This window comes from Chaetodon auriga, chromosome 11, assembly GCF_051107435.1.
Source record: "Chaetodon auriga isolate fChaAug3 chromosome 11, fChaAug3.hap1, whole genome shotgun sequence".
Classification (NCBI taxonomy): Eukaryota; Metazoa; Chordata; class Actinopteri; order Chaetodontiformes; family Chaetodontidae; genus Chaetodon; species Chaetodon auriga.
In genome coordinates this window covers 1298431-1442609 of record NC_135084.1, presented here as the reverse complement: position 1 = coordinate 1442609, position 144179 = coordinate 1298431, and the positions used below count along the sequence as shown (strand labels likewise).

The 144179-nt window shown below is 42.0% G+C and overlaps 2 protein-coding genes across 4 annotated transcripts; both read left to right on the top strand.

The window, feature by feature from the left end:
* Positions 1–37702: 37702 nt before the first annotated feature.
* On the top strand, positions 37703–86825 carry ndst2a (N-deacetylase/N-sulfotransferase (heparan glucosaminyl) 2a). Of its 2 annotated transcripts, none has more exons than XM_076742584.1 (15): positions 37703–37838; positions 68387–68431; positions 68634–70268; positions 74013–74100; positions 74470–74624; positions 74866–75051; positions 77117–77245; positions 78116–78298; positions 78538–78634; positions 78758–78881; positions 79722–79896; positions 80049–80219; positions 82697–82806; positions 83050–83152; positions 84763–86825. In XM_076742584.1, exons 3-15 carry the CDS (start codon positions 69195–69197, stop codon positions 84886–84888), a joined length of 2721 nt encoding a protein of 906 aa, XP_076598699.1. In that variant the 5' UTR covers positions 37703–37838; positions 68387–68431; positions 68634–69194; the 3' UTR covers positions 84889–86825. The 2 variants fall into 2 exon arrangements, with proteins under 2 accessions (XP_076598699.1, XP_076598700.1); XM_076742585.1 differs by having other exon boundaries at positions 37709–38084.
* A 13324-nt stretch (positions 86826–100149) lies between these two features.
* Positions 100150–134028, top strand: LOC143328689 (uncharacterized). 2 transcript variants are annotated; one of them, XR_013077837.1, is made up of 3 exons: positions 100150–100654; positions 125297–132517; positions 132816–134027. XR_013077837.1 is itself a non-coding variant. In XM_076743970.1 (2 exons), the coding sequence occupies exon 2, from the start codon at positions 125302–125304 to the stop codon at positions 126817–126819; it is 1518 nt and encodes a 505-aa protein (XP_076600085.1). In that variant the 5' UTR covers positions 100150–100654; positions 125297–125301; the 3' UTR covers positions 126820–134028. The 2 variants fall into 2 exon arrangements, 1 of the variants encoding a protein (XP_076600085.1); XM_076743970.1 differs by having other exon boundaries at positions 125297–134028.
* Positions 134029–144179: the final 10151 nt, after the last annotated feature.

Here is a 144179-nt window from a genome sequence, read left to right as displayed (position 1 = left end):
ATGAAGAGAATTTCTTATTTATTCATCTGCGTCACATGTCCCTACGAACTCATATAATTGGCCATCACCTCCTCAAGATATCTTTTATAAAACAAAAGTTCCTCCTGTACAATTGAGGGCATACTTATTCCATACATGGTAACAGTTCTAAAATTTATTTCTATTCTTATTTTGGTTTACTATACCTCTTATTATTGATTTATTTTACTTTCTCCATTTATCTGTACTTGTTGCTTATCCTTGTGCTGCTGTAATAACAGAATTTCTCTCTTGGGGGTCAATAAAGAATTATTGTCAAGGAAAAATCTATCTGTTTGTGAGAATCTGAAGTCAGAGACCCAAAACTCTTTTGCAAAAAAAAGGGTCAAACAGTCATGCAGAGAGCAGTGCAGTCTGCAGAGTGAGAGACAAAGGGAAACTTGAAGAAAGATTATTCATAAGGCACACTGTGTGAATATTCAAGGCCAAGAGGGCTACTTGTGTGATATACATGAGTCAGGACTAGTTTCATCAACCACTAGGATGCAAACCAAAAGGTTGCAAAACAGAGAAAAACACGTGCGTACAAGGTTGTAAAACAATGAAAGGTTGCACCACAAAGTAAGTTTCCTATTACACCCCTCCCTTTTAATAATTAATTATCACAGTATATACATACAATACACAATGTATTAGGCATAGAAATTAATTACTGATTGCATCTAAGCCATCATTAAGCATAATGTGAAAGGCAAATTGCTGTTTTTGTGGAACATAGACATTCCTGGATGTGAGCAAGCAGGGAGGGTAAAAAAATTACATTTTCAGAGTCTGAGCTACTGCAATCAGGGTATGGAGAAATCCAATCAGGTATGGGGAACAAATCAGGAGTGTCAGGTTCTGGTTCAGAAACCAAAGGTGAATAGGCAGCCCGTACAACTACCATTTGAGTCAAAATAGATTTTGTGGTGTCAGGAAGAGGTCTTGAGAAGTGCAAAGGTAGTGTGAAGGTGTAGAGAGAGGAAAGATCAGCTGGAGGGAGCTGTGGAAAATGGAAGCAAGTACGATCAGCTTTCTCATGAGAGCAATATATGACCCTTCCTTCATCAAAGAATCTCCATCAATGGTATGGCAAAGATTCAACTTGTGTCCTCGGCCCAACTCCAGCAACTCTCAAACATATCATGTAGGCTGCAAGACCAGTCTTACACAAGGGAGACACACCTGGCAGCACAACCAAATTCTAAGGAGCTTGGCATTAGCTCTGAATAGCATGTGGTGTGCAACCAACCCTTTGCCACCAGAGCCAACCAATCCACTGAAGGAAATAACATTTGTCCAAGAAGGTCAGAAAACACCTAAACATTCCTTCCAGCATGGCTGTAACACCAGAGTCTGTCCAGTTGACATGGGATGCAGAGGTTTTGAGGCATCATCTACCAGTTTCTACATAAGAACCCCCATCAACTTCTCGGCAACAGGTTGAGCTTTGGGGCGATTGAGTGTGGGACACACAGGCCTGATCTGCCTGCAGTGGGCCACCTTGGGGAGGGTGTATAATGATGAAAGACCGAAACACCCAATGAAATAGGCTTCACTACTGAAGATGTGCCCTGTGCCCAGTCACCCTGAAGATCTGCCTCCCCTCTAACTTAAATATTTAGGGTGAAATGCATTGTGCCTGAGGAGTTTATGGCATAGTATAAAACCCTAAAAAAGGATTAGTGTGGTACTCACATTGTTTTGGGGGGATGATTTACCAACACCAGGTGCATGTGACAACCAGTTGTCCTTTTGTTTCCAGACAGTATAAAGGTCAAGACATTGTGGACATCAACAATCAACAGGGAGAATTTCCCTTACATAATTTAAGCTCTTCTCCTACACTCCCTTAATGCCAGAATGTTCTCTGTTTCCATGCAAGACTTTCCAGCATTCATTATTGGACTGACCTCTTGTTACAGAACCTACCTGGCCGTTGTGGGGAAAACTAAGGTGAGGTCTGTTCTATAACCTTGACAGGTTAGGCAAGAGGAGGTAAGAACTGAGTGTGTAGTAGGCTTGTTTGGTATACCGGTACTAAATTGGTACCGGGGTACTGAGGCATTTAAAACGGTACTATACTGCGCTTGGATGGGACCGGTACCTTTTTTTTTTTTTTTTTTTTTTTTTTACGTCGCCGCGTGACGTCACCGCATTGTAATTTCAGCCGAGGCGAGCGATCCGGCGAGTGAGCGAGCGACCGAGTAAGCAGCGTGAAGCTGCAAACGGAACAGGAGTCTGAAGACAGAGAGAGATTGAGACCCCGTTTATACGAAGACGATTGCGAATGAAAACGACAAAATATTTTATCGGAAGTGCCTTTCGTTTACACGGCGACGGCGCCGTCGAGGTCTGAAACCGCAAAAATCTGAAGACGCCTTCCAGAGTGCAGAGTTTTGAAGACGACTCGGGTTGCGTCTCCGTCTAAACGGCAAGAAGCGCAAAACCACGGCGCGTCACGTCACGTCACGTCGCATAGCAACTACACCTTACGTCACACTCAACGCGCCAAGCCGGTAAAACAACAACAAACAATATGTTTGACTACGTGGATCCCACCGATGTTCAAGCTGTGCTAGCTGCTGTAGTCAACATACAAGAGTCATTTCAACAATTGTATAGAATGTATACGGATACTATAGGCGAACAGAGACGTGTATACAATTACATGTGTCAAATTTTGGATGCCCCAACACATCGTAGGCGCTCTATCACAGTACCATCTAGCGGCCTGGCATGCATATCCAATCGAATTCGCCCACTTTTGTGTCTTCGTATAAACAAACAATTCCTGCTGAGAACGCTCGTCTAAACGCGGATAAAAAATTGCATTGCATTAGAAAAGCATGTCTTTGTGGTATTTTATTTTATTTACTGATGCATAGTTAGATTTTCCAATAAAATAAAGTCAATAATGATGTTTATTGTGTTTTTATTTGGAAAAGTATCGAAAGTATGGAAAAGTATCGAAATACATTTTGGTACCGGTATCGATACCAAAATGTTGGTATCGTGACAACACTAGTGTGTAGTGAGGTTGAAGTTGAAACCACACATTCTTTAGCACCCATTCTGGAGCCCTGTTGTAAGAGTAGGTCTCAGTGAATCGTGAGATGCTTCTTCTGTGGCGGCTATCACTGGTGCTGTTGGATGCAGGTTCTGTGTTCAGTGAGAAAGCATGTTCTTCCTTGTAGCCCACACATGCCTGCATGTCTGACCGGAATCCAGAGACATCATGTCTCCATGTTGCCCACAGGTGAATTGACTTATCAGACCTTACTGTCTGACCTAGACTTGTTCAACTGCTGCAAGTGCGAGCTAGGCCTCACAGTTGGAGCACCAGGACAGGGGTGAGATGCACCTATTCTACCTGGTGATAGTTGGAGCAGAGCACTTTATTTCACTTTCTGCTCTTGTTGGTTCTCAGGTGGAGCTGGGACCCTCCTACAATGGCTGGTGTGTATCCATGTGGCTCTTTCCACTACTTTTACCATTGTGTGTGTCATGAGAAGCACCTGGAACGGACCATTCCACCTCTTCTTCCTCCAGTGCTTTCGTCGCAGGTCCTTATGTGGTCACTTGGCTTGAAGTTGTGGAGGGGCTGTTCAGCTGGAATAGGAAGGGCGTCTTTCACCTGTTTATGAGTCTGAGATAAAACAGAGAACAGAGTCTGGGTTTTAGTGTGAGTCCCCTTCCTCATTCTCATGTACATTAAAACAATTGGCAACACCTTCGTCCATGGGAGTCCAGTTTCTTCGCAACATTTTGCCAGTCTGGTTTTCAATGTACCATTTTCTCTCTCCACAGCTCCCCCACTTGCCGGATGGAGGAGCAGTGTGTTAAGCAGTGCAGTTTTATGACTTTGTTTGTGTTATGTTTTCTGCATATGGCTGGGACTAATGTGTGTGTGTGTGTGTGTGTGTGTGTGTGTGTGTGTGTGTGTGTGTGTGCGTGTGTGTTTGTGGGTGAGTTTTCCCCTCCAGTGTGGCCATGGAGGTGTGGCCAGGCTGTTCGGTGGGGTAGACGGCGCACCTGAAACTCGTCCACTTGTTTTTCTCTCCATTTAGGCGGCATGGCAGAGATGTCTCGTTGCCAGATTGTTCAAGCTTTATGCTAGACTTTTCGGCCATTTATTTTGTGTGTTCCAAGTATTCCTAGTCTTGTTCCTAGAAGCCCCTGTGCGTTTACTCCATTAGTAGTTGGTTAGTTTTGTCCCTCGCTTGTTTTTGTAGTTATTTGCTTGTTCCTAGTTTTGTGTGTTTTCCTACCCGCTTGCCACGATGTAGCTAAGTGTTTTGTTTAAGGGCTGTTTTTGTGTTTGAGATTGTGTTTTAGTTTGTCGTTATTTAAACTGTTGTATAGAGATTCTTTTTGTTGTTGTTGTTAATAAACCGTTTTTGTTTAAACGGCTCCCTTTGTTCCATGCCTTGTTTTCTGCCCTTTGGGTCCTATTCAAAAAGTACACTAATCGAAACACAGTGCTGTCTTAAATATGTAGTAGTTGGACTCAAGATGCAGACTGGAGACAAGAGTAGTAAAGAAAATAATTTTATTAACAATAATGATAAACAAAAGGCACACTCATAAGGAGTGGAGAAAAACAACAGAAACACACTTTAAACGAGTGGAACTAAGTAAACTCAAAAGGCACTCACAATGAGTGGAGCTAACAAACACAAAAAACACCACACAGTGCGTCAAGGCAGGACAAATGCTGGACGTGGCTGGTAGGCACTGAAATGAAAGAAGCACACGTGACTGGCAATAGAAAAGGCCTCTTCTAAGGAGTACAAAAAATACTGAGACAGCAACTGGTAACCGACTGGAGATACTTACGAGACAAGCGTTCTGGGAACTCATGGGAGAGATAATTCGGCGACAAGCGAAGCTGAGAGCCTTCCTTAAGTACTGTGCCTTAATCAGGCTCACATGCTCCAGGTGTGCTGCTGGAAGGGTGGAGCCAGCTGGGTGCAGGGAAACACCCAGCTGAGACAGACAGGGGAACAAACAGACAGACACATAACACTAAAGGGAAAAAGGGAAAAAGAGAACACTAGGAACAGACAAGTTAGCAGATCCTAACACAGATACACGACATGAAACAGTTATAATTAGTAGTGCTTAATTCACCAAATATAATCTGCCTTTCCTTGTTTCTTCGTTCTATTAGTTAGTTATACTATTAGTGATTGTTAAGGTTTTTACTGGAGTGCGCAGTCCTCTACTGCACATGGAGAATAAGTAGAACATACTTGGATCTTCTTAAGGCTCTTGGCATATTTATTTAACGATAAAGTGCAAACTGGTATGGATGGACATGGTGTCATCTCATCACCGAGGTTAACACAGAACAACCGGCGCTCACTGGGAGCGTGGTGACGTCATGTGCCGTACTTACCGTAAATCTTATACAATACAGCAGTGCTGTATATCAGTCTACCATAATACAGGGAGTAAGGGCGCCATCAAATTACATCACTTAACAGTTATCATATAAGTTAGCATTAGTATTGGAGAATGTTGGCATTAATCAATGAAATGTGTCTGATGTATGTATATTTTTTGCCAACATACATGCTATAAGCAATGTTGAAGTTTGATTGACAATTAAGCATTGAAACTCTGTGATTGACCATAGTGAGAAACAGATAAGTCCATCGCAAGCAACTGTTAGTTAATGTTTTTTTTTAGGCTGAAATAACAGCGTTCACCGGTAAATCATTCTAAAGCAAGCAAAGGCCTGTTTGTCACAGACACGCCCCGGAGCACCGCAGGATGTATTCCCCCCACAGCCTGCAGCAAACGCTTTTACTTTCCCCTTGACTTTTACTTCACTTCACTTCTTCGGCATTTTAGTTTTTCTTTAGTTCTTGTAACTTTAATTTTTGCTCGTCGCTTGTCTTTTCCCCACCTGTTGGCGCGTTATTGTAATCTTTTGTCTACTTTTGCTCGCTACGTTAAACTGCATAACTTCTTCAAAATTAAAGCCAAACTCTTCTTTAACCATTAAGGCAACCTCTTCAGATCGAAGTCCTGCAACCAGCCTCAACCCATCTGTCTGGGTCAAGAGCCACCGAAAGAGCCAGTCTTCTTCTGTTACTGACAACTTTGGACCAGCCCCTGACGCATCTCTGTCCAATATTGGCTCTCAACAACACGGTTCAACTGGTTCTTCCCATTGAAACACAATGCAGATTGGAGCGATGAGCGACAGCCGGGGTCCCTTTGTGTCAGTTTGGGACAGGTCATGCGCCGCTGGCACAGAAGTAGGCATTTTCCATGCTGCATTTGATAAGAGTTGGTATCGTAGGCTATAACAATCTCAATTCTCATTGGACTCGCTTAGTCATTTATTCAAGAAATTAATACTACATTTGTGTCTTCATTCTCTTCAAAACTACTTCTCACTATTGCCAGACTCATTCCTTTTATTTTTTTGCTATAGCTTCTTCATCCAGTTGTATTACATCATATAATTCATATTATTCATTGTATCATTCATTATTCATATCCATTCTTATTATTGTGCCAAATAAATAATACTTTTCATTGAAGTTGTTGTCAGACAGTGTCCTTTTGAGCTGGAAATAGACGATCAATGTATCGTGAGCTTACGCTTCAGATGATGAGACTGATCTACTCATTAATTATTATTAAATAAGCCTTAAAAGAAAGAATAAATAAAATCCTTCTGATATGATGAAGGTTGGTGCCCCTTTCTATATTAATGAGTGCAAACATTAAACCCAAAGGTTTAATGACCTAATTCCCCTACAACAGTAATGTTTGGCATTTCCAATAACACAGTATTGTATAACAGCCATCTGGCAGTAGATAAATGTGATGTTTTTCTGCTTGAACAGGATGAGTGAAACTACATGAGGAACCAATATTCAAGTCAGAGTAACCCACAATTTCTCTGGATGCCATAACAGCCTTCTCTGCTGCTGCCACGGCATGGAGACAGCATTGCAGTCCTGCAGCCATGGGGTCAAGTTGCATGAAAAGTAGGCAACAGGCCTGAATCTGCTGTTGTGGTCTTGTAACAATACTTACACTCTAAAAAGTAACTCAGAGAACCTGTTAACACTACTTGATTTAATACATGGATGCAAGTTAAAAATTGCAATTAGTTGATTTAGATAAACCTTCTAAGTTGCAAACTTCAAATAATAATGTTGTTAATTACATTGACTTAATTTTGCTAGCAATTTAAACGCAAAATTCATTGTTGATGGGTTTAAAACGAAATTCAAGTTGTCAAAACTTAACAAACTTGGCTTGATAACTTCATTTTTCTCAACATTGACGTCACAATTTTAAGTTCCCTCTCCTCCCCACACGTGCCTGGACAAGTTCTGAGTAAGACGGTGTGTTAGCAGGCTGAAAAACCTTGATAACAGCAACATTTCACGGTGAGTAAAATTTATTTCTAATAGTTCTACTGAAGAAAAGGATTTACACTTGTTTCAGTGACTTTCATTGAGATAATATGTGCTCAGCAAGAGAGACGTGTTGGGAAAAGGATTATTCAAATTTTGCTTGTTTGACCGTGTGACCACCAGCTACATATGCCACTATTACCCCACTGTCACAGCTACAATTTTTTTTTTTTTTTTTTTTTAAATGTACTGTTCATTCACATGCATAGCTATGTAGGGCAAATTGTGGTTTGATATTTCTTTAATTTTGTCTGACTAAAATCTGCAGAAAGAGATTTTAGTCATGTAATTGTAATGACATAATCTTTGACTTTGGACAATCTAATCAGATTTGCGTTTGTTAAATTTGTCATTGTTTTAAAAGATGGGTTGTGAGTGCAAACTGTGTAAATTTGAAACCTCCAGATCCAAACTTCATGGGACTGGATGTCCAGAAATTGTGGTGAACTCTCTCAAGAGGAAAGCGCCACATAAGCATACTCCTGCGAAAAATGTTGAAAAACCAAAAAAGGCCGAAGTAAATTACCTGCCTTCTCACCCACAAGGTGAAACCAGTGAAAGTTTAGAGAAAGAGAGAGTGGAGGTCTTGTGCGAAGTAGCTAATTATGTGCTTCATGTTGTGCTCCACTGATAAATGATGAGTTCTAAAGAATAACCACGGTAAACCTGGAAGTGACTTTCATGGCCAAACTTGACTAGTGCACCCAGAAACTGATGGATGTGGTTGCATCAAGAGGAGGAGCTTCAGGAGCAAGAATCAGGCAGCTTAGGGACATGCTTCTTGAGGTATAATAATTATTTAGATGTTGCCTATTTTTGAAATGCACTCTATATGGACAGTCACCCTTATAGATTATGCTCATTTGAATACTTAATTCTGACATCCCCATCACCCTTTTTTCATTTAGCATAATACAATTGAAGTGCGGAGAGAAGTAGCCATCTGGTGCCTTGTATATCTTGGAGAGAAAGAAGAGGACCTGTTCAAGGAGTTTGGGGTAAGTAATGTAGTATTATGAAAGAGAATTAAATCCTTACTAGATGCTTTTCTTTTTTTTTTCTTTTCTTTTCTTTTTTTTTTTTTTTTTTGCTTTACAAGGACAAGAAAGAGTTTGAAACCAGCTTTGAAAGTCACATGATGAGAATTGCCATCGTTGGTGACCAGTCTACCCCTGGATCAGATCACTGGATGGCAACCATTGTCGTGGAGGGAACAAAAGTCCTGGTTGACAAGGATATCCCAAGGTGCTGTCTTTTGTTGATAGGCATAATATATGCATTCAACCTCAGCTACTGCAAGAAAGTTAAATACACTTTTGAAGTTTTTCATCTGTTTCAGAACACTGTCACAATTTCTCCAGATTATATTGCTTTGTATTTGGAAGTCAACTGAAGGGGGAGCAAAAAAAATGGAGAATGTTTCTCTGTCAAGTTAGTCATGTAATGCTTTATGTTCAATTGTAGGGGAATTACCTCTAAATTAATGTTACATTCGTTAATATTACCAGGGGCACCAACCTTCGTCAGCTACGAAGGATTTTGTATATTATGTCTGTTAAAGCTGATGTAGTGAACGAATGAATCAACAGTAGATCAGTCTGATAATCTAAGGCGTGAACTCTCAGTACGGGGATTGCTTATATCCAGCTCAAAAGGACACCGTCTGACAATGACTTGTATGCAAAAGATTATTTATTAAACACAATAATGAGATGAATATGAATCATGAATAATACGATAGATTATATGGATGATATAGATTAACACAAACACTGCACAGAGGAACTTATGGCAAGAGAATGGTAAAATGAGTTTGGCGATAGTGAGAAGTAGGTTTTAAAGGGAAATGGGGACGCAAATATGAAGTTAATTTGTTGAATGAACGATCTAGAGAATTTAGACAAATTAACAATATCTCAACCTCACGGACCAACTCTTATTCAAAACCGCTTAGGTATGCCTACTTTGTCAGCGATGTTCCTGTAGAGGTCTGCTCCGAACTAACACGAAGAGGCTCCGCGCCGTTGTCTGTCACTCTGGCCCGTACAGCAGTCTGCAGGACGAATCAAGCGAACCGCTGATGAGAGCTGGTGCTGGACAGGGATGTCTCGGGAGCTGGGGGTCTTCGGTGTCGGTTACAGACGAGGAACGGCTTCTGATGGTTCTTTAACCCGGACCAGCGGGTCAGCAGCAGGCTACAGGTCTTCTGTGCGGTCCGTTAGTTGTTGGCCGTTTGGCAAGGCTTTTGATTACTAATAATAAGATTGAGAAACTCTTCGATGGCCGGTCGAAAATGTCTTCAAAATTATTATTACGTGACTAGACTTTAACAACAAAAAAGAAATTATGCGGCTTGGCGTGGCGAGCAAAAATGAAAGTTTCACGAAGATTAGAAAAGTGCGTTTTCTGCAGAATTAAATCAGGCCACTCTGTGTAGTTGTGAGCAGCAGCAAAAAGACTGAGAAAACGACGGAGCAGAAAAATACTTGGAAACTAAAGACAAAGAACTTAACACAAAAATTAGACTAAAGAAAGAAAGAAAAGGAAAGAACTGAACGAAAGGAAAACTTAACTAAAACTGAACAGAACGAAAAAAGAAACACAAGTGAACTGAAGTCCGCTACGTGCGACTACTTTATCATCGCCCCAGGGCGTGTCTAATCAATAGGGCGTCACGCATGTAGGATGGTTCGCAGACGCGCAACGTGATTTCATCCTACAGAGCGAGAATTAATTAATGATTCATACGAGGGACTCATCTGCTTCTCACTATGGTCAATTGAATATATTTTAAATGATCAATTTTCAATGGCACTTCAACAACAACATGCGCGTTCGCTACATGCATTAGGCAATTCTTATGAATAACGACAACATTAAACAATGAACATGGTAACATTTTCTAACACTAATCCTAATAAACATGATGACTAAGGGTATAACAACTTTTAATATGATGAAGGAATAAAGAAGGGCAGACTATATTTGCCGAAATGATTATCGCTATTACGGTTACTTATTAATAAATGTATCCGCTAAGCACATTCAACCTAACCGCTATGAACCTCTAGATGGTGGTATGGTTACATGGTAGAAACTCAGAGAAAACCTTTGAAATAGTTTAATTCACAGTTTCGTCATTCTGTAAGTTAGAAAAACCAGGAAAGCATTGTTATTGTACTGATCACGAGCTTAGCAATGTAATAACATCTACGGTTAAATCAAACATTGAGATTTGGTTAATTTGGTAGGTTAAGCAAAAGACACACAGACATACAGAACAGTTTGCTTCAGGAATGTTCAATTTACAACCCATCAGCATTATCTGGTTTGGAGATTCCTTTGAGACATGGCATTCGTCCATCCAGGCAGTTTTATTGTCCTTAACTCCCATGGGCTATCAAGAAAGAGTTAGCACCTCCATGAGAACGTCTTGACCAAATGTAAATTAGAAGTAAAAGTGTTGTCAGTGACTCTTGTTGCCCTGAAAGAGTGTGATAAGAGGTCTCTCAACCAGACATCCTGTCTCTGCCTGGGTTCACAGCTTTCGGTGAACCTTCCAGATGGTCAATAACTCTTAAAAGTCTGATTGTTTTATCACTACACTTCTCCTGAGCAATGCAAAAAGGTTAGAAGAGGGTCAGCTACAGACCAGTTCTGCTACACAATCTTGTCATGGCAGTGGACAAAACAAAGATGTTGTTTAAAGAAATATGTACATATTTTAGCCCAAAGAGACTGTATTTTTTGTGTTTTCAAGGTGAATGATGTGGGTTTATATGCAGCTTTTAGTCTCTTGCAAAGTTCCATGACATGCTACATGGCTTTTGCTGTCTATGGAGGCAGCGATTTTGAGGTGGTCACACTTCTTTCATTTAGATGTGTTCAAAATCTGTTTGTATTGCTGTTTTCAATACATATTTACATATTTTATCTTTTTGTCACTGATTTTTAAGTGCCTGCCTAACTTTTCTTATTTGCTTTTCCTTTTTGCTAGACTTGATATGTTCAAATGCTCAAGTGGACTTCAAAATAATAAAAAAAGAAGATAATTGCACAAAAGCAGTGGTTGAACTGTCTTTCTTGAAAGCTAATACATGAACCAAAGAAAGAAAGACTACAAAAAAGGGGAAAAAAAGAAAAAAAAATCTAATTAGAGCAACATTTTTTTTTAAATGGTTGCTACTTAAAAAAATTGTGTGCATTATTATTGTAATTAACTAGACAACATAAAAAAGTACTTTTAAATATGTTTTTTTTTTGAGTTAACTTAAAAAACTTGCCTTTAGGCTAACAGTTAGTTATTAAGAAAGCATTACTTAATATAATCTTTGACTGAACAGGAAAAGCTAATTCACCCAAAGTAAAGTAGTTTGTTGGTTCAATATAATTTCAAATGAAGTTGTCATAACATAAAAAGACTAATGCAAATTTTCTTTGTCGAGTCTAAACATTTCTTTTTAGAGTGTACGTCATAGAGCCATTTCTCTCATCAACAGGTAAACCTAGGGTTGGTGTGGTCTGTAATGCTATTTTTAAATCATTAAAAGCTTGATCTGCCTCACGTGTCCATGTTACTTTATCATGCGATTGTAACCCTTTACCAAGCGCTGAGTGGAGCCTCTAGAATAGCATTATCACAAATAACGATTCTGCAATGGGAACACATTCCTAGGAAAGATAGAACTTGGTTTTTAGTAAGCAGTTTAGGAATATTCTGAATAGCTTCAATGCATTTGGGTGAGACAGATTTGCCCTCAGCTGTGATCACATGACCAAAAGATGTTACTTTCTGTTGGACAAACTGAAATTTAGAGAGACTTGCTTTTTGACCTTCCTCAGTTAAATGTTTTATCACAGAACTGTGTCTTTTTCGCATTGTTCTGGTGTTGGACTGCAGATCATCAAATCCTCCACATACTGTAACAGAGCAGTGCCTTCAGAAAGTTGCAAAGGCTCAAAACATCATTGTAGATTGTTGGAGACTCACAATAGCGTTGATTGAGGTGAGTAAATGTCCATCCTTGCCATTAAACCGGAAACTGAACTACAATTGGCAATCAGGATGTACAGGTACACTGAAAAATGCATTAGCCAAATCAACTACTGAAAACCAACGCACATATGATGGGACCTAAGATAAGATTGTGTATGGATTTGGGACTAGTGGAACTCTAGGTTGGACTGCAGTATTTACTGCTTGCAAATTTGGGGGTGATCACTGTCACATTCTGATTCTGATTTCACACTCCCATCAAGTCGTATGGTGCAGTAAGATGGACTGAGCATGCTCCCTACTTTGTACTCAGGCACTATAAAAGACAGACTGATACTATACTCAGGTCCTTTGTCCCTGCCCAGAACCAGGAAGCACTGTGGTAAGAAAAGAACATAGTTAGATTTAAACAAACTCATAATCTACAGTCTTTAAATAATAAAAAGTTAACTCAATCAATAATAATGGTTTTATGTGTTTTTGTCAACTATGGGAACAAAAAGATATAGCACAGGAAGCTTACTAAGTTGTTGAAAGTAGCTCAGTGTGTGCACCCACCAAACTATTCATAGCATGCTACCTGGCTAACATGTGGCATCTGAACTGATGCCACCATCAGTGGCACTTGTTGACAACAGGTATGTAAAAATACATTAGTATCCAAATGTACATGTGTTTGTAAATCTATCAATCTCAGATTTTATGCACCAATATGTAACAGTAGCATGAGGAAATATAAAATAACTGTATATTTGCAGTATATTAAGTATACTTAGAATAGTGCCATTTTAGGTTTACAATTCAAGTTTTGTACTTGCTGCTCAGTGTAATAATACACTTTAGTATGCTCAGTATACTGATATTTAGTCTATCTTAGTGCATTTTTTTTGTGCACCCCCCCAAAACTTTTTACATAAGTAAAAATTCTAATACCACAATGTAAAAATACCATAGTGCAAGTAAACGTCCTGCATTCCAAATCAAAGTATCAAACGCAAAACCACCACAAAGTTGGTGGCACGGTGAAACAGTGGCAACACTGTTGCCTCACAGCTAGAAGGTCTCGGGTTCGATTCATGCTGTGGGTGCTGGGGGTGTGTCCTCCACCATGCCTTCGGTGCCTTTCTGTGTGGAGTTTGCATGTTCTCCCCGTGTTCGCCTGGGGTATCCTCCATAAAAAGCCCCCACTAAAAAAAACATGCAAGAAGATCACCACCTGACCAATGGTGACGAAAGGAACTGGGTCCCCAGGCGCCGCTGTCGGCTGGCAGCCCACCGCTCCTGGTCTGCTGTGGAGGAAGGACTTTCCAGGATGGGCGAAAGGTAGCATGTGTGTGCTGTGATAAATAAAGTATATCTTAAATCTTAAATCTTAAAGACACGGAAAAAACCCACAAAGATGTGTAACACAACTACACGTTGATGCAAAACCACCACAGAGAGAAGTATAACAACCACACAGACGCAAAACAGCCACAAAGACGTGAAACCACCACAAAGAGATGCAAAATGACCACAGAGACACAAATCAACCACAAAGAAGATACACAAACTCACCGAAAGAGCACAAGAATGCACAGCCACCACAAAAACATGCAAAACCACCACAAAGAGAAGCAAAACCAAAAAGAGATGCAAAGCAACTACAAAGACATGCAAAACTGCCACAGGAAGATGTAAAAAGCCCACAAACAGATGACAAACAGAAAGAGGTGCAAAATAATCACAGAGACGCAAAAGCATCACAAACCTGTTGTTACAACCATTGTGACAGCAGGCTACAAGAGACTCAAAGAGTCTGCAAGTCTTGGTCCTATGAAGAAGAGTAGGGGGTCATTTGCATGTCTGTGCCCATTGTCTCACAATCTAATTTAATCTATGTGCCCACACAAACACAGCAAATCCCTGCAGTGTTGCTTTCAGACAAGCTAGGAATTAGATATGAACAGACTGATAAAGCATGCAGTAATGTAACCTACTTATTTATTTAAACTAGCTTGTCAATGAGCGGACACTCTCAAGTCTCAAAAAACATGCAGCAAAATCAGGCGGTGCATCTTTAACTGCAAGTTTACAGTCTCCATGCATTATTTATCAGTCTTTGTAGCAGAGTGAGAATTCACATAAATTAAGATAAAACCATCCCTGACAACTTCATCGCTATTTATAGTCGCCCATTACTGTAATGTTATTACTGTCACTTCAACAGGCTCAGCAATAGCAGCAGTATGAGGGATACTTCACATGTCCAACCATCTCATCTGCTTCTCACTATGGTCAATCACAGTCTAAATGATTAATTTTTTAATCACATTTCAACATTCAAAACACATATGTTGACACTGATATACATGTATCAGACCCCTTTTGATGATTAATGACAACATTCTTCAATACTCATACTACCGTATATGATAACTAATAGTATATCTAACTAATAGAGCAAAGAAACAAGGAAAGGCAGATTATATTTGCCAAATTAAGCACCACTAATTATAATTGTCTCATGTTAAGTATCTAAAACCTAACCGCTTCTAGTCTCTAGATGGCAGTATGGTTCCATGATAAAAACATAGTTTTGTCCTTTTACAAGCTAGCAACACGGGAAAAACTGATACCATACAAATTATGAGTTTAGTACTGTGGGAACATCCAAAGTTGAATCAAACATATCATTTGCATTACCCTGATGTGGTAGAAAAGAAAGCACACAGACACACAAAACAGTTTGCTACAGGAATGTCTGATTTACAACTTGTCAGTACTATCTGATTCTTGAGGTTTCTTGAGGCCTGCATATTGTCCATTCAGACGGTTTTAACGTCTTCATCTGGTGTGGAGCTATAAAGAAAGTGTTAGCATCTCCATGAAAACAGTTTAACTGACAGGCAACCCTTTGGAGTCAAGTGTTTTTTCTTCTTCAGCCCTCCTGAAGGATTGGGGGAGAGAGGTGTTCCAGGGCCAGACATCTCGTCTCTCTAAATGAGCACCCTCCTGCAAACAGTTCAAATGATAAGTAACTCTTTGATGTTGGGATGTTTTGCTCTGCGTTGCCTCCATGGGACCTTGACAGAGAAGAAGAGACATACTTTATTGATCACTCCACACAACCACACGCCATGCTTCTGTGAAATTAATTCCTCTGCGTTTGACCCATCCTGGTAAGTCCTTCCTCCGTGGCAGACAAGGAGTTGTGGGCTGCCAGCCGACAGCGGTGCCCGGGGACCCAGTTCCTTCCTGTCACCATTGGTCAGGTGGTGATCTTTTTGCATGTTTTTAGTGGGGGTTTTTTATGGAGGATGCCACAGGTGAACACGAGGAGAACAAACTCCACACAAAAAGGCCCCTTTCCTTGAGCAGCAGGCACCAAAGGCATGAAGGCAGGACATGCCCCCAGCACCCACAGCGCCCCAGGTGGGAATCGAACCCATGACCTTCTAGCTACAACAATAAACTGTAATGCAATACCTGATCAAAGCATTTGTATTTTCTTTCTTTCTTGTCTGTAAAAACATGTTTTTCCTTCTCGTGGAATGGCTCCTGATGTCCCTCCAGGCAGGTCAGGATGGTGATGGTGGAAGTCTTCAATCAAGACCAGATCCAGAATGTCACTAGCTGAGACCCAGGAGTGCTCCTACAGACAGTTTAGGCCTAAACACGATGTTAGTGTTTTAATTTATGGTATGCTACAGTATTTTTTGCCAACTGGTTGTTGCTTGGAGAATGCTGGATCTTGATGAGAGGTATTGATAGTCTACGTTTGGTAGTTTTAGATCTTGTAATTATTACTGTTTTGTCAAAAATTGTAAGTTAATTAACCATTAGGAAACAAAAGTTAGAAATAATTTCCCAATAGGATCTTGTGAGGGGACACTATTAAAAACAACTGTATTTTCTTCATCAGGATCTTATTAATGAAGGTAATCAAAAATAATACCTAAAAACTGATGCCCAGCAAGCTCGCTGCCTAGCAAGTGGGTGTTTGATTTGAAAATGTTACTTCAGTGAGGCTGTAATTTGAATAGCTCACACTGTGACTTTGTGATTAGTAGCTGTTGTTTGTAGCTAGTCATTTCTGTTAGGGTCTGCAGTTTTCCTCTCCTTTCCCAATTGTGTTGTTGTGTTTCCCTTCCCCTCTGTCTCTTTCCTGTCTGTTGTGTATTTGTTTTACTGCAGGGTGTAGCTGACAGGTCTGTTCTGGCCTCCTCCTCTCTTGAGCACACCTGCTCTCAATTGTTCAATCAAGACTCACCCGCTGCCACATTATTTAAACCCTGGCCTTCTATCCAGTATTCATCGAACCGTCTGTCCATCCTTGTGGTAACAACTGGGACTCCTGTTTTTTTTTTTGTGTGTGTGACTAGTTGGACTTCAGTCTGTGCTTTGTTAGTCTGTCCCGGAGGAGACCTCTGGATCTGGATTTCTCTCCAGCCTGTTCACTCTCGTCATTCCCTTTGTTTGAGGCTCTACAAGGCTTGTCTGTTTTTAAATACTCATCAAACTGTTACCTTTAAACTCTACACCTGTCTGAGTTAAGCATTTGGGTCCAGTTTCTCTGCATGCAAATGTAATATTATCCCTTTTTTATATCATTAGGTGCAAACGTGAAGAAAGAGCAGCCAGTAATTATCCTGGGCTTTCTGTGCTTTGTTGTTTTGGTCTAAGGTCAATGCAGAATATGTTTAATGCTGCATTGTGTCAACACTAATTAAGTCCAGCACTTGTGTGGGTTACTTGCATTACAAGCAAAAATGTTCCCTTGTCAGAGCTGTGTTCATAACTGTGTTGTGATATTTGCTTCTGTAATGCACATGAGAATTCATAAAAATACACTTCATTTAAATTTACAGTGTGCTTTTCAAAACTTGTTGACTTTGTCACACATACAGACATAAGGACAAAGGTGTGGGTAGGCCAAGTTTGACAAGTGTAGTTGAATTAACGTCATATGGACTTCTGCAGTACAATATGTGAGAACTTGAAGGCCTTTTACTCTCATTTGATACAGCTTGGTATGCATTTCATTGATGGACATTATTCTTTGAGTCTACAGACGTTTACACAGGGTGAGATGCATTCTGATGCTGCTATCATATGAAATTTAGTACCAGTTTGCAACACATATCACTTTATGTAAAACCCAAACTGCACCTTGTTCTCCTTTCAGTCTGTGATCTACACTATTCTCATTTCAGGCACTTCATTGGTATCAGTCCAGAGAGAGAAGGCAAGGCCTGCCAGGGCAAGGTTATCTACAAGAAGATGGTTGTGATCATCTAGAAGAAGTCTGCCACCGTCAATACACACATCTTCAAACTCCACACATCTGGGACTCATACAGGTCAGTGAGCTCTTTCTCTTGCTCCATGTGTTGTTTTGACAGTTCGATCATGCCACATTTAAGAGTTGAGTTCAACCTATTGGTCCGGCCTTCCACAACAGTCCTGGTTTCTCATGTGGCCCCTTAAGAAAATGAATTGCTCACCACTGACACAGAAAAAGCCATCTGCTAATATATGTTGAGAAATTACCTAATGGTGCATTAAGACTCATACAATGTTTAGGGAAAGGACAATACAATAGGCGTGGACAAGTACAGTCCCAACTGTATAAAGCAGAAGCACCAGCCATTTTAGATCAGAGCTCTTCATGTGTATCTTGTGTGCACGTTGAACAACTCTCCTTTTGTGTCGACATAAAAGTCTTTGCTACCCAGAACTCTGACTCCTGCTGATGATTTCATTGAACACCAACAAGAACATTTTCTTGAACAATTGAGCATAGCTAAAAACTTAGAATTCTTGGTCCATGTGGCTTGGGGCCTCGGTTCCAATACACCACATTAATTTTTGGTGAGCCAGCCAGGAGGGGATAGAATCCTGAGGAATCCACCAAGACGTCCACACTCTGCTACCAGACCCTCAGGCCCAAAAGCATATTCGAGGACTAGAAGAGAGCACCTGTTGATGTCGAGGAAGTGGATTCACTGGTGAGTATCAGGCAAAATCAATTCAACTCCATTCAATTCAGTTCAATTCAGTTTTATTCGTATAGCGCCAAATCACAACAAAAGTTGTCTCAGGACACTTTCCATATAGAGCTGGTACAGGCCGAGCTCTTTTATCTACAGAGACCCAACAATTCCCTCATGAGCAAGCACTTGGCGACAGTGGTGAGGAAAACTTCCTTTTAACAGGCAGAAACCTCAGACAGAACCAGGCTCTGGGTGGGTGGCCATCTGCCTCAACCGGTTGGGTGAGAGAGGGAGAGCGAGAGAGAGAGAGTGAGACAGACAGAGAGAGACAGACAGACAGAAATGCAGTCAGAGAGAGAGAGAGAGAGAGAGAGAGACAGACAGACAGACAGACAGAGACAGAGACAGAAAGAGACAGACAGAAATGCAATCACAGTAACAATGACAGTGGATGTAATAACAGTAGTATGGCAGGAGTCACAGCTGTAATCCACAATCCAGATTCAGCCACTACCCGTGGGAACCTGTGAGACGACAAAGCACAGAGACTCCGGGGAAGGAGCTAAGTTAGTAACACACCGTGGTAGGACATGAAAGCGTGCAGATGGAGAGGGAGAAAAGGACAGAGGAGCTTGGTGTATCTTTGGAGGTCCCCCGACAGGCTAATGCTATAGCAGCATAACTAGGGGCTGGTCCAGGACAAGCCTGAGTCAGCCCTAACTATAAGCTTTATCAAAAAGGAAAGTTTTAAGCCTACTCTTAAATGTAGAGACAGTATCTGCCCCCCGGGCAAAGACTGGAAGATGGTTCCACAGGAGAGGAGCTTGATAGCTAAATGCTCTGGCTCCTGTTCTGCTTTTGAAGTCTTTATGAACCATAAGTAGGCCTGCATTCTGGGAACACAGTGTTCGAGTGGGGTAATAAGGTACTATGAGCTCTTTAAGATAAGAAGGTGCCTGGCCATTTATGGTTTTGAAAGTAAGGAGGAGAATTTTAAATTCTATTCTTAACTTTACAGGGAGCCAGTGCAGAGTGGCTAATATCTGAGAAATATGATCTCTCTTCCTCGTTTTTGTCAGAACACATGCTGCAGCGTTCTGGAGCAACTGGAGATATTCAGCAACAAATTTGGGCAGCCTGATAGTAAGGATTTTTGCAATGATACGCAGGTGGAAAAAGGCAGTCTTTGAAATTTGTTTTACATGGGAGTGAAAGGACATGTCCTGATCAAAGATAACTCCCAGATTCTTTACAGTGGTGCTGGAGGCCAGCGCAATGCCATCCATAACTGCTATGTCATCAGAAAGTGAGTTTCTAACATGTTTAGGGCCTAGTACTCTAACTTCAGTTTTGTCTCAGTTTAGTATCAGAAAATTGCAGGTCATCCAGGTCTTTGTGCCCTGAAGACATGCTTGTAGTCTAGTTAGACTAGTTTCTTCTGGCTTCATTGATAAATATAGCTGGGTATCATCTGCATAGCATAATCTTCCCTAAAGGAGGCATATATAAGGTGAACAGAATTGGTCCAAGCACAGAACCCTGCAGAACTCCATAGCTGACTTCAGCGAGCACACAGACGTCGTCATTAAAGTGTACAAACTCAGAGCGATCTGACAAGTAGGATTTAAACCAGCTTAGCGCAGTTCCCTTAATGCCAATGAAGTGCTCCAGTCTCTGCAATAGGATACCATGGTCAAGGGTGTCAAATGCAGCACTAAGATCCAATACGACTAGTACAGAGACAAATCCTTTATCAGATGCAATTAGGTCATTTGTAACTTTAACCAGTGCTGTCTCTGTGCTACGATGCACTCTAAATCCTGACTGGAAATCCTCAAATAAACTATTTTTGTGTAGAAAGTCGCACAGCTGCTTAGCAACTGCTTTCTCAAGAGTTTTTGAGAGAACGGGAAGGTTGGATATTTGTCTATAGGTGGCTAAAACCCCTGGATCAAGAGTAGGCTTTTTAAGTAGAGGTTTTATTACAGCTACTTTAGGGTTAGGGTTAAAGGTATATCTTATCTTATCTTATCTTATTAAAGAAGCTCATGAAGTCATTATTGTTCAGAGCTAAAGGAATACATGGTTCAACAGAATTATGGCTCTCTGTCAGCCTGGCTACAGTGCTGAAGAGAAACCTGGGACTGTTCTTATTTTCCTCTATTAGTGCAGATTCATAGGCTGCCCTGGCACTGTGGGGGACTTTCCTTTATATTTTAAGACTGTCTTGCCAGGCGAACCGAAATTCTTCCAAATTTGGTAGAACGCCATTTCCTTTCTATTTTTCGTGAGGTTTGCTTTACTTTGCAGGTTTGAGGGGTATACCATGGAGCTAACCTCCTCTGTTTTATAATCTTCTTTTTTAGGAGGGCAACAGAGTCAAGTGTCATATGCAGTGAGCCTGTAGCACTATCAACCAAGTAGTCAATTTGGGAGGGAGAAAGGTTAGCATAGGAATTCTCTGTTGTATTGAGACATGGCATTGAATTAAATGCTGATGGGATCATATCCTTAAATCTACAGCACTATCAGACAGGAGTCTGGTATAAGAATTTTGGCCTACTGGCTCGTAGTCTGGTAATGTGAATTCAAAAGTTATTAAATGATCCATCCATCCATCCATTCCCACCCGCTTATCCGGGGCCGGGTCGCAGGGGCAGCAGTCTGAGCAGGGACGCCCAAACTTCCCTCTCCCCAGACACTTCCTCCAGCTCCTCCGGGGGGACCCCGAGGCGTTCCCAGGCCAGCCGAGCGACATAGTCACTCCAGCGTGTCCTGGGTCTTCCCCGGGGCCTCCTCCCGGTGGGGCATGCCTGGAACACCTCCCTAGGGAGGCGTCCAGGGGGCATCCGGAACAGATGCCCGAGCCACCTCAGCTGACTCCTCTCGATGTGGAGGAGCAGCGACTCTACTCTGAGCTCCTCCCGGGTGACAGAGCTCCTCACCCTCTCTCTAAGGGAGTGCCCCGCCACCCTGCGGAGGAAACTCATTTCAGCCGCTTGTATCCGGGACCTCGTTCTTTCGGTCATGACCCAAAGTTCATGACCATAGGTGAGGGTAGGAACGTAGATTGACCGGTAAATCGAGAGCTTCGCCTTTCGGCTCAGCTCCTTCTTCACCACGACGGACCGATACAGCGACCGCATTACTGCTGCCGCTGCACCGATCCGCCTGTCAATCTCACGCTCCATTCTTCCCTCACTCGTGAACAAGATCCCAAGATACTTAAACTCCTCCACTTGAGGCAGGATCTCTCCCCCAACCCGGAGGGAGCAAGCCACCTTTTTCCGGTCGAGAACCATGGCCTCGGACTTGGAGGTGCTGACTCTCATCCCAGCTGCTTCACACTCGGCTGCGAACCGTCCCAGTGCACGCTGAAGGTCCTGGCTCGATGGAGCCAACAAGACAACATCATCCGCAAAAAGCAGAGACGAAATCTGCCGGCTCCCGAACCGAACCCCCTCCGGTCCCTGGCTGCGCCTAGAAATTCTGTCCATAAAAATAATGAACAGAACCGGTGACAAAGGGCAGCCCTGGCGGAGTCCAACATGCACCGGGAACAGGTCCGACTTACTGCCGGCAATGCGGACCAAGCTCCTGCTCCGGTTGTACAGGGACTGCACAGCCCTCAACAGAGGGCCTGCAACCCCATACTCCCGGAGCACCTCCCACAGAATGACGCGAGGGACACTGTCGAATGCCTTCTCCAAGTCCACAAAACACATGTGGACTGGTTGGCCAAACTCCCATGAACCCTCAAGCACCCTGTGGAGGGTATAGAGCTGGTCCAGTGTTCCACGGCCGGGACGAAAACCGCATTGTTCCTCCTGAATCCGAGGTTCGACTATCGGCCGGATTCTCCTCTCCAGTACCCTGGAATAGACTTTCCCAGGGAGGCTGAGGAGTGTGATCCCCCGATAGTTGGAACACACCCTTCGGTCCCCCTTTTTAATCAGAGGGACCACCACCCCGGTCTGCCAGTCCAAAGGCACCGTCCCCGACTGCCATGCGTTGTTGCAGAGGCGTGTCAACCAGGACAGCCCTGCAACATCCAGTGACTGGAGGTACTCAGGGCGGATCTCGTCCACCCCCGGAGCTTTGCCACCGAGGAGCTTGCAGACTGCCTCAGTGACTTCAGCCCGGGTGATGGACGAATCGACCTCCAAGTCCCCAGTCTCTGCTTCCTCTGCAGAAGACATGACAGTGGGATTGAGGAGATCCTCGAAGTATTCCTTCCACCGCCCGACAATATCCCCAGTCGAGGTCAGCAGCTCCCCACCTCCACTGTAAACAGTATTAATGGAGAGCTGCTTCCCCCTCCTGAGGCGCCGAACGGTTTGCCAGAATTTCTTCGAGGCCGACCGGTAGTCCTCCTCCATGGCCTCCCCGAACTCCTCCCAGACCCGAGTTTTTGCTTCTACAACCGCCCGAGCTGCTGCCCGCTTAGCCTGCCGGTACCCGTCAGCTGCCTCAGGAGTCCTATGAGCCAACCAAGCCCAATAGGACTCCTTCTTCAGCTTGACGGCATCCCTAACTTCCGGTGTCCACCACCGGGTTCGGGGATTGCCGCCACGACAGGCACTGGCGACTTTACGGCCACAGCTATGGACGGCTGCATCAACAATGGAAGTGGAGAACATGGTCCATTCAGACTCAATGTCTCCAACCTCCCTCGGAATCTGGTCGAAGCTCTCCCGGAGGTGGGAGTTGAAGACCTCCCTGACAGCGGGTTCCGCCAGACGTTTCCAACAGACCCTCACAATACGTTTGGGTCTGCCAAGTCTGTCCCGCTTCCTCCCCTGCCAGCGGATCCAACTCACCACCAGGTGGTGATCAGTTGACAGCTCAGCCCCTCTCTTCACCCGAGTGTCCAAGACATACCGCCGAAGGTCAGATGATACGACTACAAAGTCGATCATTGACCTCCGACCTAGGGTGTCCTGGTGCCACGTGCACTGATGGACACCCTTATGCTTGAACATGGTGTTCGTTATTGACAAACTATGACTAGCACAGAAGTCTAACAACAGAACACCACTCGGGTTCAGATCGGGGAGGCCGTTCCTCCCAATCACGCCCCTCCAGGTATCACTGTCGCTACCCACGTGGGCATTGAAGTCCCCCAGCAGAACGATGGAGTCCCCGGTTGGAGCACTTTCCAGTACCCCTCCCAAGGACTCCAAGAAGGCCGGGTACTCTGCACTGCTGTTTGGCCCATAGGCCGAAACAACAGTGAGAGACCTATCCCCGACCCGAAGGCGCAGGGAAGCGACCCTCTCGCTCAGCGGGGAGAACTCCAACACATGACGGCTGAGCTGGGGGGCTATAAGCAAGCCCACACCATCTCGCCGCCTCTCACCGCGGGCAACTCCAGAGTAGAAGAGAGTCCAGCCTCTCTCAAGGAGTTGGGTTCCCGGTGGCCGGGTCCCGTGGGCAAAGACCCGGCCACCAGGCGCTCGCCTGCGAGCCCCAACCCCAGGTTATTAAATGATGATCCGATAAAAGAGGATTCTGTGAGGAGACTATTAAGTCTCCAATTTCAATGTCATGTGTCAGAACAAGGTTGAGGGTGTGGTTAAAACAGTGAGTCGGTTCATGTACATTCTGACGGAAGCCAACTGAGATAAACGCAGTGCTAAGGCTGTCATTATCAACATCGACATGTACATTTAAGTCACCTACAATGATTACTTTATCTGCTTTAAGGACTAAACCTGCTAGAAACTCAGAGAACTCAGCTCTAAATTCGGAGTAAGGAACAGAAGAGCGGTATACTATAACAAATAAAAGTGGCTGCACTGTTTTCCATTTTTCATGAGAAAGAGTGAGAACAAGGCTTTCAAATGAGTTATAGTCGAGTTTAGGTTTTTAGGGTTGATTAAAAGGCTTGAGTTAAAAATGGCTGCAACTCCACCTCCTCCCAGATTAGGACCAGATGGCATAAAAATAAACACACATGCAGCTCACATATAGGATGTGAGCTGCTGCATGTGTGCATGGTAGCCCGATATATGATAACATATACGTGGCATGAAATCAAGAGCCTACTGGGTTGCCAGATGAACACCGAGCTATAGGGGAAGACTGGATAAAGACTGGACAAGGGACAGGATGGATACCAGTGGTAGGCCCCATAATAAACTGGCATTATATAGCACGAAACAGTAGATGGGTGAACTTCCTATGGTACAACCAACAGCGATTTATTAACTGGACAATATCATCATTGGAAGGAATCAATTTGCAATTGCACGCTACAACTAAGATGACTTTACAAAACTGATTTGCAATAGATAAATTAAAGGCTGAGGAACAAGGTGTCTGTAGCTATTTTGGGGATGAGTGTTGCACAGTTATACTGAGGGCAACGGGCACAGACGGTAATCTGACAAAACTACTGAACAACCTGAAGACCCTAAGAGATGAACTCGTAGCAATGTCAAATTGGAACACTAAAAATCAAACCCTCTCTCAGATTTGGGAATGGCTGAATAACCTGTGATGGCATAAAATCCTTCAGATCATAGGAGTGCTCCTAGGAGGATTTGTACTGATAGCGGCGATTGTCATATGTTGTTGTTGTCATCCAGGTCTTTGTGCCCTGAAGACATGCTTGTAGTCTAGTTAGACTAGTTTCTTCTGGCTTCATTGATAAATATAGCTGGGTATCATCTGCATAGCATAATCTTCCCTAAAGGAGGCATATATAAGGTGAACAGAATTGGTCCAAGCACAGAACCCTGCAGAACTCCATAGCTGACTTCAGCGAGCACACAGACGTCGTCATTAAAGTGTACAAACTCAGAGCGATCTGACAAGTAGGATTTAAACCAGCTTAGCGCAGTTCCCTTAATGCCAATGAAGTGCTCCAGTCTCTGCAATAGGATACCATGGTCAAGGGTGTCAAATGCAGCACTAAGATCCAATACGACTAGTACAGAGACAAATCCTTTATCAGATGCAATTAGGTCATTTGTAACTTTAACCAGTGCTGTCTCTGTGCTACGATGCACTCTAAATCCTGACTGGAAATCCTCAAATAAACTATTTTTGTGTAGAAAGTCGCACAGCTGCTTAGCAACTGCTTTCTCAAGAGTTTTTGAGAGAACGGGAAGGTTGGATATTTGTCTATAGGTGGCTAAAACCCCTGGATCAAGAGTAGGCTTTTTAAGTAGAGGTTTTATTACAGCTACTTTAGGGTTAGGGTTAAAGGTATATCTTATCTTATCTTATCTTATTAAAGAAGCTCATGAAGTCATTATTGTTCAGAGCTAAAGGAATACACGGTTCAACAGAATTATGGCTCTCTGTCAGCCTGGCTACAGTGCTGAAGAGAAACCTGGGACTGTTCTTATTTTCCTCTATTAGTGCAGATTCATAGGCTGCCCTGGCACTGTGGGGGACTTTCCTTTATATTTTAAGACTGTCTTGCCAGGCGAACCGAAATTCTTCCAAATTTGGTAGAACGCCATTTCCTTTCTATTTTTCGTGAAGTTTGCTTTACTTTGCAGGTTTGAGGGGTATACCATGGAGCTAACCTCCTCTGTTTTATAATCTTCTTTTTTAGGAGGGCAACAGAGTCAAGTGTCATACGCAGTGAGCCTGTAGCACTATCGACCAAGTAGTCAATTTGGGAGGGAGAAAGGTTAGCATAGGAATTCTCTGTTGTATTGAGACATGGCATTGAATTAAATGCTGATGGGATCATATCCTTAAATCTACAGCACTATCAGACAGGAGTCTGGTATAAGAATTTTTGCCTACTGGCTCGTAGTCTGGTAATGTGAATTCACAAGTTATTAAATGATGATCCGATAAAAGAGGATTCTGTGAGGAGACTATTAAGTCTCCAATTTCAATGTCATATGTCAGAACAAGGTCGAGGGTGTGGTTAAAACAGTGAGTCGGTTCATGTACATTCTGACGGAAGCCAACTGAGTCTAATACTGAGATAAACGCAGTGCTAAGGCTGTCATTATCAACATCGACATGTACATTAAAGTCACCTACAATGATTACTTTATCTGCTTTAAGGACTAAACCTGCTAGAAACTCAGAGAACTCAGCTATAAATTCGGAGTAAGGAACAGAAGAGCGATATACTATAACAAATAAAAGTGGCTGCACTGTTTTCCATTTTTCATGAGAAAGGGTGAGAACAAGGCTTTCAAATGAGTGATAGCCCGATATATGATAACATATACGTGGCATGGAATCAAGAGCCTACTGGGTTGCCAGATGAGCACCGAGCTATAGGGGAAGACTGGATAAAGACTGGACAAGGGACAGGATGGATACCAGTGGTAGGCCCCATAATAAACTGGCATTATATAGCACGAAACAGTAGATGGGTGAACTTCCTATGGTACAACCAACAGCGATTTATTAACTGAACAATATCATTGGAAGGAATCAATTTGCAATTGCACGCTACAACTAAGATGACTTTACAAAACTGATTTGCAATAGATAAATTAAAGGCTGAGGAACAAGGTGTAGCTATTTTGGGGATGAGTGTTGCACAGTTATACTGAGGGCAACGGGCACAGACGGTAATCTGACAAAACTACTGAACAACCTGAAGACCCTAAGAGATGAACTCGTAGCAATGTCAAATTGGAACACTAAAAATCAAACCCTCTCTCAGATTTGGGAATGGCTGAATAACCTGTGATGGCATAAAATCCTTCAGATCATAGGAGTGCTCCTAGGAGGATTCGTACTGATAGCGGCGATTGTCATGTGTTGTTTTCTTACCTACATGCTTTCTGACCTACATGCACCAATGGGATCTATGCGCTCACCTCCACCATATCCATCTGGTTGGCAAGCATAAATGGCAGCAAGAGAAGACTATTCAAATTAAAGAGAGCGCCATTCAGATGCTGGATAAACCACGGTCTGAAACATCACATTCACCGGATTCCCCTGTGCACTCTCACACTACTCCTCCTCCAATAGAGCCATTAACAAACACACACACCTTTCTGTACCACTATCACTTGCACGGGAGCACGATGTCACAAACTAAAAAAGCAACAACATCACTTGCACTGATATCAAGGACTATATACCTTGCATGCCTGAAGCACTGAATAATCACTAAAGAGGAGTAATCTGGGTCACTGAACTATGTACACTTATCTTACAACCGAATCATGTATTGAGTATGGTATTATTGTGTATTAAATAGAAACCTAATAGCAATGCTTAAACCTCACTAGCTTAAAGAAAGTTGCTACATTTTCTTTCTTAAAGGAAGTGGGAACATTTTCTTTATCTTTTGTTGCTCCTTAGGATCTCTGCTAATATTAGCAAGGTGCGAACTATCAATGACAATGTGACTCTAGAGTCACAAAGGGGGGAAATGTAGTATAATTTTAACAGAGATACGTGAAGCGGCACTCCCTGGCAACTGCCAGCCGACAGCAGAGACCCTGGCGCCCCTCCATCCTCGCCATTAACAGGGCTGTCGCCTACTCTAGGGGAGTGTGGAGGCTGTTGTCATGACAGCGGGAGACCCGCTAACTTGAAAGTGGCCACCAAAACTCAAACCCACTGAAAACACTTTTAAACCACCAAAACCTCTTATAAACCATTACAATCATCTCTGAGTAAATCCGTGCAAAAATCAGAGAAACCTCGTACAAACAATGCATAGTTCTAAAATATCTACGGCTGCGTAGCTTCAGGCTAACGTTAGCTTAGACTAGCAGCTAGTTGCTATCTTTCATATTAGCCACTTGCACTTTGGCCAAAATCTCTTCTCCTCTAAATGTGCTGTTAAATTGTTAGTAGCTTTAAGCAAAGTCTCATCTGGAGATCACTTACTTTAGCATGATGTATCAGCAGCTCCTCTCGATCCATACATGCTTGCCAGTGACTCGAGACCTGCTTGGCTTCCTCGTTCACTTTCCTGCCGGTGGACGACTGAAATAGCGGCGTCGGTCGTTGACTGAGGCGGCTGCTCAGTGGCGTCCAGCGGTGATCGGCACTCCGTCGCAGGTAGCCCTGTTGATAACACCAGAAACCCTGGCGCCCCTCCATCCTCGCCATCAACAGGGCTCTCGGCTCCTCTACGGTAGTGTGATCCTGTGAATCCACCGAAACCTGAAAGTGAATGCGCTGATCCTTCGAAGTCAACCCTTTTTATAGGCCAGCGAACAAAGCCAGCGTTCCAGTCCTTTGAACGTCACTATGTTCTACGTTCCATAAATGTGATTTGATCGTCGCGGATGACGTCACTGCTCAGTGTTATCATTTATTTTCTTCGTTTCCATAGCAACAATCAAAACAATATTTAAGTCCTTTACGGTAGCAACGCAAAAACAAACAAATACTCCAAAGTCTAATATTTCCTGAGAAATTTCAGTACATTAAAGGATTGGTTCACATCTTTTCAAGTAAACGTTACTGTTGACTGCAATCATTGCTGACTGTACTGGGCCTGAACAGATCCCTTCCCCAACCCACGCTTATCATTCATCTAGTATGTGTAGACATCCAAGGAATGTGACTGGTTTTAATTTTCTGTTTTGTGTAAATACTAGTTTCAAAGGTCAGGTGAAGGCTTTGTCGCAGCTCACCGAGAAAACACTATCAGACGAAGTACAAAGCGGGAACTCCACACTAAGAAAACCCAAAATCAAAATCTGCCATTTGAGGCCCCGCTTCCACTTCAGCTGTGTTTCAGAATGCATTTTTGCACAGATAGGGCTGCAAATGAACCCCATCACTCACATTTGAATCGCTTTAGAAAAGGATCTCCTCTTAAGACAGGAGGAATGGTTACAAAAATCAGTAACTCTTTCAGTGTTTTTATGGGCATGTTGGTGATGTTTTAAGACACACTTTAACTGAAATAACTACATGCAGAAGCCCAGATCACATGTTAGTCATCCATTTCAGTTGTTTAGGTTCAGATGATAGTACCAATAATCAGCTGGCTCTCACATGACACGATTTCAGCATTTTGACTGACGTTTGCGTGAAACCAGAGTTTCAATATGTTTACAGTTTAAGTAAGTTTAGTTTCTACTGTGATAAAGTTGCACAGCTAATGTTAGGGGGTGTTAAACACTGCAACTGTTCGTCAGTTGCAACAAAACATTTCACATGCATCACCTGAGACTGATCTTTGTGACACTTGATTTTACTGAAGGCAGGAAAGAAAAAAATCAGGTACAACTGAGCGAGAGCATAAACAAATGCTTTGATTTCTATTTGTGGTTTCAGCGTTCAGTCACAGAAAAACAATTTTCTTTCACTCAGCAAGAAAACACAACTGAAGAAATGTGCACAACATTCAGTGTCTGTAAAAGCAAGTGTGTGAAAAGTGATGGAAATAGCTGTCCTGCACAAAGCGGGACATGTGGTCACCTTAACTGTGATAGATAAACCGTCTTCGTAGGATGTGTAGATGTGTAAACACGTTCGGGGCGGATTTCATGCGCTGTTCGTTTTTCATTGTAGGAGACAACAAACAGCGTGCCTGATTTAAATAACGTTTTCAACATATTAAACAAGCGAAATATAATGAGATATTTTCAGGAATGATAGACAAGATGTTGTAAAATAATAATTTAATGAAAACCCAATTTCACCAATATTTTGACTTTCGACCTATTTTCACGTTTTACTGGAAAAGTGCCAGCGCGACATCCGACGGGTTTTCCCAGATCGCATCACAAATTATTAGGAAACTTCAGCCATAACTGAAAGAGATAACTTACCCAAATAAGACTGGCAACAGACTCAACACGAAGGGAAAAAAAATACTGCACACTTCAGCCTCCAGGATGATAAAATGTACACTTTGATTAAATAAGTCCGACTCAGGTGAGCTAAGGCTGGGCGCTCAGGGTGAGGGACCTGTGCCCCCCTGCCTCAGCAGGGGCAGCATGGAGATGAACCAGGGCTGATCTCTGCTCTGTGCCCCTTCTGTTTCATGTCCAGGCTTTAGGGATAACATTAGGAGAGTTTGACACACACAAACATCACACAGGTTGATGAGCTCATTTCAACCTGTATTAAACCACTGTTTTTGGTACAGTTGTATGGACTCCTTTACATGCAATAACATGGGATGGCTGTTACACCTCAGGGAGCACACTTAGCAGCAGATAAAAGGACGATGGGTAAATCGACAGTATTGTTCTTTCCAGATGAATAGCAGCTTACCAATCAAATGTGACCAACATTTTACTTCAGTCAATCACTGCATCAGCAACTATTCAATAACTGTGTCGTCACCTCTTCAAATTGTAACATTTAATGGTGGTGTTAACACATGAAAACCAAACATTTCATTTGTAACTGAATCTCAACGTTGAAAACAGCAGCACAGTGCTGCTGATGGACAGCTAGTTTGTAGTTTCCGTGACAGCCTTATTAAACATGTTCGCAACAGCCTCTGAAGACAGGTAGCCACCCACCAGGTACCTACAAGACACAAGGAGAGACTAGTTTCAATTAATGGCTCAGTTGTCCTGGTTACATAATCCATTACTGCTGCTTCAAACAAAGACTGTGTTACAAAGGCTGATGAAAAAAGGCTTGCAAAGGTAGCATCACCCTTTACACTCACATTGCATGACACATAGTTTGATTCGGTGTTGACATCAGTTTTAGTCAGAGCTAAAACGATGAGTGACAGAAAAATAATTGGCATCTATATTGAAAATTGATTACATTTCAGTTAAGCAAAAATCCTTAAAAAATGAAAAACACTCTCTGATTGGAGCATCTTAATAAGATGATTTGCTACTTTTCTTTGTACAGCTCAGGAGGTTGATAGAAGTCGTCCACCTATCAGAAGGTTGGATCCCTGGCCTCGGCAGCCTACATGTTGAAGTATCCTTGGGCAAGATACTGAACCCCAAATTGGCCCCGATGCTGTGCTATCGGTGTGTGAGTGTGTGTGAATGGGTGAATGCAGACTTGTAAAAGTGCTTTGAGTGATTGTCAAAAGCACGATGCAAATACAGTCCATTTACCATTTGTCATTATCATTGAAAATGGAATATATTTTAGTTTTTGGTCAAACAAACCCAAGAAATTGACATTTTTTGAAGTTTCACAGACTAAACAATTGATTATTATTACATCTGAGTCTCCCCCAGTCATTTTTGCCAAGGGTGATATTTCTGAACCTCATGTAATCCCTACGAAAGAGATATGGTGTATCAATACACATGGAATATCAATATGAAAGTAATGTTTAAAAATGAATGACCTTCAAATTAATAAAAATCCTCAGCAGGTGGGCGAGACTATCAGAAATCACATAGCTAGGCTTTTTTAGGGTTACCTGCATCAATTGCCTGCCAGGATTGCAAGGTCTGCCTTCAAATTCATGAGAGGGCTGTCCTTTATGAGGAAAAAAAGGATGACCTACCGTATTCTTTTTGCAGCATCTGCAGACTCAGCTTGCTCTGATTTATTTGCCATCAGGTCCAGCAAGAACACAGCCTTCATGGCAGGAAGTACATACTAAAGAGAATATATGAACGTTATCTCAAAGCAACACAAAAAGATACCAGATGAAGTAACAACCACTAACCAGTAACTTCCAGTGAACTCCCCCAACATTTACAAAAGACAGTATGGCCTCATAGTTGCTGAAGTCTGTCTGTAATAGAAACAAAAACATCAACACATCACTTCAAGTAATTTTCAATTAAATGAGTTTTCTCTTTAATGAAACTTCATATTCTCAAAATTGATAACATAAACAAAATCCTTTCATTGCACATAATTCATTTCTAATGTTTTTGTTACACAAATTAGCAGGTTCTGGTCTGGACAGGATGGAGCAATGAAAACAAGCATTACCCTTCACAGGCTGTGCTGTCTGACCCTGTCTGCTGTTCCAAAAAGGATCACACCAGCTGTGTAGTGGTTTAGGATGAAAACAGCCCTTCCAAGGTTGAGCTGTTTGGCGTACAGATGCAATAGACCCTGCATAACCTAATATGGAAGAAGACAGGATATACAGCTGATCAAATAACAATTGTAAACACACAAGTATTATGTAAGTGTAATGAAAGGTCCTTTTTTTAAAACAATAAATAAAATATGCATAACATCATATATGCTTATATTATTGACGTGCATTTCAGTGAAATGCACGTCAATCATATTTAACATAAGTACCAACTGGATGTTTAAATTTATTCTCGATGTGAAATTGCTTTCTATATTGGTGTACATTTCTGTGCATCAGTATGCGTGTAGGATATGGGTGTGGTACTGTCATCCTCATGCGTCAAGTGAGTCAAAGCAGACACTGGTCTCTCCTACCTCACCTCCTTTCCTCAGTCGGCTTTGTTGTGGTCATTGCTGACACCACAGCTCAGCTCTGGACAGTCTTTGACCATGGGACCCTTCTTGTTACATCTGACGCAGATTTCTGGGTCGTAATATCAGTATCTGGAAACCCCTCTTCCTCGTCGCGGTCAGCCATGTCCTCTGGTGAGGCAGCGAACGTTGCCCTGTGCAGGCCCTTGATACATGGTCAGAGACAGGGGCAGTGGCATAGGGACTGAGGCTTGGTTTTACGTGGTTATATGTGGAGTTCTTTGTCTGTAACAGGGTTATTATAGATTATTGAAGTTCGCCAAAATTCATTAATATGTTCACTCACTGTTCCTTTAATTTTCTATTACGTTATTTTGTTATTTTATTTGTTAATGTAATCTGCCTCAGCTCTAACTACTAATGGTAAAAGACTGGGAGATACAGATATTTATTTCATCAGTGCATTAATTACCTTGTGGACCAGTTGTCAGAAGTTTAGGTCGCTACAGGAGAAAGGGTGTAATAGCAAAATGCATTGAGTGACCGAGTAAAGAACCTCACACACATCAAAGGTAAGTTTTTTTTAAGTGTGTTGTATTTTATTAAATGAAAAAATGAAGTTGTAGAAAGAAACAAAAAAACAATTTTAGCTTTTCAGCTCTTCAGACATGAGATATCAACCACAGTCCTCAATAAATCAGTCCCTGTATAAATTCCAGTCTCTGTCTTTTGGGTTGGCTCGCCACAACCACTGAGGTCCCGTTCTACCTTTACAGACACAGGAAGAATCCCCAGTAGAAGATGTCTTGCAGATCAACACAGGAATCCATACAAGGGAAAGGAAAAGAAAAGACCTGGCCAGAGGCTCATGGTTCATATACACACACACTCCGGGCACAGGGCACAATACACGGCTCTCATCAGTCCAGGATCCCGGTTCTCCTCTGCTTCTGTTGCAAAACACATGATCCGCTCATCTACCCATGGCAGAAAGGAAAAGCTCTGCTCTCTGCTCTGACAATAAAAGCGACTTAGACTTAGAATATCTGGCCCTCTCAGACAAAAAAAATCAGCATAGTCTACAGCAGGAGGCTAGCACGCCACTGCTTCGGAGACGGTCCGGCAAAGAGAGAGAAACAAACGGAGGCACCAAGGCACGTACGCCCTGGTGGCGTCTGATTGGTTACGCTATCACGCGAACTCCTCATGTCACCCGAATCTTTTACACTTTGAGAAAGGCACTTTTGCCACACTTGAAATGAAATAAAATACTCTTTATAAAACAGATAAATGAACTTGTGTGTGTTGATCTTTTTAATCTAATTGTTAACATTTATGATTTTTAACCATAAATCCTATTTATTAATTTTATGCAAGATTGTCATTTATCTGTCACATGGAAAAAGAAAATATGAATTTATTGATTTATTGGTCTAATTAATCAACTGGTGAACTGGACTGTTAATAAGGCCTGGTAACCTGGGTTACATTAAGGAAATGGATATAGTAGATGCACATATCCTATATCTGTATATATGCAAGGCTCTCTTTATTTGTTTGAAAGCAGCGCCTTCATGTGGCGGTGGTGGTAATTACAGATCCGAGATAATCAGCTCGCCCCTTTGCTTGCTGATGATCTCAACGGACGGTACGTTCTAAAAATAGCTCCGTGATTTGTTTCAAATACTAAGCTATAAAAGTAACTTCACATTATTCAGAATGCATATGAAGTGACATAAGTGGTCTTACCACGTCTTGTGACTGTTGCAGGATTGTCATTTTGTGTTTAAATCGTTCTGTTGAGTGAAGTTTGTTTGCAGCTAGCCGTCTAATGCCTCATGCACTGTGTTTGCGGATGAACTGCGCGGCTAATTTAAGTACAGCGTCTGCTTCATTGTGTTAACTGTATTCTTATCGCAATGTGTAGGAGCTGGAGCTGTACTGTATGTTTGCCACCACCACCGACCACATTTTTGTGTTTGTTTGACAGGTATGTTTACATTTTTTTGTTCAAAGGAATTTTGTAATTTACTAATTGTTTTGGAAGCTGTAGAGCCTTTGCATAGAAAAGTAAAATATTTTTGCATATATAAAAAAAAAAAAAACTGAAACAGGTTCATAGCAGGTTAGGTGATAAAATGAGATGTTACATGGAAAGGAAGACTGCACATTTGTATTAGTGGCCTTTTATTTTGTAATGCAAATGTATTTTTATTCTTTCAACAAAACTATACGATCACACTGTAAAGGAGGTGTAAGCCCTTTGCTTGCTGATGATCTCAACGACGGAGCTGGAGCTGTACTGTATGTTTGCCACCACCATCAACCACATTTCTGTGTTTGTTTGACAGCTGTGTGTGTGGAGAAGTAAATGCTGTGAACCTGACCAAAAAGACGCCGCGTGATTCCTTCAGTCCATCAACATAGATTGAAAAAGTGGGGTTACATCTGCCTTTTCTTTCTTGCATTTCTGCTATTATTTTGAGCATGGATTGCATGACATTTCATCTCATCTAACCTGGTTTCTTTCCAACTAATACAACTGCATTTCACTTACACTGCAATGTATTAACAAAGGCCATCAAGGAAGCTGTTACGCAGGTAAGCTTCCAAGGCTGACAGGCTGATGTGTTTCCCAAATCATCAGGGCGAGGGTTCCAGTGGCGTTGCTAGGGTCTCTTGGGGCTCCAAGCAAGAAATCCCTGGGGCCCCCACCCCACCTGTGCACGCCGCAAAAATTTGTTTTTTGCACACATACGCACAATTTCTAGGACAGTTGAGATGAATACTGAAAAAATAGATTAGTGGTTCTCAAAGTGAGGTCCAGGGACCAACAAAGGTCCCTGAAAGCCCAGGCGTATCAATAATCGTTGTTGTAAGTAAGTGGCAGGGGCCCCCTAGTGGCCAGGGGCTCCAAGCAACTGCCCGGCTTGCCTGTCCACAGGACCCGCCCCTAGAGGGATCCTGATGAGGGTGACGGTGAGGCATAACATTGTTGCACTGATTCATCTTCTTGTTGTTTGCGGTCTGTAATTTTTGCAGTGTCCATGCGCGGAGAGAAAGCTTTGTTAAACCTTTCCACAGGGTTGTTTAAAATTTTTAAAAATCCATTTGAGAAATACTATTGCACTTGAGAAATACTAGGACTATTATGCACAATATATACAGTTTATAAAAATACTATTGTCAGTATGGATAATAAATAGTGTTATTGCACAGTTGGGAGAAATATGCAATTTAGAAATTGCACCAGATTAAATGGATAATGTGAGCATATATTAGCATTGATAACAGTAGTGCAAAACAATGTTGGTTTATGATGTAGAATTGAGAAAGACAGCATCAACATAGGGCTACATTACATGATGCATTAAACAGTCTGACAGCTGTTGAGATGAAGGAAAGATTATTTATAAGGCACACTATGTGAATAATCAAGGCCAAGGGGGCCATTGTGCAATAAGCATGAGTCATGACTGGTTTCAGTCAGTTCCATACTTGGGAATGGGGTGATAATCATGAACCACTAGGTTGCAAACCAAAAGGTTGCAAACCAGAGAGAAAGGCTCGCATACAAGGTTGAAAGGTTAAAACATGAAAGGTTGCATCACAAAGTAGGTTTTCTATTACCTTATCTTTATGTAGTTAGTTCTATTTTATTGCCTACTTTATAGTTTCTATTCTATTCTTATTTTAATATTTGAATATATTTTGTTTTCTGTGTCTGTTGCATGAAGGAGGCTACAACTGCATTTCATTGTGAAATCCATTGTGCAGTCTTGTTTAATGACAAATGAAACCTTGACACAGGCAGTCCTGGCTAGTTTTATGCCCTGGGCGAACCATCCCTTGCCCCCCTATTAGCAAGAGGCTAATAAATAGCCTATAGGCTACTGTCACTCACGTCACCCATAAAAATCTGCATACCTTTATCTTTTGCCCGTTTCTCCTCTTCTTCTTTTCTTCTTTTTTTGAACTGGGCACCTGATGGCTTCTTTGGTCTTTTACTTTGATCCATGATGAAGATGAAGACTCAACATCATTACCTTTTGCACTACCTTTTGCCATCACCGTCCGACCGCCCGTCAAACAACCGCAGTCACGTGATGTAAAAATCGCGTAGATGCATGCACAGATTTTTTTTAGATTTTTTATTTTTTATTTATTTATTTATTTATTACATTTTTCACATAACCCAATTAATTGCATGTAGGTATATGGGTCTGTATTAATTTTTTTTTTTTTTTTTTTTGAGGGCGCATAGATTGCGCCCTGGGCGGTCGCCCACATTGCCCATAGCAAAAACCGGCCCTGAACCTTGAACCTTAATATTTGACAGGATGACACGTCAATTTGGTTTAGATTTAAAAGAATAGAATAAAAATAGAAAGTATTACAATGATAACAGACAAAAAATATTCATTTTTTTTTTAAAATATTAACATTTTTAAAATGCCAAATATATATCAGTGAGGGTGATCTTAATAAGAATAATGCAGTATAATTCAACAGCACCACAGGCTTGAGCCTCCAAAATGACCAGTTGACACCTGGCTTATACAGTTTCAAAAGAAAACTGAACTTTCTGATGTCTATTAAGTGGAGATTGTTAACAGGTGCTAATCTGTTTTGTGATGATAATAATGATAAATAATAAGACATTCCATGCCAATTGGTATTTTCTGCTCACAAATCATTAAACGGTTTAACTTCTTTGCGCCGAACATCTGTAAAGCTTAAAAAACACACGCGGGGACTTCACTGTGGGCACTGAGGCTTCGGGGTTATCAATCAGTTTTATGAGATAAGAGAAGAAGTATGCCAACATTACCAATGACATCCCTTCAATCTCTCCAGGATAACAGGGATGCAGTGTCTAATTTTGGACTTTGGTATGTGGAAACAAACATTAGATAACTCATTTTGGAGGTTAAATTTTAAACCCTCCCCCGGATGGTGCCAGGTTTGGTTGAGTCCAGAGTGCCCCGAAGATCCAAGATGGCGAACTGATCTGAGACATGCAGAAGTTCATTTTAAACTCTAAAACGTGGGGCCTGTTATCATTCTCGTCAGTTGTCGGATTTATATTTGTTGAGAGGGTGGGCTGGTAAGTCCGAAATCGCTGACTGATTCCATATTTTGTGACACTGTCTCAAAGTGGAAACCCGTTTTCTTTGCGGAGTTCTATGAGTACCTGTCGTAGTCTCAGTAGCTAACGTTAGCTTTAACGTTAACATTACTCCAGGTCTCAGTTATTCCAGTGGTTACAGGGCTGGGGTTTGTACTGTGAACCTTTCTTACCGGCTGGAAAACATACACTAGCGCTGCAGAGGACACGGAACACCAAGAAGAGGTTTGTTCATAGATGCAGGTTAGAGAAACACCACGAGCCACTGAAAGCAAATGTTAGCCACGCTAACATTAGCGACAGTCTGGTGAGACTGTTGCATTACAGACCTAGCTAGCTATTAGCATGCTAGCTTGAATCCACGATGAACTATTGGCTGTAGAAATGAAGTTAATGCTATCCCACAATGATTTCTGGCTACTTTTTAGATCTTCTTCTTCATCTTGTTAATGTAATACTTTCGAATTATATGCTATATATACGTGCTGTGAGTATGCATGCTTTTGTTGTCAAACAGTCTCTTGTATGCTGTTTCCTTTATTGTGGGGCACAATACTTCTGTCAGATAAATGCTAAATCTGAGGTTGTGTTTTCATGTCTGATGTTTCTCAGATTGGGATCTGTGTCAGAGCTGTCGGGCTTCAGGTCTTTTTTTGGCCGCTGGCTTTCTGCTACAGTCAGTTCTACTGGAAGCACTCTATTAGCAGTAGCAGTGCTGATCTTCAAAACAAGGCGTTTTAAAGTTTATAACGTTGCTACTGTGGCTGAAATCTCATCGAGCTCGATTGTCTGTCTTCAGTTTTAACACTAAATTGTTGCTATTTAGTGCAGAATTTAAGCAATGACTGAAGCCAGCTGTTGTTGGGTTTGTGCATAGATTATCGTAAATTACTGTGAAATTACTGAAAAGTGACTTGTTGATGGAGGTTTGACGAAATTTGTCAGAGATAAGTTGCAGTTATATTACTGAAGATTTTTTTCTTCTGTAGTGAATATCACAATTAGCAGCAATTAATGATGTAATAGATTTGGCTGAGGTACATCAAAAGGCTTATTTTGAATGCTTTGCAAACCTCTGTTATGATTACTGGAAATGTCAAATTGCAAAGGTTGTATGCTTGGCCATATTCTTTACTATGTTTTCCTAACATTTCATCAAGTATAAGCTGTTTAAAAGGAGAATTTTGTTGTTTTTGCCTTTCATTTTTGATGTGATAAGTTATAAGAAGTCTGCATTGTCGCTGTTTCTTATCCATGCCACACAAAAAGTGGATTTTTTTCATACTGCAATCCAAACTGAGGTTAATACTCATCATGATTGTTGTCTTTACCCTGCTCAACCAGGCTTGAATTTTCTAATGGGATGGAAATCTAATTTGTTGATATTGAGGCTTCAAAGTCATGTAACTGACCAGAGAGAGAGAGAGAGAGAGAGAGAGAGGAAGAGAAACAGAATGCACACATGTGGTCGAGAGAGAGAGAGCATGCATATGTGCTTAATGTGTGGGCTTACCTGTAACAACAAAGTCAGCTGAGCTTGCGTTTTAGTATAAAGTGTGGAGATAATGTTAGGTCTGTCAAGGGGTAGACAATATTACTTAAAATTTATATCAGAATTATTTTTGTTTGTTAGTTTATTTTAACCAAACCAGATTTAGTGATGATTGCTGGAACAGTGGAAAGATGAACCACAAAGGTTTTGGTGAGTTTTATTTTGTTTTATTCATGTTTGAATGAAGTGTGTTTTATGATGACTAAAAATGACTGTTTTTGTGAATGTGTCTGGTGGCTTTGTTGGGAGCAATATAATGGCTGTTTCTGATTGAACAAAATTGATCTTACTCTTTAACAAGAAGGTGGATACCTTCTTGTTTTTGTGGGATACCTTCATGTAGGGATCCTTTCCATAATGTTGTCAGATACCTATAATAGGGATGTAACAATACCAAAAACTCATGGTATAATAGTACCTTGATATTCAGGCCACAATATGATATTTGTTGTGGTATTTAAAGAAAAAAGGTAAAGGACTTGGAAAAAATGTCCTTTATTATTAAATTAATGTGTACAGCATTTTTTATTCATATAAAAATTGTTTTCAACTTAAAGTGCTTCTGCCTTCCTTCTTTCATAGAACACAATATAAGTAGCCAGTTATGACTAAAGCATGTGCAAAAAATTGGTATGAATTGTCTTTGGCAATGAACAATTGAACCATGTACAATTTCAAAACAAAAACAATGCAGCAGTTAGTAGCAGTCTTTATATAAAATAATTAAAAGAGCTTTTCCATTAGGTGACAACATCCATGATCTTGTCTATATATATTTATTAGGGGTGGAACGGTTCAAAAAAGTCACGGTTCGGTGTGTATCACGGCATGAGGTCTACGGTTTACGGTTTTGTACGGTTTTTTGGGTTTTTTTTTTTTACTTTTTATCTTGGCCCCATAATACACACCATTACACCAGTGGAACACTGTAATAATCACTGAAAAGATTTTACTACCACAGTACTACACAACTATGAAATTACAGTGCCTTTAGTAATATCCTTGGTCCTTGCCATTCTGGTAACAGCCAATTTATAACAGGGGTAAAGTCTCAAGTTAATTGCCATTTACCTTAACTAACCATATTTTAGGATACAGCAAAAGGGTATAAAATTATAGTTATAATGTAATAATAATGCAGAGGTTCAATTGCCTCTAAGCACACTCTTTTATTTCAGAAACTTAGTATTTTGATAGAGCAAGAAGGAAGACATGGATTATTTCAACATGTTTTACATTTATTACTCAAAAAAGTGTCAGGAATGTTTGCTGCCATCTGGTGGCATCTACAGGAACAGACGAAGTCTTTTGAACAGAAGAACACACAATTGCCTGAGAACATGAGGCTGTAAACATAATGAGCCCACCATCCAACCAGCTCAACAGAAAACAAAATCAACAACTCTAATCCCTGAGAGAGAATATGTGTATTGTTTCACTTGAAATTAAAGTGCAGTGCTTTGAAACATATGGCTTAAAAAAGAAACATATGGATTAAAAACAATAAAAAATCTAAACATAAAGTGCCACTCTTATATTTAAAAAAAATCTCAACTTAAATTGCCACTCTTATATTAAAACAATACAAAAAATACAGAAAGGTTCAATTAAATATTGCAATAAACCTTAACACTGCACTGTTATTAACAGCCCTCCCCCTTTCACTTAATTCTCATATTTTTTTGCAAGAAAATCAGTTTGTCTACATTTTCTGGCAAGAGACGAGACCTACTTGCCGTGACAATGTCCCCTGCTGTAGAAAAAACCCACTCACTTGGCACAGATGTGCCTGGGACAGCCAGGTCACGTTGTGCCAACTTCGCCACATGGGGATACTTGTGTGCATTGCTCCTCCACCATGCGAGGGGATCTTCATCTACAGAGATGCAGCCAGCTTGCTTGTAGGATGTGACCTCTTCATTTATGACATGTGACAAAGGTTTTGCACTTGTTGTTGCCTCTGTTGTAAAAAAGTCTGCAAAAACTGTTGCCATGGCCGATTTTTTGGAGGGAGGAGAGGTCTCTGGCGGGCCGGATTCTGCTCCTGAGGATGAAGTGCTTGCCTTGGCTTCAATGGCTTGTTGAGCCTAACAAGAATCAGACGATAGACATTTGGGAAATGTTAATGGCATGAAGCAGGTGACAGTAACAGAGTTACAGTAACTCCCACAGGGCAGTGGGAATATACATCTATTATATATCTATTATAATAGCAAAAAAAAAAGATTAAATGCAGTTTATAAATGATGAATAACATTTAAGCTAGGCCTATTTTATATGTACAGAACATCAGAATAGCCTACCTGCTTTTCGAGGTTCACAAGTTCTATTGTGAGGTCACCCCAGATTTTGTCAACACAGGCTTCATCTAGATGAGGCAGGGACTTGAACCTTGGGTCTAGTGCTGTGGCTCTGTGTAGATAGTCCTGAAGGCTAGGATCACTGTATCTGCTTTGGAGATCCTTGCTGATGGCTGCCTTGGCGTCTTTGATGGCAGAACTGTCATCTGCACTTTGTGCCATTGCTTTCAGCACCATGCTCTGCAGTGGCATGATCATTGAGACGGAGGGGGATGTTTCTGTACTCATGAGGGTGGTGACATTCTTCAGCGGTTTAAGCACTTCTATGAGGCCTTCTGCCAGCTTTGTCTCACCGTCATTCAACAGGATAATGTCCTTGGTTTTTTTTTTCATGTCTTTGTCAGTCACGGCGGAATATATGGCCGCCTGTTGCTCCACATAGCGCTCCAACATGTCGTATGTCGAGTTCCAGCGAGTTTGCACGTCGTGAATTAACTTGTGATCTGGCAATGTCAGCAAGTCCTGTTTCGTTTTCAAGACGAAGGCGGCAGTAGTGCTATGGTGGAAAAAAGTAACCACCTTTCTGACTCTCGCCAACAGTCGTGCGATTTGGGCATTGGATATTGCGCTTTTGGCTGCCAGGTTGACGGTGTGAGCAAAGCAGGAAATCTGTGGCCCAAGTCCCTCCGTCAAACCTACGGCATTCACAGTGTTTTTGGCATTGTCCGTTGTAACAGGAATACTGCCGCTGCCCCTCTCCAACTTCCACTCCTCCACCACCTCTCTCAGCTTTTGGGACAGAAATTCGCTGGTATGGCTCTCGTATATCGGGCGCGTTTGTAACACGCAGCTTCTTAACTCCCACTGGGGCGTAATGTGATGGGCTGTCACTGTCAGGTAACTTTCCGTGGACCTGGAAGTCCATCCATCCGTCGTCAGCGCTACCTGGCATGCCTCCGATAGCTCTTTAACTATGTCCTGTCTTGTCTCTTCATATAAGTTTGGAATGACATTCGTGCCAAAGTATCTCCGAGTGGGTATGACATATCGCGGCTCCATCACCTTCACCATGTTTTTGAAGCCTTCACCTTCCATCACGCTGTAGGGCTGCATGTCCTTCGCAATGAATAAACCAATGGCTTTTGAAATTGATTTGGCCTTGGCGGTGTCCGCAGCCAGAGGTTGTTTAAATGCCGCGCTGATGGTAAAGGGCTTTTTGGCAGGCGCTCCTCTCCTCCCCTCCACTAACACACTTGGGTGATATCTGCGCAAATGGCTGGCCATGTTTGAAGTGTTTCCATCAGCGTACGGAACATGCATTCTGCAATGCTTGCATATCGTGGCCGTTCGATCCACGCTTTTTTTGCCAGCATCATCATAAGTGACGCGGAATCCGAAATGGTCCCACACACCTGACTTAAATGACGATGATGCATCCTCTATGTCCGGCCTAGGCGGCCCGCCTTCCTCACTTCCACTTGCCATGTTTGTACACGCTGCTCCTCCTTGCTTTGGTTTCGCTTCTTTGGCGAATGATAACCACGTGGTAACATACGGGCTACAATGCGCACGTCGAACGTCTGGTCACCAAAAAAACTTAAACCGTGGACACCGTACGGTTTACACATGCCCCGTGCCGTGAGAAGCAAAGCGTACGGTTCGGTTTGTCCACATAAACCCTACCATGCCTAATATTTATACACACCAACTGGCTGGTTTAACAGTTTCTGTTTGGTGGTCAGCTCAGCTGTGGTAGGTGAACCAGGTGAAAAAATGCTGCTACATACCTCACTCAACCAAGCAGACAGCTGACTTGCCTAAGTTCAAACCTGCTTGTGAAGCAAAGTGAAAAATATGTTATGTGGTGGGACGGTCTGGCCTCTCTCACCGCTACATCCATATTTTGTGCATTGTCAGTAACAAGCAATATCATGATGGCTGTTATTCTTCATGTTGAGCTCCCACACCAAAACAGGAGATTTCAAAACCTCAGCTATGTTGAGTGCAGTGTGTGATTGGAAAGGAAGCTGCATCTGTAGGACAAAACTTTCATTTCCCATTCGCTAGTCATAACATGAGCTGTGACTGTAATATAGCTCTGAGTGGCTTGTGAAGTCCACCCATCTGTTGTTACTGAGATGCACTCTCCTTCTTTGAGGCTGTGTGTCAGTTTAGCTTTTGTCTCTTGGTACAGAGCTGCTGTCACAGTGCAACTTGTGTGGCCTTGATGGAATTGTATAGTTCGCCTCCAGTGTGTTTACTACCTCCGAAATTCACTGTTTTCAGCCACAGAAAATGGCCTTAAGTCTTGGTCTCTATATTCACAGATGCATCTTGTTATTTCTTTAGCTCTTGGACTGTAATGGGGAAACATGGCCCCTGATGCTTCTTTCAGGCTCTTTTCACCTGGCTGAAATTTTTTCTCACAGTATGTTGTTGTGAGCTTTTATGGGTGGCGATGTGCCGAATGACTTCTCATGTTAGATGTGTTTCCTGTAATGTAGTTGACCGTCTTTTGGCAGTATTTACAAGTTGTCTTGCATTTGTCAGTGTCCTTCTCACCATTGTCAGTTCTTGAAATGGGAAAACAGAAATGTTGCCACTCAGTTCCAAAAGATGGAGCATTTTCAATCTCTTTTTGGTTTTTGGCATATTGATCCGTAATTTTCTTGTTGGGTTTATTTTTAGCTTTTTGACTAGCTCACAAAGGATGATGGGATGTCTGTTTGACTACTATGATTACACCCTCTGCTTATCAAACAAAAACGATATAATTTTGACAAGGAGACATAGTGAATATTAGGGATGCACAAAAAAAAATAGATTCTGTCTCAACCAATTCAGAATTGATTTACAGATTCCAAGAATCAATTAACATGTTTCAGTCTTGTGACAGTGCTGTTTTCCATTGTTTTCCTTACATGTTGTAACTCGCTAAACCTCATAAATGGTGCTAAGACGCTGTAACGGTTTCCACTCAAGCCCATCTCCCTGGCACGAGCAATAAGGAAGTGAAGTGTGTGTTATGAAGTGACTGGCATCAATAGAGTACTTTAGAGAAAAAACATCTACAACCTGCCCCGTTGGCAATGAAGGCAATCATTTGGACATACTTTTAACTTTATAATCTTTAAAGGAAGAATGAGCTTGACAAGACTAATACAATATGCAAGCAAAGGTAAAGTATTTTGGAAACACTGCAAACTTGAGGACTCACGTGATACGCCATCATCCAGAGATAGCTTTGGAACAACAACCCCCAGCAGCTGCAAACTTATGCAGCTTATCACACCAGCATGCAGCTGCTCTTATATAACAGGGCTCTACACTAACTTTTCCACTGGTAGCACTGGTGCGACCAACTTTCTCAGTTGGTCGCACCAGCACATGATTTGGTCGCACCCTTTTTTTGGGGGGGGGGGGGGGGTACAGCATGATGACTGTGCACGCTGATGAACAGTTGACATACCCTAGTTTCGTATGAAGTAAAGATTGACAGTGACTCGAGTTATGCTATTTGCAAAATATTTTAATGTTTATCTGCAACAAGCAGTGGCTGACAAAATAGGTCATCTCCTTTATATAATTTTAAAATAAAAACAAATAAAAACAAAGTATAACAACCGGCATGCTTGTGTTTACATGTACTCTGTTCACTTTTCATAAATTAACTTAACAGGAGCATAACTTAACTTATAACTAACATTATAACTTTAACATTACTTCACTCCCTGCAATTCAACTCAGAGGGGCCAGCTCGTGTAGTGGGGCCTCCTAACCCTCTTTCCCTGGGAGAACCACAGTTTAACATCCTGCCTGGCATCATAATCCATCAATTCTGGCCCCTCAACACTGATTCGGATGAGGTCCTCCACAGTATCAGTGTGCAGACTTGCCCTAACATCTGACTTGATTCTGTTCTGTGTTGAGAAGCCTCTCTCGCAGACTGCTGCAGATATTGGGAGCACCAACATGATCTTGACTAGGTGTAGGATATGCTGTAAAAAAATAAAAAAAAAAACCCCAAAAACAAATATACTGATCAAACCAACTGCCCATATCTGTGACAAGAAGATCATGTCATTTTTATATACAAAAAATAACAGAGTATACCGCATAGTCTGAGCAGTAGGGCTCTTTTGTCATCATGACTTCCCACAGTCCAAGATAGCTTTTTTCTTTGAATGATGTTTTTATTGTCATTTTCATCTCTCGGAACTCCTCTTTAGCCTGCTCTTTGTTGCATCCATTCCTGGTATGAAATGGAATAATGACAAGGAAAACAAGGTCCTTATCAACATAATTTTAGGCATAATGTCAACAGAAATATGACACATGTAGCACAAAAAAATTTACCTGTCCAGGACAGTGGAAAAGTGCTCTAGGAGAAACTCCACCTCTTCTACACCATAGTCCAAGAGCTCCAGCTTATCATCTGGCCAAGAGTCATGGTTGAAGACATTGAAACACCTCACTGCCTTGGCTGTTGGTGTATCCTTTATGTTCTCTTCTATCAGCAAAAGACAGACAGAAAAGAGTGAAAATACATACCTGTCAACAGTGCTGCAAACATGTCAGTGTACTTACGTATGATGTAAAGGTAAAATGCAACAACTCACCAAGTAGGCTGCTGAATCTGTTCTTCAGGTGTTTCACTGTAGACAGACAGGTCAGCTCAATGACTTTTTGCAGTCTGGGGGCACACTGGCTGATTGGTTGACCTTCTGCCATCTTTGCAGCTTCACCTCTAAGAAGGGTGACTTCCTGTGTAGCATAAAAAATTAAAACAATATGGACATTTTATTAACATGAAATAAATAGTAGATTTTATATATACAGTACATACTGTATGTGTACCTGATACTTAAACTCCTGTCTCCCAGTTTCTCCTCCTTTCTGTTGCCTCTTCATGGCTGCCAGGAACTCAGACAGCTTACCATCAGGTTTGGGTCTTGCTGCCATAGTTTCTATGGTAGCGAGGAGACTTTCAATGCCACTAACAGCCTGGGAAGACATAGTTGTTCTCTTACTTGCATATAAAAAACATATAAAGGGGAAGATGCAAAAAAATCTTTCACCCCCTGGCCCCCTTTTCTCTCTGTCTCCCTTACCTGGGGTAGGATTACATCGTTTCTCTGGAGCAGCAGACTGAATCGGCTGATGGAAGAGAAAAGGTCTGACAGGAAGTGGCAAAATGCCACAAATGTCCCATCCTCCATGGTGGCTTTAATCTGCAAATATATCAGTGTAGTTCTCATTCTCAACTCCCATACAACACCAAAGTTAAAAATGATTTCAATAATGAAATATTGTCCAACTGAAAACAGATAACACCAACCTTCTTTGCTCTGCCAGCTATGTCTGCATTGGCTGAGGCACCTGCCAGGTGGTCCATGTGCATATACACTGCTGTAAACTGTCCAGAGCTCTGGAGGTTGCCATCCTTCCCTGGTTTTAGGAATGTGCTCAAACTCCTGGACACATGGGGCAGCCACCTTGTGCCTTTTACTCCACTGGGTGCATTGACTGTGACTCCGATTTCAGCTCCCAAAGCTTTTAGCTCTCTCATTGATTTGGGGCTGAAGTGGTACGTTTTCCAGATGAGGTGGAGCAGGTCATATACTTGCCCAATCATACATATATCCTTTTGTACACTCAACAACCCCAGCTCCAATCTTTAGACAGAACGGGATATAAAATTATAATATAAAATGATTCAATTTGGAGAGTTTAAATGTATGTAAAATGTATGTAGGTTACATTACAACATACCTGTGTGGCATGCAGTGGAATGGGACAACAAAGGACCCAGCGTCAGCTTGGAGGAGAGATATCACGCCACCTTTGTGGCCCAGATTAACAGCCGCACCGTCTGCCCCCATGGCTACGTTTTCTCCAGCCAGTTCTCACATTTTGGACCAAGGTTAGCAAAGGCTTTCTTTGTTGCAGCATAAATGCCTTAAATGAAACAGGCACATATGTCTGTATGTATTTATTCATTAATATTACTTATTGATTTATTTATTTATTAAAATGTACAGACCAAATTCTAAATATAAGGCTACTATTATTTTTAGAGCATTTTTCATTATCATTATATATGGAAACACACACTACCTTCTGCATGGGCGTGTTCAATCTCAAGGTGGCCAATCAGGATATTGGACGGTCTTCCATTGTCAATAGTTCGGGCATAGACAATCTCACACTCTTTGGTGGAGACGTCGGTATCTCCATCTATCAGACATGATAAGTAGGGGGCGGAGGCAATTTTATTCCCGGTCTTTTCGCGGAGGTTGTCAGCTATCACTCCTATGAACTGGGCACATGCCTTGTCATTGGCGTAGGTTGCGTTCACATTCAGCCCGTTTTTTTTCATCAGTGCGATCTGGGACTTGAATTGTGTGAACGGGAGTTCCTTTTTGGCAATGTTGTAGGCAGTGTTAAACTTAATGGCCATTTCGTGCTCTTCTGTTGAGCGATTACTCTCATCCATCCGTTGAAAAAAAGTCGGGAGTGGCGCGGTGTTTCGGGTGATGCATTGGTCCCGACAGGTTTTGTGTTTTATGCTGTCGTTGTGTAACTTCACAGTTTCCAGCTTAAACTGTGTCGACCCCATAACAAATTTAGTGTTGCCTGCAACAGACGGGCCACACTGTCGACACCAGACACACACCATACTTCCCCCTTCGTACCGCAACCACGGGTACTGTGTCAGCCATTGTGGTTGAAAGCAGTACTTTTTTTTTTTTCACCTGCTGCTCGGCGGGTCCCTCCCTGACCTCCTCAACAACAGTAGGCCTACCGTCCGATTCGGCACCTTTTGCTGGCTCTACCTCACTATCAGTCTCCTTCTCTCTCTCCTTATTTGGTTTGTGGAAAAAATCAGCAATAGACCGCTTCCTTTTTAATAATAGCGAAACGCTAGTCTTGTTGTCTTGAACTTCTGTGCACTGTGCGCTGCGCGTGTACGCGACGGCTTACGTGCACGCGATGGCGCTGTCTCAACAGGAGAGAGAGCAGGTGGAGGCGGCTGACTAAACCAGTGAAAAAAAGGACGACTTTCAACCACAATGTCTAACACGGAGCAATACAACTGATGCGCTCGCACGAATGCGACCAGATGAAATTCTTACTCGCAAACCATGAAAAAAAGGTCGCATATGGGACCATTTTGGTCGCAGTCTCGAGCCCTGTATAACATCATTAGCTTCCAGCTTGAAGTGTTTAAGCTAACTAACAATAAAGACAATTAAGATGATAGTTCATTCAACTTTTAATGAACTTTGTAGCAACAAACAATTCTTTAAATGTAGCATAAAGTGCAGCTGAGTAAAATAAGGACAAGGCACTGGCCTAAAGAACACAAAAATAAATGCTTCATTTGTCTCTGGCATGAAACATAGCTACATTTTCAAGTATTAAATAGTACAAAGTCAAATGAGGTAGGCACCTGAAACTCAGACATTATCCACAAAAATTAAGTTTTGATCTCACTCAAATATAATAAAAGTGCATTTTGTGCTCAGTGCTCACAACTGTATTCAACTTTACTACACTCTGACTCTATATATCTACACAAGGCTCTTGATCATGGCTAGGAAAGTTAGCATTTCTACATGTGCTGGAAAAAGGCTTGCTCTCTTTTTTATGTGTGGTAAGGCTAATGAAATCGTGGTTGTTAATGTTAACATTTACAGCTATCAATATAAGTAAGTAGCTCAATGTTTACATTAATGTTAGTGGCTAACTAGCCAATTAGCTTAGCGAGACCACTGTCCCTCTTCTTCGTCAGAAGCTGAACCAGGCACTTTTCAGACACTCATGCATCGCCGTCGTACTGCTATGGAAGGCAAGTTCTGCCTTGCAGATTTTGTATTGCACATGCTTGTCTTTTGTTTTGTGAAAATGTCCCCAAACTTTACAGCTCCATTGCTACGATTTTGATAAACGACGTAGTCGTGACTAGTTGACTAATCGTGGCAGCCCTACAGCTGGGCAACTTGTATTGCACACATCAACCTCGTCACACAGAGAGCTTTTAAGGCTGCCGCCTATGTCATGACTGCTGGGGAGCAGTGTTGGAAATTAATTTTTTTTTTCCGCCGGCCACTGTGACTGGTGGATTCTAAATTCTACTAGCCACTCAAATTTTTCACCAGCCACCATTTTGCAAGTGTACTTGTGTAATTTGTAATTTGTCTTGGTTTAAAAAAAAAAATCCACACATCACATATAAAATATTTATTAAAATTCATTATGTTCATCCCTCATCTGCATCTGAATCAGAATCAGATTCTGGCACCGATTTTGTTTCCTGTCCCCTCCTGTTCTCCATGAAATCAGGCCACCTGGGTCTAATGTTGTCTTGGTGCCAAAGCTGGATGGCAGAGGTGGGGTCAAAGTCCTCAATTGAGGGGGTTGCCACCTGAACCATCATGAGGTCAGAGAGGATAGCTACAGCACGGCGTGACCTCCAGTCATTTTTCACAAGTTTCATCACATTAAATCCTCTCTTGCAGTCAGCAGTGGAAGCTGGAAGAGTGAGGGCAAGATCCACCAAACTGAGAAAGTCAGGGCACTGGTGGTGCAGCATTCAGTTTATCTCAGGCCACATTGTGGAATGGAGACTGTCATCCTTTTGATACAACCTGTTTTTCAAAATGGTCCACTGGTCAGGGATGAGATCAGTTGTCACTCCCAAGGACAGAAGTACTTGCTTGAAATGTCTTGTTAGTTCATCTACTTCTGCCTCCCCAAATTCTGATGAAAGATAAACAAATAATGCTATGAATGTTTAGTTACAGTACATGTCTCTGCAAAATAAGTAGATTATTTAAATGTTGACTGAGGCCAATACAGTGCCTTCAGAGTGTCCTGCATCAGGCCAGCACTTCAGATCCACCAACTTCGTTGCACGGAGAACACAGGAGCTCATGTCAGCAAATCGGTTCTGCAGGTTCTCACAGTCTGTCAAGTAGGCAAGCCTTTGCTGTCCACACAGAGCTTAAAGTTTTCTCACTGCACTCTGACTGGTCCATGCAGGCTGCCAGTTTTGGTCCAGGCCTGTGGCATATTGGTACATTTAATTCAAGACAGACATTACATGACAACTTAAAGTTTCATACAATGCATCTGTTTCTCACCTGGTTTTGTATTTTGCCAGCACTGACTGAGTAGAGGTGAGGCGGCCATGCACTTCAGCAAGTGTCACTGTTGAGGCCTGAAGTGTAAGAGAGAGGTTGCTCAAGTGGGTCGAGCAGTCATGCATGAATTTGGAGAACACCCATACAGCAGGATCCTTGCAGGTTTTGAAGAAGTGGCGTGCTTTGCTCTTCTGCACTGCGTTCACAGCTACAGCGTCTGGTGACTGAATCTGTGAAGAGAGCAATAGAGAATTGATTACAGTGACACGTTAATTTCATTCATTATTATCTGATATCATAATGAAGCCGATCTAACATTTTAATAACCTGACGCTGTTAAACAGCCTACCTGTTCTAGGTGCTGAATAAGACCCTGGTGGCCCCGTAAAAAATGGTCTAAGGCCCTCAACATATGAGTGACCCATCTCGTACCTCCAACCCTTGTGGGTATGAGTGGCATCTGGCCCCGAAGCCTAAAACTGCGTCTAAGGTTTGCTCTATTCAAAGCACTTTTGTGATAAAACACATGCAAGCCTGATAGTAGATCCTCTGTCTGGTTTGCCATAGCACAGCTCTTGACTGAGGCTTTGAAGGCAAGCTCCAGGCGATGGGCCATGCAGTGGATTCCCAAGACATGATTGCTGCTCTCTGCTCTCAGCCTGCTGATCACGCCTCTTCGCTCCCCTGTCATCACTGACGCTCCATCAGTCGCACATGCAACCAGCTTGTCCTGCCACTTGTCTTCTACACAGACTCCCCTCATCAGAGTAGTTATGGTGTCAGTGATACTCTCTGCATCTGCCTTTTCCACTGCCTGTATGCCAACAAAATGCACCTCCACCTTTCCTTGCTTACACAGATGAACATATAAGATTTCCTCTTCTGTCATATCTGTGTCTACTGACCCATCTGACATGATGGACAGGAAACTGGCTGCTTGTATGTCTGCTCTGAGGGAGTTCCTCTCAGCTTCAGCTATGTACTTTATAAACTCTTTGGCTTGCTTCCTGTTCACATAGGTGCTGCCCGTCTTTATTCCCTTTTTTTCATCCAATCTAAGGTCACATACAAAAATACATTATTAGATTGCGTCGTTTCATTCTCACACAAACTGTCATTACTAAATTATGTGAGCAAAGTTACTTCAGGAACACACACATTTGGCTAACTTGCACTGCGTCTACCATATGTGCCACACTATGCGACTTTTCAGTGTTACTGCAACATTAGCTAACGTGAGCTAACATGTTATAAAAACCGGTGAATAGTAAATACAAAACTTACTTGCAAAGCCATTCGTAGTCGCAGAAGGGTCTTCCTTTTTTACTGATAGCGTGTGCAGCTCTGAAAAGTATGTTCAACTTCTCATGCTGAGCTGTTTTCAGACTGGACAGTGCCCTTATTGCAGCAGTTTTCTCCGGAGCATGAATCATGCTTATCACCTCCTTGTGACATTTAGATGCTTCGTGGTCCTTGATAGCTTCTAACTGGAGATTTTTTGTGCCCACAATAAAGCTATTCGCCTTGCTGCCGGCCGGAGTGTGCTGTCGACAGTAGGAGCAAAACATTGACTGGCTGCTCTCGTCAAAATCGAGCCAGTCACGTAACTCCCCACCGTCGGCCCTTCTCCACCTTTCATTAAAATACTGTCTTTTAACTTTATGTTCATACGGCGTTGGTTTCTCTCGAAAGGGCTTGCTGGCATCAGCCACACGTTTTACGCCGGGGATGTAACGCCACATTTTGACTCAGTACAATCCGTGGATGTACAAAGAGAACAAACGGTCCAAATTTGCCACCATTGAAAATACAGTCTACGGCTTTCTTCTTCTACTAATAATGGCGTCTGCAGCAGACTAGCGGCAGCACAGGCGCATTGCTGCCCCCAATAGGTCAGCTGTATAACTCAACTGAATGCTCTCTGATTTAATATCTCCCGTCAAAATTGCAACCCGCCACAGTGGCTTGTGGGCTGATCAATTTCACCCACCACTTAATAAATTTACCCACATTTGGCCAGTGGCAGATGCTAATTTCCAATCCTGCTGGGGAGGATTTGGAAAATCACTGGATTTTTCCACTGCAGCGCCACTGCAAACCATGCTCTTGAGCAGAAGCAAAAACTTCTGGAGCTACCAGCCCATAAGCTGAAGACTGATGTGGCTACAAAATAGAATAGTGCGCTTGAGATGATAGAACGATTCCTCAAGCAACAGCCAGCCATTTGCATTTTAACTTCACAGGACAACTGAATTTATGAGCAGTGTCTACATGGCCTCTTGTGATAATGGTAACTGTTTTCCCAAATCCATGTCACAACTTTTCAACCATATGATTCGCCTACTTCTGATGTTAGGAAGTGTAATGCATCCAGTTTGTGTTGCTGTGTATTCCTGAGTTATGGTATGTGAAAGAACAGGAAGAGAGAGAAGTGTTTCAGATAGAGACCTCTGGCCAGAAGTATTTACTGTTTATTTTATTTGAGTATTTGACTCCATACATAAGTTTAGTTCACATTTTAAAAGTCAACCACTAGTTACAGCACTTTACAAGTAAATGTAACAGTTGTTTGCACTTTACAGTTAGCAGCCAGCTATTGTTTGTTTGATTTTGTTATTTGATGTATAAATTTATTTGAAGTTTTTCACTTTGCAATATGAAGTTCCAAATGAAGTTATAAATTGAAGGTTTGCACTTTGCAGTTTATCTTTACAATAATTTTATTTTCGAACTAAGCATTCATTTTACCACTATCTAGAACCACATCTGTGAATGTATTGAATTAAGAATTGATTTTGAATCAGGAAGCATATTTGTTTTGAATTGTGAATCATTTTGAATTGAATCATGACCCCAAGAATCAGAATCGAATCAAACTGTGACATTTCCTGAATCATGCACCTCTAGTAAATAACCATGTAACGTCACAGTAGATCGTGTCAATGTCCCACGATGCCATTGAGCCATATTTCAATCAGAATGTCCCAAGATTCTGTAAATCATTACATCCCTAATTTATAATAATCTGAGACAGAGGCAAAACTTTTTGTGAATGTTCATTGATGGTGTGCAAACACCTGGACGTATTACATTACAGTGCATTTTGTGGATGCTGGCTGCTTTGTTCTTGTTCAGTACTGAAAAAACTTCAAAAATTATTGTCTCCATTATTGACATGGACACAGAAAACATGGGAAAACAGGGTCTATAATCAGATATGTGACCGGAATTCCATTGGGGACACTGAAAGATGTGTGGAAAATGAAATGTAGGCCAAGCTGAAACAAGCACATAATTCAACAACGCTTTATGGGGCATTAGTTGGTTTATTTGTTTATTTTGTAATGTGTAAGGTGTGTAGATCTTTCAAAAGATGGTTACGTTGAAATAATTCACAAGTAATTTACAAATTAATTTCATTGTAATGTCTCCCTCTTATGGACATTATGCGCAACAATAGATATTTGAATGGTTCAAAATAGGGCTGTCAAAATTGCCCAAAAATGACGTTCAAATATTCCTTCTTAAAAAAAAAAAACATATAGGTTTGAACCCTTTGAATATTTATTTTTGTGCATTATGTCCATAAGGGGGAAAACCAATACAACAACAGACAGAACTACCACATATAGGTATATTTATTTTCACATAACACACGTCTTTTAAAAGTTTTCTAGATCTACACACACATTACAAAATAAACAAATAATGTCCTTTGTTCTGTACTGTAAAGCTTAATATAAAGACAGACTCACCCCCCTGTCTCTCTGCGCCATGGTCGGTGCTAACAACACACTATTATCTTGGAGCAAGTCAGCGTGATCAAATTAATGATTCCAAATTGAGATGTTATTCCATAGCCTAATTTTATACAGGTTATGTAATGTTTAGATTGCCTTAAATAAACAATTTCATAAAAATTTTCCATCAGTTGTCAGGATGTAAGACTGCAAGACTGAACACCACAGGAAATCATTCCTGTCTGTTGCCATCAAACTGTACAACTCCTCCCTCTCAATGGCCCTCATCTCAGTATATATATTTATTTAGTTATCTGTATATTTTGTTTAGTTATTTGTTGTGTGTGTGTGTGTGTGTGTGTGTGTATATATATATATATACACACACACACACATACATATTTTGTTTTTTATATGTATATATTTTTTTCTCTTTTAATTGCTTTAATTGCAATTACATGTTTACATGTTTACCTCTTCTCTTCTTTCTCTTCTATATCTTTGTCATCTCTTTCTTCTATTCTTTTCAGGAGCACTGTTACAAAAACAGTTTCCCCCGGGATCAATAAAGTATATCTGATTCTGATTCTGATTCTGTAAATTGAACAAAGTGTCCCGACTCCTGAAAGTTGGATTCAGTAACTGAAACAATAAAAGCATGCCTGGCTATTAGGCTAGGCTAATTGAAGTTTAACAGGATAGAACGGACATTCAGTGCTCCAAACAAACTGTGCTGTGATAAGCATGGAACAGTAATTATCTGTACCATGACATGAAGTGGGAAATAATTATCAAACCAAGGGGACCTGCAGTGCATGCATGAAGCTTCTGTCTCTCTACCATATTGATTATTCAATATCTATTCAGTAGCCTACACATTTGTTATGTTTTTGTTTAAATGAAATTAAGGCACACAGTTCCGAGTCATGTCAAAAAGAAGTTTTACTTGAGGAATAGTTTGCAATATAAATTAATTTGCTAAAATGGGAAGCTGCCACTTTCAGCCTGCTCACAGGGATTTCAAGCCTTTTGTTCTGCTGCATTTAGTGAGCTTGTAGTGGTCTGTGCAAAATGTGTGTTGAGATGTGTCTGTTTGGGTGGAGGAGTTCCTCATATCAGGCCATGTTCATTTGGGTGCATATTTTCATGATGTGACCTCAGGTTACTCGTGGTGGAATGGAAGGTTAACTGTAGCTTACATAGCTTTGTCTTGAGGTTCCACAATTTCGCTAAAGAAGTATTTCCAAATGGGGATTTTTAGATTGCTCGGAGTACAAATCCCTCTCTCTGCATCCGGGTTGGGCCGAGTTGGCTCTCTGACATATTTTCCATGTGGCTGTTTTGCTCCTTTCAGCTTGTCCTACATTACATTACATTTCATTGACAGCCATACTTTGAACCTATGTTGTTTTTTCAGAATTTCCGAACATCATTTCTGACCAATTTCGACAGCCCTAATGTGTTCTGTGAATAGTAGCCTGTCCTGTAATGTACGTTAATAATTTAAATGTAACACTGTTAATTCTTAGTTAAGGGGTAGGATGAAGCACCTCGAGCATTTTTTTGGCAGAAAACCTAAAGTACTCGTCTCCAGGTGAATTACCAGTTTATTTCAAACAATCCAGAACTAGTGATTGTTGGAACAGTGAAAGACGAACCAAGAAGGTCTTGCTGAGTTTTATTTTGTTTTGGTCCTGTTTGAATGAAATATTTTTTGCCATGATGTTTCAGTTAATCTATGGCAATTAGATAAAAAAAAAAGTCTCAGTTGCAGAAGGCAGACATGGAAAAGGACAGGAAAGGACAGAAGGACACCAAGCATGATATTAAAAAGTAATGATGAAGGAGCATTTGAATGTGACCGGTGAACAGATGGCAGCAGGTGGGTCAAATGACATAGAAGCTATTGAAGAAAAAAAAATGCTGCCAACAGATTTCTTTCCAAGTAGACTGCACAGTGCACATATTCAACCAGTCTACCTCTAATATGAAGTTAAGATTCTCTCTCCAATTTTAGTGTGATCTTATTTGCTAATGTTTCATTTTGATTAACTTTCTTGCTGTCCTTGTTTTTACACATTTAAATAAATGTCTATTAAATTGGTATCACATTTCTCCATAGATTTTATCTCATTAAAATGAGCCGTAGTTTGTAAATACCTAAAAAACTAATCCAGTTTGTGAACCCTCCAGACATGGTCACTGTTTTTGTAAAAAACATTAAAATAGCCTTATTAAACATACATCCAAATTCCAATTTGTAAAGCACACCTTCCAAATAATGGACACATACACAAAAAGAGATATATTTTCCTTATTTAATACAACAAAGGTGGTTTATTTCACATAAACTGAAAATTTAACATGTGCCAAAGTATGTGAACCCTTTTATTAGTAACTTGTGGCTCCACTTTTTGCAGCCATTACTTCAACCAGACGTCTTCTGTAGCCACTAATCAGTCTCTTGAATCTGCTTATGCTGATTTTTGCCCACTCCTCCTTGCAGAACTCAGCCAGTTGAGAGAGGTTGGAGGGACATCTGGTATGTACCAACTTCATCAGGTCACAACATTTCAATTGGATTAAGGTCTGGACTTTGACTGGGCCAATCCAGTGTACGAATCCTCTGTCTCTGAAGCAATTTCTTTGTAGTTTTGCTGGAATGCTTTGGGTCATTGCCTTTTTTGCATAATCCATTTTCATCCCAGCTTCAACTCCCTGACTGATGGCAGGAGATTCTGGTCAAGAATGTGTTGATATGCCTGAGAATTCATGGTTCCTTGTAGGGATACTATTGATTAATCATTAATCGATTAATTGCCGTTAAGAATTTAACCGATTAAAAATGTATTGACCAACAGTACCATTTCTCCGGAGCTCACATATATTAACTTTTATACCACAAAAGGGCGTACTTCACTTGTGCAGTTCAGAACTACTAGCGCAACAAAGGAAGAAGCGGTCAGGGCCGGGAAATGATGAGCCAATATCAAGCGAGCAAAACGTTATCCAGCATGGGGCCATTACGATTTAAAAGAAGACAATGCTCAATGTAAATATTGTGACACCGTCTTAAAATACAAATCCAGTACAACATCCATGTTGTACCACTTGAAAAGTCAGCACCCGACGGTTGCAGAACGGTTGCAAGTCGAAATTGGAACACCATCCTGTGTTAGCTAGAAGAGGCTGTAGTGATGCGCGCACAGAGGCAATAACTCAGAGGCTTTGTTTTATAGTAGAAAAGGACATGATGTCCTTAAACGTGGTGGACGGTGAGGGATTTTGTGAGCTACTGAACTACATTGAACCCGGCTATCGCATTCCCTCAAGAGGTACAATTACTAGCCACGTTGAGAAGCGGTTCAACGAGATGAAAGGCGAACTTGAGGTGCAGTTACTTTCAGCCGACAAGGTGGCTGAAACGACTGACTGTTGGACTGCGCTACATGACAGTTACATGCCACAACATTGACGAAGACTGGCATTTAAAATCAGCTGTCCTGCTAACCCAGGCAATGCCAAGACACACTGCAGACAATATAGTGGAAAAGTTGAAAGAGGCTATGCGGACATGGGGGCTAGCTGGTCCATGACAGCGTAAAAAATATTGTGGCAGCAAACGATCCCACTTGTGCTAACTGGCATTCTGTTCCATGTTTTGCGCACACTTTACAGTTAGCCATTAATGATGGATTTGCCAGCTATATGCATCGGGTCATTGCCGCAGCTGGGAAGCTGTCCGATTAAATTTTTTGTGCTTCCTGATTTAATGGTTCACATAAGTAATGTGGCGCTGGAATTGTTGCAATAAAACATAAACTGTGTTTTGTATCTTATTAATGATTAATCAATTATTGATTGTTAACGTGTTCAACTATCAGTTAAGGGAAATGCTTAAATTTTCCAGCCCTAATTCCTTGGATAATATGGAGTCGTCCAGGTCCAGAAGCAGAAAAGCAGCCCCAGACCTTCACATTTCCACCACCATTCTTCACTGTTGGGAGGAGGTTCTTTTCTTCATATGCAGTGTTGGCTTTTCTCCAAATATGGTGGTTTTGATTGTGACCAAATAATTCTATTTTGGACTTGTCTGTCCAGAGAATGGACTACCAGAAGGCCTCTGGTTTGTCCAAGTGCTCTCTGGCAAACTTGAAACAGGCAGCTTTGTTCTTTTTTGAAGAGGCAATGTGTGGGTTGGCCTTTACCTGATTTATTATTTTTCTGGTGCGTCTGGATGATAGTTTTAATGGGCGTCCACTTCTAGGCAGAGTTGCTGTCATGTTGAAGGCCCTCCATTTGTAAATTATTTGTCTTATAGTGGATGGATGGAGCTGGAATCTTTTGGAGATGGTCTTATAGCCCACCCCCAGACTGATGGGCTGTCAGTACCCTCTTCTTCATGTCCTTGGATATCTCTTTTGCTCTCGGCATTGTTGATTTGTATGGGACCACAGCGGTTTGGTTGTTTCCTCCCTCTTTTAATTAGTGCAGGCCAAACCCTTTCCCAAGGATGTCTCATTTCATTGATGTGTTTCACCAGAGTGTGTTACCTGCTTGACTTAACCAATTAAGCTGGAGGTTCACTTGCTTTTGCACATACACTAATTCCATGTTTCATGTAGTTTTTGGCCTACTTAAACAAGTCCCACTAAACACATGCAATTGATAAACATATATCTGACATTTCATACATAAAAACTCAAGCAGCACTGTATGTCTAAAATTTTTAGGAAGCTATCCAATTCTGACTTTGATTAAATTGAGCGGTAAGAAGTAATACCAATTTTATACCAACGCTTAAACCTCTCCCCAATGCTGGCTTGAAATTGGAGTCAAAAGCAACCCATCTCAGCAGTCTAGACTAGTCTTTCACGTAGTGGTGATTTTCTATACATTCCTTAAACCAGATTCTTTAGTCCATTGATTTTGAACTATTAGAATGCTGCTCATACAAAGTTCTGCAATCCAACACAGATTCCAGATTCCAGATTCCCAAGTCTTTCCACTTTGCTATGTACTGCCTAATAGTAGTTTGTTAAACAACCCCCCCCCCCCCCCCCCCCTTCTTTTAGTCTGAACAAAATGCAAGTTGGACTAAGAAATTATGAGTGTACTTTTGTGAATAACACATTTTAAGACAAATTTTGTGACACTTCAAATTTAATTATTTCTTTCTTCTCAGTTGACCTCTGGATAATAATTACTTGCCTATTTTCTTGTCTTAAAACAAAAGAAACAACATACGTGATATATAGTGCAGTTTTTCACTTTATACAAAGATTTTAAAAAAAAAATGTGTTAACTGCATTTAATTAAAAGTGATTACATTTGATAAATTGTTTTATTGATTGACATTCAGCCTTTTTTGTCAGCTTCTTTTCTCATGTCCTTGTTGCTGTAGTATCAATGTCTGTCGAAATCTGAAAGCTGAAATCTGACTTTAGACAACTGCACAGAAATATTTCGTATGTCTTGCACTACATCAAAGTGACAAAGTGCATTTGATGGTCAGGGACAAAGCAGCATGTTTTGGGGGGGGGGGGGGGGGGGGGGGGGGGGGTGTTGAACTTTCAGCCTACTTAGTGTTTGCATACAGTAAGTCCAATGTTGTATTGTCTCTGATGTGGCATTCAACTTACTGGGGGAAGGTGGGGAGAGTGGATCACAGGGAAACATGATTGAAGTCACCAGAAGTGAAGAGGAGGGCTTGGGTTGCGATTTCTGCAGTTGTGAGACCACAGTATGTACAAGCTGGCATTCTGCTGGTGCATTGGCCGACAGGATGTACACAGTTACCGCGATGACGTGCAAGAACTCCCTCGGAAGATAATATGGCCAAATGCTAATGGCTAATACCACAATGTCTCCCATGCAGCGCTGCTCTTTTACACTGATGCACCCTGAGTTACACCATCTGTTGTTCGCAAACATCGCTATGCCCCCACCTTTCCTCCTAACACTCTCCTTTGCTTTCCTGTCAGCTCTCGGCAGTTGAAAATTTTCCGACATTAACAGGCAAGTCCGTTAGTTGCATTTCAGTGAAACACATGCGGTTGCACTCCTGGTAATCCCTCTGTAGTCTGATTAGCGCCGTTAGCTCTTCCGTCTTATTTGGGAGAGATTTCACGTTCCCCATAATAAGAGACGATATGGATGGTTTGCACTCTTCTCACTTCGCCCCAGCTCTGCACCCCCTCCTCCTTTTCCTTTTTACCTTGGAGTTCTCCGATCTTTCCATTGGGAGCATGCTTGTCTAACGCTATCAGCTGTTCCTGTGCTTAATCTGGGGTTTCATGGTGGTGTGGTTTCAAGAGAGCACTATTAGCTGTTCATAAAGATAAACAACACTTCTGCACCCATTGTCATGGTGACCTGCTACGATAAAAGTTGCAAGTGCCAGGAATATGAGAAGTAATCTGTTCAGCAAAATGTCCATTGCAACTTGCAAAAAATGATATGGATGTAAAGTTTACACACAGAAAAACGCGACCACATCACTAGAAATAACAAAAATGTTTAGACGTTTACTGGCACTACTGCAAGCTACTGGAACAGGCTGCCACTAGTGCAGCGCTATCTCAAAGTCCAGATTCAGTCTCATGCCAAATCAAATCAAACTCATCTTGATGGCAGTGTGGAGGACAAATAAAAACATCAATACATTTTTATGCAACCAAACATGCTCAGATACATCAGGTAGTAAGGACTCGAGTTGCACTTAAGTCGCACACAGAGAGACTTCAGACTTGACTTGTACTCATGCTCAAAAGACTTCAGACTCGACTCGGACTCGTGTTTTGGGACTCGTGAACAATCATTATCATATCAATTTTCATTTTCCTTTCTTTTCTTTTTTTTCTCTCTGAAATGTCTCACGAGCTTAATGTCATTCCCTCCTTTTTGACATGGTAATCATGGTAACTATATTACGCATTGGGTGTGCGGCTCGCAGCACCACGCGTTACTACCTCAGATGACAGTACGGCGACTGACACAGTGGCAGCTGCTGCTTTGCGCTTTGTAATTACATTTGGTTATAAAAACTGAGCGCTGACTGCAAAGTCTGCGGTACCAAGATTAAGGACGCTGGATCAACCACATCAAATTTTATCAGGCACCTGAAAACTCACCCGGATAAGTCACATTAGCGCATATGGACGATTAGCAAACATGTTTAACTCAGCATCAGCTATGTTTAACTTAGCTTGCTAGCAGCTTTGTAACTGAATATTTGAATAGATGAGTGAATGTTAGTTTGCTTGTCACGCTTATTTGTATGGAGCGGCGTTAACATGATGTTTATTGGGTAACGTTATTCATCTATGTTCCTACAGCGCCTGAGCCTGCACAATAGGGGGCAAGATATATTGTAACTGTATGTTCATGTTGGAAGAATACAGTCTCCTTTAAAGGAAATCATTCATTGTGTTTTCTTCATATTGCATTGCAGTACCCTGTTTAAAGTGATCATATAACAAACAACTAATCAGCACTGATACTTTATGCTAATAGATAAAGGAGGGATAATAATACAGTAGATGCTTTGAATTTCTTAGATATAGCTCTGCAGTATTCTTAGTAGACCAAATAGCAGCAGATGATAGAAGGCTCATTAAAACAAGAAGAGACATGAGAGATTTATTTTTTAGAGACTTGAGACTTGACTTGGACTCGTGACCAAAGACTTGAGACTTGACCAAGTCTCACCCCACAAAGACTTGAGACTTGACTTGGACTCGTGACCAAAGACTTGAGACTTGACTTGGACTTGCAAAAAAATGACTTGTGAACATCTCCGCCTGCAACGTGGAACAACATGCAGAGCCATTTAAAGCTTTCCTCATTTTTATCCATAGGGCAATTTAAATCTTTAACTGTATCATGTTCCTGTTTTACTTGATTAATGGTTTTTACATTTTTACTGTTTTTATTCATTGTTGTTGCTTTTATTTATTTTATTTTATTTTATTTCAAATGGGTTTTTTTATGGATTTTATTGGTTTTTCTTCTTGTGCACTTTTATGCAAGTTTTATGGAATTTTCTCTTTGGCTTTTTCCATGTCTAAGTGCTTTTGTTTTTATTGTTTTACTCGGCTACATTGTAAATTAGGTCTGTACCGCAATGTATTTCCGAGTTAAAATAAAGGTTGAATGAATTAAATAAATGTTGAATGAATGTTTTGAAGCTGTTTGCTGGAAATAGCTTTTAGGAAAAGATTCTTGCCTCTATTTCCCTCTGTTTCAGTCCCTTTCAGAATGCGCTGTTTCTGGTGTCTGTAGCTTTAAATGCAAATGAGCTGCTGCTCATTTTTACTCCTCACCCATAAACTGTTATCGTGATAACGGGGAGAGCGTAAACTCATGTGGTACTACCCTTGTGAAAGTAGCAAACATGGCAGCAATGAACAGACAGAGTTCTTCAGTAGTTCACCTGTACATGTTCGAACCTGAATGGGATCCTGAAAAATAGGATCCTACAGAACCTCAGACTCAGAGAATTCAACAGGATGCTTCTGAGTAGTTAGTCAAAAAATGTCTTTTTTTTTTTTTCTGGGAAATTAGATATTTTAACCTGTTCAATCCAAGCACCCCCTGTACAGGGGGCAGTGTGAGTTGCACGCAGTTCAGATGGTCAGTGCTCGCGCACCAATCCAAACTTGCAGCATACCAGAATGACGGGGAGAAACTCAGCTAAAAGCCCCTACCAAGCATTGCCACCCAAACGAAATATAATTCATACCCCAAGATATTATATGGGCATGTAATGAAAACATGACAAAAGTATCAACTTTAGTGCATCTGCTGATTTCACCACATCACGCAAACCATACAAGCCTGGTATCATACACTGAACAAAAATATGAACACAACACTTTTGTTTTGGCTCCCATTTTTCATGAGCAAAGATCTAAAACATTTTCTATATACACATCAAGACCATTTCTCTAAAATATTGTTCACAAATCGTCTGAATCTGTGTTAGTGGACACTTCTCCTTTGTCGAGATAATCCATCCCACCTCACAGGTGTGGCATATCAAGATGCTGATTAGACAGCATGATTATTGCACAGGTGTGCCTTAGGCTGGCCACAATGAAAGACCACTCGAAAATGTGCAGTTTTGCTTTATTGGGGAAGTTTGGGGGGTCAGAAAACCAGTCCGTATCTGGTGTGACCACCATTTGCTCACACAGTGCAACACATCTCCTTCGCATAGAGTTGATCAGGTTGTTGATGTGGCTTGTGGAATGTTGGTCCACTCCTCTTCAATGGCTGTGCGAAGTTGCTGGATATTGGCAGAAACTGGAACACACTGTCGTATATGCCGATCCAGAGCATCCCAAACATGCTCAATGGGTGACATGTCCGGTGAGTATGCTATTCATGCAAGAACTGGGATGTTTTCAGCTTCCAGGAATTGCGGACAGATCCTTGCAACATGGGGCTGTGCATTATCATGCTGCAACATGAGGTGATGGTCGTGGATGAATGGCACAACAATGGGCCTCAGGATTTCATCACCGTATCTCTGTGCATTCACAGTGCCGTCAATAAAATGGCCTGTGTTCGTTGTCCATAACATACGCCTGCCCATACCATAACACCACCGCCACCATGGACCACTCGATCCCCAATGTTGACATCAGCAAACTGCTCACCCACACGATGCCACACACGCTGTCTGCCATCTGCCCTGAACAGTGAAAACCGGGATTCATCCATGAAGAGAACACCTCTCCAACTTGCCAGATGCCATCGAATGTGAGCATTTGCCCACTCAAGTGTTTACGATGATGAACTGCAGTCAGGTCAAGACTCTGACGAGGACGACGAGCATGCGGATGAGCTTCCCAGAGACGGTTTCTGTCAGTTTGTTCAGAAATTCTTTAGTTATGCAAACCCGATTGTTGCAGCAGCTGTCCAGGTGGGTGGTCTCAGACGATCTTGGAGGTGAACATGCTGGATGTGGAGGTCCTGGGCTGGTGTGGTTACACGTGGTCTGCGGTTGTGAGGCCAGTTGGTTGTACTGCCAAATTGTCTGGAACGCCTTTGGAGACGGCTTATGGTAGAGAAATGAATGTTCAATTCATGGGCAACAGCTCTGGTGGACATTCCTGCAGTCAGCATGCCAATTGCATGCTCCCTCAAAACTTGCAACATTTGTGCTGTGTGTTTAAACTGAACATTTTAGAGTGGCCTTTTATTGTGGCCAGCCTAAGGCGCACCTGTGTAATAATCATGCTGTCTAATCAGCATCTTGATATGCCACACCTGTGAGATGGGCTTGATTATCTTGGCAAAGGAGAAGTGCTCACTAACACAGATTTAGACAGATTTGTGAACAATATTTGAACGAAATGGTTTTTTTTGTGTGTATAGAAAATGTTTTAGATCTTTGAGTTCAGTTCATGAAAAATGGGAGCCAAAACAAAAGTGTTGTGTTTATATTTTTGTTCAGAGTATGAAAGCGGAAAGTCCGAAGGTCCTGATTATTTACATAAAGAGGAGGGGGTTTCTAGAGTAGGGGGAGTGCTCTTCATGTGATATACTATCTCTGGGGTTACTTCCTTCTTGATCATCATTGGTGTTTGAATGGTGAACTTGGGTGCTGCTCCTCAATGCGTTTGACTAGTTTCAACGCTCCTTCTCATTTACACATGAATGGGCAGAGTGCACACAGAGGACGCTGATGACCAGCACTACTGGCCATTCACCCCAGGCTGACAAAAAGTAGCTAGCGAGAGCACACACATTCAAATCTAAAATGTGGGTGCTATTATTGGTTGCAAATACTGGTATGCAAGGTTTCTTATTTCTGTAGCTTTATACATGCATGAATCATCATCTTTTTGTTTGTTTGTATAGGTGCACATGTGAAAAGTGTGCAACAGTGCAGTCAGAGCCTGAGAACATATGCTGCCAGGATGTGCCACAGGTCACATTATCTTTACCTACACTTATAATCACAGTGTATGATTGCAGATAACATGCCACTGCAGATACTCACCTTACGTTATTCATAATAGGTTACAAGATGCCTGCAGCAGCTGGATGAAAGGCCTGCATGCACGATCAACCATTCAGGTTTAGAACCTGTTTGTCTAAATGTGTTCTCGCTGCACAACACATACAACATTTACAGGGCTGACTACAGCTATGGGAGATAGAGCCATGAGTTTTATGTATAATAACCTACTTAACTTCAATGTTCATACACCATAATAAACTAAATATAGTCAGCCAATGCTACAAATTCAGATCGTAATTTTTCTTAAGGATATATATAAAGTTTTTCTTATCCTTCCAAATACAGTATATTACACATTTTTTCACAGGAAACATTTTACAGATATACAATAAAAATGTATTGACTGCAGTCATGAATATTTGTACATGGAAATACAGTGAAGGATTCACTGAATCCAAATTAGAAAAACGTGAATACAGACGTTGACATTATAGAACCTGTTGACTAATGTTCAATTTTCCTCAGACGTTACAGGCATTTAGCTTAAAGGAGTTTTGTGAGCTGGTGCTGGGGTTTCCTTGGGCGGAAGATGCGTGCAGTCATGCCATCATGCGTCGTATTTTGGATACTTGGGGAGTTTCCTGACGCCCAGGGAAGACACGGAGGCTTGAAACCCCCCCCCATTGAATCTTGACACGTAGCTGGTGATGACCTCCTCCTGTTTATCTTCAGAATCTCAGCTCTGTGTGATGATGGGTTGACAAAGACCTCCATTATCATGTCCATCAAATCATCAATATACCCTATGCAATACACACACACACACACACACACAAAGAGAATCACTAGTATCATTTACTAGATAATTCAACAGCTTAATATAGTATCTATAGTTAATATATAGTTAATATAGTGACATCTTGCACTTTGAATTTTGTAGTTTCTCAGGTATTCAAGTGTGTTTTTTGGTTTATTTATTGTGTGAAAGTACAGAGTTGCGGTACTTTGTGTCATGTACAATATAAATGTTTATTTTTTGAGTGGGAAAAAATAGAATAAATAAACTTCAAGAGAAGAAACTCATTGCACAGAATGGTTGGCTTGGGGTGTAAATTGTGCGCTGATGTAGCAGCCTCAACCATACACTCGTTTTGACCTGGGCTATGCTTAAGTAAGCGTAAGTAAGTGGCACGGTGTAACACTGTCGCCTCACAACTAGAAGGTCCCGGGTTCGATTCTCGCTGTGCGCGCTGGGGGCATGTCCTCCTCGAGGAAAGGGCCTTTCTGTGTGGAGTTTGCATGTTCTCCCCGTGTGCACCTAGGGTATCCTCCATAAAAATACCCCCACTAAAAACATGCAATCACCACCTGACCAATGGTGATGAAAAGAACTGGGCACGCCCAGTTGGATGGCAGCCCACTGCTCCTGGTCTGCCACGGAGGAAGGAAGGTTAAAGGCGGAGGACAAATTTCACCAGTGCATGGCGTGTGTGTGTGTGCATGTGGATGTATCTGTGTGACAAATAAAAGGGGATTGTCCCTCTGATTCTTCTTTTTCTTCTTAAGTATTCCAGTTTTGAAAACTTTTCCAAATGCATTATCTTCACAAATTCCTGAAGCTTACACCTGACAGAGGGTCTCTGTATATATCGCTTGTCCTTTAGAAAAAGTCTCCTGTTTAATCCTGCCTCGTATTGACCAAGGTTGGAGAAGCAGGTTTTTGTACCTGTAGGTGGGACGACCTCATGTCATGGAAGATTTCAATGGCCTGGACAAAAGGGAGAAATTTTGGTCACATGCTATTTGATTATTGACCCTATTTTACCCATGTTTTTGTGTCTATGTGATTAATGGAGACAACAGCTTTTGAAATTGGTCCAGTATTGGCCGTGGGGGTTCTAGTTGGCAGCTGCAAAATGGACTGCCAGGTGGTCCCTCCAGGCTTTTGTGCACCATAATTGTACCTGCACTAAAAGTGTTTATTTTTTGCACTGTTAGATTGTTATTGTAAGCGTCTGACAACATTATGGAAAGGATCCCTACAGAAACAGACTATATCGCTTTTGCCAAAGCCACCAGACATCATTTACACAAACAGTAATTTTACCATCATAAAACACACTTCATTGAAACTTGACAGAAACAAACAAAAAAAACTCTCCCAAACCTTCTTGATTCATCTTTCACTTTTCCAATAATCCTCACTAACTGGTTTGGTTAAAATAAAGTCTTAAATTCTTGGACAGATGTTCTGCAGCGCCATGAAAAGTTCACCTAGTGTTAATAATGTAGGTCGATTTAACTTAATTCCACCACAGTACACACAACGAAGAAAACAAACCAGGTAACTGTGCCAGTGGTCCCAGAGAGTTCCTGGAACAAATGTCCAGCTGCTTGTTAGCTGAAATGCCGCATTTCAAGCAGCTGGACCAGTAGAAACTCGGCAAGAAGTTGCTAGTGACCAGCACAGCAGCAACACACAAAAATGTGCTAGGCAGACAAGGACAAACAAGCAGCCTGTAGGCAGAGAGCAGCAGCTCTAGCCGCTTAAGATGACTATCTATGCAGAAAATCAATAACTTTCTCCCCAGGCTGCCCCAAGTATCTTTTTCTTCAAAACTCAAGTAAAAAAGGACAAGACCTTTTTTTCCCTTCATTTAATGTTGAAAGTCTGTGTTTTGGTCAAAGTATATAAAACTTGTTTTTGTTATCTAAAATCATCAGAATTAAGAGCTATTGTCCAATTGAAGGAATAGCGTTTTACACTTTCTTTTCTGTGTCTCCTCCCTCTCCTCTTTCTGTATCTCTCTCTTGCAGGGGTCTTCCAGATCAGAAGGTTTTCAGATCTGCAATGTTTTCCACGTGAGACTGATATACCTTTCTCAACATGCATGCGTGCGTGCGTGTGTGCGTGCGTGTGTGTGGAGTCCAATAGTCCATTTCTTTGGGTTTTTGGTAGATTATTTCTTTAACAGAAAACATTCTCAAAATTGAAGTGCAGAACAGCTTTTTGTCGTACGCTACTCTTCTTTATTCCTCTCCCTTGTCTGTCCTCCTCCTCTAGGTGTCTTTTTCTGGGATGTCCAGGCTAGGTGACCTGAGGGGGTCCAGCCCCGAAGCCCAGGCCACCAGCACAGACACACACAAGCATTTACAGATGGACACATCCACATGTCGAGTCATCTGTACAGCTGCTGGAAAGAGAGAACTGACCAAGCAGCAAGCAGACTGAACTTTGGACCTGAAATTCAGGCTCCAACTGGTCTGCAGAGAGATCATCTTTGTTGGTGTCTGCCAACTGTCATTTCTCCCTCTTCAATTTCCAGATATTTGACATTCCATTCATAAAATAACAATCTATCCTTCCTTCGGTCCCTCTTTCCATTCAGTCATCAGAGAGTGTTTTTGCACAGCAGAGCTAGAAGTGGAAAGCAGGTAATGGATGATGCTGGCCATGGTCACCTAGTGTAAATGGCTATTCCTCAGCACAGCTCAGTGTCAGTATCTGCTGCTCAATCTTCCGCCTCCACTCCCTCCTCCTCTCACTCCTACTCCACCTCTCTTCTCTCCTTCCCTGTTCACCACTGTTGCTTGCTTCCCAGTCCTGCCTGTCTCCTCCAACACCATGGTAGGTGCAGGCTTGGCCATGTGGAAACTAATGAGAGGTGTCCGCCAGCTGGAGCTTCACCGCCTCATCCTGGCACTTATCATATTCTGCTTGCTGTCCATGGCCTTCCTAGCTTACTATGTCTCCAACAGCCCCAAAATCAAGGAGGCACCCCCTTTACCCTTCAGTGACTGTGGTGGAGGAGGGGGGATATCACCTGGAGCAAGTACTGGGGCTGCCGGAGGAGGACCAGGTGTCCAGAGAGCACCACTTTTCCTTCCCGCACGTCAGGGCCGACTACGACAGGTGAAAGTGGTGGACAATTCCAGGACACAGCCTGTAGTTCTGGTGTTTGTAGAGAGCATCTACTCCCAACTGGGCCAGGAGATTGTAGCCATATTAGAGTCTAGCCGCTTCCACTACCGAACAGAGATTGCTCCTGGTAAAGGTGACATGCCCACATTGACGGAGCATAACCGTGGACGCTACACACTGATTATCTATGAAAATGTGCTGAAATATGTCAATCTGGATGCATGGAACCGTGACTTGTTGGACAAGTACTGTGCTGAGTATGGAGTAGGTGTCATTGGCTTCTTCAAAGCTAATGAAAACTCTCTTCTCAGTGCACAGCTCAAAGGTTTCCCCCTGTTTCTCCACTCACACCTGGGACTCAGGGACTACCGTATCAACCCCAATGCTCCTTTGCTCTACATCACGAAGCCCAACCAGGTTGAACAGGGCTCTTTACCAGGAGATGACTGGACCATTTTCCAGTCCAACCACTCTACCTATGAACCAGTGCTTCTGGCCAGCACCAAGTCCTCTGAGGTACTGGCACATTTTGGAGCCAGCCCCCTCCGGGCCCTCCATGCCACAGTGGTCCAGGACTTGGGGCTCCACGATGGCATTCAGAGAGTTCTTTTTGGGAATAATCTCAACTACTGGCTTCACAAGCTAGTGTTTGTAGATGCCATTGCCTATCTGACAGGGAAGAGACTGTGCTTGTCCTTGGACCGCCACATCCTGGTGGATGTGGATGATATATTTGTTGGCAAGGAGGGAACCCGTATGAAGGTGTCAGATGTCGAGGTGGGTGAGCCTTGTCGTCCATAGTTACACAAGCAACAACAAATGATCGAATATTAACTTTAGCTGCCTCTCACATTGCCTAGTGGTTGATTGTGAGACACTGACATGCATTCATATTCATGTTAAGAGGGGTTCAGATTGCTTGCCAAGGAAGTTCTTGTGCTATACATTGAAAAGTAATTAAAGGATCAGATTGCATTTTTTGTATACGTTTTGGATACCAATGTGCACCGATTATTGTTGAGCAATTAATATGACATATGAAAGATTACCGATACCCTTAAAGCATCTATAATATTAGTAATATTTTTGTAATGAAAATAGATGATAAAATGCAAGGAATATGTGAAAAAGGTCACTCGTAGTGATGAACCTACAGCAACAAGCAGTAGACAGCCACAGTCATTACTCCTGGTAAGGAAATGGAATCTGTATCCGGATATGCTGTCCGGATAATAAATGATCCAATCTTGCCTTCGTGTTTACACCTGGTATTTTTAATGCATTCTCCTTGTCCTCATTGAGATTGGATCTCTGTCCTTCACAGCAAAACCTGTGCGTGAGTAATTTGAGTGGTGGCAAGTCAGCCCCACAGACAGTTTTGAGTTAGAGGAAACTTTATAAACTTTGTTAGACAAATTCTTATTGGTTTGTCCCCGCTTGTGAATTTAACTGAAATGAAGTTTATTATGTAAGTGAAGTAAATTAAGTTATTCCTTTCTTTGTACAAAAAATATTGTCAGTTTGTCATGGTGTGTTGCACTTCTGGCATGTAAGCTACTCTGTGACTGGATAAATGATGTCTTCTGAACAGCAGATCAGCTGTGCACAGGTGAATGCAAGGCAATCCATTGCACACTGACTGTTACTTAGTGTATATCATTGATTTCCCTCTTTTGTTTACTCACTTTCTAAATTTGCACCAGTCTATTTTAGATTTTAGCTAAGAACAAATATCTATGTTGTGAAGCCTACAGATGCCAGCACATTGTATGGATTTTGTTTACATCTACCTAAGATCTGTACACAATGCAAGCCAGACTATTTGCAGATGTGGTCAGGCAAGTCTGATCACATTCCGATCACAATGCATTTACACCTTGCATTATCGTGCATTTTCTCCTTATCCAGATAGCACATCCAACTCCGGACACAGATTACATTTTAATTCCAGGTGTAAAGTGGGTGTTAGAGAGTAGCTGGCGAGCAGCTGAAGAGACAGATATTTCTTGGTAGAGACCAAAAACAAAGCTAAAAGAGGGTAAATATTGGGCTCACATTGACTCCAAATTAATGATAATGTCGTTCCATAACTGCTGCATGTGTAAATAATAAGGTAACAAAAGTTAAGTTCATCAAGTGAATAATAAGTTCAGCAAGTTCATCTTGATGTTCTGTGAGTTGATTTTGATAGTACATTGAAATACAACTGAAGCCAGTGGGCTCCTGGAAGGTAAGAAAACAATCATAATTTTCAGTCCCACTTTCATGAATTGCCAGCAATGTAAATTATAAGCACATAACATTTTACTGGGCCTATTGTGCAAAACCACTGGTATGGCCCCATGTGTGTATGGAGAGTGGGTTGGGGTTCAATAAATTGTGCTATGAGTCGTGTGGAATTTTAATTAGGCTTATGTCAGGTGTCTTTACAGGTTTAAAAGCATTAGTGTATATTAATGGCACACTTGTAGTCTTATGTTGTTGATTGCTTTAGACAAATTGTAACAACCACACCCATATTAAAAGGCTTCTCAAACAGTGAGCAGAGAAAACCAAAGTGAACAAGTCCAAACAGCAACTGAAGGCCAGACTAATCAAGAGAATGACAAGATGCAGATATATAGATACAGAGTTCTCCTAAGCTGCTGACGGTGAAGGAAGTTGAATTTTTGTTGATTATAAGATGAACTGTTTAGTCGAGGGGTGTCAAACTTAGTCACTTAAGGGGCCCTTTTAGAAACTAAAAATTAATGTGCACCAGATTAGCAAGGGCATAGCCAGAACTTTCCTATTGGAGTGATCAGGTTAGATCCAGTGATTTTTTTGGGGGGATTGCAAATAACTAGAACATTCAAGAAATTTTGAGTGTGCTTGATGTTAGGTGTGTATCCCAGTGGTAATATTACCAGTAGTAAGAAAGCATTAATAGCAATAGCTATAACATTGAAGTTCATAGGCTCATGCTGTGTGTGTTACTGAGAGAGAGAGAATACAATGGTTGAACAATAGTCATTGTCCAAGGACGTATTGAGGCATTGTTCATGTCCATAGTGACACCTCTGCTGAGCTACCTTAAAATTGCTGTTTTATGTGTCCTGTCCTGCAACTGCAAACATGGTTGGTTTGAACTCTGCTCACTCCAATTTCCCATTGTGGTTTATGTTGAAATAGTATTAATTATTTAATAATAACAAATTATAATAACCAATATGTAATGATAGACAAAAACAAGGAGAAAGCTGTAAATCAGTATCATCAGTGGTGTAGTGAGTGCATGGTCCCAGCATAAGAGCGGAGATCCACCAGGTACGCTGCCAAAATATGAAGTGACAATATTAAATACTACAAAATTCTTCAATTATCTAATCAATACCACAATGCAAACCCTCCCATGTTTCTACTGTACCAAGAAAACTGAAATCGCAATAATCCTGTTGTAGTTTTGGTCTATTCAAAAATCTAAATACTTCATACCAATCCCTTCAAGTACTTCTGCATTACACAAACCAAAGGGCAACACTTTGTTGGAAAGAATACGAGCTGGTAGCTCCATTATTCATCATCTCATGGGCCTGTCAAGACAGTGGTCACCTACCAGTATACTTAAAGTCAATCAAATTGGCTCACATATTTGCCTGAGCCAAATCTGCCATGCAATCCTCCATACATGGCAGAGGGAACAAATCTGGAGACATGGTTTTTCAGAATTCCAGATTTGGAGGGTTCCGCTGTTATTAAAGCATATATTGAATCTCTTTTTCCAATTTTGTCCTATCATCTAGTGCATCACCATGAAAGTGTTGCTTGATTGGTCGAACATCACCAACATCTATGGTGTGTTCGATAATATGCATTTGCAATGGCGTATCTGAAAATATTGCTGGGTAGCGCAAAATCACAAAAGAAGTTGTCTCAGGACACTGAATATAAACGTTTGATCCACAGTTTTTTAAACCATATTTCACATGTGGTCGGATACTGAATTGGTGACACTAATCTTGCCTTCCCATCTTAAAACTGGTGATTGTGTGTAGAAATTTTCTGTGCTGCTGGGTTGAAGAAGACAACTTGAATTGGGACACTGCTATTGTGTCTTTATCAGAAAAAGCTTAACACTTCATGGCCTGCCTCATGTTCATGTCCATTCAGTTTGACGTGGGTTTATGTACATAAATGTGTATTTTATAGATATATGGTTTTGCCACAGTTTTTTAGATTTCACCCTTCAGAATATTGACAATTATTGTACAGGTTGGGCATTGTCAGGTAAGTTCATACTGAGGTTAAAAGTTCTTACAGGTTACAGAAATCAGCATAAAAGTGCCATTATCAAATGTATTGATCATTTCTGGTTTATTGGTTTATTTTCAATCAACCCTTTAAAATTGTTAATACATTTGACTTAGGCCTTGTTGGATAATCAAGGTTAGGCAACAATGGCAAATCATTTTCTTTAATAAGAAATAAGATAATGTCATTGAATAAGTGTCAACTTAGGGTGTATTTTTCATCCTTTCACAGGCATTGCTCAACACACAAAACAAGCTGAGAGCACTGGTGCCTAATTTTACCTTCAACTTGGGATTTTCTGGAAAGTTCTATCACACAGGTATGGAACATCTGGCATCAGTGTATCACCATAGAATTCTGTTTGAAACATTTGTGGGAATTTGCAATGTTCTGACTGTGAGTGTTTTTTGGTTTTTTTTTGTACTTATAATAATTTTTTAACCATTACTCATCCGGGGAAAATGTTTAAGTTTAATCTAAGTGGAACTGATAACAATCATGGTATCATTGTAACCAACAATCAAAACAACAATTCCAATAAATCCTCTTAGTAAATCTGCCAGTACTGAGTACCAGTCTGACAGCATCTCTTTCACAGGTTTAAAAACTTAACCTCACACGGAGACACTATTTTATGTGAATCGGGACACATTATCTGAACTGTATGTGTGTGCATACATGTTTTCAGGAACTGATGAGGAAGATCGGGGAGATGACATGCTGCTGCAACACAGGATGGACTTCTGGTGGTTTCCTCACATGTGGAGCCACATGCAACCCCACCTCTTTCACAACGTTAGTGTGTTGGCTGAGCAGATGAGGCTCAACAAGATCTTTGCTCAGGTCAGCAGCACTAATGCACTGTGCACATGGCCAATATCACAGTGTGTAGTTGTGTAACTTTTGTACAGCTAGATGGAATGTGGAAGGGCTATGTAGCTATGGAGGTACATCGTCAATAAAAGTTTGTAGCAAGAGGATTTGTGTCCGTGGTTACAAAAAATAACTGCATTTTTTCTCCTTTTCTTCTTGCTTGTCCCCCCGTTACACATCCTGTCCTGTCCTGACTCTTGCCTCTCTCCAGGAGCATGGCATCCCAACAGATATGGGATATGCAGTAGCTCCGCATCACTCTGGGGTTTACCCAGTTCACAGCCAGCTCTATGAGGCCTGGAAATCTGTATGGGGCATCAAGGTGACCAGCACAGAGGAATACCCCCATCTGAGGCCAGCTCGCTATCGCAGAGGCTTCATCCACAATGGGATCCAGGTCTGTCCACAGTCCTTGTCCTAGTAAAATGGTAAATGGACTGCATTTATATGGCATGTTCTTGTCCACTTTAACCACTCAAAGTGCTTTACAACACATGCAACATTCACACACACACACACACACACACACACACACACACACACACACACCGAAGACACTGCATCAGGAGAAATTTAGCGTTCAGTATATTGCCCATGGACACTTCGACATGCAGACTGAAGGAAAAAACTGTCCTGTATTTTTACCGTTAAATAGGTAGGTGTTTTATTGAACAACGACCTCTAGTCCCTGCCAGAGGACAGAAATGGAACAGGTAGTGAGCAGGGCCAGATATGATTTTTACTTGCCTTTCTGTTACACCGTAGAGATAAAACAAAAATACAGTATGTGCTCTCCAGTAGTTTCTAGCTGGCAGTGTATAAGGGTCATGAATATAGCAGTAGGAGCGCTTTGATATGTTAGTTACCCATCTTGCAAATATTGTGTGGATCTCCAGTAATATTCTGTATATTGTCCTATGGTATTTTACGTCCTAGGGAGAGTAGTTTCTCTGGGAGGATTTGCATTTGGCCTTTCTGCATCTTCAGGAAGAACAAATACCGAAGTTTCAACTTAACTTTAACAACAACAACACAACTTTAACACTCCTGCAAATTGTCACTGAAATACAGTACTGTGCAAAAGTTTTAGGCAGGTGTGAAAAAAATGCTGTAAACTAAGAATGCTTTCAAAAATAGAAATGTTAACTGTTTATTTTCATCAATGAACAAAAGGCAGTGAATGAACAGAAGAGAAATTGGAAGTTCTGTGGATGTAGGCTTCTTCAAATCCTTCTGTCTCTTCATGTAATCCCAGACAGACTCAATGATGTTTAGATCAGGACTCTGTGAGGGCCCTACCATCACTTCCAGGACTTCTTGTTCTTCTTTACGCTGAAGATAGTTCTTAATGACATTGGCTGTGTGTTTGGGGTCGTTGTCCTGCTGCAGAATGAATTTGGGGCCAATCACACTGGTGGTATTGCATGATGGATAAGTATCTGCCTGTATTTCTCTGCATTGAGGACACCATTGATCCTGACCAAATCTCCAACTCCATTTGCAGAAATGCAGCCCCAAACGTGCAGGGAACCTCCACCATGCTTTACTGTTGCCTGCAGTTACTCATTATTGTACATCTCTCCAGCCCTTCGGCGAACAGCCTTCTGCTACAGCCAGATATTTAAAATTTTGACTCATCAGTCCAGAATACCTGCAGCCATTTTTCCGCACCCCAGTTCCTATGTTTTTGTGCATAGTTGAGTCGCTTGGCCTTGTTGAAACTTTCTTCCACAACCTCACCTTGGTAGCAGAGTTTGGCTGTTCCTCATCCAGTTTTAAACCTCCTACACAGCTGTTTCTGTTTCAGTTAATGACTGTGTTTCAACCTACATGTAAAATTGATGATCATTAGCACCTGTTTGGTATAATTGGTTGATCATACACCTGACTATAATCCTACAAAATCACCGACTTTGTGCAAGTGAACCTTTAAGAATTGATGCTGGTTTGAAGGCAAAGAGTGGTAACACCAAATATTGATTAGATTTACATTTTTCTTTTGTTTGCTCACTTTGCATTTTGTAAATTAATAAAAATAATCATTTAGATTTTTGAAAGCATTCTTAGTTTATAGCATTTTTTTCACACCTGCCTAAAACTTTTGCACAGTACTGTATATAAAAAAACAAAATGCTGTGCAGTTCAGTCTGTTCTGATAGAGTGCAATGGGCAATTTGACAGCAGTACCCAGATCAAACAAAGGGTGAAAAATATATCAGGCTTTGTACTGCTGTGCCTGTTGATCAAAAATGTCCAGATCAGCCTGCAGATCACCATGGGACATCTCTGGTCCAGTATTCTACTGGCTGAACCCTGAATAATTACTGATTTCTGCCTTACCCTCAACCTAAGTCAGAGTCACAACAAAGTACTGTCAACAGCTAAAATATCACCAGTTTGTAACAGTTTGTAAATGATACAAATGTACGCCAAACAACTAATGATCTCCTTGTGTGCTTTAGGTGTTGCCCAGGCAGACCTGTGGTCTGTTCACCCATACAATCTTCTACAATGAATACCCAGGAGGGTCAAAGGAGTTGGACAAGAGCATCAGAGGAGGAGAACTCTTCCTCACTGTCCTCCTAAACCCTGTATGAAAACCACCTGTCACATACCAACAAACACATGCATACACACACACACACACACACACACACACACACACACACACACACACAGCTTAGCTGTAGACACAAAACTTTGACAGTTACAAAAAGGACGTGTGACTCAACTGGCTCGTGACTCGTCGACAGCATACTTTAGGCTTGAATTCCTGCCTAATTAGTATGTGTTCAGTGGTTAGGCTTTTTGCACAGTTGCGTTTTTGTTCTGAGTGTTCTGACTGAATTATTTGACACATACAGATGCTTTGATTCATTACTTGCAACTGGACATTAAATGCCCTATTTCCGGTACAAATAAGTATTTGGCATGACTTTGGCCATTGTTTTACTATAATTTTCATCTCTAGCAATGATGGACTGAAAGTTGCTTTTTTGACTTGCAAGTCACATCTCAAAGACACCTCTACAGACTAGAGACTTGACTAGGACTTGGTTCAAAGAAGTGAAAAACAACTTTAGCAAACACACGTTTTGCTAATGCAATTTTATTTTTGCTGGTTTGTTTTAATTGTAATAAAAATGTTTTGTTGTATCATTTGCATCTTTAAATATGCCATTGTGGTTTTTGTGTGAATTCAATTGTGATCATAATTTAGCTAAATTTGTGTCTTTGACACACTAACAGGTCTTGATTATTTCTCTGTTGTAGCCAACACTGCTCTCTGTTGAGTTCATGGTGCATTTTGGAAAAAACGTAACAACTGTTGGTCATTATCTAGCTAATTTTAAATCTGTCTGCAGTTCTGGTGGTTTGAGCTTAAGGACTTGTTGGTTGAACAACAGCTCCAGGTAAATGTTAAACTAATTTGTAAAGTACATTGTGCCCTCTCAATCCAGATCAGTATCTTCATGACCCACCTGTCTAACTATGGCAATGATCGGCTGGGTCTGTACACTTTTGAGTCTTTGGTGAAGTTTGTCCAGTGTTGGACCAACCTCAGGCTGCAGACATTGCCCCCTGTCCAGTTGGCTGAGAAATACTTCCAGATCTTTCCTGAGGAGAGAGACCCACTCTGGCAGGTCAGCATGTTCATTTTGTTTTTGAAAACTAAAATGTACTCATAATCCAATCATAGTAAATAGTTTTATTAAACAAAGCTAAAATGGCCATGTGACTATTTCAGTGAGTGAATTCAAATACTACAAAGGGGAGTCAACGTGTGAACAAATGTAGTAGAAATACAGGAATTAAAGCATAGTGTTGAGTATATTTGCTTTTTGATGTGATAAAAAATTTAACTAGCCATGTTATTTTTCAGAACCCTTGTCATGACAAGAGACACAAAGATATCTGGTCTAAAGAAAAGACGTGTGACCGACTTCCCAAGTTCCTCGTCATTGGACCACAGAAAACGGGTGCCACGCTCACTCTATCTGTATTTTCATTGTGTGTGTGTGTGTGTGTGTGTTTGTATATATGTATATATATATATATATATATGTGTATATCTTCATTGTTATAAATATCTTTTCTCAAAGGAACTACAGCACTTCATTCATTCCTGAGCCTCCACCCAGCAATCACCAGTTCCTTCTCCAGCCCCACCACCTTTGAGGAGATCCAGTTCTTCAATGGAGCAAACTATGACAATGGGATTGACTGGTAAAGACAGGACTACTGTTCACTTCCTCAATAAATTAGTCCTTAATAACCTTAACAGAATATGGCTTAAATTTGGATAGATTTTTTCTTTGTTTCTTATTATGTTTCTCTTCAGTTTGGCTGAACCGGTGCTTACAGGGACTTAAATGACAACTTGAAATTTTTTCAAATCTATCTTAATACTGTATAATACTCACTTAACATACAGTAATGCACATTGAAAGTGTTAGGGCAACTGCGAACATGGTGGACAAAATCCACAGTTCAAGGTTAGAGTTGTTTTAGTCTAAAAATTCCCTTTTGTTTCCTTGCTGAACTACATTGGAGGGATGTCTCCTTGTAGTGGCAGACAGGTTTGTTGCTCGGCGTCTAAATCTTCATGCCAAGACAAGATACTCACTGAAGACTAGATTAATAATTGATTAACTGAAAAAACAACAACCCAAACAGAAAGCCAAACCTTCAAAACAACAGTGTAAAGTCCTTGTTTGGCCAGTCAGCATCCAGGTACTCAGTCCAGAATCTGTGTCAAACTGCAGAGCTTGAACGTTTTAGTAAAGAAGAATGTGCTGCAACTGCTGGCAAAGGTGTCTTCTACGTACTGACTTGATCTTGTGAATACTTAGGCCAATGTCAAATTTTTGTTTTCTAATTGTTCTTAGTTTTGCTCAGTTCGCGGAGATCTGTTTGACATTGATGAGTCTTTTCTGTTCACCTATGTCATAATTTCTAGTGATTCAAATGGTAATGCAATGAAACATAAAATGACATGGCCTGGGGATGTGAATACTTTTTTAGGCACTAACTAACTGGCGCTTGTTATTTCATCTCTGTTCTCAGGTACATGGACTTCTTCCCATTCCCTTCCAATGTCAGCACAGATTTCATGTTTGAAAAGAGTGCCAACTACTTTGACACAGAGGTAGCTCCTAAGAGAGCTGCTGCCCTGCTTCCCAGAGCCAAAATCCTGGCAGTGCTCATCAACCCATCTGACAGAGCTTACTCCTGGTACCAGGTGAGAATCATCACCTACACTGCAAGATCACCCACTCTGCTGTTATCAGACTGTATGCAAATCCAGTACTGTGTCAGTGTTTACAGGTTCTTTAGAGCAATTGAAACTTCTTCACTGTTTTGTGTAAGCATGCATGTGTTAATTGACCACAGCACCAGAGGGCTCACCAGGACCCTGCTGCCCTCAACAACACTTTCCATGCAGTGTTGACTGCAGGCCTCTCGGCCCCCAGGGACCTACAGGCCCTTCAGAGACGCTGCCTTCATCCCGGGGCCTATGCTACTCACCTGGAGCGCTGGCTGCAACACTACCAACCCAGCCAGGTAACGAACACTGGAGCAGGTGGATCTGTTCAGCAATGTCACACTCAACAACTGGTTGTCAACCAGGTATTTTTACACGGAAACAATGTAATATTATTAATGTTTCACTTCACAAAGCATTTTTATGTTTAATTGAAGTCATTTCAGTGTGTTTAATTTCTGGATGAATTCCCATCTGTCAAGGTTGCACTTACATGCTGTAGACCTTCACAAATGGATTCCTTCATTGCAAAAAGTATTTTAAATTGTCTCAGTGAACTCATTGAAACAGAGAACAGAACAGACAGAAAAATTGCAACACTGGTCAATAATTTCAATGAAGCTAAATCTCTTTAGGAATGGCGAATCATTAGATTAGCCTGTTTCCCCACCAATAGCAAAACATAAATCTTAAGCATGTCTACTTTCCAGTTTCCTGAGGAAGACCTGGTGATAACATTGTTGGTGATATGACAGTGGTAATTCTACTTGCAGTAATAACTGTTAATAAAGTCACAATGTACTTCACCATTACAACATAAAACATGAATAGAGTGCCAACAATATAATAAAAGAATAGTAGCAACTTCTAAGATTTGTACAAGCTATGGTTTCTGAAAACTGTTTACAACAAGTCATTTAATATTGGCACCTTCTCTCTGACTGTCCATCTGAGAGGTTGTGAACCAGGAAAAACATAAAACTGCATTATTATCCAGCAAACATTAAATAACTCTGTACTTCTATATGTTCAACCTTAAGGGCTGATTGACTGTGACTTTGACAACATTTTTGAGCTGAGCTGATTTATGCAAGCTCACAGGGAAAATGTTGTGCAGCAGTTACAATACAAAGCAGGTAGAGTGCAAATATAGAATAAAATAGTTAAAAAAAAATAATAATAAAAAAAAAATATATATATATATATATATACACACACACACACACACACACACACACACACACACACACACACCAAAAATTCTACCAAAATGTAAATGGTATATGTCATAAAATATAACAGGTTGACAATAAGGATGATAAAATATGAACAAGTTTATGGTCAGGATTATGCATGTGTATAGGAAGAGGCAAATAGCTACTTTATGTAAATACAATATGAAATCCTAAGTACAGAAAAGGTTGTTGTTTTTTTTTAATAATTCGAATTGTTTATTAATTATGCCCCATTGTGTGGCATATAATGTCCCATTATTGCACATTATTTCTCTGAGTGTCCCACCAATCAAGGAGTTGTAATGTTTGTAATTTCATTGAGAGACAGTAATCCAGAGGAAAAAAAGGGAGATTAATTGAACAGAGCAGAGCTGAAATGGAGGCTAGTGCCACAGCAGCTCCTTTCCTTTACTGTCCATCTCTCAACACAAGTTAGATGAGTTGCAAAAAGCATCAACTGCCTTCTCCCTGCTGCCCTAGCACACAAAAGCAAGAAAATAGCACTTGCTATGACAGATTGGTGAAACATTCTCAGCATGGTGCTGTAGACATTGAATGACCAGAGGTAGAATCAGAGGTAGAGTAGAATCAGCTCTGGCTGTTCTTGTACACAGCTTCGTGTTCTTAGTGCCGTCCAACTTGTTGTCAGGTATAATCCCAGGCAGAGTCCTGCACGGGTCCAATTTTCGAAACCCGTGCCCGCCCCGCCCGTCAATCATCAGACCCGTGAACCGACCCGTTACCCGTGATTACATCAAATGTCAAACCAGCCCCGCCCCGCCCGTCAAAAAATGGACCCGTGTCCTGACCCGTTACCCGTGATTACATGCACTAAATAGCCTACAACAGACAGTCTCTCACTTAAAAAAAAAGTTTTATTTTTTCAAGCCTGTTTTAACACAAGATGACAGCAGCCTTCATTAACGCTCTCAGCGAAGTCTTACAGTAGTAGACTGACTAGTCACACACAGACGCACCACTATTTCATATTCACCGCTTGCTAACTTAGCTCGTATCTCCTTCTCCTCCATGCTGTTTTCGTTGGTATTTCCGCGCGCGCTAGTGATTTTCATGACACAATAAAATGTTACCCGCCCGCGTTTGGTTCCGTTCCGCCCGTGCCCGTACCCGTAAAATTATAAATGCATATTTTCCACCCGTTTGTACCCGTCAATTGCGGGTACCCGTCGGATATCCGTGGGTACCCGGCCCGTTGCAGGACTCTACTCCCAGGTACAGGTAATCCTGCACCGTGTGCATGTCCTCCCCTTTGCCGTAGATTGAAACAAGCATATTGGTTATTTTCCACCTGCTGAAGTCCACCGCCAATGCCCACAATTGCAGAATCATTACAGACCTTCTGCAGGGAGCAGGACTTGGAGTTGTATCTGAAATCAGGGAGGACTAGTTTGGTCCAAACAAATCCTGAATGTAGAATTCAAATAAGAGGAAAATTATTGACTTCTTTCTTCTTTCTTTCTTTACATGGAAGCAGCAATAGTTCCTTCTCTGATCACAAGGCGTGTGTATGTGTGTTGTAGTTGCACATCGTGGATGGGGCCCTGCTGCGGTCCAACCCAGCACTACTGATGGAGGGAATCCAGAGATTCCTTGGTGTCACTCCCATCTTCAACTACACCCAGGCTCTAATGTTTGTAAATACACTCACACACACACACACACACACACACACACACACACACACAGTATGCACACTTGCGAGATATTATAGCCTAGTCTGTATCCTTAAACAAATTGTTCGTGCAGTACAACATTTAGTTTTGAAAGCAAGAACTACTTAACAGACAGTTTAATCCAGCAGTGTTCCCATATACTGTACCACATGTGAAAGGTGTTTCACTGTGTTGTGAAATTACCAACTGTGTATCTGCAGGTACGATGACAGCAAAGGATTCTGGTGTCAGCGAGTAGAAGGAGGTCGAACCAGGTGTCTCGGGAAGAGTAAAGGCAGGAAGTACTCAGAGATGAGTTCTGAGGTATACCTCATACTGTCATCACCTTACTTCACTTTTTGGCATGTGCAAGTGGTAGAATTGAAAGGATTTTGGTTTACTAGAACTTTTCAAGTAATTGGTATTACTAATTGGCATTAGCATTCCAAGTAAAAACACAGAGCTCTGCTGGTTCTGCCTGTGTGGAGGACTTATAAGATACATCTAGAAATATTCTATATTTTTCTTCTTATCAACATATCCCCTGCGAGAACCCAAAAAAACGCAATACTTTATTTTGACTCAATCCACAGACATTGCCACCCCAAATACCCACAAGAGCAATGGTTCAACATGTCTAAACTGCAGCAAATCTCCATAGTCACTGTTTTTCATGGCACTCCTTACTCAACCCCAAATGTCCACCTGCTACATGCAAACTTGTACACATGTGACATGTGATATATAATGTTACTTCACTATGAAGTGAAATAATATAAGTCTTCAAAGTAAAACGAGCTTACATTTTAGGTGTTTGATGGCATAAAATAAAAAGCTGAAGGGCATTTAAATTGTACTTGTCAACTTGCTGTTGACACACAGCACACTGCTGCACAGTGTATTGATGCTCAGAAAAATTAAAGAGAGCATAGCCCAAAGGTCAGCCTCCCCAGACAGGTGATTCCTAGTATTGTATTTCATATATACCAGGAATGACAACTAGCTCACACAGATGCTGCAACACCCTGAATGTCAGTGATTAAATGTCTGTGTTCCACAAGCAGCCAAAACCTGTCCATTACATTGTAAACCTAGTAGCTTTCACTATACACTCTGATCAGCATATACCTCAGCTTTATTTATAGTGACAAATCTTTGTATTGCTCACTCTGACGCTGTCAGTGCTTCTGTGTCACTGTAACAATACAAACTGGGATCTGTGACGTAACTACATATTAAACAGGGTTTTTAATAAGGTGACTCTGATGTTTATTTTCTTGTGCTTTTGGAAATTTGAAAACATCAGATAAAATGAGCAAATGTTGCATCTAATTTAATGTGGTGCAACATTAAAATGTACAAATAAAAATGGAAATGATCAAATCTTGTGACATCTTGGCCCGTTCTAAGGCACACTAGAAGGCTGCAGCACCCCCTCATGGAAGCACTGTAGTAGAGCACCAAATGTGGATTACGTCCACTGCTGAAAATAGTCCCTGATAAATACACTATTTCCTCCTGTTTGAGGAACGGTTGTAAAAACGAAAGTGTCCAGCTGTTTTAAGAAATAACTGAGCCTCTTTTAAAAATGATATGGTCTGTTTGTGAGTCGTTTTTAAAAAGTTACATCTTCAATAGGTACCAATGTTGGACAAATTATTGTTTTTTATGGGCTTTATTTTTTGACAATAAGAAAAATATTGAATAACACAGAATTATCCCTTAAAACCTCAGCAGCCAGTGAGTAAACAGAAGAGACTGGTATTATTGACAAAACTCGAGAAACCCCTCGTGCAAAGAATATCATTACATTCTCAACTTCTGTATGTTATATCAAATAATTTCTTCTGTAGTTCTGATCTTTAACTGATATGGTTGTCATCTGTGTGTGTGCATATGTGTGTGCGTGTATGCATGTGTGCATACACGTGCAGTCACGTGCCTTTCTGGCAGAGTACTACCGTGAGCACAACATGGAGCTACTGCATCTGCTGAATCGTTTGGGCCAACCGCTTCCGTCCTGGCTTCGCCAAGAACTCCAGAGCACGAGCTGGAGCTGAAGCTACATGCTCACACAGAGATGCGAGGAACTGAAATCTGTGGATGAGCCAACACTTGGCTCTGTATTAGATTGGACTAACTGATCTGCAAGCAACAGCAGTGCACACTAAGACAGTACAAAACGAGATCTTTCTGTAAGTGTTGGTCTCTTTTGGAGAAGGATCCCAATCTCCCTCCAACTCCTGATTTGTTGCCATCCTCCTGCGTGCACTGGACAGCCCTCAATCTTTGTTGATGTGTGTTCGTAGGGGGCTGACACTGCATATGTCAGTTTGCAGTGGATCCAGAGGGCTGGGTGACCAGCAGGCATAAAGAACAGGTCAGACAGCCTTAATGCAAAGAGAGATGCTCACAGGATGAGAGTGTGGATGTGGGTTTATACACAATGAAAACGCACAGACAGACACTCAAAAATCTCATCTCTCCAAAAGAATGATTGTAAACCAGTTAATTGTCAAAAGCAGTTGTATATGTTGGGTTTGAGGGGCAGCTGGGAAACAAACTTGCCAGCAGCCTGAAGCAGACAGTACAGAAAGACAGTCCATACCATGGTCCATATTTGTCTGTTACACACACACACACACACACACACACCTGCAGGTCAAGGCAACAGGGTGATGCATTTCCTTTTATCCCAACAGTTTTCCAGTCTGTTTACTGTAGAAACACATTTTAAAAATGGATTCAGCAAATATGATGTAAGGTCAATGTAAATATAATGTTTAGATTTGGTACTTGACTAAAACTCAGGAGTGGTCCAGGCTCTGCCCGACACTAACATCCTGTCAGGGAAACAGCTGTCAGTGAGCAGCGTTATGATACTTTGTTCACTATTCACTAAGGTAAAGATGGTTTTTGAATGATAATAGACTGTACTCACATTTGCTAAGGTCTACCTACATTCTCCACTTTTAAATTTAGATCACTTATATACTTGTTGTTAACCTACATAGCACAGTTTGTTGAAAATAGCCCATCCATGTTTCAACAAATGGAGTGAACCAAACAACAGACTGCTGAGCAAAGGCTGAGTTGTAGGACTGGATATTTAGTTATTTGAGCAATGATACTAAGTTGAGAGGAAAAGATTAGTGAGAAACAAAACTGAAATATGTACAGTCCACAAGTGTAGTTGAATTTTCCAAGAGACAATGTTTTGTTTTTACTTTTGAGGACCATTATTATTAATGAAAATGGTCCACATTATATTTACCAATTAAATTAAGTCTATAGAGACTAAACCAGTGGCTCTCAAACTTTTTCTGTCATGCCCCCCTCAGGAAGCCAAAAAATGTTCATGTTCCCCATCCCACAATTTTTATCATTCACAATGATGGGGGAAGCAACTAATAAAAAGGATCCTGTCAAGTTTGTGCCCCTGCTTGCTGTTTATAGTCTGCTAGCTGAGATAACTTGGATAACATCATTGTGACATTATCAGAGTTATTTTCACAGACTTGACAAAGCTCCTCCACAACCATAGAAGACAGAAATATTTTCACAGATGCAAGGCTAGTCATGACTAGTAAATTGACTTCAACTTCAAAATTTAGAGTGATCCTGACTTGATGTGATCATGGAGTACAGCCTTGGTCCAAGCCCATGTAAAACCTAGTGTGGGCTGTGTTTTACTGTGAGAGGGGGTTAGTCAGTAAGAGCACCACACCTTCAGAAAAGAGAAAAAGCATGTCAAATATCTTCTGAAAAAACAACACAGGTGGCTACACACCTCACCCCATACACACACACTGACACTCTTGTCTCCATGTGAGGACAGTAACCCAACGAATGTCAGTGGACAAGAGAACAGACAACAAACATCGAAGCTAGTATGGAGATGAATTGGAAGCTGCTGTCTTGTTTTCTTTTTGATTTGTATAACTGTTTAAAGGGCACTGTATCATCTCTAATAAACACATAGGGAGATTGGAAATGATGGCTCTTGCATTTTTTTTTTACCTCACTCATCCTCATGTTAAGTATGTGATTGTAGAAATAGTCAATCATAAGGCTATACAATAGAGAGCCATCGGCCTCATCAAAACCACAGCCAGGAAGGGGAGTACTGTAAGTGTTTTTTCAAGGGGTTATACTGGATCAGCAGGAATGTTAATAATGTAAAAGTGACCATTAAAAGTTTTTGTTGTCAAGAAAGGAACATTAATCCCTGTCCCTGTGTTTCACCCATTTCACTTTGGTTTTGGTAAATTGAAAGTATTTCCAAAGTGGAATTGTGTGTACTGCAAAAACCTATGCAAGCTCAGGGAGAATATGCAATCTCCCCACAGAAAGGCTTTGCCCCAGCCGGGAATTGAATGCAGGACCTTTGAGCTGTAACCACTGAACCACTCTGCTGCCAAGTTAAGTTGATTCATTGATGATTAGAAAGGGAAATAAAATTTTGTGCTCTGCTGCCACATGCTGTATAGCACTGGAAGTCACACGATGATATTCCCATGAGGTTCCTCTGCCGGGTTTTGCTACTGTTAAAACAGGTTTTCAAGTTGGCATGTTTAAAACTGGTCTGGCAATGACTTAACAGCTCCTCTTTGTGGACAGTCTGCAGCCTGCTAAATGTGATTGTGTAGGTTTGTGAAATTGTCATAAGTCAGTTCCAGAAGATATTTTGAGTCAAATGGGTGAAGAGTGATGGTGTTTCTGTGTTAACAAATTTTATGGAGTTGATAAGTTGGTGTATCAAGCTTGTGCAGGATGCAGGAACAATCTACACTGAAGCTGACGATGATGATTAACATTTTTTTCATAACCAGGTGAACCACAGAGATCCCCTGGTAAGCTGGAGAAAAGCCAGTGGAAGAACATGATATGCACTTTGGACAAGGAATGTAAAGTTATTGACTTCATAACATATAAACAGAGGGTTCCTTTGTCTCAGTGCATACTCTGGGTTGTACTTTACGTGCAATTTGATTTCATTGTGTCCAGGATAAAAGAATCTCCCTTTAAACTAGCAAAGCCTGAAGGCAAGTCTGTAGCGCACCACAGTGCCGATGGAATTGGGAGCACTGACAGCAGTGACCACCCAGCATGGCAGAGTGGGACAGAATGAACGAAACAGTTTGAGGATTACCATCCAAAATAACTACACACATGCACTGAAAACACAGAAATATACTTAAATACTTTAAACGCTCATAAATCGCAAGTAAATAACATTGTACTGCAACATACACACAGCTGCTCCAAGAAAGTCTTAGCCTTAATCTCTGCACAGCTGTTGTTCGCCAACCCCCAACAGAGACATGCGCACACACACACAAAGATGAATTCTTATATCCCTACACGAACACACACATATACTTGCAGTACCACAGAACTCTAATTCCCTATTGGGGTCACTGGGGTCATGAATAATGTTTCTAAGATTATTCACAGTGACAACATTAACATTAATGTACCAAGACCAGTCATTCAAGACATTTACATGAATTTTGAGCAATCTGCATGGGAAAGTGTTCAACATTGTGATAAATGGTAGATGAATTCATTGGGTAGAGTTTTAAGTAGTAGTATGTGAAAAGCCATAGACAACAGCCGTTTTGAAGATAGAACTATGCTCTAGATCTACCTCATCTTGCCATGTTCAAAGTTAATTGTGCCATATTCCAATGTTCAGCTGAACAGTAACCAATGCCACAAATTCTGCTCCTCTGAATGTCCTTAAGCGCTTGCCTATACATAAAAGCAGCAGTCTGTGAGGTGAAGGTCTACTGACAATTCAGTGTGTATGCGCAGTATGTGTTTAAGAGACATATTGACTATTTACCATACAAAAATGGCATTTTATTGCCAGAAGACAGTAATGTTCCAAGTTGTAAACTTCCTGTCCAACATGAAGACAACCTCCACAAAAACACCATTCAGACAGAGGAAAAAAGAACACAAAGGGGGGGGAGAGAGCCAAGGACAACATGCAAACAGCGGGGAGAGACAGAGAGAGACGACGGAGGATGAAAATTCATAACCAAAACAAGAAAAGAGGGACCAACAGCTCGGTAGAGAGAGGGGGGGGGGTCGCAGGATGAGTGATGGTCCAGCAGAGAGAAGCCAGACTGAAAAGAGAGGGCAAGGAGAGGGAAAAAGGCACACATGCTCATGTGCTTGTGCTTTACAGTATTCTTGACAAACCTGGACTATAACTACAATGCTCAGTAAATGAATTGAAGCTGAGACACACCTGCTGAAAGGATACAATTAAAGGATAAACAACTTTACCAAATTTTAGCTTTTCAGCCTTAGTTTAGAAAAAGGCAGTCTTGGTGAATCCTTTAATGTGCTGATCAAAGAGTGGGTGGGATCAAACCTAATGCCAAGATTCTTAGCTGTTAAATTCTGAGAAATCATACAGTTGTTGAGAGTTACTGTTGCTTGATCTAACTGCTGTCTATGTTTGCATATTTTGGAAGGATCATTTTCCTTTACAGGTACTTACAGCTGAGTGTCATCAGTGTAGCATGACTGTGTATAATTTGGCCAGAAAGTGAAATATACAACCCCACTTCCAAAAAATTTGGGATGCTGTCGAGAGCATAAATAGCACTGACCAGTGTTTCCAGACAAAGTTGCAAGAGAGAAGCATACATTTTGTATGAGCAGAGGATAACTGGGATTCAGCATATGAAACTGCAGTATTGATATTGTAGAAGTAGCTCGACATGAGAGACTAATTTTGTACCTAAATATTTCCAGGTGGCTGCTTTAGAGAACGTTTAGCTATAGTGTCAAAATGAGTGGTCCAATTTTGATTTTTTTCATTTTTATTCCAATATCCTGCAGGCCTGCTTTAGAGCTTGTGTTTCTTCAGTAAACCATGCTGTAGACCTCTTTTGCCATCTTGCTTTGGTAGAAAGAGCTGTAACTGAATATTGAAATCACCATTAATTAAAATCTTATAAGAATTGGTAACATGGTCTGAGATAAAATCTCCAAATTATTGTACAAGTTGGAAATAAGGGTGAGGTGGTCTAGAGAGTGCCACAACGTGGAATATTAGGAATCTTTTGTCCGTACGGTGTAATTCATAGTTGATGGAGATGGTTCTACCATAAGAACTGCAAATTTGTTGATTTTAATATCTTGTTTGGAAGTTAAAAATTGACTTATAGATTAAGGCAACACTACCACTGTGTTCAGTACCCTGACCAACATTGGCATTGGTATAGTCAGGTTTAAAGGCTTCATGTAATGGTTAAAAAAAAAGGAAAAAAAAAAAGATTTTCAATCATGTTGTTGTTAAAACCACATCAGAAAACATCCTCTTTCAACACTTTAAGCATCCTCATCAATATACTTTTAAGCATGGTCGTTTAGACAGTTAGATCGTGGAGTCAGACAGCAGTCTGTACAGCTGTGGAAATGCATGTCTAACATAGTGCACAGGATCACCACAAGCTGTCCTGTCCTCTGCAAAAATTCTCGGATGAAGCTGCAGTAGTCTGGTGTATTGAAAGTGGTCAGGAGTACAGGGACCTGGTGACAAGCTTTGCAGAGTGGTGCAGAGGAAACATAAATACACACACTCACATACACACACACACACACACACACACACACACACACACACACACATATAAACAAAATGAGCATATACCTGGGCTCACCAGCTGTGAAGCTGTGCACTAAACAAGACATGGGTCACATGGATTCAATCACAATCACAAATACAAATGCAAGTGCAAGATGACTGCTACTTGGTACTTAAGTGGGCAGTTTTGAATTTACCTAAGTGCATCAACACCGGATCCCAGACAGAAAAGAATTTGTCCCTGGACCCCCTTAGAGTATATTTTATTTTCTCTAATTGTATGAATTGTGTCAAGTCACTAAACCACAGAGGCACTTTGGGTGGAGTTATTGATTTCCAATCCAATAATGTTCTTCTACGTGCAAGCAGCAGCGTAAAAGCAATTATGTTTTTATAACTTTTCCTTAATCTTGTGTGTCTTCTATCTGTGGTGCCAGTATGGCCATAGCTGCATTCGGTTGAAGATTAATATTCAACACTTCTGACAACGTTTTAAAAAATGGTAGACCAATAGGTTGCCAGGGCTGGACATGACCAAAACATGTGTGTTAAATCAGCAGGAGTGTTTCGGCACCTGTCGCAACTTGCATCGGTGTTAGGATATATTCTAGCCAGTCTTGCTTTGGAGTAATGGGTGCAATGTAGGATCTTGAATTGTATAATGTTTAATTTGGCACAGGAAGTGCTGTCATTTACTCTAAGTAGAGCGTTCTCCCAAATGTCCTCTTCCACATCCTCCCCCAACTCGTCCACCCGGTCTGCCCTGATCTTTGCCAGTGTTGTGTTTTTAAAAGAGTTTATGCAATCACTAATTCTTGAGATAAGTCTTTTATAGTTGATCAGAGATTTTAACAGATCATCTAAACCAGAAGGTGATGTTATGTATGGAAAGTTGGGATCATGATGTTGAAGGAAGTGACGGACTTGGGAATATCGAAATAAACTAGACCGCAGCTCACCACTAGCTGCTTGCATACAAGTTCATTTTCATAGGCATACTATGCTATCAGGTAGGACCAGAGCTGAAACTTTAGACTTTACACTGCTACTTTATTGATCCCAATCTGGGAGATTGTTTTGTTGCAGTAGTAATGAACAAAAAACAAACAGGTGACCATAGAATATATACAAGAATTTAAAAAAGTAAACAAAAAGGGACAAAAAAAATATATACACAAAAAGCAGCAGCGAATACAAGATAAAACTAAATGTAAATGTAAATATACTGTAAATATAAATAAATGTTGTGTAATATTGCAATAGTGCAGATAAAAATGTAAAGTATTGGGGTTGTGAGGTTGGTGGATTAGCTGTTTAAGTTTCTATTGTAAAGTGTGATGGCTCGTGGCAGGAATGATTTCCTGAAGCGGTCCTTGTTACAGTGGAGCTAAAGCAGTCTATTGGAGAAGGAGCTCTGCTGTCTGTCCATGAGGTGGTGAAGAGGATGTCCAGGGTTATCCATAATGGATAACAGTCTGTTCAGTGTCCTCCTCTCCACCACCTCCTCAAAAGTGTCCAGTTTGCAGCCAATAATGAAGCCGGCCTTCCTGATCAGTTTGTTCAGTCTGTTGGTGTCGCCGGCTCCAATGCTGCTCCCCCAGCACACTGCAGCAAAGAAGAGTGCACTGGCAACAACAGACTGGTAAAAAATCTCCAACATCTTGCTGCACACATTGAATGATCTGAGCCTCCTCAGGAAATAGAGTCTGCTCATCCCCCTTCTTGTACACAGAGTTGATGTTAGTTTTCCAGTTCAGTCAAGGTGCACTCCAAGGTATTTGTAATCCTCAACCAATGTTCTCTGCCAGAATGCATAGTGGTTGTGCAGTCGTCCTGTTCCTTCTAAATCAATAACCATTTCCTTGGTCTTGGCCACGTTAAGTAGCAGGTGATTTCTACCAGACAGTTCCACAAAATCATCTACCACTGCTCTGTATTACTCCTCTCGTCCATCCTTTATACACCCCACCACCGAGTCATCCGAAAACTTCTGTAGGTGGCACAATGAAGAGTTGTACTGAAAGTCTGAGGTTTACAAGGTGAAGAGAAAAGGAGACAGAACAGTCCCCTGTGGTGCTCCTGTACTACTTTCCACAGTGGCACTGTATGCAACCTTTGCAGTAGCATACAGTAAGTGCGGTGTGGCATTGTCTCTGGTGGGACAGTTGATAAACTGGTTGAAAGTTGGCAGAATTTGGTCCAAAGTATTGTTGTAAAAGTCTCCAGTACAAACGCATTTGGTTGTTGCATTTGTAGCTCTGCTACGGTGGAGTGGATGACGTCACACGTTGCTTCCCTGTCTGCCTTCGGAGGGATGTAAACAGTCATCATGATGGCGAATGTGAACTCCAGAGACAAACAATAAGGCCGCATCCCCACGGCTAGCAGCTCAATGTCTGGGCTACGGAAACGTTTCTTAATGGTAACATGTCCGGGATTGCACCACTTCTCGTTCACAAACAGCGCAATCCCTCCTCCCTTCTTCTTACCGCTCCAAGCCACGTCCGTCCACACACAGCTGAAGCCGGGTACCTCCATGCTCCGGTCCAGGACGTCTGAATGCAACCACGACTCTGTGAAAATCATTAGGCTGCATTGTCGGTATTCCCATTGAGTCCTGACCAGTGCGACAAGCTCGTCCGTCTTATTTTCCAAGGACCTCCCCGTGATAATCACCGGAACAGACAGTCTGTATCTCCATACCCTCCATTTGGCTCCGGCTCTGCAGCCCCGACGTTGTCTTTTCAGCTCATCCGGGACTATAATACTCTCTCCGGGCAGCAGCGTGGGTTTACACAGCGCGATCAGCTGCTCACATGTGTAGACAATGCCCCCACTCCCCTCTGTGTGGCCCTCCGTCACAAAAAGTGTAAAAAGTAACAGAAAGGCCACCAAAAATGTTGTAAAACTGCGCGCGAACATTGCGACACAGTTTCCAAAAACTGTGAAATTAAAAAGAAATGTAGAAAGACACACTAAATGAACAAAAGACGAATGAAAACGACAGACCTACTGCAACAGGCTGCCACCTAACACAGTACCATCTTGCCTGGTCATGGATGAGGTATTTACACCTCACCTCCTCAGCTGAACATGTGATAACCAGAGAAAAACTTATTTCAAATTAGTTAAGGTAAATGTAGGCCAACTGACATCTGTTTTGCTTATGTTAGCTGTGATTAGAATCTAAGTAGCTGGGGGACGGAGGTCAGCAGGGTAACAGCTCTGGGGAAGAAGTTGTTCCTGTGCCTGCTGGTGTGGGAAGAGAGGCTCCTGAACCTACCGTACCATACTGAGATGCAGTTGGTCAGGATGCTCTCGATGGTGCAGCGATAGAAGTTAACAAGGATTTGGGGAGCCAGGTTAACTTTCTTCAGCCTCCTCAGGATTTAGAGGCGCTGTTGAGCCTTCTTTATCAGGGTGGAGGAGTTGAGGGTCCAGGAGAGGTCCTCGGAGATGTGGATGCCCAGGAACTTGAATCTGGAGACACGTTCAACCTCAGCCCTGTCGATGTGAATGGGGGTGTGATGTTTTCAACCCTGATTTAAATGAGCTGACGGTTGGTACAGACCTCAGGTGTGCAGGGAGAATGTTCCACGGGTGAGGAGCATAATAACTGAAAGCTGCTTCACTTTGTTTGGTTCTCATTCTGGGAACACACAATAGACCTGTCCCTGATGACCTGAGAGGTCTGGATACTTCATATGGAGTTAATAAATCTAAAATATATTTCGGTCCTAGACCATTTAATGCTTTGTAGACCAACAGTAAGATTTTAAAGTCTATTCTTTGACTCACAGGAAGCCAATGTAGTGATCTGAGGACTGGTGCGATATGGTCCATTTTTCTGGTGTTTGTAAGGACTCGTGCAGCAGCATTTTGAATCAGCTGTAGTTGCCTAATTGATTTTTTGTTTAGGCCAGTAAAGACTCCATTGCAATAGTCCAACCTGCTGAAAATAAATGCATGAACCAGTTTTTCCATGTCTTCTTTGGACAGACATCCCTTAATTCTGGTTATATTTTTCAGATGGTAGTAGGCTGATTTGGTAATGAGCTTTAAATGGTTGTTAAAATTCAGGTCAGAATCAATAATTACACCAAGATTTCTGGCTTTATCTGTTGTTGTCAGTGACATGGCATTAAGGTGAGCACTGATCTTTGACCTTTCATTTTTGGGGCCAAATACAATCACTTCTGTCTTATCTGCATTAAGCTGAAGAAAATTCTGGCACATCCACTCATTGATTTGATGAATACACTCACTCAGTGAAAGTAAGGGACTGTAGTCATGTGATGACACAGAACTATAAAGTTGTGTAGCATCTGCATAAGTATGATAAGAAATATTATGATGCTCCATAATCTGAGCTTGGGGCAACATCTAGATATTGAAAAGAAGTGGTCCGAGAATGGACCCTTGTGGCACCCCACACATCATCTTTTTTCGTTCAGACACATGCTCACCAAAGTAGTCTCTATCTTGTAAATAAGATTTGAAACCACATAGTACAGTGCCAGTAAGTCCCACCCACTTTTCCAGTCTGTCAAGAAGTATGTCATGATCAACTGTATCAAAGGCAGCACTGAGCTCTAATAATACTAAGACTGAGGTTTTGGAAGCACCATTATTCAAATGTATGTCATTTAAAACTTTGATAAGTACAGTCTCAGTGCTGTGGTGTGGACGGAAATGCATTAAAAAGACTGTTCTGCATCATGAAAGCATGCATCTGTTGAAAAACAACCCTTTCAATAATTTTTCCTAGAAAGGGAAGATTTGACATTGGCCTGTAGTTTCTTATCACTGAAGCATCCAGATTAGTCTTTTTTAGGAGAGGTTTTATTACTGCAGTTTTCAAGGCCTGTGGAAACTGACCAGACTGAAGAGAATTATGTATTATCTGCAACACATCTGGAGCTATGCAATTAAAGACATTTTTAAAAAAAATTTGTTGGCAGAGTATCAAGGCAGCATGTTGTGGATTTTAACTGTCATACAGTTTCTGTCAGACTTGTATGATCTAGAAGGTTAAAATGTGCTAGATTAACTGGAGAACAAGAAGGCACAGATGGACTTATCATGTTGCCTGAGCTGGAGCTGCACATTGTTTGTCTTATCCTTGAAATTTTATCTGTAAAAAAGGCTGCAAATTCATTGCATGACTTGTTGGATAGCAGCTCAGGAGGGACTGATGCTGTCGGGGTGTCAGTCTATCCACAACAGAAAACAAAGTGCAGGCATTATTATAGTTCCTGTTGATAATCTCTGAGAAAAATGCTTGCCTTGCCTTCTTTAGTTCATGGTTATAGGTGTGTGTCGCACGGCGGAAGAATGAGTTATTTTGTGTACAACCGTTCTGTTTTTTATTGTATATAATTTTATTTATTTATTTATTTTCTTGCATGCTTTTATTGTGTTTGTAGTGGTGTTTTTATTATGTTTCATTGCATGGTTTTAGCGTGAAGTGATTTTGAGTTGTTTTACTTCCGGCCGGGGCACCCTTTGAAATTGGACTGGTAACCTGCACCTGTGAGTGCTTTACCTTTGTGTATAGACTGGTCAATGAGACTGGAGGACGGAGCGGTGAGCAGCCAACTGCACACAAGGAGGAGGGACTTAAGGGGACAAGACGGAAAGAAGAGAGGGGAGGAGAGCAGGTGCGGAGGGGGATCACACGGCACAGAGACGGCGAGTGGCAAACACATTAGAGGACGACCACGATACCGCCAGAGGAAGCGGTGGAGAGACCGCCTGAGAGGGCTACGCCTGACACAGGTGCAGATCAGGGACTGGAACAGGGTGGTGGCAGTAGCCGAACCGACGAAGCCCAGAGTGTTACGACGCGACCGTATGGCAGCGGCAGAGTGAGGAGCTCTGCCGAGCCGCGTATCCTTTGGACATAGTAACAGAGGCGTCGTACCGCATGGTGTACTCCCCACTGCCGCTGTGGTTTTTCCTGTTGTTCCAGGTATCCTGGCGATGGTCCGTCCTCCTACGGGGTCTGTCACGAGAGGAAGCCAGAGAGCGGCGTGGTGACGGCGCCGCACTAGGAACGGAAAGGCCGCCGTCATCGGGTTTTGTTTTAAATCGGTTTTAAATCGGGCCTTGTACCTTTGTTTTAGCCAGATTTTTAACCGATTTTAACCCGTGTATTTGAAGATTGTTTGGCCCATTTTAGAGACTGTTTTAAGGACACCTCGTTTTAATTCTACTAATTTTAAAAAGAGCTATTGGTGTCTGTGCCTGAGAACCAGTGAAATAAAAAAGGGACAATCCTGTTCCAAAGTAAAAGCTGTTGCTGTTGTACCTCCTTGGCTAACCATAGTGCTCGCCACTTGATGTAAAAGGACCAATACAAAGTTTACAATAAACCCTTCATTTTCATCCTCATCACCTCCATTACCTGTGGAGACTGTTTTTGTAAATCTCGTAATGAACCTGGAGTTTGGTTTTTCGCCACCTGCGCTCTGCCTGTCTGCAGACGCTTTTCCAGACTTTGACCAGTGTGGTGTTTCTCCAAGGTGTCTTTTTCCTTCCTGATAAAACTTTTGTCTTAACTGGGGCGATGGAGTCAATAATAGTCATAACTTTGGAACTGAAACTATTTACAAGGTCATCAGTTGAAGCTGAGGGCAGTGTTGGTGATGGTGTAAAAGACTGAGTGAAGACTGCACAGGCGTTATCATTAATATACTGCTTTTTGATTACCTCTGTTCCACTTTTGTTAAGAATAGCAGGTGTGGCCATTTTAAATGACACACAGTAATGATCAGAAAGAGCAGCATCCGTCACCACAACCTCAGAGATATTAAGCCCTTTGGAAATAACCAAATCTAATATATGCCCTTTGTTATGTGTTACGTGCTGAGATAGGCCAAAATGATCCAGGATGTTTAAAAGTTCTTTAGCACATCCATCTTTGAGATTATCAACATGAATGTTGAAGTCAACCACTAACACAACACAGTCAAAATCAATACAAACAACAGACAGTAGATTGGCAAACTCATCGGAAAAATTTGCATTGTATTTTGGAGGCTTGTAGATGGTTACGAAGACTGATTGACAGGGAGACTTTGATTGAATGGCAACATATTCGAAAGATTCAAACTGACCATAAGAGACTCTGCTGAATTGAATGCTATCATTAAACAAAATGGCGACTCCACCTCCTTTCTTATGCATTCTTACTTCACTTATGAAACTGAAATTCAGAGGGGCTGACTCATTGAGAACTGCTGCGCTGTTATCTTGTCCTAACCAAGTTTCAGTTAAAAACATAAAATCAAGCTTGTGCTTGATGATAAAGTCATTGATTAAGAATGATTTGCCTGCCAAAGACCTAACATTTAAAAGAGCTAACTTAAATGTGCTAAAAAGTCCAACATCCCCATGTTTTAGAACATACTGTGGCTGACGTGGAATACATGTTAAATTTGATGATGTGATGTTTCTGGAGAGATGGGCCAATCTTCTCCTCCTACCTATTGAAACATGAATCAATGAAGCTTCCAGCACAATGGGCCCTGGCTTTTCCTTGGAAAAGTCAGGCATTACATTTGCCTTAAAAGCTGGACCCGGAACACATCAGTTACCAACACAAATAGGTGGCTGTGCTGGGCTCTTACTAGGGGACTGGAGTTGGTTGGAGTTGGTGGTCATGTTTTGGTGTTTGCTGCTTTTGTTTGGATTCCTCTTGTCTCTTGTCCTTGGGAGTGGGAACAGTGTCACGCAGAAAGATAGGTTGGAGGCAAAAAGTTTTACTCCTGACTTGTTTAGGGAAAGTCCGTCTCCTTTGAAAAAATGTCTGCGGTCCCAGAAAAAGTTGAAATTGTCAATAAAATGCACTGAGTGGACATCACATGCAGTTGAAAGCCATCTGTTTACTGCCAATAATCTGCTGAATCTCTCTCCTCCTCCTCTGACTGGTGGTAAAGGCCCACTGAAGAAGACCTCAGCATTCAGAGAGCTCACTGCATTTAGCAGTTTATCTAAATCTTGTTTGAGCACTTCAGATTGTCGTTTCGCAATATCATTTGCCCCTGTGTGCAGTACAAGGTATTTCAAAGTTGGAGTTTCTGCAACAATACTGAGGATTCTGTCAGTCATGTTGGAGACCGTATCATCAGGAAAGCACAATACTTTCGTGTTTCTGCTGTACATGCTTCCCACGTCTTTAATAGCAGAATCACCAACAACCAGAGTCTCAGGACCAGTCAGTAGCTTTCCTTGTAGCTTTCTATCCTCTGACTTCCTGTCAGGCCTTACCCTTCTCTGTGAGTCTGAGAAGTTATCCAGGTTTTCAGTTGGAGATCCAGGGTCCTGCAGAAGTGGAGCAAACCAATTTCGTAACTGCACACTAGCCGGTTTGGGAGCTTTGTTGCTCATCTTCCCTTTAGCTTTTATCCACAGCTGTGTCTTACTCTGCACAGGTGTTGAGGAGGATGATAACGCAGGCCAGCCTGTCGCATCACAGATCTCTGGGCGCTGGGTTCTACCTGTTGGACGTCTCTCCATATCAGCTGATTTACTCTTGGGCTTTGGCCTGAGAGCATTCCAGGGAGGACTAATACTGGCAGATTTATTGCCCGGTACACAGCCCTTTAGTTTCGTGGCAGCTGTATCAGAGCCAATTAGCTGGATGTTAGCATTCTCCAGTCCACTGTTTTGAGTCAGTGGCAAAGTGCTGTCATTTCCACAAGGTCCGTTCAGTTCTGCATTTATTTCCAGACGCTGAACTTTAGTTTCCAACACTGCAACCTGCTGCAGAAGTTTGTAGACGTCATCTGTGGAAAAAGGAAGCATCTTGGTGCTAGTTAGTTAGCTTTAGCTGCCAGCAGGCTTTTTCTGTTGGTAGGCCGTAGCAGGCTTTTTCTGTCAGTAGGCCAGAGCAGAGTGTATCCGTGAAATATCAGAAGTCGCAAGGGTCATCCACAACTTTTAAATATTTGTCCATAAAATATGTCTTTAGATGTCCAATTCAGCCAAAAATTAAAACTTTCAAGTTTAAGGAAAGTAAAATAAATACAGAAAACAAGATGGGAAAATCATGAGCCCAGACAGAAACCAGCTACTAGAGGAGGTGGAGGAGCATGTTTCACACATGTTGTGGCAATAAATACTTAAAACCTTGATCTGAGTGTCCTGTCTGCCTGGCCACAAAATGTTTACTGTAGGAACAGGAAGTAAGACGGCTACGAAGCAGATCACATAGACAGCTAACCCACTTCTCCACTCCTTTTTGGGTGATTTTCAAATGTTTGTAGAGGAGCAGATTGAGAAGAAGTAGCCCACTTCCTTACTCTTTAAAGATGCAGCCAGACCAAAATTTGCCTGGTGAAATTTAGACTGAACAAAAGCCCCCCCCCCCCCCACCACCACCACCACCACCACCACCAAGCAATGAGTTCATGTGTGAAAGTCTCTGTGGCTGAGTCAACCACCAGCAGTTCCCAGCTGATTTGTTTTGCCTGTCTGTTGTCTCATTGCCAGCTGAAAAAAACATACAGGCCCATTGAGTACTGCTGTTTCCATAGCAACAGGGATAGTGATAGAGAGTGGGTTGGTGTTAGTGTGAGGGTTAAAGGGAGCTTGAGCAATAGAACAACAGAGTATGAAACCAAACCAGTAACTGAGCTCAGAGTGGAACTGAGCATGTTTGTGAGCAATAATAAAAATGAGTGGAGAATGGAGACACTCATTCTCCATCTTTATTTTCTCTCTAGTGCACACATTTATTGATGCATCAGTCCTGCTCCCCTCTTCCTAGGTCGAGGGACAATGACGCTGGATGCCTGACTATTGCCACTCATCATCATTCCCCCACCCCCTCCATCCGTCTCCCACTACAGCTGGATGAGCCAGCCACTAACCAGCTTGACTCTCTCTTACTGAGCAGGGATTTTAAGATTGCATTCTCACATTTGTAATCAGATGTAGGAGAAGATTATCTCAAGGTCTCCTCCATCTTGTGCACAGCTGGGGGCTGCTGAGACAAAGGAAAGACAGAAGAGGAAGCTGTGGAGGAGAGCAGTGAGGGATCAGAGGCAGCTCAGTGAATGGAGTTAAAGATAGAGAGAAAGGGAGAGGTGGATGTGGATGTGAGGAGGATGAGGATGAAGGCTTTCTAAGGAACTGCAACCATCCCCCGATACATCTGAAAGGGAAAGGAAAGAGCGGAGGGTAGAGCCTCAGCGGCAAGTATTTTTTTGTGAAAGGTAAGACTTTGGATAAAAATGTTTAAAACCTTTTTTTTTTCTTTCCTGGGGTTTACATTGATCTTGTATGTGTGCATGTATTTATTTCTTATTGCATCTGCTTGTGTAAGCATACTGTAAGTGCATCTGTTGTTCCTGGGTGTGAATATTATTGTACGAACGGTGTGCAGAAGATGTTCACACCTAGAGTTCCTGCATGTCATTCCCTTGAATGAGTCAGTGTCTGAAAATTTCCCATGGCTGCTATCTATGTGTGCCAGAATGGTAAATGGTAAATTAGAATATTGTACACAAGGTTATGAAGTTAAATGTCATAAAATTGGCACCTGAACAGCGCCTGAAAGCAAACACATTTGCAAAATTCAAGTTTCAATTACGATGGTCACTGTTAGCAAACATGGACTTGTTGCTGTCTGGATCCTAGAACTTGCTTCGTGATGCTTTAAGCCACTACACATTCTCATGACGTAATATGAATCCAGTCAGCCATTCATTTGATCAGAATCACTCTGCAGCTATTTTTTAAATTCTTTCTGAGAATGATGAGTTACAACAGTTTAACAATATCATAACAATCATTGTCATGTTGGGTATGTTAAATACAAAGCTGGAGTCAGGACATGGTTAGCCTTAGTCTTTAGTTTCCAATCTTTATGTACTAGGCCCGCATCAAGAGTCATATAGTGCAGACTATTTTCGAAATGTTATTGGACTATTGGGATGCACTCATGTCTAATGCTGCTCAGTGCAGTGTGTTTACGAATTTTGCACAATGCATTATCATTACTCTCAAAAACTTTTGCCAAAGTGTTTACAGTTACAAGTTGAAAAGTTGCCTTGTTTGGTAGTATTTAGTTACAACATTAATGTGCTTTGGAGAAGGCATCTTTGGTTTGAGAGCTTGTGGCAGTCCTCAGCATATTAACACATCATAATAGCACGTTTACTTAAAATTCAGCTTTCACTCTGCTTTATTTTATGCATGAACAAATTTTTGGAAGAAAACTCAGTAAATAACAGTGTCTTGATTTCAACACACACTTCAGTCCTGATATTAGTTTGAATTTTAACTCTGAAGTGTGCACATTTGTATTGTTATTGTTATTATTATTGTTGTTGTTGTTGTTGTAGAAGTGGTTGTAAACTTATCACATGCAGTTATCGGGTGTCCAGAATAGATAGAAAAACCTTGTTGGCCATATACAAGTTCAATTACTTATTTATTTTGTTAACCTTTCTTCATCTGTAATGAGGGGACAGTGGACACTTAAAGAACCCCACAAGTCAATGTCACATAATGAGTATGTAAAGAGCTTGTATTGTACAAACAAATATTTAGAAGTATCAGTGAGTAGCTCAAGGACTGTGTGAGCAAGCAGTTATGTACTAATCTAAAAATGTTTAAGTAGAGGCCTGTAGAGGCCAGAGAAAAAAATGACCAAGTTATCAAACCTTAAACTTTCATGTGCAACCACCCGGCGCGGCAGAGGCGCAGCGCAAAGTCAGGTGCGCTTCGCCAATGGGGCATGGCGGCGCAGACTTTGGTATTTTCGTGCACTGCGCTACGGGCGCAACTACTCCCGCCTTCTCATCTCTGTCCCACCCAGCAGTGCAACTCGGAAGGAGGGAGGGGTGAAGGCGTGGAGTGGGTTTGACACTGCCGAGTCCAGTCTTCACCAATCACACCAGCTCCTCACCTCACCTTTAAAAACGCCGCTGGCGAGCTGCATGGCAAGTTTTGAGGATGACTGAGCCATCCCCTCATCCAGAGGGGTGTCCACCTGAAAGACTGTAGGGATGCTAGAATTCGCCAGGATGAACGAGTCATGTGCCGACCTGGGGAAATTGGCATACACGTTTGTCACCAGGCAATTTGAGTCACAGATCACCTGGATGTTGATGGAATGGACCCCCTTAGGTTCACATAAATGTGGGCTTGGGTCTCTGGGGCGCGCAACTGCACGAGTGCAGTCGATTGCTCCAAGGACCCCGGGGAATCCAAATTTCAACAAGAACCCTCGCTCAGTTTCCAGCTGGCTCTCAGGTGTTGCAGGGAAAATGATGTCAGAAGGTTAGAGCCACTGTCACCCTTACCGCGACCGGGAGAGCGCAGCCGGGGTGCGCATCGGAGGCCACGATGCGCGCTACCATGTCGACGACCTCCCTTGGCAGATGTAATTTATTCCTGTGACATGCAAAAGAGTTGATGATTAAAGAAAATTGCATAGCCTTCAGTGTTGAAGGCGTTATTCTCATGGCCCACCTGCACTCCTGCTCATGTTACAGCCTGAAAAGGGAGATATGAATGAAGGTGCTCAGACGCGATGCTTTTTCTCTGGCTGCTTCATTGAGAATTGTATTGTTTTTCAAAATTATTTACAGAGGTACAGTTTTTCTTTACATGTAACATTTTATAACAGCAGTATGCTTATTTTTCACATTACAAACCCAATTTCTGATTTAATCTTTCCTTCAGATCTCTTTCACAAGTAAAATAAGACATGAGGTAAGTATTCATGAAAATAGTCCATAAACCAATAAACATGAACTCACATTATAAAACCCCAATGTACAGCAAAATAAAATATCCTCTAAAGCATTTACAACAATGTGTCTCTTCTGTGTTACTTCATGTTTCTTGTCACATTCACACACTTCAATAATGAGCACACATTATCTTTCAAACACACATAAACGTGACAAAAGTTACTCACACATGTAAACACTAGTAACTTTACTAAATGTGTGTTTTACTGAAACAAGCACAGTCAAACTGCACATAGCACGTGTTGTAGCTGTGCTAGCCACAAGTCACTCAGCGCTAGCCACTGCAAAAACGGAGCTCAGCTAGCTGCTTAACGGTATGTCAATTAACAGTAAACAATCTAAAAACTATCCTTAAACCACACAAATTTCAGTTGATATGTCGACAGACCAAAACATATGAATGAAGGTGCTCAGACTCCATGCTTTTTCTCTGGCAGCTTCATTGAGAATGAGGCATCGCGCTAAGAGTTCCCCCTCATGGACTCTGCAGGCATAACTAATCAATCACAGATCTGACCCTACACAGAGCCAACAAGTCAATTATGAAGTACAGATAGGCACCTCCACGTTTTCTCAACGTCTTCCCCATCATACCAACTGTTTTTCACATTTCAATCCCTTTTGCAGGGCTTTTACATTTTAAGGACGTTTTTAATAACTGTTTACGTGCTAAACAAATTTGCATATTCAAACAATCAATGATTGGCTTTCAAACAAAAATCAATCTATCACACACTCCCCCGCAAAATTAGATGTCGTCCCGACATCGCTATACTTGTGGACAAATCCTGAAATCCTGAAACCTAGTTGTCTCAACTGTGTTTTGAGGTTGATAACAAGGCATTGACTGTTTTAAGAATGACAGTAAATATGGACAACACATAGTCTTACATCATTTCACAAAATCTAGTGACTTTTAACAGTCTACTTCTGTGCTTGACCTTTCCTATCTGTTTCACGTGTAATATCCCTGCATGAATAAGGGTTGATAGACTTGGAATGGACTTGCCCACATTGTCACTGGCTGGACCTCTCATGGGCTGTTGGTAAAACATTTCATTTGCTTGTGCTGTACTATAGTATGCTGGGGTCCCAAGTTGGTCATAGGTAAAGACCTTAGGAGCTCTCCTTTCTCTCCTCGGCAAGTCATGTCCTCGCTCTCTGACTTCACCTGAATCTGGATGCAGGGGTATGGGAATCTCATCCAGTGAGTCTTCAGCTGTTTGCTCATTCTCATTCTGATCACTCTCTTCGTGCAGCACATCCTCAGGCTGTGTCTCAGGGTCATATGTGTTGTTAAGGGCCTATCTTCAACCAGTGGCCCATCAGTGCTCAACACAGATGTTTCTTCGTCATTATCCTCTTGTGTGTCAGCATGCTCAGGGTTCAAATCTGCAATGGGCATTTGAGGTTGTACTACTGGCTGGTAAAAGTACCCACATTCCTCTTCATCGTCTTCCTCTTCTTGATCTATATTTTCTGCAGCTGTTTCCATCATCCCTTTCCTTTGCTTGGATGATGCTTTTGGAGGATTTTCTAAAGGTAAGTGATCACACGGTAGTAACAGGTTACAATGTAGGATTCTCGACCTTCCTCTTCCCTGCTCAAGTTTGACTTCATATATGGAATGTTGTCTCCAACCTGGCGTATCACAGTATGAATCATTTCTTCCCAGTGATTGCGGAGCTTTCCAGTGCCTCCCCTGGGTGTCAGATTCTTAACAAGGACACAATCACCGGGGTACAACACGAAACTTCTCACTTTTCCATCATAATGTCTTTTGCCTCTCTCTGCTGACTTCTTTGTGTTCTCTTGTACAATTTCATATGCTTCCTGCATCTCTCTTTTCCATTTTTCCATATATGCTTCATGGTCAGCTTCCCCTTACAAACAAGGCCAAACAAGAGATCAACAAGTAACCTTGGGGACCTTCCGAATAACAGGTAAAAAGGGGAGAAACCTGTTACCTCACATCTTGTGCAGTTATATGCAAAGATTAACTTGTTCAAGGATTCTTTCCAGTTCATCTTCTGTTTATCGGTAAGTGACTTTAGCATTTGTAGCAACGTCCGATTAAAGCGTTCGACTTGCCCATTCCCTTGTGGGTGGTAGGGGGGTGTAGTTCGTGATCCTAATACACCGCAGTACTTTTTAAGCTGGGCGAAGAGCTGGTTCTCAAATTTGCCGCCTTGATCATGGTGTATCCGGGTTGGCAGTCCAAACTTCAGGGCATAGTCATTGAATATGTAATCAGCAACTGTTTTGGCAGACTTGGAGGTAGTAGCATAAGCTTGCACAAAACGGGTAAAGTGGTCAACGATTACCAATATGTTCTCATACCTGCCACTACATTTGTCCAAGTGGAGAAAATCTATCGACACTAGTTCAAATGGTTGCATGGTGATGATACTGGTCAAAGGTGCTCGAGTCTCTTTGCATGGTGTCTTTTGTTTCAGGCAGGTACATGTCTTGGTCACATAATGCTTGATTTCTTTTTGCATGTACGGCCAAAAGAATCTGTCTCTGATTAGTGATGTGGTTCGATCAATGCCCTGATGGCGCATTTCATTATGCAACTCTTTCAGCACTGTGGACTTATACCGCTCTGGCAAGACAAGCTGTGTCCTATTTGCTGTTTTCCTGTGGAGAATGCCATCTTCATCAATGTGAAGTCTCTCCCATTCACACAGTAGACACTTGCTTTGCATACTGAAGGTACTGAATTCATGTCCTGATGGCTTGTTGTTTCTCACTTTGCACTGTATTACAGGGCCAATGTTTTTGTCATCTTGCTGAGCTTGTTGAATCTCAACAGCTGAGAATGGTTTGTGAGTCTCTGCGCTCACTTCTGTACATTCAAGAGAGGTAAGCACTGGACAGACCCATGGTGAACTGTAGTCTTGGGTTTCAATAGCTTGAGTTGTTGCTGCTACACAGGCTGATGTCAATTCTTCAGTACACTGACTCATCATGTCCTCAATATTCACAGGCATTCTTGACAGACTGTCAGCATCCACATTTTCTTTGCCTGGACAGTATCGGATCGTAAAATGAAAGTCTGCAAGCTCTGCTACCCATCTGCATCCCGTTGCATTGAGCTTGGCACTTGACAAGACATATGTAAGTGGATTGTTATTGCTGAACACTGTGAATTTAGGTGCATAAAACAGGTAATCTCGAAATTTTTCTGTGATTGCCCACTTTAAGGTGAGAAATTCCAATTTTCCCGAATGGAGATGGTAATTCCGTTCAGCAGCAGTCAGTGTTCTAGACCCATAGGCTATCACACGAAGCTTATTGTCCTGTCATTGGTAAAGAACTGCCCCAAGGCCTTGGTTGGAGGCATCTGTGTGAAGGACAAATGGTTGTGAGAAGTCTGGGAACCCAAGGACTGGTGGCTCAACCAGACAGTCTATTAGCCGCTCTAGGACGCGTTGGTGTTCCTGAGTCCACACAATTGGTCTGTGTGACGGCACTCCTTTTCTCTTTCCTGTAACTCGTCTTGTATTTATCCTGTTTTGCTGTGCATCATTTTGTTCTGTTGTCCCTTTTAACAGGTCATAAAGAGGCCCTGCAATGCGGGAGAAATCCTTTATGTACTGTCTGTAATAGCTTAACAAGCCCATGATACCTCGTAGTTCTCCTACATTGCTTGGTCTCTTATCTTTCAAGGCTCATACAGCTATGGTGTCCGCTGGATCGATTTTGCTACCTTCAGCTGAAACGATCCTCCCCAGATAGCGGACCTCACGTTTGAATAGCTCACACTTGCTGGGTTTTAGTTTGATCCCGTACCGTCTTAGCAACTGGAGGACTCTCCTGACGTGGTTTACGTGATCCTCAAATGATTGACTGTACACCAGCATATCATCCAAGTAGGGCACGCAGATGTTATCTTGCATGTCCTCCAGACACTCCTCCATACAGGCTGGAAGGCTGCGGGTGCGTTCATTAGCCCGAATGGAATTCTGATCCATTCATAGAGACCCCATGGAGTAACACATGCAGTCAAACTTTATTTGTATAGCACCTTTCATACATAAAAATGCAACACAAGGTGCTTGACAAAGGATAAAAACATGATAATAGAAAATAGAACACAACCACACAGACACACACAAATACATACACCCACCCATGATAATGCAAAATAGTATGCAACCACACGACCCCACACACACACACACACACACACACACACACACAAACACACACACACCCCAACGTAGCTGTCGGTATAATAACATGGCAGGGCACTGAGGAATCAAGAGAGGAAAAAACCAGCCATGGGGAGCTCATCCACACTGCAAGGGGACACAGCCCACAGGGAGCACCGCCGTAACAGAGACCCCTGACCCAGATAGACCGGGATGGACTCCACACGCAGGGCAGAGCCCCCCAGTCCTCCGGGCCCAAGGAGTCCCCAGGACGATGACCCAGCGGGCAGGCCAGACACACCTCCCAGCGTGGAGGCCCCCCATGAGGAGACACTGGAGCTAAAACGTAAAAGACAATGGAATAAAAAGACCTGAAACCTAAAAGACAATAGAATATGAGACCTAAGACCTAAAATAAAATTGAAAAAAGAAAAACGACCGAGAGGCTAAAAACAGATAAGAGCTCTGAAAATTCTCTGATAAAAGCAGTGGAATGATGGGGTGGTCTATAAACAGTGATACAGAGAACAGGAGGACTGCTAAAAACAAAGGCATGGTACTCAAAAGATGAGTAGCTGTTAAAATAAACTTCCTTTGACATTAAAATATTATTAAAAATTGATGCAGTCCCACCTCCTCGCTTGCCTCCCCTGGTGGAGAATAAAAAGTTAAAATTTGGTGGGGATGCCTCGGTGAGAACCACTGGTGCCTCAGTGCCAAGCCATGTCTCTGTTAAAAGTAACCCATCTAACTTGTCTGTCTAAAATCAGGTCATTTATGATAAAAGATTTGTTTAAAAGAGAGCGCACGTTCAGCACTGCCAGGTTAATGTTAGTGCTGAACGTGCGCGTATGACCACAGGGAGATAAAATGTCCGGGTGTACGAGGTTGTCTCTGTTAAAAGCACTCTGTCTATGAGTCCGGGGAAAACGTCTGCCTGTAATGGTTTGTATGGGAATATTGTCCGGTTTAGCTGGTAGTGACAACTGTGGACTGTCGGGGAGGCTAGTGAGTGCAATAGTGCCATAAGCAGCTGGTGTAGGCGGAGAAGAAGAATCTGGGGAGGGGGTGTGGCAGGTAAACAGTCAATCTCGTGGGGCATACTGGATGGCGTGGTGAATATTAGACGTTAGCATTTGGCTGCCAAGCCTGTTGGGGTGAACTCCGTCGGCCCTGTAAAAGGAGGGACGGTTCCAAAACAGGTTAAAATTGTCAATAAAACCAACGTTAAAAGCTCTGCAGGCGGACTGTAGCCAAGTGTTCAAATAGAGGAGCTTGCTGAAGCGCCATGCTCCATGATGGGACAGTGTGGGAAGAGGACCGCTGATAAAAATGGACTTACCACAGTTGTTTAAAAAGCTAAAAAGGTTATTAAAATCCCTTTTGATCAGCTCAGACGGTGTCTGAGCGGTGTCAACGCAGCCTACGTGTACTAAGATGCGGCTGATGGAGGCTGGGAGTGACCGCAGCAGACCCGGAAGTTTCTCCAGGATAACCGGGACTGTGGCTCCTGGAAAGCAGTGAGTGGCTGCGTTGAAAAAGCGAATTCCCCGGGTTATTGAATCACCCACTACTAAAGTGGTTGGAGGGAAGAGGGGACGAGGTGGTGGAGATTGTGAGGTCCCGTGGCTGGATGATCCATGGTCTGCACTGTGCGTCCGGACAGACGGATGCGGTGTGGAGGATGCTTTGCCAAGCCTGGGAGAGGGATTCCCCACTGGGTCCGGACGAGGAAGACCACCGGAGCGCCGGAGCACGGCCTCCTTCAGGATCCGACGTCGGGCAGAGGCTGTCGTGGACCGGGATGTGGACCGATGAGGCTTCGAAGTGGCATGTCCAGCGACCTGAGCGCTACCGGCCGTCAGTGGCGGAGGATGGGACTGTGCACTCGGTGTAGGAGCAGATGATGGAGGGCCGACAGAAGAAGAGCCCCGCGGAGCCGGGGTGAAATTCAGCCGTGTTCGGCGGGGTGTGGGGCGAGTGGTTCACCCAGGTGCGCTCACCAGGACAGGCGGGAGCGGTGGAGATCCGCTGAAATCGTTTAAAATCCTGGGAGGTGAAGGAGAAGGCCCCAGGTTCCCAGCCAGTGGTGGAAATTCGAGTGAGTCCAGGATGTCGTAGCGATTTTGTAGCTGGATGTCACAGGTTGTGGGAGTGTGACGTGACGGCCTCTCCCTCTTTTTGCGATCGCCGACAACCACCCAGGTGTCCGGGTGTAAAGGAGTGGAGCTGACTGGGACCTTGGGTTTAGCCCCGAGCTGGAACCAGGGGTCCTCCGGAAAGGCGGATAGAGCGGAACCAGCGGCCGGTGCGGTAGCCGCGACCTGCGTAGAGCCGAGTATCGGGGCAGCAGTAGCAGCGGCCAGGGCAGAAGCAGCAGCGGGTGGAGTGGAACCCGCGGCCGGGGCCGTAGTAGCGCGCTGTGTGGAGTCAGCAGCCGAGCAGGGTGCGAAACAGCTTTGACAGCCGGATGGCGAGGTAAGTGGAGCCATGGCCGGCTGAGCTGTGCTCAGCTAGTTTAATTTACCTGAGATCACGGCGTCTGATTACTAAAATCGTTTCTCTGGTTAGGAGGAGTAGTTAAAAAGAAACAAGATTCTAAAAAATATGACGTAAAAAAGTTGCTTAAAATTTCATAAAAAAGACAGTTTTTGACAGAGGTGTATGGCGGAGAGACACAACGCCGACGCGACGCATGCGCATCACCTGTGGTGTTTTTCTAATCGCGGACGCTCACTCAGGTCTGGTTGTGGATGTTGCAGCAACAGCTTCTTCCTCCATCCATGAAACCCTGGTGGTAGGCCTTTCCTTGGTCTAATAATGAGAACCATGAGTGGCCACCAAGACTATCAAGGATGTCCTGCACCCGGGGGATTGGTTGCCTATCAGGGTGGGTCTTTCGGTTTAGTTCTCGGTAGTCTATGCAAAGGCGTAAGCTGCCATCCTTCTTTCTTACACAGACAACTGGAGAGGCATAGGATGAGTTGGATTTCTTTACCCATCCTTGTGCAATGAGGTTGTGCAGGTAGTCTTTCATCTCTTTATACAGTGGCTTTGGTACTGACAGGTAAGTACATATCCTCAACTTCAACTTTTGAATACAACCGATGTCGTCGTCTGATTTTGAAAAGGAGGAGCATTCTTCACGGAGCATGTCCTGCACCACTACTCTTTCAGGTTCAGTAAGATGGTTCAGATCTATTGGCGGATTCCATGGAGTGTCGCTTACTTGCTCACTCTCTGCATTCACTTGACTCACTGACACTTGGGGTGACGTGTTGGGTCTCTCCAAAATTGCGGCTGGGTACACAGCTTGGACTTGCTGTAAGGTGCCCACAACAGTTTTCCCTAACAGCTCAATATCATGATCAGTTGGATTTTGAACGCCGAGAACAATGTAAGGGGAGACTCCACGTCTGAGCTCTACCAATGTCTCACAAAACTCAAGACCTTTGGTCCACTGAGGATTTATGTCGGGCTCAAAGAGGAGTGTTGTGTCTGTCTTCGGTGGAAATGTCTGCACCTTACAGTCAATCTGAACAGAGCTGTGTTTGGGCACAATGACTTTCTCTTTTGTTGTTCACGGTGTAGTCACATGACTGTTCAGTAGTCACCAGATCAATGAAAGCTGTGACATTCTTTTTCTTGAGGCTGGGGAAAGCTACTCTCAATGTCTCATGCAACTGTTCTCTGTTTGTAGCACCCTGTTGTTCTGTAGTGCGGGATTTTATCATTTGCTCAATGACATTAAAACCTAGAATGGGCTGTGAGAGACGCCGACCTTTGATCACGAGCATGGGGACAACAAGTTCTTTGAGGTCAGATCCTTTGGCAGCTAATCCAAAAGTGACCTCAATGAAACCCCTGTAAGGCATGCTCTGCCCATTAGCAGCTGTGAATTGAAGATCATGGGGTGCATCACGTAACTCTGAAACATCTCTTAATTTCTTATGCAGCAAATGTTTCTTTTTCCACTTTTCATCAACAACGCAGACTTGGGAGCCAGTATCCCATAATGCTTGAGTTCTGCGACCTTGTATGTAGCACTCAACAACACACCATTTCCCTACAAGAGCGACAAGACGAGATTTGCTGTCTTCTTTCTTGGTGCCGATCTTATTTGTCTTTGTGTGTGGACACTGGTATACTTGAGGGTTGGTGTGCTGGTTACAATGTTTTTTGTGTTTAGGCCAATGTTCAGCTTGACAGGTTTTAGAACAGTAAATGTGTTTTACAGGACGCACATCTTCTGAGCCTTTGGTATGTCCCAGTGAAACCACAGTAGGAGCAATGCTGTTGGGACATTTTGCTGTCACTGGTTACTCCCTGTCCCGTGGGGGTAACCTTGTTCTGTTTAAAGGACCCCTTGTGACTTGTCTGGTTCCTCTCTCTCTGCAACCTGCTGTTACGGCCACCACCGTTCCCTCCCTGTGTGTGTAACCCTTTCGCCATGTAGTTTCCTTATGTTGATTGCAGTGTGTCGTCTCCAACTCGTGGTTGGCTCCTGTGGAGGGGAGACGTGGCCTGCGTCATCACCCGCTCCTGTGCTGTCCAGCTTGGTGATTGGCGTAGCCTCCATACACCAATCAAGGGATGCTGTCCACACCTTAAGAGGTCGCCGAGCGCACCAGTCGGCACGGCTGTCACCAAGATGCATGGCTTGCCACATGTGCCTCTAAGCCCGTATTGTTGTAGTTGTGTTGAGAGGAGCTGGGCCAGGAGAGATTCAAATACTGATCCCATTTTGCACGCCTGGTAGGAAAAACACGCTGTATTAGGTTACACTAGGCACAGGGGTGCTGACTCTTTTGTATTTATGTTTTACACCCATAAAGTATAGAGTTTGGTAATATCTCCTGTTGTTTGTTATACGCTTATAGTGGTTAACTCAATTTTAGTGAGTCCTCCTTTTGTTATATTTATTTCTTTGTGTTGAGCAGCACTCTTCGGCCCTGTCTCCTCTAGTAAGTTTTGTTCTCTTTTTTGACAATTAATCAGCCTTTGTTTAATAAATAACTTTATTTTACCTATTACATCTGGTTATGCTCGTTCCCTTTACCATCACAAGCTAAGGGGTCGTAACACCTGCAAGGAAGTGCTCATTGCTACCGCATCTGTAGCAATGGGTACAGTACTCACCTCCACTTTGCTGACAGCCAAAGCATCTTCTCAGGTACACACGGCTGGGGGCAGGATAATGGTGCTGTGGCGTGAACCTCTGCTGGTATTGGGCTGTATCTCCTCTTCTTCCTGGTCCTGGGGGAGGTCAGCAATTTTGTGGTGGATACTGGGGATGAGGAGGGAGTATACATTCTTGCACTACAGGTGAGGCCAGATACTGTGTCTGTGCTGTGCTAGGCTGTTTAATTGACTCTCTGATCTGTGCAACCTCAGCACCCAGGCTTTTTAATAAAGCCATATCAGAACGTATTTCTTTCAGTTCATTCAGTACATCAGGCTGGGCCTTACTGGTATGTTCTGAGTTTCTTCCTTTTTTGTCTGCAGGCGAGTCAGTAGACTGGACTGCATGCACAGTGGTTGATCACTGTTGGGTAAGGAGTTTCTCTTAATTTGTCTTTCGCTTTCATTTGTACAGGCAATGTTGAGTTTTTCAAGAAGCAGCTCATCACTCGTGTTTGTTTGTTGCAAATATGGCTGGAGGTCACTTCTAATGCTATCATTTAGCAGGCCTGTCAGAACAGTATGAAGAAACATGTTCTGTACAAGGATGGGATCATATTTAAGACCAGGCTCTGCTTCCTGTGAAGCAAACAGTATTTTTTGTCTCAAATCTAGGGTACGGATCAGGAAGTTCTGTAGCGTTTCCTTATTACTTTGGACCTCTGAGGTGAGTTGTTTGTACACTTCTGTTGCACCTTTTTGACCTGACAATCCTCCTCAAAGTAGGTAAGGTGAGGTTGGTTTTACCTTCCAGGTAACTGCGTAGTTGTAAGCCTGGTGATATTGCCCTTATCACAGCATCAACTATTTCTATCTCAGGGACTCCTTTGCTAATGCCTTGCTGAATTTGGTGTGCAAGACTAGAGAAACTAAGTTTGTCCTTCTGGCCGGGCTCACCAATCTGGCCTGAAATCTTGAATTCTCTGCTCCACTGTAGTGAGAGACAGGGTTGAGGGGGCTGTTGAGCAGTGACATCATCCTGTCTAGTACTATTGCCATCCCAACTATCCAAATTTTTAGCCCCAGTAGCTTGGTTTGGCTTCTCTTGTAATGATAGCGTCAACACTGCTTGTAGTGTTTCTATCTCTTTTTTCAACCGCTCTGATTCTGATGGCTGAGTGACCCCTTCTTTCACCAAACCTGTCTCTTTTGGTCCTGAAGCTACTTGTTCCACTGCGCTATTTTGTGGACCCAGCTGCAATTCAACAAATTTTATCTTTCAACATCAGTAACTCTGTCATACCTCCATCCTCGATATCACTTAACCCCTCTCTCTAGATAGCCGATGATGTGAGAGATAAGGGATGAGCGGCTTTTGCCAGATACCTTTTCAAACTTTAAACCAGCAATAGCAAGGAAATCACAGACTTCAATCAAAGCATCTTGTGTCAATGTGTAGAGAGTACCACAAACTTCTAGTTTCAAGTCCTCTAGCTCTGAAGACTCCATCTCAGTCTCAGATCCGTGAACAAGGGCAGTGTGATGCAGAACCTTCTCTTCGCAGAACAGATGATGCAGCTCTTCTGGCACCAGCGGTTGACCTCAGATTGCATGCAAGTCTCTCCACGCAGCTACTGGACCACCACACGCTCTTGTCCACCCAGGCTGTAGATGTGAAGGGTTGAAGGATGATCTGGGACGTCTATCTGGAACAGCTGGCCCTCGTCACCTTCAATCCCAGCGGTGCCTCCATGATGTTACAGCCTGAAAAGGGAGATATGAATGAAGGTGCTCAGACGCGATGCTTTTTCTCTGGCTGCTTCATTGAGAATTGTATTGTTTTTCAAATTATTTACAGAGGTACAGTTTTTCTTTACATGTAACATTTTATAACAGCAGTATGCTTATTTTTCACATTACAAACCCAATTTCTGATTTAATCTTTCCTTCAGATCTCTTTCACAAGTAAAATAAGACATGAGGTAAGTATTCATGAAAATAGTCCATAAACCAATAAACATGAACTCACATTATGAAACCCCAATGTACAGCAAAATAAAATATCCTCTAAAGCATTTACAACAATGTGTCTCTTCTGTGTTACTTCATGTTTCTTATCACATTTACACACTTCAATAATGAGCACACATTATCTTTCAAACACACATAAACGTGACAAAAGTTACTCACACATGTAAACACTAGCAACTTTACTAAATGTGTGTTTTACTGAAACAAGCACAGTCAAACTGCACATAGCACGTGTTGTAGCTGTGCTAGCCACAAGTCACTCTGCGCTAGCCACTGCAAAAACGGAGTTCAGCTAGCTGCTTAACGATATGTCAATTAACAGTAAACAATCTAAAAACTATCCTTAAACCACACAAATTTCAGTCGGTATGTCGACAGACCAAAACATATGAATGAAGGTGCTCAGACTCCATGCTTTTTCTCTGGCTGCTTCATTGAGAATGAGGCATCGCGCCAAGAGCTCCCCCTCACGGACTCTGCAGGCATAACTAATCAATCACAGATCTGACCCTACATAGAGCCAAAAAGTCGATTATGAAGTACAGAAAGGCACCTCCACACTTTCTCAACGTCTCAACGTCTCAACGTCAACGTCATACCAACTGTTTTTCACATTTCAATCCCTTTTGCAGGGCTTTTGCATTTTAAGGACGTTTTTAATAACTGTTTACGTGCTAAACAAATTTGCATATTCCAACAATCAATGATCGGCTTTCAAACAAAAATCAATCTATCACACTCACTCATGTCTAAATATGAGGTCATTCGATGGTAAATCCTCGGTCTCCTCCTCCTCCTCCTCCTCCTCCTCCTCATCCTCAAAGCAGTGATGTACTCCATCCTTGTAGATAATGTTAAACATTACAATGTTAACATTTGTAGGGGAGAGAGGGGTAATGTGAGACACTGGGTAATGTGAGACACCCCCTGTATCTAGGCAATGGTACACATTTGTGGTCATGTGACCATTATGTTTTCAAGCCCCTCCCATTTCCCCATGGTCATGAAGGAAAGGACCTCATGGTGCTGTGGTAAGCATGTTTTTTTCACAAAAATATATTTTTTGCAGTTAAAAGTAAAAAAATATGCGCTCAACTTAATCAACTGTTGTGCCAAAGCAAATTAATTTAGGAAGAAAAACTTATATCACACATGTTGATGAACTACCAACATATGAAACCATGTGATGATGCAAGCTGAAGATTAGCCTGAATTGCTAAGAGAGGCTGTTTTTCCTAAAATGGTGGGGGTGGAGCAAAGTGAGACAAATGCTGTGGGGTAAAGTGAGATAGTGTCTCACTTTACCCCACCATGAAGCACAAGTTAAGTTTAGTCCTGAACATATTCTAATGTAATATTACATTATGTATGTTTTATTTTTAACATTGTAGAGAAGTCATCATGCCAAGGAAATATACGAGGAAGACAGCCTGGGGCCAAACACCCCTCACAGAGATGAAGAGTGCAGCCGCTGAGGTCAAGGAGGGAAAAAAGTCCTTAAGAGCTGTTGCAAGGGACAGAAACATTGATAAATCAAGCCTCCTATGATTTATAAAGAAAGAGAAGAAAGGAGAAACAACAGCTGTGAAATGTATGTTGGATGCTGGCGTACACAGTCTGGCCTTAGTTTTCGGTCAGAAAAACTGCAGCTAGTCCAGAGAGTTTTGTTCTTCTTCTTTATTAGTTCCACACATGAACAAGGTGCAGGATGCGTTGTATTGCTTTAGGTTGTGGTTTCCTGAAGTATGGAATAAATAAACAATACAGCTATTAACATGTCTGTAAGATAAACACACAAATGGTAGCACACAAAGAACGCAGTAAAACAACAACTTTGGTCAAATAATACTTCCTAATGGCCGCACGGGGGCGCTTCAGGCTGCACCCTTACAATCTAACACACAACGTAACATAAATTTTGTCAGATATTGCAATCATCCATGCATGAAACACTCAACCACAACAGACCCACACGGTTAAAACACACACATGGATAAAGACGGACGCACTAACAGCCCGTAGCAACATACGTCACTTAGAAAAAAAGTCTGTGGGCGAGAACATGCATCAGGTATGGTGGCGCGTTACAACACATAATAACAACAAATGCAAACATACTTTGTACTCACGAACAACAGCAAATAACAAACCTAATAGGTCCTGACAATTTTGTTCAGAGTTACTTTGAAGTGTTTAGAAAAAAGTGCTTAATTGACCAATCCCCATTATTCTGTTACAAGTCCGCCATTAGTTCTGGAACGTGTGGTTGTCAAGCGAGCTGTCAGGATTGTAACTGTTACAATATGTATTGTTATGGTAGTTTCAGAGTGGAAAAAGTAAGTGGATCACTTTACCCCCAGCTGGTTCACTTTACCCCATTGATTTTTCGGGTTCGTCTCAGTGTACCCCTGGGCTGGGGTAAAGTGTAGTGATGTGTCGGTCGTGAACGAAACGGCTCTTAGAGCCGGCTCTTTGAAGCCAGAGTAGGAGCCGCTTTGGGTTTTTTTTATTGCTTTTTCTCGACTTTTTTTCCTTTCAAGCTGCACGTGATTGGTCAACTACATGATGTGTGGTGGCTTCTGTGTGTACGCACTGAGCAGGAGGGGGAGGAGCGGGGGGTACAGACACAGCGTGCACACACACACACACACACACACACACACACACACAGAGCTGCGACAGACAAAATGCTGGAAAGGTGAGAAAATGAGTGACCGCAGGAAATGCAGTAAAATTGCTATGTTTTGCACATTAGTAATTAATTTTACATAAAATTTTACATTATTTTGGTAATAAACAAATTTAAGCAACAAAAAATCTGAAGAGCCACTTGGGAGCCAAAAGAGCCGGAATTCCCATCACTAGTAGAATCAGAAATCAGAATCAGAATCAGAATCAGAAAAAGCTTTATTGCCATGTACGCTTTTACACATACTAGGAATTTTTTCTGGTGAAATTGGTGCATGACACATCTATCAAAGTAAGAGCATAAGAATATAACAATTTAAATATATATACACAAGTCTGTTTTTGTTGTTGCTATTACCGGAAACACAGTTCTGTTTTTCAGAAGTTGAGCGTTAATGTAACGCATAGAGTTATATTTATATCAGTCAATGTGACAGAATGAGTCCGAGGTGGAATGTGAAGAGTGTCGGGGGGGTTCCGGGCCTTGTTGGTAAGGCTGACAGCAGACGGGAAAAAACTGTTCTTGTGGCGTGAGGTTTTGGTCCTGATGGACCGCAGCCTCCTGCCAGAGGGGAGTGGCTCAAAGAGTTTGTGTCCGGGGTGAGAGGGATCAGCCACAATCTTTTCTGCACGCCTCAGGGTCCTAGAGGCGTACAGGTCCTGAAGAGATGGGAGATTGCAGCCAATCACCTTCTCTGCAGACCGAATGACACGCTGCAGTCTGCCCTTGTCCTTGGCGGTGGCAGCAGCGTACCAGACAGTGATGGAGGAGGTGAGGATGGACTCATTAGGTGTGTCCCAATTCAGGGGCTGCATCCTTCGGAGGACCCAGCCTACGCGGTCTCTGGAGGCTGGGTCCTGCGGAGGATCCTCCGTCGGCCGCATCAACTATCGGTAAATGGGACGGTCTAGCCTTCGGAGTATTTCCTGATTGCGTCACGACGTCATAACTTCTTCCCTCCTAACCCGGGAAAAACACACGTACGGGGTGCAGAGATGCGCCCGTACAGCTCCTATCGCTTGTAAGAGGCGTGAAATGTAGCCTATTATACAACTTACAAATTCACCTGATGTGAATATCTTCACAGCTTCGCGTCGGACGGTTCACGCTTCCGCGTCGTCCATTCATTTCTGATAATGGACACCTCGAAGGGCATTATCCCGCTTTTACCATGGTCACTTACGAAAGAAAGAAATATTAAATCAATTATTAATACGTTAATGTTTTTTGTTTTTTTGTTTGTTTTTTTTTTTACCGTTAACACCGTGAGTCTTTAACAAGACGCGGCTGAGTGGACTATTTAATATCGCTCGTTGTGACGCGTTGCCAAGGTAACCGGCTCTGGCCACAGAACCTGCAGCTCGGTCGGCGCAACTGTTATATTAGACCTAATCAGTGGAGGGAAGTGACATGATTGCTTAACGTTATGTTACGTGATACAAAGTATCGTTTCAGAGGGCAAGTGCAAAATAAGATATTAGTTGACATGCGAGCTTGTAACATTTGTAAGTGAAGAGTTTTAATAAGGCTAACTGTTAACTGAGCTCCTCATATCAACAGGTCGCCATTATTAAAAAAAAAAAAAAAACAATCGGTGCGCAAAGCATCTTGGGATATGGGAGGACGTGAAGGATAGTAGCGACGCATCCTCCAAATACAGGGAAAAGGAGGACGCATTTGTCGGCTGCATTTGGAGGATCCTTCGAATTTGGACGAATTGGGACAGCCTTCGCGCAGCGTTATGACGTAATCGGCCTTCAAATCCATCCTCCGAAGGATGCAGCCCCTGAATTGGGACACAGCTTGCGATGGCTGTGTAGAAGTGCACCATCATTGTCTTTGGCAGGCTGAATTTCTTCAGCTGCCGTAGGACGTACATCCTCTGCTGTGCTTTCCTGATGAGGGAGCTGATGTTCGGCTCCCACTTGAGGTCCTGGGAGATGATAGTTCCCAGGAAGCGGAAAGACTCCACAGTGTCAATAGTGGAGTCACAGAGGGTGATGGGGGCTGGTGAGGCTGAGTTCTTCCTGTAGTCCACAACCATCTCCACTGTCTTTAGAGCATTGAGCTCCAGGTTGTTCTGATTGCACCAGGTCACCAGATGGTCAACCTCCCACCTGTAGGCGGACTCGTCGCCATCAGAGATGAGTCCGATGAGGGTGGTGTCGTCCGCAAACTTCAGGAGCTTGACAGACTGGTGACTGGAGGTGCAGCTGTTCGTGTACAGGGAGAAGAGCAGAGGAGAAAGAACACAGCCCTGGGAGGATCCGGTGCTGATGGTCTTAGCGTCGGAGAAGTGTTTCCCCAGCTTCACGCACTGTTTCCTGTCAGACAGGAAGTCTGTGATCCACCTGCAGGTGGAGTCAGGCACGCTCAGCTGGGAGAGCTTCTCCTGAAGCAGAGTTGGGACGATGGTGTTGAAGGCAGAGCTGAAATCCACAAACAGGATCCTGGCGTAGGTTCCTGCGGAGTCCAGGTGCTGGAGGATGAAGTGGAGGGCCAAGTTGACTGCATCGTCTACAGACCTGTTGGCTCTGTAGGCAAACTGCAGGGGGTCCAGGAGAGGGTCAGTGATGTCTCTGATGTGTGAGAGCACAAGGCGCTCAAAGTACTTCATGACCACAGAGGTCAGGGCGACGGGTCTGAAGTCATTAAGTCCTGTGGTCCTTGGCTTCTTGGGAACAGGGATGATGGTTGAAGACTTGAAGCAGGCTGGCACGTGACATGTCTCCAATGAGGTGTTAAAAATGTCTGTGAACACTGGAGACAGCTGATCAGCACAGTGCTTCAAGGCAGATGGGGAGACAGAATCCGGTCCAGCTGCTTTCCGGGGGTTCTGTCTCCTGAAGAGTCTGTTGACGTCCCTTTCATGGATGGAAAGAGTCGTCACTGAGGTGGGTGGGGAGGGGGAGAGGGGGGCCTTTAAGGTTGGCATTGGTGGAGGTGACTGGAGCTGGAGCTGTTCAGAGGTGTCGTGGGGGATGGTTGCTGGACTGTCCCTTTGTCTTTCAAAGCGGCAGTAGAACTGGTTCAGGTCGTTGGCTAGGCGTCGATCGTTGATGGAGTGGGGGGCTTTAGGCTTGAAGTTAGTGATCTGCCTGAGCCCTTTCCAGACAGACGCAGAGTCGTTAGCTGAGAATTGGTGTTGGAGCTTCTCAGAGTACAGCCGTTTAGCCTCTTTCACCGCCTTGCTAAACTTGTACTTCGACTCTTTGTATCTGTCTTTGTCCCCACTCATGAAGGCCTCTTCCTTTGCCAACCTTAGCTGCCTGAGTTGGGCTGTGAACCAGGGTTTGTCATTGTTGTAACTCACCCTGGTGCGTGATGGAACACAGCAGTCCTCACAGAAGCTGATGTAGGACGTCACAGTCTCCGTGTACTCATCCAGACTGTTGGTAGCAGTCCTGAACACATCCCAGTCAGTTGAGTCCAAACACGCCTGGAGATCCTCCACAGCCTCACTGGTCCACTTCCTTGATGTCCTCACTACAGGTTTGCAGAGCTTTAGTTTCTGCCTGTACGCAGGAATCAGGTGCACCATGACGTGGTCAGAGTGGCCCAGTGCAGCACGGGGGACGGCGTGATAAGCATCCCTGACGGTGGTGTAACAGTGATCCAGAGTGTTCTCCTCTCTGGTCGGGCATTTGATAAACTGTCTGTATTTAGGGAGTTCGTGGGTGAGGTTACCTTTGTTAAAGTCGCCAAGGACAATAACTAAGGAGTCCGGGTTGGTCCGCAGTATCTGGTCCGCGAGCATACGCTGTGCGTCCTGCACGTTGGCTTGCGGCGGGATGTAAACGCCGACCAGAATGAATGAAGCGAACTCACGGGGTGAATAAAAAGGCTTACAGTTAATGGTGAAATATTCCAGGTCCGGAGAACAGTGCTGCTGGATCACTGTCAAGTCCTTGCACCAACCACTGTTGATGTAGAAACAGATTCCTCCACCTTTAGTTTTGCCGGAAAGTTCCGTGTCTCTGTCCGCGCGGTGGAGTTGGAAGCCAGCCAGCTGCAGCGCAGAGTCCGGTATTAATCCACAGAGCCACGTCTCGATGAAGCACAAAACCGCAGATGAAGAAAAGTCCCTGTTTTTACCCAACAGCAGTTGTAATTCCTCCAGTTTGTTGGGCAGTGAACGCACGTTAGAGAGAAATATTCCCGGTAACGCTGTGCGTAGTCCGCGCTGGCGAAGGCGCACGAGCGCGCCGGCTCGTTTTCCTCTCCTCCGGCGTTTCACTGCGTGAGCAAGGGTGAGCACACCTTTGGCCAGTATGTCCAAAATTTCCACTGTTGGGAGCAGAAATTTAGGAAATAAATCCTCTGGTGTTGCTCCCCTGATGTTCATGAGCTCTTCTCTGGTGAAAGAGCTCCGGGTACCGTCACAAAAAACAGAGTTAAAACACAAAACAAAACAAAACAACGCGCACCAACACACCGAGGCAGCCGTCCGCGGCGCCATCTTGATCTCAATAAGTGAGACACAAGACCACTTTTTTAAAAACATCATATTTTCACTTCCCTACGTCCTGAACACGTTCTGACAATTTCCATTGCGAGGAAACATCCTGAATTAATGGGAAATGTGTAAATTTTACTGATATATCATTTCATCTCACTTAGAGGGAAGCAAATGTAAAAAGTGTCTCACTTTACCTCACTCTCCCCTACTTGGAATGAAATGACGTGGGTAATAGCGGACAACGATCATCACTTACGTTTTTTCCGTGTCTGTCTCTCTCTGTCTCTCGAGTGCTCTGAGATAGATGCAGTATATATGCTCTGTAGGAGGCCACGTCTGTTTCTGGTTGGCGCAGCGCGGTAATTGACTAGTTTGCATCCCTGTTTCACCTGTGTACATTCGGTCAGGTTGAGTGACCATTACGCGTGCCGAACGCGCTTGCGATGTGGTCAGATGAGATACTGATCAAAATATATAAATTTTGGTCTGACTGTATGTGCTGACTCAGATAGTTGCATTGAATGTGGCTGTTACTAATTATTGATCGCAATGAAATGCCAGACACTGTGGAAACCTGCCTGTGAGATATTGGTGAAGTGGGCGCAGGACTCCGCCAGTTTATGAAAATCCAATTGCCCAGCGGCGCGCCGCTGGCGCACAGAGTTGACCAGGTCTGGGGTGGCGAGCTTTCAGCGCACTTTGACGCCGCCGGCGTGGACCGAAATGAACCGAAAATCCAAATCCGCCGGCTGATCCTGCCGACACCTCCCCCTACTGCGCCGCAACGCCCATCCTGGCGTACCTCTGTGCGCCTCGGTTTGCCAAAATACCAAGTGCGCTGCGCGAAAATACCACCGCGCGGGGTGCGCACCCTGCGTTCCGCCAGCGGCAGGGACGAAAATAGAGCCCATAGTCCTGAGTATTATTTTTAAATACTACTAGTGTAATATAATGCATCATCAGTCTCTTTGTCTGGTCAGGTTGTTTCCTCCAGACATATATTGGCTAAAATCATTCCACTGCTCATTGATCATGTCATTTCTCCCATTCAGTCTCGGCAGCATCTTTTCACATGCAGCTGTTTCCATCATTTGGAGCTTCCATGTATTCAATGTAGGAGTTTGAGGTTCCTTCCAACATCTTAGAATCACCCGAGCACAAGTCATTAGGCCCGTTTTTAATATTCCAAATTGTGATTTATTTAAAAGCGGCACCATAGTTTTGTCTCCAAAAGACATAATCTCGATGATATGGGAAGTTCACATCCTAACCATTTACCAATATAATTCAGAACATTTTCCCACAGAGCAAAGACCCTGGGACATTCCCATAGTGCATGTATGTGCCGCGTTCTTTTCTACATTTCCAACATAGGTCATCTTTAATTAGACCCATTTTATTAAGTCTGGTTGGTGTATAATAATATCTGTGAATTATGTTATACTGAATAAATTTGCCTCAAGCTTCTCTAATGTATTCCTCGGTGTTGGACACCCCCCATACTTTTTCATCCAATGTACAACACGAGTAACCCATATCTTCCTAAGAGTTCTACAGTCACTGTTAGTCCTCCAGGGACATATCTCATACCACTTAGATGCTCTATGAAACATTGGTAGTAGTTGTACATAGCTTTCTATTAAATTTTTATCTTGATCAAAGGAAACTTTCTTTATAATGCAGTCTCTAATCTGTAAATATTTCCAGAAGTGGCCTTGTCCATCTAAATTATATTTTTCCCTTAATCTATTATAAGAAAGGAAATCGCCTTCTTCAAAAAGATCATCTAATATTCTAATACCCTTTCTTAACCACTGAACCCAATAAATCTTCTGTTTACCTATTTTTATTTTTGGATTGTGCCATATGGATGCATAATTTTGATTATTATGGGAAATCTTAATTTTTTTTTTTATGTATTTCTTGCCACACTATTTTTTGAATGTATTAGAATAGGATTCATCATATTATTTTTCTAATGTTTTATTGTTTGAGCAAGGGTTTCAGTAGGTTTAAAAGGAGAGGTAAGCTCTTGTTCGATCAAGATCCAATCCATATCAGCAGGGTTCTAAATTAACACCCGCCAACCCGCCAAATGCGGGTTAAAATTCATATTGTGAATTTTAACCCGCAATACAAATTCATATTGTGTATTGTGGTGTAAATAAAAACTTACTAGCCAATTTGGCCGGTAATGCATTAGGCAATCATGTCAGTCAGAGCCGCTCTACAGTTCTTGGTCATTTGTCTCCCGGACAGCCGTCCTACATTTCCCAAGAACACGGTCGTAATGCTACGTGATGACGTACAAGACGCCTATTGGCTGTGCGCAGGCACACTATAGTTTGTAGTGCAACCGGCGCGAGAAACCACGGAAACACAAAGAAGAAGAAGAAGAAGAATGAACGGCAGCGTATAAACTATAAAAAAGGAGACTGAGCTAGCTAAAAGTAAAAAGTAAAGTTAAACTAAATGCGTGGTTGGGACAGACGTCTGGGGGGAGAAGAGGAAGGAGGCAGGGGATGAGAATGTCGACAAAGCGTGCGAAACGAAGAAAAGAAAGTTTAACGCTAAATGGCTGACAGGTCGTGAATGGCTTGTGTTTGATCACGAAAATGCCGTCATGTTTTGTAAGGATTGCCGCATGTACACGAAAGAAAAAAACAAGACGAATAATTTTGTGGTGGGGGCTAATAATTTTAAAGTCGAGGCAGTAAAGGACCATGAGAGTGCCCGAAGTCATCAGGAGAGCCGAAGGAGTCTGCAGTACTGACTGCTGCACTGTTTGTGTTTTCTAGTTGTACATACATAATTCAATTTATTACCAATGCAATTTTTTTGCAAGTGTTTAAGTCATGGCTGTTACTTATATATATTTCTTATTAAAGAAGGAAAGCAAAAACACTTTAAGTTGAAAGGAAAAATACATTTTATTAGGAATGTAATGATACTAAATACTTACTGGAAAAATGTCTTATAAAATAATAAATCTGACAGCATTTTTTATTTGTATAAATTAAATGTTTGCACTTTCTGTGTATATTTTGTTTCATGTGTTGTACTTTCTGTGCATTTTTCAAAAATGATCAAATGCATTCAGTGGCACTCATAATCTCTCTTATTTTCACCGGGAAAAAATTTGGCTGGTGGAAATTCTGATTGGCTGGTAACTTTAGAAGGTCACCAGCCACATTGGCTGGTGATCAAAAAAGTTAATTTAGAACCCTGCATATCAGTATTTGTATTTGTTCCACCCCAGTGTTTTGCCAGCTTTGCCATTTCTAAAGAAATGCTATAATACTGTATGTTTGGCAAGGATAGGCCCCCTTCCTTCTTTGGCTGATATAGTTTGTCTATATGAATTCTAGGTCCTCTTCCATCCCAAAGGAAATAATCAATCATCCGGCTATATCTTAGTAATAGTTCTTGTGGAATGCATAGAGGTATCATTCCGACTAAATAATTAATTTGCGGAACAACAACTATTTTTAGTGTGTTCACCTTTCCCCATAAGGTCAAATGTAGTTTACTAAAAAATCAAAATTAATTAATTAATTTTATTTGTTTATGCGATTTTCTGTGTTCTGTGTGTGTTTTGTCTGAGCTGAGCAAGTGTTGTGTTTTACTTATTCTTAAAGGTTCCATGGCAGCGGCTGGACGTCCTGTGTCAAAGCTGTACCCTCTTGGGGGAGCTATTTCCTTGGAATCTACACTGTCTGGTCACTCACTCTTTCACACCTCCAAGAGCTCTACAAATGCAGTATTACCCTCCAGACTGTCTGAAAGACTGGGTTACACCTGCCAGGAGGAGCCAGAGGAGGGTGTCAGTGAGATCTATGAAGAACATTCAGCAACTCCTCCTACAAGAGAAACTAACTGCAGCAGTCTGAAAGTCAGCAGAGAACCTGCTGAACACAAACAGAACCCATCTGAACACTGTGTGCACCCCCATTCTTCAAGCCGCCCTCATAGTCTGGCTGAGACATGTACACCCTCACATGACCATGAGATGCATGCAATCAATGACAACCCTCAGACTAGCAGTGTAGTACAGAGTATAAAGCCAGCCTCCCTGCCTATTCACTGGAGTCACATGAGTGAAACTTGTGGACTTGCTTACCATGGAGGAGATAAGAGTATCCAAGAGGCTGAGAGTCATTCCACATTAGCCTGCAAGCAGCCCATGCAGCTGCAACAGTGCAACATTATCACCACTATTTGCAAAGGGGCCAACAGTGGAGAGGGTGGCATACAGCAACCTCCAAGCAGGTGTGTCTGTATCTCATCCCCCAAGGCAGCAGCCAAAATGGAGGATGTTGTCAAAAAGGGCCATCTTCCCTCTAAATGTGACAAGGCACTCTGCTATGGCTCTTATATCCATCATGGCAATTTTGAGGACACATTTGCTGCCTATTGCCATCCCCAGCCTATCCCAGCCCCCTCTCAGGTGCAGCCACGTCACGTAGAGTCCAGCTGCGACATCCAGCATGCTGTAACACCTCCTTTAGTGATGAACCGCCTCACCCTTCCTCGTCTCATGTCCTCTGTCAGCGAGACGGGCCTGGACGCTAAACACCTGCTGCGGTGCTGCAACCTCAACTGCACTTGGATCAGCACACTGCCTCCTGGTGCTGGGCCACAATCCCCAAAAAACTTTGGTTTAGAGGAGTGCTGCAGCTGTCCTGTTAGCCATGTCACCATGACTCGGGACATGGGGACCATGACCACCTACAAAGAGCTAAGGGATGTTGGGGTGCAGACAGGACAGACCGTCACACCTCATGTGTTCCCCCAGATCTGTCTGGCCGAGGGGAGCAGGAGTGAGACCTCCTGCAGCCAAATTCTGAACGCTGACAGTGATGGAGGCAAGAAATTGGGTGGTGCTTTCAAGTCCCCAGTGAAGGAGGTGAAGTGGGATGCAGAAGGGATGACATGGGAGGTGTATGGGGCCTCCGTAGACCCTGAGGAGCTGGGCCTGGCCATCCAGAAACACCTGGAGCTGCAGATCAAGGAGACAGCAAGTCATGCGGCTAAGCTATCTCACCAGAACAACATCTCCCAGCAGAGTGGCAATACTGGCTGTCAGAGAAAGAGGGGTAGGATGATGGGCTCCATCCGAACCCCAGCCTGTTGCGCTCGGACCACTACAGCTGTCGACTGACTGAACAGCTAACTGATGGGTGGAACAATACCTGAACACTGTGTTCAGTAGCCAGCTACACATAGCCTCAGACTCAAATGTTATCTCACCCATCTGATCAGGGGAAGATAGAATAATCTGCGTACTGCATACTGCAAGAATGGCCTGCATACTAGAACCAATGCAAAAGTTTTGTAGGAAATACTGATTAAACATTTGTGTAATCATTATGAAAAAAAATTAAGAGTTGAATTAAGAACAGATATATCTATTTTGTCACTTGTTGTCGATGGTTCAATATTTCAACTATTGTAAACCTGATGTCTGCAGCTGTGCACTGCCAGTTTTTTCAGAGGGCCATTCAATATTGGTTTGTCTTTACAATAAAATCTTAACAGGAGAGAGACACCAAGAAACACATGTATAGTGTAAAGAAATCTAATACAACCATCCTGCAATAAATACTACTCTTGTAGAGCTTATAATGAATATATGAAGTGGAAAATAAAATGTAATTCAACATGCGACACTTCAACCTAATGCTTGACTACCTGGACTGTGACATGTGCACATGTCAATGGATGCTTGGCAGGGAAAGCTATTGAGAATTTCTGACTTCACTCTAAACCCTAATCCCTGACATCTGAGTCTACAGTTTCAAAGAAAACCAGAGAGTCAACACCTCTCATACACAGTCACAACAAAAAACTGCTCATAAACACAAAATGAGTATCATTATAAGACTGGAAGACAAGTAAAAGTAGCAGACAAATTAACTTACACTTATCTGCTTTTTAAGACAATGGAGATAGATTGATCATGTCCTTTGGAAGGGACCTCCAAAACAAACCAACACAAGGCATATTGTTTGTGTTTGGGGAAGTCAGACAAAGGAAACAAGACGATAGTCTTTTATTAAGTGATGGACACATTCAGGCACTTCCATGTGATTGGCTTGTTTAGCCTACCTGTAGTTTCATGACCATGGTATAAGAGCTTGGCAGTTTCAATAAATCTTAATTTCCTGCATATTTATTCTAAGTTTTATGTTTTTCATGAGCTTTGTTGCCATTTTGATTGTGATTAAAATGATATGACACTTCCTGGATATATTTTCTTCTTGACTGTATGAGCATACAGAGACATGATCAATCTCCACAGTTAAATTTTAATCAAATATATAAAAAGGACAACATTAGAACATTTTAAACCATTCTAAGACTCTAACTCTCTCTAACTCTTCACCAGTCTTCTTTGCAATGCCTGGAATCTTGTGGAACATACTAGTTTAGTTGTATGCAATTATATGTACAGGAAATCTGCAGCACTGTTCAGGTCACTGTTATAAACAAGAATAAATAATCCATGAAGAGATCCCAGTGAAATATCATGGCAAAACACCTTACAAACTCGCAGATCTGATGATATAGCAACTATGGATGGCACTAGCTGGCCTCCAGCACCACTATAAGGAATCTAGGAGTTATCTTTGATAACTTCCATGTAAAACAAATTTCAAGGCCTGCCTTTTTTCACCTACATAACATTGTAAAGATCTGGCACATCCTGTCTGAAAACAATGCACAAAAAAAAATTACAATTCCTTATTATCAGGCTATCAGGCTTGCCTTTGACTAGTTGTGCTGCTATAGGATTAGACTGTTGGGGGACTTCCAATGATTCAATGAGCTCCTCTGTTCTTCTCTCCCTCTCCACCTGTATGCATTCATGTCCTGCCAAGGCATGTTACTAACTTAGCTTCTTCTTCAGAGTCTTTGTGCTTTCTCGTCTCACAGGTTCCCATGGATAGTGGTTGAGCCGGGAGTGTGGATTATAGCTACGCCTCCTGCCATGGCACTGCCTGGCATCCATTGCAACTGCTATTACTATTAGTCATACTTCCATTATCATTAGATTCATAGTGTCGTATTATGTACATATACTATCTGTTACTAATATGTACACATATCACATCGATAAATGTATCACATATGTATATACTATGCTATATATACTACATATAAGTCTATTATCCGAGCTGTCACTGTTATTGTGATTGCATTTCTGTCCACTCCGTCTCCCTCTCTTGCCTTCTCTCTCTCTCTGTCTCTTTTTCTTTCTCTCTCTCTCTATCTGTCTCTCTCTCTCTCTCTTTAACCCAACTGTTTGAGTCAGATGGCCATCCACCCAGAGCCTTGGCTCTGTTTAAGGTTTCTGCCTGTTAAAAGGAAGTTTTTCCTCGCCACTGTCGGCAAGTGCTTGCTCATAAGAGAATTATTGGGCCTCTGTAGATGTATGTATGGTATATATCTGTATGGTCTGTACTTCTACGTGCTTCCAGTGACCTGGATGAATGAGAATCTTCACTGAGGTACAGTCTCTACCAGTTCTATTTAAAAAGTGTCCTGAGACAACTTCTGTTGTGATTTGGCACTATGTGAATGAAACTGAATTGAATTGAAAACTATGACATTTCCTATGCTCAAAGGAAACGAAGTGTCAGTTGCACGTAACTGGAAAACAACAACTAAGCTTCAGCTTCTTGTACCTCAGTGTACTGCATACTGAATCCTTTCTTGTCTTCTTTATTTTTTGTTTTTATTTAACCCTAGTCATTTAAGGGATTAGACTGAGGCAAGGAAAACATCAGATGTGTTGGCATTTGAATTGTTTGCAGTTTTCTTCGAGGTAAGTTATTTAATGTGCCAGAAAATGTGCTCAGTCCAACTTTAAAATATTTTCTGCTTATTGGATGTTGACTACTCAAAGAATCAATAAAAAGACTGAACTCCAATATTTCCTGAAAATTTAGATGAATTTGTGTTCATGTAGCTTTTCAAAGACACTTGTACAATGGAACTATAAATCAAAAACATTTCAGGATTCCCTTTAAGTAGGAATTACTTTGGTCACATAGTTTCTGTGGTACAATATTGTAACAAAAAACCAAACAAACAAAACAAGAACAAATAATAATAATAATAATAATAATAATAATAATAATAATAATAATAATAATAATAATAATAATAATACAGGTCAGTTTACCAAAATTACAAAATGAAAAAAATAACAAAACTCATAGTTGTTAAACTGTCGCATGTTTCGGAAAATACATTATTTGGTTGACATAAAACAAGTAAACCTTTTGGGATGTTTTGAATGCTTAAAAAACAATAAACATCCTGTTCAGAGCCACACAATAAACCACTGTGAGATTCATTAGAGTCATCTGTGAATGAAGCAGAGGTCAAGAATGAAACATGATTGTTCATTGAGTGTCTAAAATTTCATGTTCCCACTGTGAAACACAAGCTGACAGTAAAATGGAGAATAAGACAACAGAGTTTCGATATTCTTGCTACTGGGTAAGAATCCAGGGGCAGGTGTAGCTCAGGAGGTAGAGCAGGTGAGTGGTCATCCACCTATCAGAAGGTTGATGGTTTGATCCCTGGCCTCAGCAGTCTATCCTTGGACAAAATACTGAACCCTAAATAACTGTGCCATCGGTGTGTGAGAGTGTGTGTGAATTAATGCTCAAAATGAACAGGTAACTTAGCTACAATCATATGAATGTGTGTGTGAATGAGCAAAGGCAGACTTGCGTTGCTTTGAGTGGTTGCCTGACTAGAAAAGCACTGTATAAATACAGTTCATTTTGATGATTTATCATTCGGTTATTCAGAATTTATGTTTCCCTGCAGTATAAATGGTCCTATGTCTAACCCTAACCCAAAAACATACAACCCTTGAATTATAATTATTAAACATGTGCAGGTTATCAGGTTGTGTCCTAAGAACAGACATTTAGGTAATTTCTAATGAAACATAAACATTTTTTAGTTAACTGCATACCATACCACAGTATATATATATCAATAAATTACAGATATAGACCAACTTCAACTTGGGAAATTGGCACTGAAAGAATTCCTGTTTTTTTTTTTTTTTTTTTTTTTTGTAATTCTTGCCTCCATTATTCATATTTCTTTTCTGTCTGTTTCATCTTGTGTGGAATTAAATTCATTACCAGAGAAATAAGTCTGTTGTTTTTTCAGTCTAAGGCTGTTGAAAAAGTGAACTTCAGAGAGATTGTTCCCCTGAAGTTTAAATGGACACTGTGACATTCTGAGAAATCCACTGACATACTGGAAAATCTTCTACCCCAGAGTCAGACGAGAAGGTGGATAGCAATTTCATCTTTTCATGTCCAGTACAGAGATAGATGTGCTCAATGTAATAATCTACAAAAACATGGTCATTTACAGGACTGACAGATGAAACTGATGTTGATATACTTAACTGACAATGTGTATTTACTCTCTGATTGCAAAATAACAACATTTACCATTACAGCAAACAACACAATGTTATGGTAGAGAGATGCTGACATATATCACATTTTGTGTAAACTCATTCATTCATTCATTCATCTTCTTTACCCGCGCATCCCATTTCGGGGTTGCGGGGGGCTGGAGCCTATCCCAGCTAGCAATGGGCGAGAGGCGGGGTACACCCTGAACCGGTCGCCAGCCGATCGCAGGGCAACATACACAGCCACACAGACAGACAACTCACACACTCACACTCACACCTACGGACAATTTAAAGACCAATTAACCTAATGAGCATGTTTTTGGTCTGTGGGAGGAAGCCGGAGTGCCCGGAGAGAACCCACGCATGCACGGGAAGAACATGCAAACTTCACACAGAAAGGCCCTGCCCGACCCCGGGTTCGAACCAGCTGTGAGGCACGCGCACTACCTGCTGCGCCACCGTGCCGCCCCTGTGTAAACTCAAAATTTTGGAATTAATGCCAGATGTCAACTTTACGACGTGGGATTAGTGACTGACACGCACCTTAGGACAATTCGATTCAATTCAATTTTATTTGTATAGAGCCATTTGTATTTTATTTATTTATTTATTTTGCGCTGTCTCTGCAGGAGAGTGAGGCGAAGACGGTGAAACTCTGTGGTGGGTAAGAGGAATGTTGAGTAATTGTGAATCATTTGCGACGGTCTGTGATGTCGTAGGTGTGAACGCAGGTAGCTGCAGGAGGGGGGAGCGGAGAAAGGGCGGGGGAGACAAAGAAAGAGCGATAATGGGAGGGAGTTTATCGTGTGTTTACTGTTAATGATTCAGTTAGGCACTTACTGCCGTCGTTGGTTCAGAACTTTGGCAGACCGAGAATAGAAGTCTACCCGTTAATATGTTTAATGCCAAACATGTCCTTTTTTGTTGCTTCTCTGTCAGCGCTCATGTTTTCACTGTTCTGTTGTACACTGCAAAGACAGGAAATTGTGACAAAGGAATCAGGAGTGGAAGAGGTGAAAGAGGGAGATGGCCTGCATTGTTCACAGTGGATGAGTATTTTTTTCAATCAATACCAATAGGTCAGTGGTGGCCTGTAAATTAAATTCTATTAATATCCCCTCTTACAAGAAACCTGTGAAAAAAATTTGCCAAAGCTGTCACAAAATGTTACAAAAAGATCTTACATGACAGAGTTTAATGTAATATGTAATGTAATAACTTACATATGTAGTATTTTGTTTTGTAAAGATCAATGCTGAATTTATGAGGATTACTACTGTTCCACTTCAACCACGATTCCTGGCTTCCTTGGACAAGCACCACAGCAAGCTGATCGAGATCATCAGGAACAAGGGAGAAGCTGTCAGAGAAGACCCGGGATGCGCTGAAAGTTCTTGATCAGGTATGTACTTAATACTGCAAAACCCGCCTTACATCACATAAATAGTAACATTGTAAATAGAAGCAATAGTGTTCATGTGTCATATTGTCATCACATTTGATTGTGGACTTGTTGGAAGAAGTACAATATATATCTTCTGAATTTGACAGGCTTTTTTGACTAGTTTGCTTAAACCATTTGTTTGATTACTGTACAATTACTATAAGTCTAAGTTCCCATTGATGCATTTTCGTGTTTGCATCAGTTGCACAGTTTGACAGCATGATTTTTCATTGTTTATGTTTGCACTCTTACCTAGAGCCTCGATGTGAGCCTAAGGAGAGAGTCTCTGTTGAAGTGCCTCATCCTGTACCTTGGGGAAGATGTTCAAAAACTCATCAATGAGTTTCTGGTTAGAAGTTTTGCAGTTAATAACAAATACAGCAATAGTAACCAGGTTAACAACCCAATATCAACAAATATTAGTCAAAAAGGTGAGTTATATGGTTCAAAAGTGCCATCTGCTGGTCAAACACAGCAAACAAGTGCTCAAAGCGCACATCTGCTCCCCATGGAGCAATTAACACCTGAGTTACTGACTATCCATTCTTACCAAACACACAAGCTACTCATCATCATAATCTCATAATCATAAAATTATGCAATGATAACAAATATCTGTTATCGATCACTGAAGAAATACAAGTATGGAATTTAATGAGATGTGACACAATAAACACAATGTAAGTACAACAGAAATGGTACTTACTTTTCTTTGTTCACTTGACACACAGAGTATCACAAGAGCACCCTTCCAAAGGAAAATGACTAAAACCACAGGCAGAAACTACGAGTAACTGTCCACTACAAGTTTACTACAGCACTTTCTGCTACACAAAGGTGAGACGGACTTGTGTGCATACACACAGAGTAGCCTTTTATACAATAAATGTCTTCTCTTTTGTCAGGTTGGTGAGAAGTATGATGCTGAAAGAGACCTTCAGCATCATACTAAAGCCACCATGTGACATAGACATCATTATTGAAGGTGTGGAGGTGCGTAATGAACTGCCATCAATTGCACATGGATGTGCCCTCTTATTGTGGAGCTGATCACTGAAAATGTGAATGATGATAAATAAAGAATGATCAGCAATTGCGCTAGTAATCGTTCCTTTTTTTCTTGAACTGCCATTGTTCATACTTGCATCCACAGCAACTGTGTTTATCCTCGGTTTATTTTTATTTTTTTTTTGGCTTCTTTGCATTTAAAATGGTTCAAAAAATGATATTCATATTTTTGATCATTTTGTCAAAGGATAGTAAAGATTTAACACTATTAGAAACTCTTTTTTTTATACTTAATGGCTGTTCCCTTCCCATCTCGAGTTTTAGAGAAGAGTACAACCAGTTATACATGTTAAGATGAGCATGTAAATTGATGTTTTTATAGTTTGTAAGGTTTAAAAAAATAACATGATGAAAAGACCACAGTTTATTTTATTTTACATGCAAGTACACAAGTATTTTTTTTTTTTTTTTTTTTGAGTGTTTATGTGTAAAACACATACTTTACTGGCTGCTGATTGTGATTTTTTAAAAAGGTGATGTTTATTACAGAGTCATCAAAAATAAACAGTTTGTTGAAGAGAATTTTCCTGTTTCAAGTTTTACCTTAAGTGAATCACTTCAGTGAATTCTAGTCTTATATTATAGGGAATGAAATTTTGTTTATTGTAATATCTCAGTTTTTACAAAGGCAAAACATATAATTAGGGCCACGGGGTAAAGCCCCGAGCCCTGTTGTTATCCTGCATGTTTATTGTGATATCTCAGTTTTTAAAAAGGCAAAACATATAACAACACAAGGCCCTATTGTTATTCTGCGTGTTTTTTCTTATTAGGGCCTCGGGGCAATCGCACCAAGCACTGGCCCTTACAGCTATGAAATAGGCCCCTACAGCTATGAAATAGCTGCAGGGACCAGTGCTCGGGGTGAAGCCTCTTCCGTGTCAAATTTAGATTCGCTACTTGTCCTACAGCTTTGAGAGGACCCAGGCGAATTATATATCAAAACATGCATCTTGATCGGGATCAGCATGCTATTACTTTTCTTAGGTTTTTTGCAGTTTTTCGCGACTTACATCGCGAAAAATTTCCCATAAGGAATAAATGGGAGGAGGTCAAAAAACTAACAATTCATTGGACTTTTTCTACTGCCTACTGCTCCGGCATACTTTCACCTAGAGACTCCATTTAAACTTTAAACTGTAGACACAAGTCTTGTGTATTGGTGCATTATTCCACGTTTTGATAGGTCATATAGTTTTTGATCAATCACTGCTCAATGACCATGATCATTTTTGGAGAAATTTTGAGATTATAATGGGTGTGTATTGCACGGAATGTTCGTGCCAGAGTGCGTGACATCATCGGTCAGAGTGGGAGAGAGCCTTAAAAATGCCAGATTTTTTCCACTTTTCCCACTCCTCCCAGCCACAATTTACACTCTACACGCATGATTTTTTCCACATTTGTAGACAAATTTGTTCTGTCTCTCACAATGTGCACAAAAAATCTGAGAGATTTTCTGAATTTGAATTAGCAGCCTCTAAGTGCGGCCACGTCTGTCTCTGCTCCTCATTGACTCCAATACAAAGATTTTCAGAGACAAGCAGAACGGACCCCTGTTTTAAACTCGCAAGTGTTGACAAAATATTTTGTGTAGAAACACTGAAATCACACCAAATTGTTCTGGAAGTCCTTACAGCAATGATGGTCTGTATTTTTTTCTGATAGGAGTTACCGTTTTGTCAGCATCAGCCCAAATGTGAGACCAGTGCAAGGCAGAAAATCGCTCTTTTTCTCCATAGCTGTGTCCCAATTCAGCAGCTGCATCCTTCGGAGGACCCAGCCTACGTGGTCTCCGGAGGCTGGGTCCTTCGGAGGCCCCTCCGTCGGCCGCATCAACTATCGGTAAATGGGACAGTCTAGCCTTCGGAGCATTTCTGGATTGCGTCACGACGTCATAACTTCTTCCCTCCTAACCCGGGAAAAACACACGTACGGGGTGCAGAGATGCGCCCATACAGCTCCTATCGCTTGTAAGAGGAGCGAAATGTAGCCTATTATACAACTTACAAATTCACCTGATGTGAATATCTTCACAGTTACAATAAGATATAAGTTGACATGTGAGGTTGTAACATTTCTAAGTGAAGGATTTTAATAAGGCTAACAGTTAACTGAGCTCCTCATATAAACAGGTCGCCATTATTAAAAAAAACAATCGGTGCGCAAAGCATCTCAGGATATGGGAGGCCGGAAAGGATAGTAGCGATGCATCCTCTGAATACAGGGAAAAGGAGGACGCATTTGTCGGCTACATTTGGAGGATCCTTCGGATTTGGACGAATTGGGACATCCTTCACGCAGCGTTATGAAGTAAGCGGCCTTCAAATCCATCCTCCGAAGGATGCAGCCACTGAATTGGGACACAGCTCATGTTTCTGTCTGCCTCAGCCTGGGGCTGCCAGCATTCTGGAGCAACTGGAGAATATTCAGCGAATTTGGGTAAAGAATTGCAATAATCCAACCTGGAAGTTATGAATGCATGGACTAGTTCTTCTGCATCGTTTTGAGACAGGATGTGCCTGATTATTGCAATGTCAAAAAAAGGCAGTCCTTGAAATTTGTTTTACATGGGAGCGAAAGGACATGTCCTGATCAAAGATAACCCTCAGATTCTTTACAATGGTGCTGGAAGCCAGTGCACTGCCATCCATAACTGCTATGTCATCAGAAAGTGAGTTTCTTAGGTGTTTAGGGCCAAGTACTATAACAGTTTTGTCCGAGTCCATCAGAAAATTCCAGGTCATCCAGGTCTTCTTCTCTCCTGAAAAGATGCTTGTAGTCGAGTCAACTGATTGGTTTCTTCTGGCTTCATTTATAAATATAGCTGGGTATCATCAGCATAGCAATGAAAATTTACTGAGTGCTTCCTGATAATGTTTCGTAAAGGAAGCATATATAAGGTGAATAGAATTGGTCCAAGCCCAGATGGTCAGTGGTGTCAAATGCAGCACTAAGATCTAACAAGACTAATACAGAGACACGTCCTTTATCTGATGCAATTAGAAGGTCATTTGTAACTTTAACCAGTGCTGTCTCTGCGCTATGATGCACTCTAAATCCTGACTTCAAATCCTCAAATAAACTATTGTGGTGTAAAAAGTCACACAGCTGATTAGCAACTGCTTTCTCAAGAATTTTTGAGAGAAAGGGAAGGTTGGATATCGGTCTATAGTTGGCCAAAACGCCTGGATCAAGAGTAGAGATTTTTTTACAGCTACTTTAAAGGACTATGGTACGTAGTCTGTTGATGAAGACTGATTGATCATGTCTAATAAGGAGGCGTCAATTAAAGGTAGAACTTCTTTGAGCAGTTTAGTTGGGATGGGGTCTAGAATACAGATTGATTATTTTGATGAGGAAATTATTGAAATTAGTTGGTGAAGGTTGACAGATAAAAAACAGTCTGAAACTGCAACAGGTTTAATAACAATTTCTATGGTTTCTGTGTTTGAAGACAAAACAGTACCTGTTGATGGCAGGAACTGATGAATTCTGTCCTAATAGTAAGAATTCTATCATTAAAGAAGCTCATGAAGTCATTGCTGTCCAGAGCTAAAGGAATACATGGTTCAACGGAATTATGGCTCTCTGTCAGCCTGGCTACAGTGCTGAGGAGAAACCTGGGATTGTTCTTAATCCAAGAGACCAGGAGAGTGGTACACTATATCAAATAAAACTGGCTGCATTGTTTTCCATTTTTCACGTGAAGAACAAGGCTTTCAAATGAGTTGTAGTTGAGTTTAGGTTTAGGGTTGATTAAAAGGCTTGAGTCAAAACCGGCTACAACTCCACCTCCTCGGCCACAGTCTCGAGGAATGTGAGTATTAATATGGCTCGGAGGAGTAGCTTCATTTAGGCTACCATACTCTTCATGACACAGCCAGGTTTCAGTCAGACAAAATAAATCAATATTATGATCTGATATTAACTCACTTACTAAAACAGCTTCAGAGGACAGACATCTGATGTTAAGGAGTTCACATTCAATTCTCCTATCTTACTGCATTATTGTTGTGGTTGTTTTAATTTTTATTAGAGTACGTGGTCGGGGGGCAGACACAGTCTCTATGGAGTGTTGGATGGGTAACTGCTCTAATGGAAGCACAGAGAAGCGTGTAGGACTGCAGCACTACCTCCTGGTCTTAACTCTGAGTTGTCAGGGGTTTGGTTCATAAATAAAATCGGTCAGATTTCTCGAGGTGAGAGCTGCTCCATCCAAAGTGGGATGGATGCTGTCCCTCCTAATCAGACCAGGTCCTCGCCAGAAAGTCTGCCAATTATCAATGAAGCCCACACCGTTTGCTGAACACAACCTCGACAGTAAGCGATTGAATGATGACATGCAGCTAAACATGTCATCACTGGTCAGATTTAGCAGGGGTCCAGAGAAAACTATGGAGTTTGACATTGTCTTTGTATATGTACTCACAGATTCCACATTCATTTTAGTTAGCAGAGCAGACAGGCGTAGAAGAATGACATTAGCGGTTGCTAAATAGACAGACTTATGGGTGCTTGAGTAGAACTAATGTTACTTTAAGTAGCAGGTAATAAGCCGCTGTAACAAAAGACAGAGCAAATTACATTTAGATGAGCATGAGCAGCAGAGGTACGCTACTACTAACACAGCAACTGTAAACAGGAAGTGAGACGATACGCTTACCTCAGCACGTCACGTACTCATTACATGGCAACAACTGGGACTCATTATTCATTGTATCATTTATTATTCATATCCATTCTCATTATTGTGCCAAATAAATAATACTTTTCACTTGAGTTGTTGTCAAGCAGTGTCCTTTTGAGCTGGAAATAGACTATCACTGTATTGTGTTGTGTGCTGCTGTGCTGCAAATTAATAAACATAAAAAACTGCAATATCGTATGCACACGAATTCACATCACATACTCAGTACTTTGTTGAGGCACCCTTGGCAGCGATTACTGCCTCAAGTCTTCTTGGGTATGATGCTACAAGCTTGGCATACCTGTATTTGGGGTATTTCTCCCATTCTTCTCTGCAGATCCTCTCAAGCTCCATCAGGTTAGATGGGAAGCCTTGCTGCACAGTTGTTTTCACGTCTTTCCTGAGATGTTCAGTTCGGTTCAAGTCCGGTCTCTGGCTGGCTGGCCCACTTAAGGACATTCACAGACTTGTCCCGAAGCCACTCCTTCATTGTCTTGGTTGTGTGCTTTGGAGACATTTGGTCAGTTATCAGGATATAGCTTAAGCTTATAGCTTGAAGTTAAATCTTCAAAAAAAAAAAAAAAAAAAAGTTTTGACCTTTAATTATGTTCGACCAAAACACCTCTTAGATAAGTATGATCTGAAATGTGAAAAAAGTCAGACAAATACTTAATGAGGATATTACTTATTGGAGCGAAAAAAGCCCTAACAAGGAAGTGGCTACAACAAGATGCTCAAATATTGGAAGACTGGTTAAAAATTATTTATGAAATGAATAATAACACAACATAATTTTCTATAAAAATGCAGAAAGAGAAATTTAAAGGAACGTGGCCAAAATGGATTGAGTACATCATCACAGGGAGACCAGATCTGTCTTAGTTTGATAACACTTAACTACAGAAAAGACTGTTAAGGAGCTGAATGTTGCTGATGAAGGATTGTGTGACACTGTCTGTTCAAATGTTTATATATACTTATATAAAATTGAAAGGGAGAGTATTATAATCAGAAGTTTGGTATAGAGATGTAAGACATCAATGCCTTCAAAATGAATCACTGATGCTGATGCCTTCTAGATGTCTAGATTGGTGAATGTGATAGCTGAGGTCAATGGCAAAGTGTAGGACATACTACATCTGAGGACGTACTATATGAAATTTGATCGTGCTTTCCTTTAAAACGAAGCCCCAGAAGATTAAAAACATCATGAGTATGTGACCCACGTCCTGTCAATCACAACACAGTTACACCAATATACAAACCAAGGCACAATGCTTCCACCTGTTAACATTTATCAGATGAAACAGCATATACACAGTTATAGCTTTGATTTGTCTCCTCGTTCTTTTTGGAGAGTACATAGAAGTGTGTGGCGTGCAGCTGTGTCAGGATATTTACTCTAAAAAACAGCTACAACTCTTCAAGACAATGATTGTCTAGTTTGTGAGTAACTCTGCTGCCCTGCACCGCTGCTGGAATCATGTCTTCCCATCAGTCTCTTTGTTTACGCATCATGAGCTGCTCTGAATCTGACTTTTCTTCAGTGAACAGTGAAAACATTTTTATGACACAAATAAAGTCTGGACCCACACTGGCAGCTCTGAAAGGTGCAGAGGGATGGCTGTTTGTGTACTGAGCCCTGTGTCTGAGTCAGTCATTGTCGTGTGTGTCTGTACATATCTGTGTGTGTATGTGTGTGCGTGTGTGTGTGTTGTTACAGGACGAGTTCTGTTTCCCTGTGGAGTGTCTGTCTGACTGTGGAGGAGGTGATGCACATCAGACAGGTGCTGGTTAAGGCACAGTTGGAGAAGTTTCAGCAGTATAAAGAGATCTACAATGCTATGAGGAAGGGAAAGGTAACTTCATTTTTATGACACACATTGCTTTTAACATGGACAGTATAAAACAACAAGTGACTGCATGAACCAGCCATCCCTTACAGATGTTAACAGCCTTTATGAATGAATAGTAGTGATGTGTTGGTCGCGAACGAAACGGCTCTCAGAGCCGGCTCTTTGAAGTGAACGATCGGCGCCGGCTCCTGCCTGCGAGCCGGAGCGGGAGCCGCTTTGTTTTTTTTGTTTTTTCCTCGACTTTTTTTACGTTCGAGCTGCACGTGATTCGTCAACTTCATGATGTGTGGTGGCTTCTGTGTGTAGGCACTGAGCAGGGGGACGGGGTTACAGACACAGACACACACGCAGAGCCGCGACAGACAATATGCTGGAAAGCTGAGAAAATGAGTGACTGCAGAAAATGCAGTAAAATTTGCTATAAAGTATGTTTTGTACATTAATAATTCATTTTACACAGAATTTTACATTATTTTTGGTAATAAATTAATTTAAGCAACAAAAAATTTGAGGAGCCATTGGGGAGCTGAAAGAGCCGGCTCTTTTATGAGAGCCCAGCCTGAGAACCGGCTCTCTTAAAAGGGCCGGAATTCCCATCACTAATGAATAGACCTCTAGGTTTCTTGACTTCACCATGAGGGAATGAGCATACATCTTTCCTTTGAGCTCCAGCAGATTACATTTAGTTAAACTCTTTGATGTTTGTATGTGGTACTTTCTAATGTCTTCTTCATCTTTTTATTTCAGCTTTGCTTCTGTTGTCAAACCAAAAGGTTTTCCTTTTTCACTTGGTCCTACATCTGCCAGTTTTGCAATAAGTAAAACATCATCCAGGATCATCTTCATCTTTTGCATTGCAAATGAAATTTATTGAGAAGAAGTGTGACTGTTTTCATTCATCACTTCCTATGTGTTGTCTCTCTTTCTGCTTGCAGGCCTGTGTGTTCTCAGTGCTGCAAAAAAGTATGTCAATCAGCTGCATGCGCACCATGAAATCCTGCCTCCATGTGTTCTGATCAGTCAGCTGACAGTAATGTGCTGCTGAATTACATTCCATGTCTTCCCTCTCTAACAGATACAGCTGCCATCCAAACCTTATTCCAGCTTGCCCATCTACCCCATTGGCTCGACCAACACTCTCCCAAGGAAAAGGGTACATGCCATGGCTACTGTAGGACTAGTGAGGGCGAGATGAAGCTTCTTGAAGCCTTGAAGCCAGCAGAAGCAGGTCCCAGATACAGGTTTCAAGATAACAGGTTAACAGAATACAAGTACAGAGGCTAGAAATATGGCATATAGCATATGATAACATAACAATCTTGCGTGAAACAAAGGAAGTGAACTGGTATATGTAGTGATTTCCTGATAATGAAATTAGGTACAGGTGGGAAAGCTCGGGTGACTGCTGATGAGAAGTGGGAACAGGTGTGTGGATGGGTGTGGCAGTTAGATGATGAGGAACAGAGGGAAAATCTGAGGTGTTGTGTTAGCAGGTTTGGGAGGGTGAAGGAATGTACATCATGACCTGGAAGATAAGATAACATAACACTTCATTAATCCCCTGTAGAGGAAATTTAGGGTGTTGCAGGCACCAGCAATAGTATATATAGGTATAATATTAATGATGGTGAGATGAAGCTTCTTGAAGCCTTGAAGCCTTCCAGCCAAAAGGTTCACAAAAAGGTTCATTTCTCAAGGCTTCATGTGCACACAAACCCCCCCTGCTGGTCTGTTAAACAGCCAGATATATTATAGGTAGTGATGGGTGGTACCGTGCCAACACTTCGGAGCGGAACCTATAAACTATAGGTAATTGTAATTGTAATTTTATCAGATTGTAATACACTTAAGACTGTCCCGCAACAGTGCAGCCATGGGAATGGCTGCCAAGTAAAATAAATCAATTCATCTTAATAAATGCATTTCAGGTATTGTTCATGTATTCATTCATATAAATAAAATTTTGATTTTGGTTTAGTGTATTTTGGGTATGTAACATGACATTACAATGGAATCGAATATTACTTGTCAAATGTTTATCAATAAATAATGTAAGGGGAACAGTTGTTTTCAAACTGTTGCCATGTTTTAACAAGGTAAGGGGCAGTGGATATGCTTGTGAACATGAAGAGGTCAATGAATTTGATCGTGCAACTTAAGGACTTTATTCATTTATATTCAGAAACAAAATATGGACTGGGTCCAGCCACATTCCCCTCATTATTTTCATGCAAAGTACGAAAATGCCTCAGCATGGATGAGGTGTTGTTGTACCCCAATTCTTTAGCACACAACAAACACTTCACCTTGGATTAAAAGAAAAGACAGTGAATAATATAGTACATTGCATAACAAACATAAAACACATGTAACAATGTTACTGAAAGTGTACGTATTTTATTGGCGGGAAAACTTTCTGTTTCTCACAGGCTCCAGCAAAATGCACCTCTGTGTCACACACAAACCAACAAATCGCCAACACTAACCCACGAAGTGTGAGCGGATCCATTGCGATATATATATGTCCATAACCAGCGAGGCTTCGAACATCACCAGTGACGTCACTCGCCCTAAATGACACAAGCGTCGATACGTGCTTCACTAAACACTTCCGGGATTTTTTGACACACACTCCGACACGTCGGCACAGTAAGACCCATCACTGTGTGGGACAAGGACTCTCGGTGGCTGGGGGGGCAGGTCCATCAGCAGTGAGAATGGCCACAGCATCTCCCAATTTGAAAGGAGCCACAGCAGGAGCATCTAAAGGAGCTGGAAAAACCACTGGAGCAGCAGCAGCAGCTGCTAAATCTGAGAAGTCCTGCTGTTATAATTGGCTTTGTCTAGTTATTTTATGTGTTCTTATTCTGTACTTTCTTACAGCACTTGTGTAACCTAATGAATGTCTTGTACTGTTCAGAGCTGTGACATAGCAGGACTGGTGAAAGCCAGGTTTGATAAAAAGAGGCAGAGGCAATCCTCCAGGAGAGCTTGAGAAGAAAGACATTTCAACTACAGAGGGTTACCTATCGCTTAAATTGTTTTCATGGAGATGCTAATTCTTTCTTCCAGCTCCACACCAGATGAAGGCATTAGAACCGTCAGGCCGGACAATTAACAGGTCTCAAAAGGGCCCCCAGACCCAGATAACATTGACAAGTTGTAAATCAGACATTCCTGTAGCAAACCATTTTGTGTGTCTGTGTGCTTTCTTTTCTACCACATCAGGATAATGCAAACGATATGTTTGATTCAACTTTGGATGTTCCCACAGCACTAAACTCACAATTTGTATGGTATCAATGCTTTTCCCGTGTTTCTAACTTGTAAAATGACAAAACTATGATCTTAGTTCTCATAAGCATTTTTATCCCGGTTTCTACCACAGAACCATACTGTCAGATACGCAACATGAGACTATTATAATTAGCAATGCTTAATTCACCAAATATAATCGGCCTTTCCTAGTTCCCTTGTTCCATTAGTAGGTTATACTATTAGTCATCATATAAGTTAGTAGTAGTATTGCTTTTAATCAACAAAATGTGTCTGATGCATGTATATTGGTGTCAACATACATGTTGTGAACAATGTGATGTGTGATTGAAATTTGATCATTTAAACTCTGTGAACTGTGATTGACCATAGTGAGAAACAGATGAGTCCATCACACGCAATCGTTAGTTAATGTTTTCTCTCTATAGGTTGCATAAGCCTGATTCTTTCATTGGAAGCCCAAGAACAAACTGGAGAAATCTTCAGTTCACAGCTGAAGTATTTATTGAGGTCACAGGTAAAGTATAGCAGTGCTGGGCTCAGAATGACAGAGCTCTAGCAGGATCTCTGTAAGAATGAGCCCAGATCTCTGATAAAAGTTCACATTTATCTTCTTGGGCTGGGCCTGCCCCATACAGACTTGGACTTACGCGACTGAATGTAATTGGCCAGTTACCAGGACATGGACCACTGTCCACATCTTGTCCTTGGAATGTGATAAGCAACCTGT

Coding starts and splice junctions, on each gene's coding strand:
- ndst2a (XM_076742584.1), top strand. CDS start 69,195: ATGGTAGGTGCAGGCTTGGCCATGTGGAAACTAATGAGAGGTGTCCGC. Junction 70,269..74,012: donor TGAAGGTGTCAGATGTCGAG/GTGGGTGAGCCT, acceptor ATCCTTTCACAG/GCATTGCTCAACACACAAAA. Junction 80,220..82,696: donor AACACTACCAACCCAGCCAG/GTAACGAACACT, acceptor TGTGTGTTGTAG/TTGCACATCGTGGATGGGGC.
- LOC143328689 (XM_076743970.1), top strand. CDS start 125,302: ATGGCAGCGGCTGGACGTCCTGTGTCAAAGCTGTACCCTCTTGGGGGA.